The following is a 140,972-nucleotide window of genomic DNA, read 5'->3' as shown; positions in this document are numbered from 1 at the left end:
CATCTGGCACTGTAACTGGGTCTGCTACCCAGGCACGATTTTTGTAGCATCATACAGTGGTCATTTGGGAAATACTGGCCCACAAAGTTGTGCAAATCTTCCAAATACCGACCCATGGCATGATTATGCAAAATTAAAAGATCACATTCATTAATGTCACCACCACTCTCATCAGAAGAATCGGTTAAGTATTGCGAAGCTGCCAAGCTCACGGTGGCAGATACGAGTTTCTCCAAGTTCCAATGTTCACGTGAAAGCTCCCATGCTCTCCTTGGCAGCAAATTCTGTTAGTTGCTTTCCTTGAAGCTCATTTCATTCATTTTTAGGGAAATGTCTGCCAAGTAACCCATCTGAATAACCCCAGGTCATCAGTCATTCCTTAAGTAACAATGATTGACACTTCATGGGAAGAGTGGCTGTTTTCCCCCAGCCCAGCCACTCAGCTTTTCCCTGAGACAGACGTGCCTCTGTGCCCCCTGTGTCAAAGCACAGAATGTTAAAGGGCTGGAATTTAATGAAATCCAGTGTTTCTGCCTCACCAAGGATGTTCTCCAGTGAACCTGACATTTTTGCTTCAGTCCCAGGGTGTAGGATACAGTGACCTCGAGTGCGGGCTGGGGCTCAGCCCTGCCCCGTGTCCAGGCCCCAGCGCTTGTACCCACTATCATGCTTGTGTGAGTGCACGTGTCACCCCAGGGAACTGAATCACCAGGGAACATCTTTGTTGTTGTTCAGTCACTCAGTCGTGTCTGACTCTTTGCAACCCCATGAGCTGCAGCACGCCAGGCTTCCCTGTCCTTCACTGTCTCCCAGAGGTTGCTCAAACTCATGTCCATGGAGTCGGTGATGCCATCCAACCATCTCATCCTCTTGCCCTCTTCTCCTCTTGCCCTCAATCTTTCCCAGCATCAGTGTCTTTTCCAGTTAAGTGGGCTCTTCACATCAGGTGGCCAAAGTATTGGAGCTCCAACTTCAGCATCAGTCCTTCCAGTGAATATTCAGGGTTGCGAAACGACCAGAGTAATTCCTAGAGTCCTTGTGAGGGCTCTGTATGGACCTGAGTGAGAAGGGACTCTTGTCTTTGCTGAGGGACAAGCTGGGAATTAAAAACCCTCCTTTTATTACCAGATATAAACCATGTTCCCCTCCCTGCCCTCACATTTCTCTTCTGTGAAATGGGGCTGGTGGAACCTCTGTGTTGGAGGAAATGTACGTGGAGGGCCTGGCACACAGTAGGGGCTGAGACCCGCTGTCCGCACTGGGGTGGGTGGGAGTAGGGATGAGGATGGAGTGGGTGGGCTTTAGCTTGGATTGTAAATACCATCCAGAGCGTGGTGTGAGCAGGGCAGAAATTTTGAGTCTTTCCTGAATTATCACCTGGGTGTACCGTAAAGAGAAAAGATTGGTTTAAATTTGGAGTAAAACGTAGGCGTGTTTTACGTTTACACTCATACGTGTGGGTCTGAGAAGTGAACCGTGGGAAGCCGTCTCGACTCTGCTTTCCTGGGGTCAAACCAGCCGCCTTGAAGCACAAAGGATGCTCTGCCAGAGGGCCCGATGGTCACCTCGTCCCCAAGCCTGGTTGTGACTCTACATGGCGTTCCCCTGATGAGTAAATTACCGGATTCCTTTGCCAAATCATTAGATAACTTTAAAGAACAAAGACGGTTCGTGCATTATCCTGCTGGGGAAATAAACACTAATCATTTTTGAGAAGAACATACATTCTACGAATCTGGATCAACTATGAGAATTGCAGCCTCTCTACCCAGTTTTTCCTCCTTTTCCGTCAATCCGTTTCTAACAAAGGAAGCATTTTCTACTCTGTCACTAGATAGATGGGCTTGGTCAATTAAAATATTCCGGCTTCGCCTGGCTGAGATAATAGCCAGCCTGGCTCCATCCGTCATGTGAAATAGAAGGTGACCTCCCTAGACTGAGTCAGAGACCCAAGTACAACGGCTTCAATCTTATTATCATACCCAGAAATTACCGCTCATCTAAACGTAATTTCCCTGAAACACTAAGCAGACAGAGCCACGGCTGGAAGTATCAGAACACAGTCAGGAGACCGTGGCGTGAGTGGACATTGAACACGTAGGGTAAAAGTGGATATGCTGTCCTTAACGGGGGGACAAGCTGAGATCCGACGGGGTGAGACTTCTGAGCTGCTGCTGTAGTGAAGGTGAGGTCGGGTTCGTCCGCAAGCTTGCATGCACAGCCCTCACCTGAGCACCGATAGGAACCAGCTGCAGTGCCAGGCCAGGACCGAGCCACCGGGACTCTGACCCTTCCCATCCCCGCGGCCTCAGCTCTGGGCTCGGCCTCGCCTCCTGTCTGTCTGGAAACAGCCTCCTCTGGCCCTTCCGGGTGTGGGGAACAGGAAAAGCTCGTGCTCAGGAGCCAGGAGCCAGAGGCCTTGAATCCTCACTTCCTCTGTTCGTTTGCTCATTCACTCAACACACGTGCTTGGTGCTGGGCTCGGAGCAGGAGTGCAAGGGGCCTTCCCACCCCCAACCTATAATCCATCGACACGGCCTCCTTATTTATCCCTGAATCCCCTGGGCCTCTCATGTCTGCTCATCCCTCATCCCTGTCCCGCCCCGGGTGCCCACTGCCCCCGGCCATTTCCAGTGACCTGTAGCTGCCAGCCGCTGGTCCTCTGTTCTGCGGGGCCTGCCCCTCGCCCTCTCTGAGAGTCAGCTCCCCCTCAGTCTTGTGGTCCCACCGCCCCCCGCCCCCGCCTGCCCCCAACACCCCGGGGGAGCCCAGGCTGACTCTCCAGTGGGTCTCAGAGATCCAGAAAGGTGCTGGAGGAGTGTGTTGATCCTGTTCTGTGGGGTCCGAAGAGGCTTCTCTGAAGACTGGACACTTAAGCTGAGATGTGAGGAAGGAGAAGCAAGCAGGCAGGGCAGCAGGTGAAGGGAACAGCAACTAGGAAGAGGAACAGCCTATACAAAGGCCTCAGGGGAGAGTAGCTGGGCATTTCCAGGAGTTAAACTGTGGTGCTGGAGAAGGCGCTTGAGAGGCCTTAGGACTGCAAGGACATCAAACCAGTCCATCCTAAAGGAAATCAACCCTGAATACTCATTGGAAGGACTGATCCTGAAGCTGAAGCTCCAATACTTTGGCCACCTGATGCGAAGAGCCGACTCCTTGGAAAAGACCCTGATGCTGGGAAAGATCGAAGGCGGGAGGAGAAGGGGACGACAGAGGATGAGATGGTTGGATGGCGTCACTGATTCAGTGGACACGAACTTGGGCAAACTCCAGGAGTTGGTGATGAACGGAGGCCTGGCATGCTGCAGTCCCTGGGGTTGCAAAGAGTTGAACATGACTTACCGACTGAACAAAGACAGGACTCTCCAGGAAAACAGAATCAGTAGGATACATATACATATAAAAGGAGATTTAATACAGGGAATTGGCTCACTCCATTACAGAGGCTGAGAAGTCCCTATCTGCTGTCCGCCAGCTAGAGACTCGGGAAGGCTGGTGGCACAATTCAGTCCAAGTCCCGGGGCCTGAGAACCAGCAGAGCTGGGGTGCAAATCCAGCTGAGGGGCAGGAGAGGAGGAGAGGAGATGTCCCAGTTCAACAGAGAGGCAGGAAACAGGGCAACTTCTTTCTTCCTCCAACTTCTGTTTTATTCCAATCCTTAATGGGCTGGCTGACGCCCGCCCTGGGATCTGTCTCTGTCTCTCTCTGTTTATATAGGAGAAGACTACATCTGTCTAGCTGTCTATCCCTCCTGAGACACATGTAGTGATATGTCATCTTCTATTGGTTCTGCTTCTCCGGACACTCCCACTGACGCACAGTCCTCCCCAGTCCTTTGTGTCTGAGACTCTGGAGCTGGAAAAGAGCTCATTTCTCTGCATGTCATTCTCTTGTCAGAGAACATAAGGAAACAAGTCCCACCTCTTCTGGGCTTGAGTAACTTTAAAAAAAAAGAAACTAAGTGATTGCTGAAGGTGGACATCGGTCACTGAGAGACGGAGCCAAAGGCAGAGGAAGGGCAAATGCATCTCGAGACCTGAACGCCCCCTGCTGGCAGCAGGTGCCGGGACAGGTGAGCGAGCTCTCAGGTGGACTGTTGATGTCTTTTCGGAGGGCACCCCATCTGCGCATGGCCGCTCCCCTGGGTCCCCGCAGCTTCCCCTCGGTTCGCTTGCAACTGCTCGTGTCTGCTGACGAAGCCAGAACACTCAGGAGGGTTAACACCTGAAGTCCATTTAAGGGAAATTAAGAACCACGGATCCAAAAGGATTCTAAAAATATCTAATTGATTTGCAAAGGTTTTGGGTGGGGACAGAGGGCGGAGAAGGCTGCCGCCTGCTCATAACAGATTCCCCAGTTGACTTCCTTATGAGCTTTGAAAACTTGGAAAATGGAAATCTTTCCTTTGAAATGAAGGTGAAAAGAGTAACCCAGCTCTTTAAAAATCGATGATGAACTTTTTAAAACTGAGCCTTCCGCCTTACAGTTCTATGTTTACAGATACATTTTGAAAAGAGGGCAGAGTTTCCACACCGCCCTCACCCAGCTTTCCCACATTAATGAGCCCATTAATCACATTCATTATTAATGAGCAATTATTGCAATTATTAATGAGCAATTAATTACATTCATCACATTAGTCTGGGTCCGTTTGTTACAACTAATGAACCCACACGAACACGTTACCACTAACTCATCTAGTCTCAGATTTTCTTCGTTTTCACCCCATGTACTTTTCTGGTCCAGGTCCCACATGACCCCAGTTGTCCTGTCTTCTTAGCTCCTCTGGTGGTGAGGATCTCTCAGACTCCCCTTTTTTTGATGACCTTGACAGCTTGGCGGAGGCCTGGGCCGGTTGTGCAGAAGCAACTGGAGTTTGCCTGCTGTTTTTCTCCTGATTAGACTGGAGTTGTGGGCTTGAGGGGGATGACCACAGAGGCAAACTGTCATTTTCATCCCATCACATCAGGGCACATGCTGTCACCGTGGCTGACGGCTGTGACATCGGCCTTGATCACATGGCTGAAGGTGTGTTTGTCAGGCAGGTTCTATAAAAAAAAAAATATATTGTTTTAAAAGAAAAACTCCGATGAAATAGGCGAGGTGTGTGTTATTTAGCGATTTAAGTCAGATCCAATCTTAATGTTTATCCTAAGACATGTACATGAAAATCTATAGCTTGCCTTCTTCAGGAATGAGACAGAAATGCCAAGACAGCCTGGAAAACAAGTGGAATCGATTTGAACTGCACACAGAGCTCAGAAGATTGGTAAAGGCCGGGAAGGAAAGCAGCTCTTTCATCAAGCCTGACTCCAGATCTGACAGCTCCCACGCAAGGCTGCCGGTGCCTGTCGGAGTCCGGATGGTTCGGGGAGACACGGTGACGGGAGCCGAAGTTAGTGATTCTCTTGCAAGTTCCTGACTGCTCCGCGGGGAAATGAATAATAGATCTCTGAAATTAATAAGGCACACTAGACCCGCAGACAAAAGACTTCAGGATAAAGAATGTTCCAAGTTCTACACAAGTTTCAAATCCAGCAATGAACATAAGCCTCGCACAGCACCCACAGCCTCTAAGGCCCCTTGCTCTGGAGTGTCAGCTGTGCAAGTGTTAGTCGCTCAGTCGTGTCTGACTCTGTGACCCCATGGACTGAAACCCACCAGGCTCCTCCGTCCATGGGATTCTCCAGGCAAGAATACTGGAGTGGGTTGCCATGCCCTTCTCCAGGGGCTCTTCCTGACCCAGGGATCCAACTCAAGTTTCCTGCATTGTAAGCAGATTCTTTACTGTCTGAACTCCCAGGGAAGTAGTAAACTTCTATTTAAAAGACAGTTCTCTCAAATATTCTGGGTTAATATTTCCAAATAATTGGTAGCAGAATTAAAGAAAAATCAAGCATTTAAAAGATGTGTTCATGGGACTTCCTTGGAAGCCCAGTGGTTAAGACTCCACACTTCCAACGTAAGGGAAGAAGTTTCGCTCCCTGTTTGGGGAACTAAGATCTTGCTTGCTGCATGGTGCAGCCAAAAAAAAAAAAGATGTATTCATTTCTGCAAGGAGCATGATTATTCTTATGTTAAAATCTGCAATAGTGGCAAAGAATCTGATTGTGAAAAAAGAAAAAAAAATTAAGAAAAAGAGCAGAAAGTTGCCAGGAAACATTCTTTTGTTGATATATTTTCACTATTTAAAAACCACCCTTAGGTCTCAGATCTTATAAAACAGGCACAGGCTGGATAGCTGGGCTGGTCGTTTGCTAACCCCTGAGGTTTGTGGATCTGGAGCCCAGTGGCTACAGGACCAAAGAAGGAAGCGTGGGAATCGTTAATGTCAATGTGGTGTTTAAACCCACATAATTTTTTGTTTTGGTCACGTGGCTCGTGGGACCTTATCAAACCCACACCCCAGGCAGGGAAAGCTCAGAGTCCTAAGCACTGGACTACCAGGGGATTCCCATAAACCCGCATACCTGCCCTTCACTTATGACAACCTTCTATTTGAACTCTGTGTGTGTGTGAGCTTTTGTCCCCTAGAATGGAAGCTCTATACGAGCAGGCACTTGATACGCTTGTTGAATGAATGAATGAGCAAATGAATGAATAAGTAAATGTGACAAACACCCACGTCACCCAGTGTGATGACTCAACCAGAAGGGCCTCCAGGGAACGGAGAGACACCAAGAAGGAGGTGAGCCGCTGGGCCTGGCGGGGAGTCAAGTCAGAGAAGCAAGGTGGGGAGAGAGCACACTGCGTGTGTAAAGCCTGGGGAGTCAAGGAGGGCTTGCTGAGGACAGCTGTGAATCGGACAAAAAGATGGAGAGTCAGGCGGTGACAAGACCACGGAGCGCCAAGGAAGGACTGGGGGTCTTGGGAAGCCTTTGAAACATGAAGCCAGGGAGTGCTGTGATCAGATTTGGGATTTCCTGGCTGAGAGACCCTTATCGTGATCCAGGTGAGTGATGCAAAAGCATGAGCTCAGGCTTGTAGAGAGGAGGGCTGATAACGAGATTGAAGACAAGAGACCGACAGGTCCAGGAGAAGGAGGAGTCCCGGATGACCCCACATCCTAGACAGGGGACTGGCTGACTTCACTAAGTGCTCAGTCACTCAGTCATAGCCGACTCTTTGCGACCCCATGGACTGTAGCCCGCCAGGCTCCTCAGTCCATGGGATTTTCCAGGCAAGAATACTGGAGTGGGTTGCCATTTCCTCCTCCAGGGGATCTTCCCAACCTTAGGGATTGAACCCGAGTCTCCTACTTGGCACACCAGATTCTTTATTGCTGAGCCACCTGGGAAGCCAGTGTGTTCTTAGTCGCTTCAGTCGTGTCTGACTCTTTGTGACCCCGGGGACTGCAGCCCACCAGGCTCCTCTGTCCATGGGGATTCTCCAGGCAAGAAAACTGGAGTGGATTGCCATGTCCTCCTCCAGATCTTCCCAACCCAGGGATCGAACCCAGGTCTCCTGCATTGCAGGCGGATTTTTTTTTTTTTTACTATCTGAACCACCAGGGAAGCCAGACTACCCTCCAAATACATGTGGTTCCTTGGGGGGTAATCACTCTGCTCCCCTGGGGCTGACTGTGGATGGCAAGTCCGAAATCAAGGTCCAAATCCACGAGGCGTCTCTGAAGCCTCTGGGAGGACCTTCCTACGCCTTTCTCTAGCTTCAGGTGTCCCAGGGGACCCTTGGTGTGTCTTGGCTTGTGGACTGCCTCCAGCTTCCCGGGTGCTCTGCCGGTCTATGGACGAAGGCCCACCCTAACGACTCATCTTAACTCCATCACATCTGCAAAGACCCTACTTCCAGGCAAGGTCCCAGTCCAAGGACTGGGCTTCAACACGCTTTGGGGAAACAATTCAACCTGTAATTAGACCGTGCGAAGGACAGTTGAGGATGAAGGCATGAAGGGGGCAGCAGAGAACACAAGGCTCTTTCAGCAGGAGTGTCAGGAAGGGAGAGGAGGCGGAAGGTGAAGAAGGGGGTCAGAATAGGAGAGACGCCCCCCACCCCAGCCTGGCCTGTGGAGCCTCGTTCTGGTGACAATGGTTCCTTTACTAAAAAGGGGAATCCGGGTTTCAAAGGGAGACCTTCATCCTTTGGTGGGGGGACGACTGACCAGACTCACAATGGCCTTTCTGTCCCTTCCCTTGAGCAGATGGCCCAGGCGCCTCCTCCCTGGCAGGGGTCTGCCCCTCCCATCCACGAAAGGGGGAGAGCAGGAGAGCCGCATGCATACTTTTTTTTTTTAATTTTAATTTTTTTATTTTGGAGGTTTTTTTTTTTTAATTTGTATTTATTTATTTATGGCTGCACCAGGTCTCTGTGGCTGCGCACGGGCTTTCTCATGCTGCAGTGTGCAGGCTTCTCACGGCTGTGACTTCTTATTTCGGAGCAGGGACTGTTCAGTAATTGTGGCTCATGGGCTTAGTTGTCCCACGGCCTGTGGGATCTTCCTGGACCAGGGATTGAACCCGTGTCCCCTGCATTGGCTTCTTGACCACCAGACCACCAGGGAAGTCCAACCAGCATACATTTTTAAAAAGTAATTATTTGAGTAGTTGGAGGATTTAAAAAATACATTGAGAATGCCTGAAACCTCCTAGGCCCAGGCTCGGTCACTGGGGTTCCCACTGTGCACTGGAGGATCGGTGCTGTGCATCATTTTAAAACAGTGAATGCGTTAAAGGGGAGTCTTTTAGCATCATACACTTGGAAATTTCTGAGAAAACAAGTGATATTCTGGGGGGGGGGCGGTGGTGGCGATTTTCTTACCCCAGAAGCCCATGGTGACCTTTTAATAAAAGAATATTGTATAGCCTTCCCACTCAGAGAGTGACACAGGAACCAAAAAGCCAGAGGCATCAGCTTCACTTGGGGGTGCATCAGCAATGCAGAGTCTCAGGCCCGGACCAGCGCTCCTCCTCCAGGTCCTGTGGTTTCCCACGGCCCCACGCAGCCAGCTGGTGTGCATTAACTCAGAAGTGCCTGGGAGGTTTGGGATTGACGTGGTTTGATCCTTTCCAGTCCCTCCTTGAACGCTAGACCCCACTCTCCCCCCAGCATAGGCTCTGTCAGCCCCCCTTTCCTTCCTGAAGAGGCAGCCGGAAAGCAAGGGCCAGTAAAGCTTCGCTTCCAAATGTTTCCATGTCACGCCTTCTTCTCTCATTTCCTCATCCCCACATCTGTCACTGGGACTGAGTGTACGAAGAAGCCGTAAATAATTTGTGTCCATCGATAAAAGCTTTTCTGGGTGGATGCAAACGTCACAATTATCCCAAGTGGCAGGAGTAACCTCCTGCTGTAATTACCACCAGCCTCCAGTCATCCATCATTTGCCCTTCATCCATCCATCCATCCATCCTTCCATCCTTCCAACCATCCAGTGAACACTGATTGGGCTCTGAGTGTGTGCAAGGCTCTGTGTGGGGTTCAGAAGCAGAGGCGACACTCCCTGATTGCGGGGGAAGGGCCATCATGGGGTCAGGAGGGAGCTCTGGAAAGCTGGAGGCTGGAAGACCAGGATGGGGAGGAGGGTGGGGAGGAGGGGGGGGAGGAGGGAGGGAAGGGCAGGGGTCATTCACAGCCCCTTCTTCCCAGAAGCTGGTTACTCTCTCCTGCGCTCACTCTGCAGTTCAGCCGGGGGCCTTCTCACCAGGCCACGCACCCCACTCTGCAGCAGGATTTATGTGCGATTCTCCGAGTCCCCATCGTCCCCTCGGGGCTGGCGGTGTAGCAATCCTTCGTTCTCTCCTTGTCCAGGGCCGGCCCTCCGGTTAACCCTCTTCTGTCTCTAGGGGACTATCCACTCTCTGTTCTTCCATCTCAGCTGCTTGGTTTATTCATCCGTCTCTCTTTCCTGTTACCTCTCCTCCCTGGGAAAGTCTCAGCTTTTCCCACACGGTTCTTTCTGTTTGTTACATTACCTTTATTTTCAGGGCCCGATTTATTTGGGGCCTTAGACACGGGCTTAAAAAATGGTGGTAAAAACACACTTAAGATAAAAGCCACCATTCCAACCATTTAAAATACACAGCTCAGTGGCATTAAGTTCACTGTCGGACACCATCACCGCCCTTCACCTCCACACTCATTTTATCCTGCAAAGATGAAACTCTGTCCCTATTAAACCGACTCCCCATTCTCTCTGTCCCTATTAAACCAGCCCCCCACGACCCCCCTTCTACTTTCTGTCTCTGGGAACTTGACTCTTCTGGGTGCCCTTGTGAGGGAAATCGTACGGTATTGCTTTTGTGTCTGGCTTATTTCACTGAGCGACACGTCCTCAGGGTGGTCCCTGCTGTTGTGTGGGTAGGCATTGCGTGTGGGTATGTCGGGTTGGACCATGTTTCGTTTATCCATTCATCTGTGATGGACACCAGGCTGTTTCCACCTCTGGGGCAGGCTTTTCTGATTCATGAAATATTTACTGAATATTTACTGCATGGAAGGCATGACTCATCTAGAGAAAATAAAGACTCATTCTGCCTTTTTCTTTCAGATGACAAGAAAACTGCCGCGTTTCATTGCAGAAAAGTGTTTTTGGTTGCAGTCTGTGGGGCTGACTTTTATAACGCTTTGTAGGTTATATTACAGGTAGCTTCATGGTCAGCCACATGGAGGGCGAGGGCCCAGGCTACTGCTACCACAGTGTTTCTGGGAAAAAAAAATCAGCTCCATATTTTAGTAGTTTTTCATAATAAAATTTTTAAAACTTTTAAATTTATATTGGAGTATAGTCAATTAACAATTTTGTAATAGCTTCAAGTGGACAGCAAAGGGACTTAGCCATACATTTACATGTATCCATTCTCCCATCCAGGCCGCCAGGTAACATGGAGCAGAGTTCCCTGTGCTATACAATAGGTCTTTGTTGGAGATCCATTTTAAATACAGCTGTGTGTACACATTCTTTCCAAACTCCCTAACTGTCCCTCTCCCCTACCCTTACCCACTGGTGACCATAATTTCATTCTCTAAGTCTGTGAGTCTCTTTCTGCTTTGTAAGTAATAAATATTTAAACAGCACTGAAGATCGAATAGCCTTTTCAAGCCTTGCATTTTCTTATTTCCTTGCAAATTTGAAATTTTGACAGTCTAAGATAATTTATCACACAGAGCTGAGCTTCACGGTTTAATACTGTCCTGATTCCAGAGCATAATTTGCTTACAGCTGCTCAGCCTTCAAGTCTCAGTTAGTGATGAACTACTGTAGGTGTGATAGGTGGATAATCACGGAACATACTTTAAAACATACCTTAATATAGGAGTCGTGACCCTGAACAAATGAAAATTGGTCTCCCTTATGCACGAGATGGTGCGTTTCTCTGATGATGACGTGCTTTCCGAGTATCCGCTTTCTCAATCAAAATGTATTCTGATTAGTCCTGAAATCAGTTCTATTTGCTCTGCATAAATTTCCATTTGTTATTGTTAGTTCTGCCAGATAGAAAGGCAGAGTTCAAAATCAGCCATTTCCCCTTGACAAAGTGAGGATTAAAAGGCAGATTTCCGTAAAGGTTCACATATGTGTAAAATGTACGTATGTATAACACATATATGTACTTGGGTTATTTTTTGAAAACTTCCTTTAAAGTTTTTTATTTGAAATATAGTTGATTTACAGTATGGTGTTAGTCTTCGACGTACAGCAAAGTGATTCAGTTATGCATCTATGTATATTCTTTTTAGATTCTTCCCCACTTTAGGTGACTACAAGATACTGAGTAGAGTTCCCTGTGCTATACAGTAGATCCTTGTGGGTTATACATTTTATATACGGAGGTGCATATATGTCAATCCCAAACTCCTAAGTTCCCCTTTCCCCTTTGATAACCGTAAGTTTGTTTTTTATGTCTGTGAGTCTATTCCTGTTTCATAAATAAGTGTATTTCATCATTTTTTTTAGATTCCACATAAGCAATATCATGATATTTGTCTTTCTCTTGTTCATGGGTTTTTAAAATCACTGACTTTATTCCTCTGCCGTGAGACTGTAAGCTCCACCGGGCAGGCCTGCTCGAGTTTGTGCCTGGTATGTCCCAAGGCCTGGAGTCATGCCCAGTATCCACCTTGACACCCAGGGTGTGTGAAATCAGTGAGTGCATGAGTGTGGAAAGTGGAAGCACAGCTTGCTTTTCTATCTAACCCCACATCGTGGATGGCGTCACACATGTCAGGCAGCCCCGCCCTGCTCCATGTCATATGGTGTCGCTGGACTCTGCTTTAACTTATGTGTTCAGTGATGTATGTTGAAGTGGTTCCTATTTTCCAGAAAGACAATCCATCCCAGCGGTAAAGCACCCGTTTGCTAATGCCGGAGACATGGGTTTGACCCCTGGGTCAGGAAGATCCCCTGGAGGAGGAAATGGCAACCCATTCCAGTATTCTTGCCTGGGAAATCCTATGGATAGAGGAGCCTGGTAGGCTACAGTCCATGGGGTCGAAAAAGAGTTGGATACGACTTAGAGGCTAAACAACAACCACCACCACCAACAGCCGGAACACACTCCTACCTCTGGGTAACAGTGTGGAGAGTCTTACAGAATAAACAATCTTATAGAATAAGTAAGACATAAGAAGCGCAGTTGTTACTGGCCCGCTTTGGAAGAGGTGTGCTAACAATGCATTTCCAGTGCCGGGAGGCTTTGTGCACTGCTTTGCGGTTACAAACAGCGGGCTCTGGGTCACTGGCACCTTTAAGCCGTGACTCTTAGTGGGGCCATCATTATTACCACCATTAGGGCTTTCTGGCAAAAACATGCAGATCAGAAGTAAAAAAAGAAATTAAAAAAAAATGCAGTTAAATGAAATGCAGTTTGGGTACGATCTGCCTCCAAATCCAGCCTGCTTTTTGTATCACCTATGAGCTAAGAATGGGTTCATGTTTTAACTGTGTTGATAGAAACATCAAAAGAATGTTTCATGACACGTGAAAATAATGTGAACTCCAAAGTTCTGAGTGCAGAATGAACTTGTTTTGGAACAGAGCCACGCATTTGCTTCCGTATTGTCTATGGCTGTTTTCAGATTATGAGAGCAAAACTGAGGAGCTGCAAAGGCTGTCTGGCCCCAAAAGTGGAAAATATTTCCTGCCTGACTCCTTATTGATCCCTACCCCAGCCCCTGTCTTCCCCAGCCCCAGTGATGTTCTAATGATGTGCTTGGTGTCTAAGTCCCCTGCTCCATCTGGCAGCAAGCTCACTGCCCTAGAGGACCCCTACCGTTCACCATTTTCCCTCCATACAAAGGCCAGCTCTCAGGACTTACGCGGTGGTTCAGTGGTTAAGAATCTGCCTTCCAAGGCAGGGGACATGGGTTTGACTGCTGGTCTGAGAACTAAGATCCCATATGCTGCACGGCGATTTACTCTGCAGGCCACAGCTACTGAGCCTTTGTGACAGCTCTACTGCAATTCAGACCTGATGCAGCCAAATAAATTAAACAAAAACAAAAAAGCACAGCTTTTATTCCCTTACTGTGCCCAGTGAGACAGGAGGAGGAAAGTAAGGCCTTTTATTTTCTAGGCAGGTGATAATACATTATGATAAATGAATGGTGAAAGAAATTTAGACTAAAGTGTGACTGTCTAATAGGCTGGGCCTTTGTTCTCCCACCTGCATAAGAGATGTTGGCATTTTTTCAAGGAACTTGCTCTCTGAAAACTAGGAGTCAATCTTTTTTGAAGGGGGCATAATCTTTTAGAAGACTTTCCCAATCTCTCCCCCATGCAAGATGAGGAATTAATAACTTGGTGCCAATCTCTCATGCATTCCTCATCTCTAAAATATTTACAGGAACAAAGTGTATGTGTAGTTTAATTTGCCTACTAGGCAAAAAGAAGACTCAGAGGAGTTGCCAATAAATGAAAATCCAACTTCCCTTGTTTCAAAGTGTGCTGATGTTTCCAAAATCGCTTGAGTGAAAAGCTGTTGATCATTGCAGTCAGGCATTTGTGTTTCTCTCCCATGTGGTTCTGGAAAAAAGTGTTACCACCACAGTTTCAAGATTCTGGGCAAGTGTGGTCATCTTTTCATGCTTCTAGCATTTAAAGCGAAAATCACAGGTTCCTCCCTTGCCAGATCACTAAATTAGCAAACTGATTAAATCACGCCGTTCAAAAGACTACTTTGGATGTTATGATTACAGCACGCTTGAAAATGCTGCTCCAAAGGGCAGAAAGACTGCATTGGCGTGTAACCTGGGGGAAATAAGGCATTTTCTCCATCACTGAATCAATTAAGTATTTCTATCGCTTGCCTACACACTTCTAAGTCTCCTGAAATTACTAGGTTTGAAAATTAACAGTACAGGGGAACATTTCACAGTTTCATTCCTCCTTCGAACAAGCTCTCTTTTCTCTCCCCGAAAGCTAAAGGCTGTTTTTCGTGTTTTGAAAGATATCACTTCTTCTCTGGAAGGGAAATGGGAGAAGGCGTGCAGCTTTTAAGACTCCCTTTAAGGGCTTCCTGAGCTGCCGTATTATCACAGGAGACGCGTTGAGAAGGAATGAAACCCAAATGCAGGTAAGGAACAGAACTCAAATTATCTTGCCTTGGCATGTCATCCATTTGTTTTCTTTCCCCCAAGCCTCTATGGAGGTGTAACTGACACACAGTGAAACACACAATTCTCCAGTGTGTGGGTGATGGAGTTGTACTTAGCAAACAACCTGTGTGACCCCCCAGCCCCCCACCCGCCCCAGCCAGCCCAAGATATGGCCAGCGTGCATCACTCAGAGCTCTGACCACTCTCAGCATAGGAGAGAGGCCACCTGCTGCTGAACTTCAAATAAGTGGACTCCCCCAGTGTGCGCCTTTGCACTGGCTTTTGTTGCTGAATGCATTTTTTTTTTCTTTTTCTAATTTGGCCTCATCGCACCACCTGTGGGATATTAGTTCCCTGACGTCGGATTGAACGTGTCCTCCCTGCACTGGGAACTCGGGGTCTTAACCTCTGGACCGCCAGAGAAGTCCCTAGACATGTTTTTGAGATACGGTGAATGCAGCTCTTTCTGATTGCTTGCTAGAATTCCATTACATGAATATAGCCATAGGTATATTCATCCTCCTGTCTGGTTACTTTCAAGGCGGCTTGTTTGGTCTGCCGCAACTGAAGTGTTAGGACAGGTGACATCCGCCTGCATTGCCCAGAGCCTGTCCATCTGCAAGGAAGACGGACGGAATGGCCGGAGAACCTGGCTCTGAGTTTGCCCGAGAGCACACGGTGTGGGGCCTCCCCCAGGGCCTGGATCCGGCTTGTGCTCCTGGAATGTTTGTTTCTTATTCTTATATCCATCCACATGTGCTCAGTCATGTCCCACTCTTCGCGACCCCATGGACCATAGCCCGCCAGGCTCCTCTGTCCATGGGATTCTCCAGGCAAGAATACTGCATTGGGTTGCCATTTCCTCCTACAGGGGATCTTCCCCACCCAGGGATCAAGCTCATGTCTCCTGCGTTGGCAGGAGGATTCTTTACCGCTGAGCCATTTGGGTAAGGAGATGGAACCTTTGGAAGCCATAGTTCAAAAGTAAATTGAGGGGTTTCCCTGGTGGTCCAGTGGTTAAGAATCTGCCTTGCAATACAAGGGACACGGGTTCAATCCCTGGTCCGGGAAGATCCCATATGCCAAGGAGCAACTAAGCCCATGCACCACAACTCAGGGGCCTGAGCTCTAGAGCCCCTGAGCTGCAACCACTGAAGCTACAAGAGAAGCCACCACAGTGAGAAGCCTGGAGCATCGCAGCTAGAGAGTAGGTCCCGCCTGCTACAGCTAGAGAAAGCCTGCACACAGCAACAAAGACCCAGCACAGCCAAAGTAAATAAATAAAAAAATTTTTTAAAGCAAATCAAATAGTTTTCTATCATGGGGGTGGCTGCATGTAACCTGATTTTCATAATGATTTTCTAAATGTAAAATGCATGCCAAGCTGTGGCACAGGCGATACGCATGCGGCATGCTAAGAAGTGGAACAAAGCTGTGAACAAAGCTAGTGGAGGTGATGGAATTCCAGCTGAGCTCTTTCAAATCCTAAAAGATGATGCTGCGAAAGTGCTGCACTCAGTATGTCAGCAAATTTGGAAAACTCAGCAGTGGAAAAGGTCAGTTTTCATTCCAATCCCAAAGAAAGGCAATGTCAAAGAATGTTCAAACTACCACACAACTGCACTCATCTCACATGCTAGCAAAGTAATGCTCAAATTCCTCCAAGCCAGGCTTCAACAATACGTGAACCGTGAACTTCCACATGTTCAAGCCGGTTTTAGAAAAGGCAGAGGAACGAGAGATCAAATTGCCAACATCTGCTAGATCATAGAAAAAGCAAGAGACTTCCAGAAAAACATTTAATTCTGCTTTATTGACTACACCAAAGCCTTTGACTGTGTGGATCACAACAAACTGTGGAAAATTGTTAAAGAGATGGGAATACCAGACCACCTGACCTGCCTTCTGAGAAATATGTATGCAGGTCAAGATGCAACAGTTAGAACTGGACATGGAACAATGGACTGGTTCCAAATTGAGAAAGGAGTACATCAAGGCTGTGTATTGCCACCCTGCTTATTTATATGCAGAGTACATCATGCGAAATGCTGGGTTGGATGAAGCACAAGCTGGAATCAAGATTGCCAGGAGAAATATTGATAACCTCAGATATGCAGATGACACCACCCTTATGGCAGAAAGCAAAGAAGAATTAAAGAGCCCCTTGATGAAAGTGAAAGAGGAGCATGAAAAAGTTGGCTTAAAACTCAATATTCAGAAAACTAAGATCATGGCATCTGGTCCCATCACTTCATGGCAAATACATGTGGAAACAGTGAACAACTTTACTTTTGGGGGCTCTAAAATCCCTGCAGATGGTGACTGCAGCCATGAAATTAGAAGGAGCAAGTGAAATTAAAAGACACTTGCTCTTTGGAAGAAAAGCTATGACCAACCTAGACAGCCATTAAAAAGCAGAGACATCAGTATTCTTGCCTGGAGAATCCCATAGACAGAGTTGCCTGGTGGGCTACCGTTCATGGGGTGGCAAAGAGTGGCCACCGCTGAGCAATTAACACTTTGTTTCCCCTGGAAGAGTACACAGCCAATGGCAGTACTGTTGCATGAGGGTTTTGAACAACCCAGAGACATGTTAGCTCCACAGTGCTAGGTGGGGAATAAAAAAAAAAAAAGCAGAGACATTACTTTGCCAACAAAGATCTGTCTAGTCAAAGCTATGGTTTTTGCAGTGGTCATGTATGGATGTGAGAGTTGGGCCATAAAGAAAGCTGAGCGCCAAAGAACTGATGCTTTTGAACTGTGGTGTTGGAGAAGGCTCTTGAGAGTCCCTTGGACTGCAAGGAGATCCAACCAGTCCATCCTAAAGGAGATCAGTCCTGAATATTCATTGGAAGGATTGATGCTGAAGCTGAAACTCCAATACTTTGGCCACCTGATGCAAAGAACTGACTCATTGGAAAAGACCCTGATGTTGGGAAAGATTGAAGGCAGGAAGAGAAGGGGACTGCAGAGGATGAGATGGTTGCATGGCATCACCAACTTGATGGACGTGAGTCTGAGTAAACTCTGGGAGTTGGTGATAGACAGGGATGCCTGGCGTGCTGCAGTCCATGGGGTCACAAAGAGTCAGACATGACTGAGTGCTCAACTGAACTGAAGTGAAGAAGTGGAATGTCAAGTAGGTGGGGACAGGAACTAAGATCATTTTTCTGCTTCTCATTAAATTCTCTCTCTTAACAACCAGCACTTTCCAACCTTCAAATGAATATAGACGTTTGCTGCTCTGAAAGCAATTTGGAAAGTTGTTTTAGTTAGACTGCTCCGGAGAGAATGCTGGGCAAATTCCCCAGGAGCCAGGCCTGGAGCGAGGGAAACTTTCTGGGGTTTAGTTGAATCCCTCCAGCCTCTAACCCTGCAAAAGGAACCCAAATTCATCCACAGCCACTAAGTCACTTCTTGATTGTTATCTGTAGCATACAAGAGTCAAAAATAACAACAAATATGTTACAACCAACACAATAATTGTAAAAAAGCTTGTAAGCTGCATTTGATAAGAAACCAGGACTTCCCAGGTGGCACAGTGGATAAGAATCCTCCTGTCAATGCAGGGGACACGGGTTCAATCCCTGATGTGGGAAGATCCCACACACTGAGGGGCAACTAAGTCCGGGAGCCACAAGCTCTGAGCCAGCATCTCCTAGAGCCTGTTCGGTCGGAAACAGGAGAAGCCACCACGATGAGGAGGCCAAGCACTGCACCTGCTTGTCACAAGTAGAGAAAGCCCACCCCAGGCAATGAAGACTCAGAGCAGCCAAAAATTTAAAAAAAAAAGGTCAAAGGTCCAAGACCATTAAAAAAAAAATCAGACTATCCTCCAGTCCAAGAGGTGCAAGGGAAACAGAGCCCATGGTCCAGCGTCTTTGAGGCTGCCAGGACCATCCCTCACCTCGGGGGAGGGAATGACAATGAACTGAACCCAAGAGTCTCTGCTTTGCATGGATTTCTCAGCAGCACGTACCACCTGGCACTGGAAACATGATTCTGTTTCTACACACATGATGTCTACAAAACTCCAGAACCCCATCGTCATGTGAGGCCCAAGTCAGTTCCTCTTCCAACTGAGAATCACTTGACTGCAGCCAATAGTCCTTTCTGAAATAGGTGGGCGGTTGGCAGGACTTGAGTATCTTCTAGAGAGATTCTTCCATGGGGTAACGGCATCTTTTAAAGTAGGCTCCAATCTGTCTTTGTGGTGTTCAAGTTAGCAGTGACCTAAGGAAAATTGTCGGAGAAGGCAATGGCACCCCACTCCAGTACTCTTGCCTGGAAAATCCCATGGACGGAGGAGCCTGGTGGGCTGCAGTCCATGGGGTCGCTAAGAAGTCGGACACGACTGAGCGACTTCCTTTCACTTTTCACTTTCATGCACTGGAGAAGGAAATGGCAACCCACTCCAGTGTTCTTGCCTGGAGAATCCCAGGGACGGGGGAGCCTGGTGGGCTGCTGTCTATGGGGTCGCACAGAGTCAGACACGACTGAAGCGACTTAGCAGCAGTAGCAGCAGCAAGGAAAATTGTAAATTCTGTGTGTCCGCTGGGAAGCTGGAGCCACTGATGAAATATCCAATTAATCATCGACTGGGCAATTACAAGGCGTCCAGGACCATGCCCGGGAGCTCAGCTTTTCCTATTTTATTTCCCAAGAGTTTTTTTCCTCCCCCTCTCCTGATCGCACACTCTCCTCCTGGGTTCTGTGGCCATGCCTGGGGCGGTGGGAGGGTGGGCTGACCGTGGGCATCCGTGAACAGTGTCCAGCACCTTGCGTGTGTGTCTCCTTAGAGGGGATGGTCTGTACCTCACACCAGATTCTCAAAGGGGCCAGAAATGCCTGCCCCAGACGTCAGTCTCCCTCAGCATTCAGAGCAGTCTAGCCTTGACTGTGCCGTGACGCCATCAGGATTTCAGTGACCACATTCACCGCCTTTCTGTGTTATCCGCCGTGTGGTTAGTGACACCCCAAATCAGGCCGTGCAGCTAAGAAGCCTCAGAGCCCTCTGACCCTTCCCTGTCCCTAAATCAATCATCCAAGGATTCCCCTCGGGTTGTGGTTTGCAGCCTTGAAAGTTTATTCTTATCCGTCCCTTCCTTCTGCCACTGCCACGGGCAACTCTGGCCTCGCCCCTTACAGTAGCTTCTGAATTGGTCTCTGGCTCAGAGTTTTGCTTTAACCATCCTCAGGGTTCCTAGTGCGGGATCCCTGATCCCCCTACCTCATCCGCTCACTCAGTCACACCGGGCAGCCTGCATCCCTGGCTCGCCTCCCCTCTCCCGGGTACCTGGGTCTTCCCTCGAGTTCTCTCCATCCTGCCTGCTGCTAATGAGAGGATGAGGCATCCATATCCCTTCTCTTCTTCCTGAGATAGGCCTGGGCCCCGGGACGCTGTGCTGCAATGCCTGCACCTGGACACATTTCTCCTTCAGCAACAAAATACCAAGAAACAATGCAGGACTAAAAACAACTGCACGCATGTGCAGTCAGGGCAAGTTCTGGACAAAAGACACAGAGAGACCCAAAGACCCCACTGCCACTTTTGAAGAGCCAGGAGCAAAGGCGCTGCACCTGCCCCCTGCACCCAGCATCACCTCAGTTCAGTTCAGTTCAGTTGCTCAGTCGTGTCTGACTCTCTGCGACCCCATGGATGGCAGCACGCCAGGCCTCCCTGTCCATCACTAACCCCCCAGAGCTTGCTCAAACTCATGTCCATCAAGTCGGTGATGCCATCCAACCATCTCATCCTCTGTGGCCCCCTTCTCCTCCTGCCTTCAATCTTTCCCAGCATCAGAGTCTTTTCCAATGAGTCAGTTCTTCACATCAGGTGGTCACAGTATGGGAGTTTCAGCGTCAGCAATCAGTCCTTCCAATGAATATTCAGGACTGATTTCCTTTGGGATGGACTGGTTGGATGTCCTTGCAGATCACCTAAGGGGTGACAAACCACCTAAGCCACCCCTCCCACCTGACCCTGGACACCCCCTCCCTCACCCCATATAAAGAACCAGTTTTCCCACCCCCAGGAAGTGAGGAAGGGGGCCTGTGGTTTGTTCTTGCTCCCCCTTGCTGCAGCAGAGCCCCCAGTAAAGCCCTGCCTGGAAGTCTTGTCTGGCCTCTGATCAGTTTCTGTTGGTTAAGCAGGGCAAGCACCCTGGTCCATAACACTCTGGCTGCCCTCCCACCTGGCTGGGTTCCTAACTGCGGGGCATGAGTGTCCCCCTGGATCACCAGCTCCGGGAGGGCAAGGCTCTGCCCCTGAGGTCAGCGCATTCTCCGTGGGAGGGCAGGGCCTAGCACCAATCAGCAGGCCAAAAGAAACCTCCACAGCCCCTGGGGAGACAGAAAAACAATGTTACCCACACCCGGACCTGGCCACCCCCTGCTCCTCCCCAGTCAGGGCTCCTCTGATAGTCTCTATCTGCTGGGTAAGTCCCCTGCCCCACTGGCCTGGGCTCAGCAGGAAACAGGCTTAACTCTTCCCACTCCTTCCAGCCTGGGAGTCCTTCCACCTGTGAACTTCTCCACAAACCTGTTCGTCTCTCCTGTTGAAGCCTGGGACCTGGTCTCCAGGCTCAGTCCTTCCCCACCCACCTCACCCAGAGTCAACTCTGCAGAACCCAAGTCCACCACATCACCTCCACAGAAAACGTCTTCCTCCTCCTCTTCTCTTTCCTCCTTGGAGCCCCCTACACTGTCCCCTCTGGTCTTCCTGCCCTGCTCTCCTCCGGAACACCCGCCCCTGATTCCACACTAGGGCTCATTCCTCTGCCGGAATCACCCCTGGGACAGGGCGAGGTGTGCAGGAGGGTACTCATGTAGTCATTGCCTACCACGTGCCAAGCTTCTAAAGGGCGGGCACAGGTCACAAGGGCTCCCCCCAGCCCCTGGCCTGGTTGTGGGGAAAAGCTCAGCAAATGCAACGACCCATTTGTGCGCTTATCTGATGTGCATGGCTGTGCAAAGGTGGTGGCCCTGGCTGCCTCGCTGACCCCTCACCCCCCACCCCGGCGCCCAGGTAAGGTCACCAGAGTCCAGGGCTTAAACGAGCAGAACAAAAGGGGGGCAGAGGGCCCGTGGTCTGTCCGACTTGCGGCATTTAGGAGCGGAACTACCGCTGCGCTTGGGGAGTGAGTGTGCCGCGGCGCGTGGGAACCGCCGACGGCTCTCGCGGGCTGGACGTGGTGACCCAGAGTCAGACCTCGGGCGGCGGGACGCCGCCAGGGCCAGGGGCGGGCGGGGGGCGGGGGCCGGCGCCGGGGCCGCGCCCTCCCGGCCACTCCCCGGGGCGAGCGGGCGGCGGCGGCGGCGGCGGAGGCGACCAGGGCGGCTCCCAGACGCGCTGCTCCCGGCCCGGCCACCGGGGTCCCCGCGCGCCCCCATGTCCTCCGCGCCGCTGCGCTCGCCCGCCCTGCGGCCCCACAGGATGAAGAAGGACGAATCGTTCCTCGGCAAGCTGGGCGGCACGCTGGCGAGGAAGAAGAAGGCCAAAGAGGGTGAGTGCGCCCGCCGCCGGCCTCCAGCCGCGCCCGCGCCGCTCTCCGCTCCGCGAGACCCATGCGGGCGGCCGACCCGCCCCGCGCGCCCGCGCGCGCACAGCGCCGAGCCCCGCCTGGACCGGATGGAGCGCAGCGGGGACCACGCGGCCCGAGTCCCCGCCGGACCCGATTGAGCGGCTCCGGGCACCACGCTGCCTCTCCGCTCCGGGTCCCGCGCGCATGGTTCCCCAAGCTCGCCGGGCCCGCGCAGCGCGCCGCCGTGACCTTCAGGACAGCCCTTGACCCCCTTTAAACGCCAGACCGGGAACCAGCCGCCAACCTGGCGGCGCCCCCTCTCCCGGCGGCTCATGGAGCCCACTTTGGGCTCCTGGCGTCATCGAAACGCGCATCGCCGGCTCCTGCTGAGGACAGGACGCTGAGCAGCCGTGGGGACGAGCCCCCCGGCCCGCTGGAGACAGCCCTGCGCCCACCGCGGCCCGGGTCACCAGCCATTTCTTTAGCCTCCTCCCCCGGCCGCAGGCCCGCGCGTTCAGCCCTGCCTGGGGGCCGCTCGATGAGTATTTATTGGGCACCACTGAGGGATGAGCCTACTGCCGGGAGCCCGCTGGTTTTCGGGGTGCGGTGCACTGCACGGATTGCGCCCCCAGCCTGGGCGAGAGGGGAGGAAGAAAGGGATGGCCGAGGCCGCGAGGCCCGCCCAAACGGACTGCAGAGGCCCCTCCATGTTTGCCTCCGCGTGTCCACGAAAATTATCCTAAAAATCTTCCTGCCACCTCTTACAATTTTTAAGAGCTGTGGGGATGTGACTTCGGGCCTCTTGTTTGTGTTCTTTAAACACGGCTGTTCCCTGGGCCTCTCCCTGGACTGCATTCCTGATTTTTCCCTTTGTTCTGGCCAGGGGAGTCTTTCCCCTGGCCCAGATTTCCTGTGGGTGAGGGTGGGTAATGCCGCGGTGGCTGTGAACCAGGCTGGTGGGAGCTGGCCACAGTCTGGACCTTGGGAGAGAGAGAATCCGGAGTCAGGGGTGTCCAGTGAGTTCTTTAAACCACCGGGAGACTGACTGTGCTTTAGAGAGTCTTCCTGTACCTGCCAGGCGAATGTGCCCCCCAGGAACATGTGTACCCCAAGGACAGGCTTGCAGGCTCATGTGGTCCCATGTTAATTTCTCTCTTTGACATGTGTATTCCTGGGGATGTCTGTGACCTATTACCTTGAGGGCTGAGCACATGTACAGACATGACACACCTTCCGCTCGGGGGTGCGTGTGTGTGTGTGTGTGTGTGTGTGTGTCCATGTCCATATGTGTGTCCGTGTGTGTGTGTGTCCATGCATTTCCCACCAGGGTGTGTGCCTGTGTGTGTGTGTCCGTGTGTGTGTGTCCGTGTGTGTGTGTGTGTCCATGTCCGTCTGTGTGTCCGTGTGTGTGTGTGTGTCCATGTCCGTGTGTGTGTCCATGTGTGTGTGTCTGTGTGGGTGTCCGTGTGTGTGTGTGTGTGGTGTCCGTGTGTGTGTGTGTCCGTGTGTGTGTGTGTCTGTGTGTGTGTCCGTGTGTATGTCTGTGTGGGTGTCCGTGTGTGTGTGGTGTCCATGTGTGTGTGTGTCCGTGTGTGTCCGTATGTGTCCGTGTGTGTCCGTGTGTGTGTCCATGTCCGTGTGTGTGTCCATGTGTGTGTGTCTGTGTGGGTGTCCATGTGTGTGTCTGTGTGGGTGTCCGTGTGTGTGTGTGTCCGTGTGTGTGTGTGTTCGTGTGTGTGTGTGTCCGTGTGTGTGTGTGTGTCCGTGTGTGTCCATATGTGTGTGTGTCCGTGTGTGTCCGTGTGTGTGTCCGTGTGTGTGTGTGTCCGTGTGTGTCCATGGCCGGGGACAGTCCTCCCACATTAGATGGTTTCCCCCCTGAGGGCAGGGCCTTTCGCCTTTAGTTCATCAATGAAAAAAATGCTGTCTGCCATATCAGTAAGTGAAAGGATGTGGAATTGCGCCCGGAGGAGGAAATTCAGGATGGAGACAAATCCTGCTGAGCAGCCCCTGCACCCCTCCCCGTGATTCAGCCCAGGAAGCGAGGGACACTGGCCGCAGGAGCTGCGGGGCGACTCCGAGGGGCGATCTCAGCGAGCCTGGACCTGGGCAGCTTCCGGTGCACTGTTGCTGTCATTTGCTCAGTCGAGTCCGACTCTCTGTGACCCCATGGACTGCAGCACGCCAGGCCTCCCTGTCCATCGCCAACTCCCGGAGTTTGCTCAAACTCATGTCCATCGAGTCGGTGATGCCATCCAACCATCTCATTCTCTGTTGTCCCCCTCTCCTCCCGCCTTCAATCTTTCCCAGCATCAGGGTCTCTTCCAATGAGTCAGCCAAAGCATTGGAGCTTCAGCTTCAGCATCAGTCCTTCCAATGAATATTCAGGATTGATTTCCTTTATGATTGACTGGTTTGATCTCCTTGCAGTCCAAGAGACTCTCAAGAGTCTTCTCCAGCACCACAGTTCATAAACATCAATTCTTTGGTACTCAGCCTTCTTCATGGCCCAGCTCTCACATCTGTACAGAGAAAAGTACTAAATGCTTTAACTTGAAATATCTCGTTTTCCTTAATTAACAGTGATCTTTTGATGTTTGGATTCACTGGTCTTTGCTGCAAAGACAGGATCCTGCGTATCCTGGCTCCTCCCTTGCCTCTTCCGGAGCCCTCTCTCAGAGCTAGCCTAGTCCCGGGCTTATGTCCTCAGTTTTGTCCACCAAGTAAAACATAACTCTTGACTTTGAGGCTGTGCATTTTTTTTCAGTCGACAAGTTGTACAAAGCAGATGAGTCACTCCTCTCTGAAGCCTGACATTTAGGATCCAGACTGGCTGCGTTACTTCTATCAAGTCACACCTCCTAAATGAGATGATAAATGGCCTTCCCCCACCCTAGATCATTCCCACTATGTCTCTGATCTGCAGATCAGAGGGGCAGTGGGAATGATCTGTCACGCTCACCAAAATCATTTCAGTTCCTCTTTATGCCTTACAGCAATTATAAACACAAATGTTATATACTCTCCAATTCATTCATTGCCTGCCGTGGGACCCTAGGAAGAAAAGATGGACAAGGCTCTTCTTTCGTGGACCAGGGACTCAGCCATAATAAATAAAACAGATTTATAATAATATCTGCTAGGCAGAAGGTATACAAATGCAATCAGACAGGTGCCTGGGGAAGGCCTCAGAGCAGGTGATGTTTGAGACCCGAAGGAACCAGGAAAGCCATCTCTCACAGAGTAGCAAGTCAGCAGAATGTTCTGGATGATGACAGCTTTTTATAGGTGACATTTACTCCCTTGAAACATGAAGAGCAAATGCCTGAACTCATGGACTAGCCCCAAGTTCCAAAGCAAAATGTTTGTCTCTGCCTTTGTGAACTAGCATGCGTCTAGAAAATCAAGGGCGAATCTGGTTCAGTTTGAATATACCAAGCATAGTCAGAATCATCCAGTGTGATGAACAAAATAGTCGTGAAACAGCAGAAGGAAAGAGATACTTCTGTAGTATAGCTTTTTTTTTTTTTTTTCTGTTTGTTTTGGCCACACCACATGGTCTGTGGGATCTTAATTCCTTGACCAGGGATTGAACCCAGGCCTTGGACAGTGAAAACGCTGAGTCCTAACCACTGGACCGCCAGGAACTCCCAGCTGCTTTCGCTTTGCTGTGTGAGTTAGCTGGGTCCCCTGCCTCATTTCTCAAGACTGGGGTGCCTGGCACCCTCAGTGGTTCCCCCCCATGCAAACAGAAGGTCACAAATGCTAATCAAGCTTGGATGCAGGAATTCCAAGAGGACTGACCTTGGAAGGGCTCCGAGGCTTCGGTCTGTCATGTGGGAAGAGCGGAAGGAGTGGGGAGTGGGAGGGAGGCCGAGGTGCGAAGGCTAGAGAATGAGGTCCTGAATGATTGATGGAGAGTTGCTGGTCTCCCTCTGGGCCTGTTGCCTTGGCAACCTGCCTTGGCAACCTGCCCTCCCTGCCACTCATGTGGTTCACTTGCAACAGGTCCTGGCCCCACCCAGGCCCCCCATGGGAAGGCGCTCATTTGCCTGCCAGGGACCGTCGGGAAGACGGTGATTCGAGTGCTGCCAGCTGCATGGTGGGTTTCATTTCCTTTTTGTTAGAAAGTCCGAGATGAGTTCAGTAGCGTGGGTGGAGGTGAGGGGGAGGGCGCCGGGACAAGGACCGCACTGCTGGGAAGTTAGAGATTCCGGCGCGTGGGGCATTTGACCCTGCAGAGCTCGGGCTGTGACAAGCACCGAGGCACGTATTGGGGGTGAATGTCCTGTCACCTGCCAGGGGAGGTCATGTTCAGAAATGTGTGCTGGGGCTTGGAGGAACCCTTGCAGGAAGTGCCCTGGGTGAGTTCATAGCATGATTAAGGCTGTGATAGTCTATGGGAGGGAAGCAAGTCGCATCATGTGGTGGCCCGGCTTAGAAAACGGAACTGTGATCAACAGTGGGGCGCTGGGAAAAGTGGAGAGGAACAGTTAAAAAACCCCAAAACTCCCCGTAGAAAGCCTGGGGACTCTGAAGGACCAATCGCTTAAGTGGTTCGGTTTAACGAGCTGGACGGAGCAGGCGCAGAGGAAGACTCCCCACGGTCCCCAGCAGTCCCGCAGGCCAGGATGGGGTGAGGGGGTGCCCCAGGACGGATGCCCTTGCAGTTGTGTAAAGTCCTTAGAGGCAGGGGTCCAGCTCTGGGGCCAGGAGGCCCTGGATGGAAGGTGGGGATGGGCTCGCCTCCACCCGTTTGCCTGAGAGGTTCCCGCCTGCCTTGACCTCCACCCTCTGCCCAGACCCCAGGGACCAGCGCCAGCCTGTGAGAGCTGAGCCCACCACGGCCAAGCCACAGGTGCTGTCCCTCCTGCTTTTCCGGGGAAAGCAAGTGTTCAGGAAGTTGCTGTCCGCTGATTGCTTTTCTTTTTGTAATTATATTTTTTAGAGCAGTTTTAGGTTCTCATTCTCTAATGACATGATGTGGAGCTTCTTTTTCTAGGCTCATGTGTCATCTGTACAGCTTCTTTGGCAAAGTGTCCTCTCAGATCTTTGGCCCATTTTTTTTTTTTAATGTATCCTTTATTTTATTTGTTTTGGCCACACCTTGCAGCATGTGGGATCTTAGTTCCCCGGCCTGGGATTGAACCATGCCCCTGCCTTGGCAACTCGGCGTCTTAACCACTGGACCTGCCAGGGAAGTCCCTTATTCTTTAAATCAAGTGGTTTGATTTCTTGTAGTCGAGTTTTAGGACTTCTTGGTGTATTTTACATACAAATCCTTTATCAGATGCGTCTTTGGTAAACATTTTCTCTGGCCCTGCAACGGCTTGTCTTCTGATTTTCTTCACCCTGGTCGTCTTCTGAGCCCTTGATGCACACATAGAGATAAATGAGCAAGATATTGACTGAAACCTCAGGAACTAGATCTAAAGAGACACCAGGTGGCTGCAACTTTGCACTGAGTGTTGAAAGTATAGAGTTGCTTTTCTGGGTTTTAAATAACTTCCAGGAGACACTCTCAGTCGAAACCAGCTCTGCCGACCCCAGTGTGTTCCCTTCGGTTCGCCCTGTTCTTTACAGAGGGACCGGCTGCGTGGACTCTGGGCTGTCCCCAAACACCGTCCCATGTCAACCCTTCTCCGTAAGAAGAGCACCTGGACAGAGGTGCCCGGCAAGGGTAGGACTTCTCACCTGCCCACAAGTTACCTGCAAGGTGGGACTTTTGCCCTCACTTTATGGTTGAGGAAACACAACCTTACCTGGTAGCTGCAGTTTAAACCAGTGGTTCTCAGCTTGGACTTCCTGGGTGGCTCAGACAGTAAAGAGTCTGCCTGGAATTCAGGAGACCCGGGTTCGATCCCTGGGTCGGAAAGATCCCCTGGAGAAGGAAATGGCAATCCACTCCAGTACTCTTGCCTGGAAAATCCCATGGACGGAGGAGCCTGGTAGGCTACAGTCCATGGGGTTGCAAAGAGTGGGACACAACTGAGCAACTTCACTTTCTTTCAAACTCTCAGCTCAGTTTCCTAAGGGGGAGAATCTGGACTGCCCACGGGGGCCAGGTACCTGCGCTGGGCCGGCTGGTTACAAGCAGGTGTGGCCCAAACACAGAGTCACCTGGGGGTAGGGGTTCTGGAGGGAGATGGGGTGTCCCCGGCAGACCCCCTCCTCTCTGGATGGAGAGTGAGGAGACACGGAAGACTTCTGTGAAAGTTCAGAGGAAATTGCAGTTGAGTCCTCCATAATTGCTCTGGGTAGGAGATGGATGGGAGGTCGGGGTGGGGAGGTGAAGGCCCACTCGCCTCCTTCCCAGGACAGCAGAGGAAAGAGGCTCCCGGAGCTCCCAGGACCTAAGGACACAGCGGGGGAGAATCTTAACCTGGCAGCTGGGAGCTGGTGGCCTGCAGGGACCTGACCCAGGCCTGTCCTCGGGAGTCTGGGCACTGTGGGGCCGGGGGCAGGTGTGGTGATGGATACCTGGGGGGACACCCAGTCTGAATCGGAGGGGCCGTGAAGGAGGCCCCAGCTAGTCCTGCTGGGGAAGTGTAGGCCGTTCAGAGTGGCCAGACTGTGGTGTGGTTTGTGGGCCAAGGTCAGCCTCAGGACAGGCTGGAGTGGTCACTGGACCCTGTCATCCTTGGTGAATAGTGGGCGCCAGTGTCCAATCGGTATCCCTGCTACTTTAGAGAGTCTGGTGTGGAGTGAACTAGATTGGGGCGACTGGTAAGGAAACAGCTGGAGTGTAGGAGCAGGCAGGGTGGGCTTCCTGGAGGCAGTGTACGGGGCTGGGAGCTGCAGAATTCCTGAGATGTGAGGAAGCCGCAGCTACAGGGCTTGATGTAGAGGCAGCGACCCAGAGGCTGCTCTGCGATGGAAGGAACTTTGCATAGATACAGGTTAGATGAGGCCCAGGGCTCCTGAGCCTGCTCCCAGTTACTCCCGGGGCTGAGGCACCTGGGGAGGTGTGGAGTTCACAGCTTTTCGGGGTGTTTGCATAAAGAGCTTATTGAGGGCAGATGGTGACTTTGAAGTGATTTCCACATACTCTTTTAGGCAGATCTCAGCACACCGTCCCACGTACCTTTGAAAATAAGAATGGAATAGTGTCTTTCTTTGCCTCAAGACGAAGGGAAGGGATTTGTACTGAGTATGGTCCCCTTTGTCCAGGGAGGTGGGACATACCTGAGGCTTTTTACTGACATGATCACCTTGATGAGGGACAAGACGCTTAGGAAGTGATCGCTACAGATCACAGTGACCGTGGGTTGGACCTCCTGATGTGCCAGGAGAGAAAGAGGGTGGCTGGTAAGAAGGGGAGGGAGGTGAGCGGTTGAGGGACTGGGGCTATGTACCCAGTGGGCTCTAGAAGGTTCAGTGGGAAGAGAAGTCAGTGTGGGTCCTGTTTGAATCCAGTGGGCTGTGAGCTTCCCAACAGACCCTGCCATGTCTCTCGCTCCGAACCCTCATGCGTCCTCTCTGAGCAGGGCTGCCCCTGCCCGTGGGAGCTGCTCTTGGTCCGAGACGGGGTCAGTCTGTCGGCCCCTGTAATGTACACGCTCCTTGGGGAGTCACTGGAAATCACTTCTCTGCCTTCCTCTCTCTCTGTGGCTGAGAGGACGTGGCTTTCAGGGGGGCTTGGTATGGCTTTGTCAGTTTCCTTTGCTTTTTGTTCTGTTTATAATCTTCAGATCCAACATTTCTCTTTGTTTGTTCCACTGTTGTCCAGATGCACCCGGGGCATTTCAGAGAGAAGCATGTAGGCACGTCAGCATGTCCCACGCTGGGCTTTTTATTTTTTCCTGGCCATCTGCTGAAATCTCTAGGAAACTTTGCTTCGGTAGAGATGCTGGGCCCGGAGTGATGACTTTGTGTTCATTACCTTTCAGCGAACTCTCTGTGGTCCTCCTAGCATCTTGGTTATACCTGAGTGGTCCCAGGAGAGTCAGGTCGCCTTGGCAACCCCACATTCATCAGAGGAGCTCAGCTTTGAATTCCTGTCCACAGTCCATGGAATTAATATTTATCATACATCCCGAAGTTGCTTACCCTCGCGTTCCCTGTCCAGTCGTCAGAATAATTAAAGGATGGTTAGCGGATGTAAGTGGGTGAGCGCCAGCTGTGAGCGGATTTTAAGTACTCTGTGTGATGGATTTCCCCCCTGCTGTGGTCAGCAGAGGGCAGGTACTTTTACCCAGCTATTTTCTTGTTTTAAAATGTGCGGTTCCATCACAGCAAAGATATACCTGAAGAAAGCATGTTTTCTCCTTCTATTAGCCATACGCTTGACCTTTTAGGTTTCAGATGAAAAATGGCTTTACTTCCTAATGAGTATATTTACAATTTACTAGATTGTGTAGTGACTGAAGAGACATTTAGTAAGTCTGTGCAGTGCTTAGTTGCTCAGTCGTGTCTGACTCTTTGCAACCCCATGGACCGTAGCCCGCCAGGCTCCTCTGTCGATGGGGATTCTCCAGGCAAGAATACTGGGGTGGGTTGCCATGCCCTCCTGCAGGGGATCTTCCCAACCCAGGGATCGAATCCAGGTTTCCCACGTTGCATGTGGCTTCTTTACCAGCTGAGCTACCAGGGAAGCTGATGAATACTGGAGTGGGTAGCCTATCCCTTCTCCAGGGGATCTTCCCAAGCCAGGAATTGAACCAGGGTCTTCTGCATTGCAGGCAGATTCTTTACCAGCTGAGCTACCAGGGAAGCCCATCAGTAAGTCCAGGAGCGCCTTACAGACATTTGTTGACCCAGTGGTGTTAATCTGATGGCCGGAACTCAGTGCTATTGGGGGAAGAGAATATAAATGTGAACTGCAATCAATTCTAGGAGCTTTTAGTCGCTTCTGACTCATTGAAATGTTGCTTTATTTTTTAAAGTATAGTTGACTGACAATGTCATCTTAGTTTTTGGTGTATAGCAAAGTGATTCAGTTATATATACACAAGAGGAGAAGGGGATGACAAAGGATGAGATGGTTGGATGGCATCCTCGACTCGATGGGCATGAGTTTGAACAACCTCCGGGAAACAGTGAAGAACAGGGAAGCCTGGCGTGCTGCAGTCCGTGGGGTCGCAAAGAGCTGGACATGACTGAGTGACTGAACAACAACGACACACATATGCCTGCGTCCGTGCGAAGTCACTTCAGTGTGTCCAACTCTTTCCGACCCTGTGGACTGTAGCCCGCCAGGCTCCTCTGTCCAGGGGCAAGAATACTGGAGTGGGTTGCCATGCCCTCCTCCAGGGGATCTTCCCGACCCAGGAATCAAACGCGTGTCTCTTATGTCTCCGGCACTGGCAGGTGGGTTCTCAGCGCTAGCACCACCTGGGAAGCTCACATATATATACATACTTATATTCTTTTCTCGGATTCTTGTCCTTTATAGGTTATTATAAGATATTAAATATAGTTCCCAATGCTATACGGTAGGGTTTTTAGATTATTTTATATATAGCGATGTGTGTATATTAATCTCAAACTTCAAATTTATCTTCACCCTTTCCCATTTAGTAACCATAAATATGACTTCTGTGTCTCTGAATCTGTTTCTGTTTTGTGAGTAAAATTCATTTGTATCGTTTTTTTCTAGATCCCACGTGTAAGCAGCATCATATGATATTTGTCTTTGGCTCGCTCCACTCAGTATGATCATCTCCAGGTTTATCTGCGTTGCTGCCGATGGCCTTATTTCATTCTTTTTTTTAATGGCTGGAGATGCTCCTTGTTAGTAGCGTTAAAGGAGGTTCCGCTTCCCGGTTGGAAGAGCAAATGGAATGGGGGCAGGCTCTAGCACCTTCTGGTTCTGGGACTCACAGCATCTGGGGCGTCACGTGACCGGCTCCTGGAGGCCAGGGGCGCTTTCATTTTCTGCCTTCTTTCTCCAAGCGTCCGGGTCGTGGAGTCCCCTGTGACGACGCTGTGCGGTTTGCCATCTCTGTGTTACAGCTTTGGGGCATCACTTCCTCATTTGTGAGTTGGAAGAATGTGGGGGAGACACCAGCTCTGCATTTCTGAGCCACGAGGCCTCTTCGGTTCCCGGAAAGGCGGTGCGTTTCTGGGGGAGGCGGCTTGCCGGTGGCTGGAGCCAGCTCTACTCACATCCTTGCTCGGAGGGCCTGTTCCTCCGTGTCTGTTGGCCTATTTGCCTGACCAAGCCCACGTGGATCATGATGACTCTTGCCCTTAGTTGATGTGAGGAGAAAATGTGATGAAGGTCTTATCAGCAACTGAATGCTCGTAAGCGCGTGCTGAGTCTCTTCAGTCGTGTCCAGCTCTTTGCAACCCCACGGTGCCCACCAGGCTCCTCTGTCTCTGGAATTTTTCAGGCAAGAGTACTGTACTGGGTTGCCATTCCCTTCCAGGGGATCTTCCTGACCCAGGGATCGAACCCAGGTCTCCTACATTGCAGGCAGATTCTTTACTGTCTGAGCCACCAGGAGAGCAAGTGTTACTGATAATGTTGACAGGTACGATAATGACACAGAGCTGGTTCCTGGTAGGGCCGGGCTGGCAGCCCTTTCCTCCTGACAGTTCAAGTGGTAATGACTGTCTGCCTGTGTGTTATGAAGGATTCTGAGGCTGCATCTGGGCTGGGGAAACGATGCTGGGACCAAGTTAGTCAAGCCTGGTATGGGTATGGGGGGGTTCACTGCTGAGTGAGTGTTTTCTCCGGAATAGAAGCCTCTTCTCACTCTGGTCCTGCATCATGTCAGCAGCTCTGGGCTGCTTCTCTCACGGCGTGTCCCATGCAGGTGCTAGTGGGCGGTTGGTGTCAGAGTGACACAAACCCTTTAAGTCGTTTGCCTTTCAGGGAATGTTGGGATCCTACCTCTTGTCCTGCCCAAGTGTGACCAGGAAGCATCGTGCACGCTCCCTTGAGGTGTGCGCTGCCGAGAAGTGGGAATCCCTGTGTCTGCGAGGCAGCAGGTGTTTCTGAGCTGGGATTCAGTGGTCCTCGGGGGTGAGACTGGCTCAGCAGCCATCCTCGCCCACCCTGGCCCCCTGATGGTGCTTCCTTGCCAGCAGCCTAAGGAAGCATCTGAGCAGATTCTTATGTTTGCAGGTTAGTAGTTGGAATGCTTGCTTGTCAAGCTTGGGTGTTTCAAAATGATTGTCCTTGGTCTGCATCTTTGAAGCTTTACTTGCTCGTCAAGCAGAGCGCATCAGGGATGTTGGTTTCCCCAAGTAACACCACCTTAATAGTTGATGCCTGTTGTTTTCATACTTTCATCTGAAAAGTTAGTTCCAAAGGATCTAGCTTTTATTTTGAAAAGTGAAGGAAGTGTTAGTCGCTCAGTTGTCTCCAACTCTGCGACCCCACGGACTGTACCCCGCCAGGCTCCTCTGTCCATGGGATTTTCCAGGCAAGAATACTGGAGTGGATTGCCATTTCCTACTCCAGGGGACCTTCTCAACTAAAGTTTAAACTAAGCTTTTAGTTTAATATTGAGTTATTAACAAGGTGAAGAGGGACTGACGGTTTCTTGAGTCTCAAGGCTTGCTTGAATCCAGCAGTCCCAGAAGCAGCTGTCTGGTTTGATGGAGCCAAGGCCACCCTTGGTGTTTGCTGCTTCTCCTATCACCATGGAATCTGCTAGAAGCATCCAGGTGCTGCTTTAAGTATGGGGGCAGAGTGTCCTTTGAGCAGGCTGAGGAAGAGGACACCAGGCTTGTGGTGGTCAGAATTCATTGTTGGTATAAATAGACTTGGAAGGACAACTTTCCCAAAGCCTCAAAGTGTCTTCATCTCTCTGTTTTTTGTTTTGAAAATTAATATTATCTTTCAAAGTGAGACCTGAACGAAGTAAAGTCTTAACTTTGAAAGACATACCTTACTTTTAAAGTAAGACCTTAATATATACAAGCTTAAAAGGCATTCATCTAAGAAGTGAGGGAAAGATTTTTTTTTTTAATTACCCAGAACAGAGTCCCCTCAGGTCAGGGCTCACAGCTGAGGCTTGTTGGCACCTGGGATATTCTAGGCACAGCACTAACCACTCCACCCATGACTCAGTTAATCCTCACACACAGCTGATAAGTGGATACTTCTTAGTTATTCCCATTTTTCAGATGAGCAAACAGAGTCCCAGAGAAGTAAAGTCCTCTGCAGGAGGTTATGCTGCTGGTCCGGTGAGATTAAAACCTTGGCAGCCTTGGCTCTTAATCTCCACCAACCTTGTCAACTGGAAGAGCCATTCAGATGCCAGTAACCTTTCCAGCTGGTCTGCAGCAAAGTCATTATCATTCCTGGCATGAGGTACACTCAGCCCCGATGGTAGAGAGATGCTCTGGAGACAAACGAGATCCACTTTGCGCTGAATGGACTCATTGGCATTTGCAGAAAGAAGGCAGAACCCCAGCGGCTTTGTGCTTCTCCGGGACCCCGGCCAGGCTGCTGCCCTCCGCTGCCTGCCCGGCGCCTGGCCCATCCCCCATCTTCCTTGGCTCGGGGCCCTCACATGCCCTCTTTCTCCTGCCCTGTTGGCTTGAAGGTGGAGCCCCGTGCTGCCCAGTTGCCCACCATGTCCCGTGTCTTCCTCCCAGAGGCTGTGGGCTCTGTGGCCAGCACCCGGCTCATCTGGGTCCCCCGGCCTGGCGTGTCACCATCCCCTCTCCAGAGATGATAAGAAACGCCACTTACCACAGTCCTTGTTTATGTGCTGCGTGAGCAAGAGGCACTCTGCATAGTGGTTAAGGCTGCTGACCTGGGGACCTACCTTTGAGGGTCACAACTCGTTCTGCTGCTCTCGGGGGCCCGGACCTGGGCAAGATACTTCTCTACCCCGTGCCTCAGTTTCCTCTTCTATAAAGAGTACTTAAAGGATATTTGGGGGAATTGGGTTATTCAATGAAATGATAGAAGTTCAGCTGGGTCTGATCAAGCGATTGCGTGGAAGGAAATATTCCTATGACTTGGGTACCAATTCCACTTCTGAGCACCAGCTGTGATTCTGACGCCAATTCCGACGTGTGTGGGGTTTTTTTAAATCCACATCACGCAATTCTCCAGCGCTAGCCGGCTGCCCGACAATGCAATGCCATTCTCTCTGCATAAAGTACGTAACGAACCAGGACCTACAGTGCAGCACAGGGGAGTCTACCCAATGCTTTGTAATAACTTAGAAGAAAAAGAATCTGAAAAAAATAGATACAGTGTTTGTGTAACTGAATTACTTTGCGGTATGAAGTGAAGTCAAAGTGTTGCTTCATTCATCTCCGACCTTTTGCGACCCCATGGACTGTAAGCCACCAGGCTTCTCTGTCCGTGGACTTCTCCAGGCAGGAATACTGGAGTGGGTGGCCATTCCTTCTCCAGGGGATCCTCTTGATCCAGGGGTTGAACCCAGGCCTCCTGCTTTGCAGGCGAATTCTCTGCCGTCTGAGCGGCCAGGGAAGCCCCGCTGTGTTGTATGCTCGAAAACTAACACAACATTGTAAATACCTCAAGTGAGAAATACTCAGTTCAGACGCCATCCAGAGACGGCGCCAGACGCCACAAGTCAAGGGCTCCGTCCCGCGAGACCGCCCCCGACTTTGGCTGCTGATCACGAGTCCAAGTTGTCACCTGGCTTCCAACTGACTGGGTATAAAACAACCCCCTCCTTGGGTTTGATTACTTTGCTAGAGCAGCTCACTGAACTCAGAGGAACATTGTAGTCAGTAGGTTGCTGGTTTATCATAAAGATATGTAACTCAGGGACAGTCGGATGGAAGAGATGCAGGGTGAGGTATGTGGGAAGGGGTGCCCCCCAGTACCTACTTTGTTCACCAACCTGGAGCCTCTCTGTACCCAGTCCTTCTGGGCTTTTATAAAGGCTTCATTACGTAGGCACGGGTGATGAACTCCCTGACCATTAGAGACTGAGCAGGTCCATCTCTAGCCCTTCTGTCCTCCCCGGAAGTTCGGTGGAGTGCCTGCAAGTACCAACTCTCTGACCACATGGTTGGGTCCCCTGGCCTCCACCCCCATCCTTAGAGTACCTAGGGGCTTTGCACAACTTGCCCCATTCACATAAGATGCCTTTATTGCTCTCATCACTTAGGAAATTCCTAGGGTTTAGGACCTAGGGCCAGGAATTTGGATGAAGATCAGATATATGTATTTCTTACTACAAATCACCATTATCACAATTTCCAAAACACATGTCTGATAAAGGACTGCTGTCTAGGATATAAAAAGAACTCCTTCAACTGATGATAGAAAGACAACCCAGTAAAAGAATAAAGGTTTGAACAGATGTTCCATCCGAGATGATATACAAATGACCAACATGCATCTGGAAAAGACCTCAGCTCAGCATCGTTAGTCACCCGGGAAACGAACCACAAATTAGAAGCAGAGAGACACACTCCACACCTGCCAGCATGGCTGAAATAATCTCACCGCAATTCAGGGAGAAAGTGGAGCAGATGGAAGGTTCATACACACTGGAGGTGGGGTTTACAGTGGAGCCGAAACTTAGGGCATCAGTTTGGTAGTTTCTTGAAAAATTAAACCTCCCTCCTCCCTGTGACCCAGCAGTTCCAATATGAGATACTCAAGAGACACAGACACCTGTGTCCTTATGAAGCCTTGTAGCAAAATGTTTATAGCAGCTTTATTCACGGTGACCTAACCCCGGAGACAGCTCGGCCGCCCGTCAACAGGAGGATGGAGAGGTGGGCAGGGTTCCCAGGAGTGAGAAGGAACACGTGACCAGTGTGCGCAGCGCCACGACTCTCCAAACCGCGGTGCCGAGCAGAAGAAGCCAGGCCCAAGGAGTGCACACCGTAGCCCCGTTTCTCAGGAGGAGGAGGTCTAAATGCACGCAGCTAATCTCTGCTGGTTGCCTCGGGGGTGGGCTGGAACCTGGCTGGGGAGGGGCAGATGGCATCCTCTGTTGCTGTGAGGATGCCCTCTATCTTGATGGGGATGGTCTCTATCTTGATGTGGATTTCAATGTATGCGCATTTCAACTCGAAAAAAATAATTATAAATAAATACAGCACTTTAGACTCGAAAAAAAGAATTATAAATAAATACAGCACTTTAGATAGAGATGTGTATGTTTAGGGGCAGAGTATCTCTGTCTGGAGTTTAGTCTGAAATGCATGAACGTTATGATGGTGTGGCAGGCTGATCACAGAGATGCCCCCAGAGATGTCCACATCCCGTTACCCAGAGTCTTAACTCCATCACCTTACATGGTCAAAGGACTTAGCAGATGTGATTGAGTTGAGGGGCTTGGGTGGGGCGATGATCCTGGATTATCCCAGTGGGCACACGGTCCTTATAGGAGGAAGGCAGGAGGGCTGTGTAAGGGAAAGAGGTGTGTCAGTGGAAACAAAAGTTCGAGTGTTGCAGGACTACGAGCCAGGGAACATGGGCACCTGTAGAAGCTGGAAAAACCAAGAAACAGATTCTCCTACACCCTCCAGAGGGAACACAGCCCTCCTGACACCAGGGGGTTAGCCAGCGAAATTTAGGTCCTTATTGGTTATGTATTTTATACAGAGAGAGTGAAATTGAATTGTTAGGCAGCCGGCCAGCGCTTTAGAATTGCTTGATGTGGACAAAAACCCCATACACATTGGAACCAATGTTAGAATCACAGCTGGTGCTCAGAAGTGGAATTGGTACCCAAGTCAATTGGAGTTCTGACCCCCCAGAACTCTAAGATAATAAATATATATTGTTTTAAGCCACTGCTTTGGTCGTAATTTGTTAATACAGATTGCTAGATAGTTAGAGCGATGGATCGATGGATACACAGTGAAATAATTACAGAAAAATGTCAGACTCCAGGCAGTGGTGTGCAGATGTTCACGGCCAAGTTCTTTATATGTTTCTGCACACTTTGAACATTATAACTGTGAAAATTTAGGAGAATGCCTAGGCTCGCACATCATGAGCTCTACCTAGATGTCAACCATCGGTCTCATCAAAATTACCATTGTGGCCACTCCCCACTGTATCCATCAAATACAGAACAGGTGCAGAAAGTGAAGGCTGCGGGCGGCAGTAACTGAACAGAAGGAATAAAATATCATGGCCTATTAATATTTGGATGGTTGCTTGCATTTATTTAAGAAAACTTGAGAGAAGAACACAAGTGAAGGGACTTCCTGGTGGCCCAGTGGCTGAGACTCCTTGCTCCTAATACAGGGGGGCCGGGTTCCATCCCCGGTCAGGGAACTAGATTCCACATGCTGCAATTAAAGATCCCTCGTGCCGCTGGGAAGGTCAAAGATGCTGCGTGCCGAGACTAAGACCTGGTGCAGCCAAATAAATAAAAAAATAAAATAAATACTCAAAAAAGAACCTAAGTGAAGGGAGGAGAGCTCAGAAGCTAGAGCGCAGTCGTGTTGGGCTGGCCAAAAAGTTCATTCAGATTTTTCCATAGCATCTCATGGAAAAACCTAAGTGAACTCTTTGGCCAGAACAATAACTTCTGCCAGTCGTCCGATCCGGTCCAGACAGCAAACAACATGCAGAGATGGGCCGGGAGACCAGGGGTCCCAGGGGATTGCACTTCCTCCTCAAACTCCCTGCGCTGCGACCGTTTCTGGGAACGTCTCCGCTTTGTTAGGGGAAGAGAGTGTTTTAGTCAAGTCGATCCAGAAAACATATTATTAGTATAATGAGATTTTAATGATTTGAAATTTTGTTGGAGACGCACACAGCATTTCAATCTTATTGTGTGCAGCTGGGCTTGGTTTTATTTTTTGCTCGGGCCCCGTCACAAGGACACATTTCTACAATTATTATTTAGATTTTCTTTCTGAGAGCCCTGCTTGTAGGCTGCTCTTAATTTTCTTGTTTAGAAAAATCCCTTGGAAGAAAAGAATATCCTTTCTGTAAACACTTAGCTGGCTTGATCAGAAGCGGCGTGTGAGTGCTGCCCCTGGAGAGACTGGTGTTTGTTTAAAGGTTGTGTCAGGCCTTTGCTCCTTGTTCGAGATTGCCACGAAGTGAGACAGCTCGGATGTCCATTAGTAGCTGATGGAAACAAATGCTGTGCCCTCCCCATATGGTGGAAAGTGGTGATGGTTTTGTAGTCGCTGAGCTGTGTCTGATCCTATGGACTGCAGCCTGCCAGGCTCCTCTGTCCATGGGATTCACCAGGCAAGAACACTGGAGGGGATTGTCATGTCTTCCTCCAGGGGATCTTCCTGACCCAGGGATCGAACCCCAATCTCCTGCATCGCAAGCTGGTTCTTTACCGCTGAGCCACCAGGGAAGCCCCATACGGTGGAATACTATTTGGCAGCAAAAAGGAGCAATGTAGTGATACAGGCCGCATTATGGGTCAACCTTGAAATCCTGATGCTCAGTGCGAGAAGCCAGATGCAAAAGGCCGCATGTTGTACGATTCCTTTCGAATGGCGTGTCCAGAAGAGGCAAATCCACAGAGACAGGAACTAGAGTGGTGATTGACAGGGGCTGTGGGCAGGAGAGACAGGAGTGACCGCTAACGGGCCCAGGGTTTCTTTGTGGGGTGATGGGAACATTATTCAATTGATTGCAGTGATGTTTCCAAAATTCTATGAATATACCCCAAATCATTGAATTGCACCCTGTCAAAGGGTGAATTGCATGGAATGTGAATTCTATCTCAATCAAGCTGTCAAAAAAAAAAAAAAAAAAAAAAAAAGTGTGTGGCTGAGAGCAGAATATCAGAGCTTGTCCCACTTCCTCCCTCGTAGATCAGCACCCCTGCCTGTTTCCGAGCCAGTATTCTTAGCCTGGAGGGGAGGATGGGATCCTCCATGAAGCACATGGACTTTTCCTATATGATTCTGCTTCATGTCATTGGAGAAATGTGCCGATCATAGCTTACAGAACTGGTTTGATGACCCCTAGGGTTAAGACGATGATTTTAAAATGATGCTCTGAGAGATTCAGGGAGGGGGAATGAGCCCATATGTATTAGGGGCCTGAGTACTTCTGAGGGGTCTTATTGTTGGCACATGTGTCTGGTGGGGCTTCCCAGGCTGCTAAGGAGCCTGCCTGCCCACAGAGGAGACATAAGAGATGCGGGTTCCATCCCTGGGTTGGGAAGATCCCCTGGAGGAGGGCATGGCAACCCCCTCCAGTATTCTTGCTTGGAGAATCCCCATGGACAGAGGAGCCTGGCGGGCTGCTTTCCATGGGGTTGCAGAGAGTCAGACAGGATGAAGGACTAACAGTTTCAGTTTCACTGCTGTCCAGTGCCCCGCTTCTCATCTCTCGTTTGTTCATTGTGATTCGTTAATCTTTGAGCCTTCCAGGCTCACCGTCATTCCTCAGCGCATTCACTGAGCTCCCTCGAGACCAGCTACCACGGTGGGATCGGTGACCAGTGGAGTGACCTTGAGCTCTTGTGGTATTGATTCTCCCTTCGCTCTTACTGTCCACTTTTTGAAAAAGGGAAAGTGAAAGTCATTCAGTCGTGTCCGACTCTTTGAGACCCCCTGGACTGTAGCCCGCCAGGCTCCTCTGTCCTTGGAATTCTCCAGGCAAGAATACTGGAGTGGGTGGCCATATCCTTCTTCAGAGGATCTTCTTGACCCAGGGCTCGAACCTGGGTCTCCCATGTTGCAAGCAGACACTTTACCGTCTGAGTCAGCAGGGAGGCCCACTCTTTACTCCCCATTGAATGAACACCGGTTCACTGTTGGCTGAGGGTGTGTTTTGGGCTCTGTGTGTCTAGGCTGTGTGCCGGCATCACACTGTATGCTGTAGCTGTAGCTTCGCAGTAAATTTCTTCCACTTTGTTCTTGCTTTTTCAAGATTGTTTTGGCTCTTCAGGGTCCTTTGAGGGTCCATATGAATTTTAGGGTGGATGTTATAGTTCTGTAAGAATTGCTGTTGGGATTTCGGTAGGGATTGCATTGAGTTTCAGAATTGGGTAGGATTGTCATCTTAACAGTACTAGGTCTTCCAATCCAGGAACACGGCATGTCTTTCTGTTTATTTAGGTCTTTCTTCCTTCGTGTCCTTCTGCAGGGATACGTGGTTCTCAGCATGCAGGTCTGCCTGCTTGGTTAGATTTGTCCCTGGTGGGCCGTCTCTGGTGCTGTTGTAAGTGGAACGGTTTCGCGTGTCAGGTGTTAACTGGTTCTTGCACTTCAGGGCCCCCCTCGCTTGCCCGCTTGCCTGGTTCTTACCATTTGCTGGGGTCTTGCCTTTGTGGATGGGTATCCCTGACAACCAGGGGAGGTCGTTCAGCTGGCAGGGCTTGGCCGATGGGGGTCGGGGGCCGGCCAGGGGGCTGACTGCAGGAGGGGATAAGCCCATCGCCCTGGAGGTGGACCAAGTCAGCTCTCAAGTGGCCATATGGCAAGTCTGATAGAGGCTGGGGTCGGGGCACAGAGGATGGTGCAGCTGACAGTCGTGAAGCCAAGGCAGGCTGTCTTGGTGACACCTTATCTCCTTATGCAGCCCCTGGATGCACCTGATTAAAAGAGGGGCACTTACTGCATCAGCCAGACTGGGTGCTAGCCAGGGATTGTTGTTGTTCAGTTGTTAAGATATATCCAGCTCTTTGCCACCCCATGGGCTGCAGCACGCCTAGCTTCCCTGTCCCTCATCTCCTGCTGGTTGCTCAGACTCATGTCCATAGAGTCAGTGATGCCATCCAGCCATCTCATCCTCTGCTGCCCTCTTCTTCTTTTGCCTTCAATCTTTCCCAGCATCAGGGTCTTTTTTTCCAGTGAGTCAGCTCTTCACATCAGGTGGCCAAAGTATCAGCTTTAGCATCAGTCCTTCCAATGAATATTCAAGGTTGATTTCCTTTAAGATTGACTTGTTTGATCTCCTTTCTGTCCAAGGGACTCTCAAGAGTCTTCTCCAGCACCACAGTTCGAAAGCATCAATTCTTTGGTGCTCAGCCTTCTTTATGGTCCAACTCACACCCGTACATGACTACCAGAAAAACCATAGCTTTGACTATAGGGACTTTGTCGACAAAGTGATGTCTCTGCTTTTAATATGCTGTCTATGTTGGTCATAGCTTTTCTTCCAAGGAGCAAGTGTCTTCATTTCATGGCTGCAGTCCTCATCCACCGTGATTTCGGGGCCCAAGATCCCAGTAGGGTCAGCCAGAGTGGGAGCTAGACAAGGATGGTTCTGCAGAATCCTGGGTGAGACCTCAGGGTGCTCTCACAGGCTCATTTCCTCCACTGGTTCAGGACAGAGTAGAAGGCGTGGCTGGGGACTTGGAGGCTGAGGCTGAAACCGAGCACGGCCCTGGGCAGCTCCTGGGCACAGAAGCCTTTTTGCACCACCGTTCCCCGCCTCCCCCCTCCCCCACCCCGCCATTTCTTGTAGGCAAGACTAGGTTCCATGACCTTCCCTGAGTTCCAAAGGGCAGATTCTAACAGTTGCTAATCGAGGGAGGTGCCCCCAAGAAACCACCTGAGGCAGGATGAAAAGGGCCCTAGAAGCTTCCTTGATGAGCAGCAGGGTTTCCGTGCCAGAGTCTGCTGACCGAGCCTCAGGGCCCTCACTGATAGCGACAACAGGGGAGCGGCAGCCTGGTCTCCACTGGCCTTGAGGATAAGCGAGGGCCTGCACGGAAGGCTGGTGGGAGCTGTGGTTTGCCTTCCTTCTTGTTTTTGATGCCTCCTCTGAGCCAGCACCCTCCCCAGCCCTGCATACTATCTGCTCCTCTGTCCTTGCGCAGCCCCAGGGCATATTATGATCCCATTTCACAGACGGGGAGCGAGGACGGAGAGGCCCCCAGGGCTTGTGCGAGAGGACCCGGGCTGCACGGGGAAGCTCTGCCCACGCCTCAGCTGGACCACACTCTGGAAGCTCAGAGACCACACCCGGTCACTCCAGGACGTGGTTTTAATGACATTGGGAGAGTGGCTGCCAGAGGATGGGGCAGACTTGTGGTTCCTCTGTCGTTCAGTCGCTCAGTTGTGTCTGACTCCTTGTGACCCGTGGACTGTAGCACGACAGGCTCCCTGTCTGTCACCGTCTCCCGGAGTTTGCTCAAACTCATGCCCATTGAGTCGGTGATGCCATCCAACCATCTCGTCCTCTGTCGCCCCCTTCTCCTCCTGCCCTCAATCTTTCCTGGCATCAGGGTCTTTTCCAACGACTTGGCTCTTTGCATCAGGTGGCCAAAGTACTGGAGCTTCAGCTTCAGCATCAGTCCTTGCAATCAATATTCAAGGTTGATTTCTTTTAGGATTGTTTGGTTTGATGTCTTTGCAGTCCAAGGGACTCTCAAGTGTCTTCTCTGACACCACAGTTCAAAAGCATCAATTCTTCGGTGCCCAGCCTTCTTTACTGTCAACTTTCACATGGGTCCATGACCCCTGGAAAAACCATAGCTTTGACTATATGGACCTTTGTCAGCAAAGGTTCCTCTGCTGCCTTCTTGAGGGAAAACGCAGTGAGGCAGTGACTCATTCATTCATGCTTTCATGGAGCAGCCTTGGGAACAGAGCCTATACAATGCTGGTGCAGTCCCCAGGTGGCCCCAGAACAGACAGACCAGACCCTGATGCTTCCCAGGGACCAGGGGGCCTTAGCACGTACGTTGGCCCAGCCCTGGCCTGGGGTCAGGGAGGCAGGCACTCCTGCAAAGGTGTACTTGAGCTCTGAGCTGGGGAACGTGTTGGATTTAGCAGGAAGTGAGGACAGACGGGGAATAGCATGTGGGAAGGCCGAGATGTGGGTGTTGGGGTGGTGGGTGGGCAGGGATAAAGAAGGTCGTGAGGGGAAGGTTGTATCCTTCCCACTTCGGGTGTTAAAGTCCTAACTCCTGGTCCCGCGGTGTGACCTTGCTTCGGAGGGAGGGTTTTGACAGAGCTAATTAAGTCAGAGTTAGGGTGGAGTGTGGGCTCTCATCCCATGTGAACTGCGTCCTTATTTTAGGGGAACTCAGGACGCAGGGCTTCCTTGGTGGTGCTAGTGGTAAAGGACGCGCTTGCTAATGCAGGAGATGTAAGGGAAGCAGCTTCGATCCCTGGGTGGGGAAGATCCCCTGGAGGAGGAAATGGCAGCCCACTCTAGTATCCTTGCCTGGAGAGTCCCATGGACAGGTGGAGCCTGGCAGGCTAGAGTCTACCCGGTCGCAGAGTTGGACACGACTGAAGCGGCTGAACACGCACAGGACACAGACTCACAAAGGGAAGCGGTGAAACGTGGGAGCAGGCCGCCGTCCACACGCCCAGCAAGGAGCCCTCAGGAGAAACCACCCTGGCCGGCGGGCCTCCAGCCTCCAGGACTGTGAGACAGGACTTCTATTGTTTAAGCTGCCCCCGTCTGTGTGCTTCCTCGGGGCAGCCCCTGGACAGGAAGACAGTGTCTGGTTGGATCACCGAGTGGGGCGGGGATTGTGACCGGTGAGGCATGAACCACACTGAGGACCACTCGGAGGCCAGTTTCTGGCCTTGACCATCACTGGCAGAAGCAGCACTGTCCACGCAGGTTGAGGACCAGCGCCAAGCCAGTCACACACCGTGGGGAAGCCTGCTCCTTCCTGGGCCGCCTCTTTCAAGGTGTGTTTATTTTTAGAGAAGAGGACTGACAAAGATGCCAAGCCATGGAGCTTTGCTGCCGTGAGACAGGAGGGAGGCAGGGCTGTTAACTTGGGGGTGTGAACTTCGAGGCAGGCCCTGGGCATGGTCATCCGTCTTCCCACGGACACTCAGGGGCCTTTCCAGCCCAGTGACTGATGAGCGCAACCATTGCCGGAAACCCAACAGAGAGAAACAAAACACCCCAACCCAAGAGAAACCCAGCTGAGGGCCTTGCATTTGAATGGGGTGAGACTTAAATCCTCTTTACTTCCTTATGGAGGGAGAGTCAGCTTTGAGCCAAAGAAGCGCTGGTCATGATCCTTTAGGTGGTAGGTGAGGGAGATGCGGCTGCCTTGTTTCAAGCAGAAAGGTTTGGCTTAGATAAACGAGCCTGAGAAGAGACAGAGGGGCTGGTCTGGGAGGACCAGCCCAGAGATTAGAGCTGGTGCTGAAACGGAACAGGCCCTATGGTCCCTGTCCCCCATGCCCTCTTCCTGACTTTTGTCTGTGGAAAAACTTTCACCAAAGAATGAGTTTAGTCACAGAAGTGAGAAAATGCAGAAACAAAGGAAAGCAAATAATAAGAGTTTAGTCATTAAGCATGGGCGAGGACCCTTAGTTCCTTCTCAAGGGCTGTAGATGATATTCTGAGCCGTATCCTGGGAGCTGTCTTATAGACACTGAAGCCCTCACCGGGTGGCGAAGTTAACTACCTGAGGACCGGACTCTAGCCATGACGTAAGTGGCTGCAGTTCCGAGAACTGGCCTCAAGGAAAGGGGAACGAGCCGACCCTGGTACAGAAGATTAACTGCACTTAAAACAATCAAGATAAGGCGGGTCAGACCACTGATGACCAATTTCAAGACGACTGTTAGAGCTGACTGCTATTTCTGCATGGAGCTTCCTCCCTCTGCCAGTAAAATCTCTAGCTCATTGAGGTGGCTGTGCGTGGGGAATCTGCCTTCGGACAGACGTCCAATCCCTACTCCCACCCCCCTGGTTGTCCATGCTAAGCGTGCAAGCTCAGTCGTGTCTGACTCTGTGCTACCCCATGGACTGTAGCCCGCCAGGCTCCTCTGTCCTTGGGATTCTTCAGGCAAGAATACTGGAGTGGGTTGCCATGCCCTCCTCCATGGGATCCTCCCAAACCAGAGATCGAACCCGAGTCTCCAATGTCTCCTCCATTGGCAGGCAGATTCTTTACCCCTGAGCCACCTGGGAAGCCCCTGGTTGCCAACATCTGAAATAAAGCAAACTTTCCTTTCCACCAGCCTTGCCTCTGTATTGGCTTTTGAGCGATGAGAGCAGCTGGATCCCACTTTCAGTGAGACCCTGCCCCGCCTGCATCACTTGCCCTGCCTCCCCTCCCCCTCCCTCCAGTCAGGTCACCTGAGCATCCTCAGCCCATCCTGTCCTGTATCCTGTGTGTCCCATCCTGTCTCTGGGGTGGCCGGTGGGCTCCTCTTCAGATTATCTGATTCTAGCCCCAAGGTCTCCAGCTGCAAGTCCAGCTCTCTGGCTCCAAGGTGAGCCTCCTTCCAAAACACATCAAATGAGGATTGAGTCTCATTTGCAGATGAGGAAGCAGAGGCCCCAAGACGGAGTAGGGATCCAGGGCTCTGCTTGGGTTATCTTCTCAGTGTAGGTCCTGCATGAACTCAGAGTTTTCGAGTGTCGTAATGAAGGGCGCCGACCATGACTGTGATTGGCAAGCGGCGTCAAAGGGACTCCTTTTCTGCCCGGCCTTGTCCTCTTTTCCGGCCCTGCCTGAGAATGGAAGATCCATTATCTCCAGGTTAGCCCGGTCTGATTCAATTTGGATGTTGTTCCACACTTTGAGCCGGCTTAAAAATATCCACCTGGTGAAAATGTGAGCAGGGGGACCCTCCAAAGGCAGAGGTAGATTTGATTTCTCCAGCGGTAAAAGGCCCTGTGAGGCTGCGTCCCCACGGCTGGAGTGGCTCCACCGATGGCTTTTATTGTTCTCACTGTTGGAGTGATCCAATTTGGAGCACGATTTCTGAGCGTGTTGCAAGGAACTTTAGGGACTGCGGTAGCCCTGGAGGTTCAGGCTGGAAATCAAACTCAAATTGATGCTTTATTCCTATTAAAGGCAGCCGATTTCCGCCCAGAACACAGGCTCAGCCATCCGGAACACAGAGCCAGTGGAGTTTGGTGCCCAAGCAGCTGGCGCCTGACTCAGCCCTTGCTTGTCTCCGTTGGGGATTGGATCTGGATGCTCCCACTGTGAACGAGCCTGGCACAGAGCTGCAGATTTGCTATCATGGGCATGCAAGGTCCTGGGTGTGCGCCTGGGGCTGGACTTGCCCAAATTTCTTCCTCTGCCTCCCAGCCATCATCTAGAGAGGGGTCTGCAAACCATTACTGTAAAGGGCCAGACAGCAAATATTTCAGTCTTGTGGCAGCTACTCAACTCTGCCCTTGTAGCCAGCAAGCAGCCATAGAAAATACACAACTGATGCGCCTGTGTTCCAATAAAGCTTATTTACTGAATTTAGCCAGGGACCAAAATTGGGCCCCGGGTCATAGTTGACTGACTCCTGATGTGTGTGTCTATGTGTGTGTGTGTGTGTGCCCCATCACTTCAGTCATGTCCGACTCTTTGCGATCCTATGGACTGTAGCCCACCAGGTTCTTCTGTCTGTGAAGTCCTCCAGGCAAGAATACTGAAGTGGGTTGCCATGCCCTTCTCCAAGGGGTCTTTCTGACCCAGGGATTGAACCTGTGTCTCCTACATCTCCTGTATCGCAAGTGGATTCTTTACCCTCTGAGCCACCTGGGAAGCCCGATTCCTGATCTATGGCATAGATTCTACTCTCTGGATTTGGAGTATGTTTTTAGTCCTTTCTGACTTCTTAAATTTATTTAAAGAGAAATCCCCTGCCCCCTCTCCCCTACAGTGATGTTCGGCACCCTTTAAGACTCCGTGTGCAGATTGGTGGTGAGACCTGGGTCATCTGTCCCCCCTTAGCTTGGTGACCTTGAGCCAGGCTCAGCCCTGTTCCCTTCTCTGAACAAGGGATGGCAGTGTCTCCCTCATCAATCTCCAGGATTGCTTTAAGAATCACACTTGATAATCTGTGAGGAAGGACCTTGTGAAGCATCACGGGTCATCTGAGTGTGCACACATTTGTCACTAAGTACTCGTGGAGGAGTGCATTGGGCAGAAGACTGAAACCAGAAGCTGAGACCAGGGAAGGGGGGATTTATTTCTGCCTGTGCCACTCTCGCGCCCCTGGTGGCTGGCTTTAGCTGTCTAATCTGCGGGATCGAGTCCCCGGCGGCCTGTGGCTGTCCCTGGAGCAGCTGGCTGCCAGGCTCCATCTGGGCTGAGTCGCAGCCATGAAGGGAGAGGCATAGATCTCCTGTGACACTTCAAACCATAAAAGTTCTCCTGCCGGTGAGTGGAAAAGGTCTCCTCTGACAGGTGCTGTGTAATCAAAGACATGGGCTTTGTAGCCGCAAATTCTGTGCTGCAAAATAGACATAATTCTTCTGAAGCGAGAGAGAGGGCCCGGAAGAGCTGCTCCACCACTCGGGCTGTTTATAGGCACCAGGGGGATTATGACAAAGAGGACAGTGTTCTGTTGGCCTGGCTGGAGCCGGATATAGCCTGTGACTCTGTCCCTGGGCATATGGCCATGGGCTTGACCTGTGCCGGGTCAGTGAGCCCGTGAGCAGGGGCTCATAACAAGTGGGGGTGGCCCCAGTGGGGACGGGAGACAGGCCCGTGTCCCCTCTCCCCTCTCCGTGGCAGGAGTCTGTGGATAATTGACTCTGCACTTAACACATTATTGACCGGAGATGTCTTAATGTGTTTTTAGAGGATGTTACAGTTAACATCTCTGGGCAAAGTTGTCAGAGCTTAAAATTGATCAAGGGTTCATCAGACAACTTATGATTGCTGTTACCATTCACATTTTTGCTTCCTTAGGTTTTTGTTTCGACCTTGTGTATGTTATAAAGGTAAAAATTTTCGAAAATGACACATTGCAAAATTTTGATCGAAGAAGAATTTTTCGGTGAATTTTATGCAGCACCTGTATCTGATTGCTCAAGTGATTTATATCCCAGTGTCTCAGAAGATGGTAGTTCTTCAGCATATAGTTCTGATTTAGATGATGTGAGTATTAAAACCAAGAAAAAGACCAAAAGCCTAGTGATTGATTCTGATACGGAGAGTGAAAATGAAACTCATGGTGCTGGAGAATATGCCTTTGCTTCTTTCTATAGAAGAGTGGGTTGAAGATAACGTTTCCCGAAAACTAGAAGACTTTACGGCTGTGTTGGTGTAACTGTTGAATGTAATAACCCCCAAAGTGTTAGCGAAGTAACAGAGATGATTTTTAGCTGGCCAAAATAAAAATCACTGGTCGCAGGCGTTAGTTGCTACAAAAATCCCCTGGTCAGTAATTAGTAAATGAAGCTCAGGGCAGAAACGCTTTGCTTCTGTGAATGTCATCAGCAGACCAAGAAGGGCTGGAGAGAAACAAGGTGAAGATCTCTGTTATGGGGCGGAATTGTGGCCTCTGAAGAGCTGCTCAAATCCTAGTCCCAGGACCTGTGAATGTGGCCGTTTAGGGTAATAGGGTCTTTGAGGATGTGATTAAGATGTAAGTAAAGGGAATTCCATGGTGGTCCAATGGCTAGGACTCTGTGGCGTTGCTGCAAAGGATATAGGTTCAATCCCTAGTCCGGGAACTAAGATCCTAGAAGCTGTACATGTGGCATGCCCCTTCCCTGCCCCTCACCCGAAAGATGTAAGTAAAGATGAGGTCGTGCTGGGGTGGGATGGGCTCTCTCCAGTGTGACTGGGTCCTTAGAAGAGGAGGGGGAGAAAGACACTGTCACGTGAGGTGGGCGGGCTGTGTGAGGACAGAGCAGGGGGCCCAGGGATGCGGCCATGAGCCAAGGACTGAGGGCCACAGCCAGACACCAGGAGGAGGCAGGAAGTGTCCTCTCGGGGCCTCTGGGTGTGTGTGGGGTGCCGTCCCACCTGCACCCTGGTCCCCAGACTTCTGGCCTCTAGACTGTGAGTGAATGAACGTCTGTTGCTTTCAGCCACGCAGTCTGTGGGCGTTGGTCGCAGCCGCCCTAGGACACGCATACAGCCTCAGCTGGCCTCCGACCTGCCTGTTGCCTGGTTCTCCAGCCAGTTGAGGTCGTGAGTGAAATCTGAAGGTCGCAGGGAGAAGTCAGGTTAAACTGGAGGCCTTGGCCAAGAGGTGGTGTGGATGGGGACAGGCAGGCCACGCTGGACTTGCTCAGATGCTACTAGCTAGACGTGGGCGGAGGGAGGTCTTCAGCCTACTCTCCTCCCCTGGTTCTAAGAACTGAGGAAATAATTCCCATTCCTGCTGTCACCCCAGCCCTAGACCCTCCACGCCATGGCAATATTAAAAGATGGTGTTATGATTTCTGTTAATCATTGAAAAGCCGGCAAGCTTCGTCTGTAAAGGTCCAAAGAACGAGTGCTTGAGACTTTGTGAGCCCTCTGGTTTCTATCGAAACCACCCAGCCCCGCCCTTGATAGTGTGAAAGCCGCCGTAGATGACCCATAGACATACAGATGTGGGTGTGTGCCAGTAAAGGCAGGTGGAGGGGCCTGCCTGGCGGTCCGCTGGATGAGAGTCCGCCTGCCAGTGCAGGGGACATGGGTTCAGTCCCTGATGCGGGAGGATGCCACATGCCGCGGAGCAGCTAAGCCCGTGAGCCACGACTGCTGAGCCCACACGCTGCCAGCACTGAAGTCTGAGTGCCTCGAGCCCAGGCTCCCCAACAAGAGAGGCCCTCAGTGAGAAGCCCGTGCCCTGCAGTGAAGAGTAGCCCCACTTGCCGCAACTGGAGAAAGCCTGTGCAAAGCCTGTGCATCAAAGACCCAGCACTGCCAAAAATAAATGCACTTAAAAATATATATAATAAAAGAACTACATTAGAGAAAAAAGTGGGTGGTGGGCTGGATTTGGCCCCCTGGCCGCACTTTGCCAATCCCTGGTTTAAACCAATGATGAAAAAAGCCCCGTTTGCATGACCTGTTCTACTTTCTAGAATGTTCTTAGATGACCATTTAAGGTATTGCATCATCGCTACCTCTGCCTTTTCCTGGAGCCTCTGAAGTGGCCATCAGAGCACACCGTGGGCACTGTGGGCCAGCAACCCCGGGTGCTTTCCGTGTGAGTGGACACAGGGCCTGGGACCAGGAAGCACTTGGTGTGTCTTCCGCCAAACCCTCTCCTTCTTGGGAAGCTGGTGTTTAAAAATAGATCATGACACAAACTTGACTAGCAACAGCCCCAAAGTGAAAATAGCTTGTGAGTCCACGGATGGAAGAAATTAAGCAGATGTGGCTTATCCATACAAGGGAATATGACTCAGCCTTAAAAAAGGAAACCCTGACACCAGGCCACACCACTGATGAACCTCGAGGACGCTATGCTCAGTGAAATGAGCCAGTCACAAAAGGATAAGTATTGTGTGATTCCACTCCACAAGGCACTGAGAAGAGTCAAGTTCACAGTGACGGACAGTGGAGTGGTGGTTGCCAGAGGCTGGGGAGGGGAAGGGGGACGTTATTGTTTAATGGGGACAGAGCTGGGCAGAGGCAGTGTTCTGTGGGTGGCGATGGCCAGACAACAGAGTAAATACACTTGATGCCACTCAACTGTCCACCTAAAAATGCTGAAAACGGTAAATGTCATGTTACCTATATTTTACCACAATTTTAAGTTTTGTTTTGTTTTTAAATTTTTGACTGCTGCCCATGGCATGTGGAATCTCAGTTCCCTGACCGGGGAATTGAACGTGTGCCTCCTGCACTAGAAGGGGGGTCGTCCCCACCTTCCACTGGACCGCTGGGGAAGTCCCTGCTTTATTTTTTAGATTTTATTTATATTTATTTTCTTGACCGTGCTGAGCAGTTTTCAGGATCTTAGCTCCCTGACCAGCGATCGGACCCATGTCCCCTACAGTGGACGTGCTGAGTCCTAACCACTGGACCACCTGGGAAGTCCCTACCATAATTTTTTTAAAACTAAAAAAACTATTGTGAGACGTATTGCACTTGCAAAAAAAGTGTACATGTGTACAGTGTAAAGAATAATAGAGAAGTCCCTGGCATCCTACCACCTGGCTTAGATTATGCTGTCTGCACCCCTCCCTGTTGGGGCCTCTCCCTCCCAGCGGATGGGACCCACCGCCCCTCGAATGTGCCCCTTAGCAGGTTTTGTGTCCCTGTGGCGCGGCCACACACGTTCTTGGGCTTTGCCTGACTTTGAACTTGATTTGTCTGGAGCCACGTGTGTGCGTCCCTGTGACTCTCGAGGTCGCCCATGGCTCTGCCCAGCCCCGCCCGCCAGGCAGCCAGGCCGCCCACCTTGGCCCCCGGTGCCACATCACTCGCCGGGACCACTGTCACCCTGGAGCTCAGGAGAGGGTGACGTAGCTGCATGTGAGTTTCCTGTGGCCCAGTTCTGATCCGTGGCAGGAGGGCAGCTGGGGGCAGGAGCTGACTCTGACGCTATGGATGCCTGGCTCCTGGCTCTCCTCCTGGGAGCTACTCCATCTCTCTGTGCCATCGCCGGTTTCCCAAAGCAGGTGATAAGGCAGCGTCAGGGTGTGAGGATGACCACCTAAGACACCCAGAGAGGCGGCGGGCTGAATGCAAGTGGCGGAATTCTTATTGGATGGGCCCGGAGGCTAGCAGCTTCTCCTTTTTTTCAGTCGCTCCACAAGGCATGCAGAACCTTAGTTCCCCGACCAGGGATTGAACCCACACCCCCTGCAGCGGAAGCGCCGAGTGATAACCTTCGGACCACCAGGGAAGTCCTCTCTTCTCCCTTTTTTGCTTCTTGTCTGAACCTGGGAAAATGGTCGACTTGTAATCTCATTCCATTTGTGGGAAAATTAAACACATTTAAGAGCAAATTTAATTCGGGGATTTGTGATCGTTAGCTAAGTTAATTATTTTTGGAAAAATGTAATGTACCAAGCCGAATATAGCACACGGTGGCATGCTCAATAAATATTTGTTGGAACGAAGGGTAATTTTACAAGCCAGTCAAGTCATATATAACGGGGTTATTTGGCTCTAAAATTAATGAAGTGACAGGAGAGCAGTAACGGCTGCTAAAAATAATCTGCGTGCTCTTAGGACGTCCAGAGAGCCGTCAAGAGGCTCGTGCTGGGTCTCAGCCCGGAGCCAGGCACAGAGGCGTGCAGGGGGCGTCTGTGACCGGGGCCCGAAGCCTGGGCTTTCCAGCACTCTGAGCAGGCCTGCCCGGGGGCCGCGCCTGCCTTAGCCACGCTCAGGAGCCAGTGGACACAACCAGGGAGCCCACTTTGTAGTTCCTATGTGTCTCAAGTTCAGCTGGGGCCCTGGGGGTGGGGTCCTGGGGGTGGGGTCCTTGGGGTGGGGGGCCCCTCCTTGCCTTTTCCTAGTTCCTGGTGGCTCTGGAAGTTGTCTGTGTCCTTGGCTCGTAGGCCCATCACTCCATCCTCTGCCTCTGTCGTCACGTGGCCTTCTTCCCTCTGTGTGTGTTCAGATTTCCTGCTTGTGAGAACACCACCAATCCCGCTTGTAGGGCCCACCCCAATCCTGTAGGCCCCATCTGACTTTGATTACCTTGGCAGAGGCCTCATCTCCAGATAAGGTCACATTCATGGGTTCCAGGTGGATGCGAAACTTTGGGGGACCCTATTCCACCGATTCTGGGCTTCCCAAGTGGCTTAGAGGTAAAGAATCCACCTGCCAAGCAGGGGACAGGGGTTGGATCCCTGGGCTGGGAAAATCCCCTAGGGGAGGAAATGGCAACCCACTCCCGTATGCTTGCCTGGGTAATCCCATGGATAGAGGAGCCTGGCGGGCTAGAATCCATGGGGTCGCAGAGTCAGACAAGACTTAGCAACTCAAGAACAACAAACAACAAATTCTCCCCACAGGCCCCTGCACGTTGTGTCTAAAACCTGGTTATTATTATTATTACCATTGTCTTCTTGGAAGAGAGAGCTGTGGGGATAGATTGTACACAGACAGTGGGTTGTGTTTCGTCTTGACTCTGCCCACTCCGAGGTCCTTCTGGAAAAGTGTTCTTGGTTTAGAAAGAGCAGAAGGATCGTGTCTCTGTTTTCCTTTGAAAAAGACTGTGAGGCTTGCGTTTCCGCGGTGCCCACAGCTCACAAACCGACAAGCGTTTTTAGAGTAACTTCGCCTTTATCATTTCATTCTGCATACTTTTCCAGCCATCAGACAAACAGCCATTTTCTCGGACACACACTCCACCCACTGACGCCTCGGGACCTTCAGTGATCCGACATCGGGTCCCATCCCCGTCCTTAGGGGAGGGGAGACAGCCATTGCCACACGATCTAGGTGCTGGGCATAAACCCAGGGTACCCCGCCCTCGGCATCGCTTGTGTTGGCTGAAAACGAGATGCTGTAGGGCTCTTCCTTCTAAGACTCTCGCTTCGCTCGTTTGACAGGTAAGGAGGATTCAGCAGATGCTCAGGCTGCTGTCATTTGGATTTAAATAGCACTCATCACGCTCCTTGGGGCGTGTGGCCGAGCACAGTGGCAAGGGAGGGGGATGCTGTCCCAGGTCGTGTTGTTCCCCTGTGACGCCTTCTCTGCTTGTCATGGGCAGAGACCTTCTTGCTTATGTTCTGAGAAGGTGGAAAGGACATCCAGAAATGGCAGGTAGCTTTTCGGGTGAGAATTCCGTGGCTGGTTGTTGCGGGAGCATCTTTGACTGCAGTGTCTGGGCCACAGGAACCACCTTCAGTAAGGACCTTGTAAACATTTGGAGCAGGAGCAGCTTGGGCTGAGCCAGAGGTGAAAGAAACCGGTGGTGAGAAAGGTGGGTGGAGGCAGGAGTTTCGGGGTCCATTCTCGGGGTTTCGGGTGTGGCCTTGAGTTACACCCAGTGGGACTTCTGGGTGAATATCATCTGGTGACACAGCTGTATTGGACATCAGTGTGTGTGTGTGTGTGTGTGTGTGCACGCACGCTTAGTCGCTCAGTTGTGTCCTATTCTTTGAGACCCCATGGACTGTAGCCCACCAGGCCCCTCTGTCCATGGGAATTCTCCAGGCGAGAATACTGGAGTGGGTAGCCTTTCCCTTCTCTAGGGGATCTTCCCAACCCAGGGACTGAACCCAGGTCTCCCGTGTTGCAAGTGGATTTTTTACCATCTGAGCCACCAGGAAAGCCCCTGAATAGGTAACCTATCCCTTCTGCAGCAGATTTTCCAGACCCGGGAATTAAACTAGAGTCTCCTGCATTGCAGGTGGATTCTTTACCACCAGCCGAGCTACCAGGGAAGCCCCAATTGAAATGGATATAACCAGCCTGTAAGCAGGAAGGAACAGTTAACCTGTGTTGCAAATAAACTTACGGTTTCCAGGGGGTAAGGGGTGGGGGTGAGCCAGGAGACTAGGATTGACGCATAGGCACACTAATAGGCAAATAATCAGGACCTACAGTGCAGCCTAGGCCACGCCACTCCGTGCTCTGTAATGACCAACGTGGGAAAACAGCCTGAAGAGTGGCTATATGTATTTGTATACTTGATTCATTCTGCTGTACACCTTCCCTGGTAGCTCAGCTGGTAAAGAATCCACCTGCAATGCAGGAGACCCTCGTTTGATTCCTAGGTCAGGAAGATCCCTTGGAGAAGGGATTGGCTACCTATCCATGGGCTTTCCTGGTGGCTCAGCTGGTAAGGAATCTGCCTGCAAGGTGGGAGACCTGAGTTCTGTCCCTGGGTTGGGAAGATCCCCTGGAGAAGGAAAGGCTACCCACTCCAGGATTCTGGCCTGGAGAATTCCATAGACTGTATAGTCCATGGGGTCACAAAGAGTCGGACACGACTGAGCGACTTTCACTCTTTCTACTTTGAAACTAACACAACGTTGTAATTAACCACACCCTAATTAAAAAAACAAAACCCAAACAGTTAAGCTGCAGTTGGTTTAGTGTGAGTTATCTTAGTAAGGTGTGGCTTCCACCCGCTTCCTTGCCTGTCTCCATCGCTCGGTGCATCCTCTGAAATACCGTATTTTCTTGTTGATCGGCTTCCTCCCACTTGAAGCCGAGGCCCTTGTGCTGTCACTGCTGTGCTCAGGCTTCAGGGACACCGGCACACAGTAGGTGCATAGCGCACGTCTGGGGTGGGGCGCCGACTCCAGCAGCCCGGAGCACCACCCCTGCCTCAGTTTTGTGCTCCGTTAAGTGGGGATGGTGATGAGAACTCTTCCCGGCTGCCTTAGGGAGCATGATGAGGGTCAGATGAAAGAATGGATGTAGCCCCTATTTTATTCCAAAATCGGCACATGGGGAGCGGGCTTCACCGGCCTGGCCCAGCGTCAGGGACCCCCAGTGCCTGGCAGGCAGGAGGCCCTGGATGCACAGACGGTGAGCAAGTGAAAGGCGAGCTGCCCTTCAATTCGAATTGTCTAAACCTGCCCCTTTGAGATGACACCGTGGGGCTCCTGACTCTTCTGTAATCTTTCACACACACAGCTGTTTGCTGTTACAGCCTGGACTGTTCTCCTTTCATGACTGATGCTCTGTTATCCTTGCCTCCAGGAGCTGAGCACCAGCTCCGGGCATCTGCGTGGCAGAGCTGGCAGACCTGGAGGTCCTCTGGGTGCAGGCCTCCGTGGGGCTCTGGTGCCCTCGGACGTGGCCCTTCTGTTCAGGGTGGGCCAGGGCCTTCCTTTCTGAGTGCCCACAGGAGGCCCGGGCCCTACTCGAGCTGAAGAGGTGTGCCCTTGAGCACCCGCAACAGCGGACGCCTAGGCAGCTCCAACAGCGGACGCCTGTCGGCTCGCAGCCCTGGGGGCTGGCTGTGCTGGCAGGACCGCTTTCTCTCCTTGGCTTCGGGCTGGGGTCCACCCTGTGTCCTCCCTTGGTCAGCCCTGTGTGTGCCTGTGTCCCCGTCGCCTCTCCTTCCCAGGCCACCAGTTGTAGGGCTTTAGGGCCCACCCACATGACCTTAAAGGCTCTCTCTCCAAATTCAGTCATCTTCTGAGGTCCTGGGGGTTAGGACTCCAACAAATGGATTTTGGGGGAAACGCAATTCATCCCTGAAAGGCTCCTTCATCTGGACCCCAAGTAGAACCGTTAGACCACGACCAGCTTTGGAACTGTATCAGCCTTGGGTTCCTGGCTGTCTGGGGACCCGGGTCTTGACTCTGGATGACCCTTGGTTTGCACAAGTCTGGAGGATCCTGTGCTGCTGCTGGCCTAGCCTGGGCTGGGCTGGGTCCCCCAGGCAGCCCTGTCCCGTGATCGCCCACAGCCCCAAAGCCCCTGCCCTCAGAGGGCCCGCCCCAGGCACCAGTGTCCCTGTTGGGCTCACACACTCCCCACTTGAGCAAACTTGGGAATTGGTGGGTCAGTCAGGCTGCATGTACAGCAAGCATGTGTTTCCTTCTGGAATTGCTTTCTTGTTCAGTCGCTCAGTTGTGTCCAACTCTTTGTGACCCCCATGGACTGCAGCATGCCAGGCTTCCCTGTCCATCACCAACTGCCGGAGCTTGCTCAAACTCATGTCCATTGAGTCGGTGATACTATCTAACCATCTCATCCTCTCTCGCCCCCTTCTCTTCCTGCCTTCAATCTTTCCCAGCATCAGAGTCTTTTCCAGTGAGTCAGCTCTTCCCATCAGGTGGCCAAAGTATTGGAGCATCAGCTTCAGTATCAGTACTTCCAATGAATATTCAGGGTTGATTTCCTTTAAGACTGACTGGTTTGATCTCCTTGCAGTCCAAGGAACTCTCAAGAGTCTTCTCCAACATTACGGTTTAAAAGCATCAGTTCTTCAGTGCTCAGCCTTCTTTACGGTCCAACTCTCACATCCGTACATGACTACTTTGACTAGACGGAAAAACCATAGCTTTGACTGGATGGAGCTTTGTCGGCAAAGTGTTATCTCTGCTTTTTAATACGCTGTCTAGGTTTGTCATAGCTGTTCTTCCAAGGAGCAAGTGTCTTTTAATTTCATGGCTGCAGTCACTGTCTGCAGTGATTTTGGAGCCCAAGAAAATAAAATCTGTCACTGTTTCCTCACCTGTTTGCCATGAGGTGATTCAACTGGATGCCATGATCTTAGTTCTTTGAATGTTGAGTTTTAAGCCATCTTTTTCACACTTCTCTTTCACCCTGATCGAGAGGCTCTTTAGTTCCTCTTCACTTTCTGCCATTAGAGTGGTATCATCTGCATATCTGAGATTGTTGGTATTTCTCCCGGCAATCTTGATTCCAGCTTTGACTTGTCCAGTCTGGCATTGGCATGATGTTCTCTGCATAGAAGTTAAATAAGCAGAGTGACAATATACAGCCTTGATGTACCTCATATGCTCGATGAACAGCGGGACTCGCCTGGTGGCTCAGTGGTCGAGACTCTGCACTTCCAATGTAGGGGATGTAGGTTCAATCCCTGATTGGGGAACTAAGATCCCACATCTCGTGCGACCAAAAAAAAATTTTTTTTAATAGAATAAATGAAAAAGAGTGAGTAGCACTTCTTACCAGAAAATATATAAATTTATTTATTCTGCCAACCCTGTTGTCAGTCCCACTTTATGGATGAGGGAACCAGGCACAGACAGGTGACCTGCCATGGTCACCCAGCTGGTAGGTGACCGGTCCAGGCTTGAGGCCGGGCAGTGTGTCCCGTGGCTAAATCAAGGAGGAGTCTGGGGCAAAGGTGGGCATGGTTCTGTTTCTGCACCCTGGCCCTGCCCCCGAACACTAGCACCTTCCCCGGTCCCCCACCCTGAGAAGCCCATGCCACAGGAAGCAGTCTGCCAGTTTGAGCGGCCTCAGCTCCTGCTCCGGCTTTGTTTCTGGTATTTGATTTCTGTTGTCGTGGAAACAGGGTGACAAGTGTTCTCATTAGTGCCGGCCTTCCTGAGGCAGTCAGAGTCCAGGAGAGGCGCCGTGGGGCACGTGGGCCTGCGTGCTGCATTCTGCTTGGCGTTGGGACAGGCACCCGGGCTGAGCCCCCTCATGGACCCTCCTGTCCACATGCCCAGCAGCCAGGCTGTGATCGCAGGCGTACTGGAGGCCAAAGTCTATTGTTGAGCTTTTTGCTGAGCCAAACACATCTTAAGTCACACACAGGAATGGATACTCCCTTCCTTCCTTCTTCTTGTGGGCTTTTTTTTTTTTCCTGGGGAGTAGTTTGCCTGCCCATGAAGCCGTTGGCAGCAGAGATAGAAATCAGACTTTGTGGTTAGCAGAGCCCTATCGTGTGAAAACGACCCTGTCCTCCCGGCAGCTTGATCCCCTGTGGCCTTCCTCAGAGTCGCCTGAAAGGGGCCTTTCCCTGGAATTGCAAGTCATGTCAGCATCCTTGATGGGGCCCCCGCGTGACCGCGGTGTGTGTCTCGCCCGTCTCCCTGCCGAGTCCCCACTGGCCTCACTCTCGCCTGCGCGTCTCATTCCTCCTCCGATCGCGCCTGCTTCGCCAGTGAGTCCTCCCTGTTTCTTTTTTTTCCTTTAAATATTTTTTATTCACTTATTTGGCTGCACCAGCTCTTTGTTCCTGTACGTGGGATCCTTGACCTTCCTTGTGGGATCTAGTTCCCCGACCAGGGATCGATCCCAGGCCCCCTGCATTGGGAGCATGGAGTCTTAGCCCCTGGGCCCCCCAGGGAAGTCCTGCTCTCTGTTTTCTTTCTCGTCATTTTCAGCAGAAGCCATGCCCAGGCCAACCTTCATTCCTTCTCTGCTTTATGGTGGAGGGTCATTCATCCCAGAATGGACCCTGGGCTGGTTCTTCGACCTTCCCCAGGAAGGTGGTGAGGACGTGGTGTGAGGTCGGTGGGAACAGGGGCCTCTTGTAGCCCCCTCGGCCCAGATGGACCGGCGCCTGATGTGCGGAATGAAGCCTGTTGGGCAGTTTTCATAGCTCCAGGGGGCCATGTGGGTCTTTGGCTCTTGATAGAGGGGTGGTGTTGGGAGCATTGTTGGGGACAAGTAGCAATTAAGAATTTTTAGGGCTCTTGAAGGTGATGAATTTCTCTTTAATGATACAATGGATTTTCTCTTTCTCTTTTGATTCTGTCTTTTCTTTAAACTGGCGGTTTGGGGCCAGTATCTGGCTCCTCTTGTCGCCACTGGATGGGAGATTTGGCCTGCCTTTTCTTCAGAGGCAGCATCAGTGGAAGGGGCGGTCTGGGGGTGAGCCCAGCTCTGCCCTGATTAGCACCAATCGCCACAGTTGAAATGGGGGACGTCGGTACAGCTGATATGTGCCAAGATCTTTGGGGCCTAGGAGCTATCCCTGTCTCTTAATGTGCTTCGTCTCATGCAATCTGCATAGCAGTTTTATTTTACAGTGCAACTGAAGCACAGAAAGGCTGACTAACCCACCCAAGGTCACACAGCAAATGGGAACAGGAGTCTGAAGTTTGGTGGGAGCTCTTAACCTCAGCTTGAGGCTTGAAGGCCGTCTCCCCGGGACCTTTTGGGGGACAGAGTGAGATGATGGTTGTTCAAATACTCCTGGGCCACAGACACCAAGATGCTTCCCGTACATGCTCCTTCCCTGCTGATGGAATAAAGGACTCACGTCTTCCCTGGCCTCTGCTTGGAGGGTCCTTAAAGAAAAGGTCATCGGTGTCCAGGTCTGCAGGTGACCAAGATACCCCTTCCCTCAAGGAGGTCTCAGATCGATTTTAGCATTAATTCATTTATTTTTGGCTCTCCTGGGTCTTCATTGCTGCGTGCGAGCTTTCTCTAGTTACAGCGAGCAGGGCCGCTCTCTAGTCCCGGAGCGCGGGCTTCTCATTGCGGTGGCTTCTCTTGCTGTGGGGCACGGCCAGGGGTTGTGGCTCCTGGGTTCTAGAGCTCAGGCTCAGCAGTTGTGGTGCACGGGTTTGGTTGCCCCACAGCGTGGAGGACCTTCTCAGATCAGGGATCCAACCCGTGTCCCTTGTGTTGACAGCTGTCCTGGGGTCAGAGGCCCAGGAGCATTTGAATAACTACCGCCTCACTGGACCATGAGAGAAGTCCACAGACCGATTTTTGCCTCGACCATTCACATAGGTGTGTTAGGATGACTCTAGGGGGGGAAAACCAGCCATTGAGGGAGGGGTTTAAGGATGCTGAATGCAGGGAGGATCCTAATTTACTCTCTGAACCCGTTCTTCTGGGACAATAGTGAAAGTCACTCAGTCGTGTCCAACTCTTTGCGACCCCATGGACTGTAGGACTATACAGTCCATGGGATTCTCCAGGCCAGAATACTGGAGTGGGGAGCCTTTCCCTTCTCCAGGGGATCTTCCCAATCCAGGGATTGAACCCAGGTCTCCTGCATTGCAGGCAGATTCTTTACCAGCTGAGCCACCAAGGAAGCCCTCATTTTACTTAGACTTGATGATAAAAGGCAGAGAGTGACTCAGCCAGGCCAGGCGACCCTTCCCAGGGGGTGCTGGGAGGGGATGGTTGCGGAGAGGGGGTCAGACCCCGTCCACCCTCCCCGGGCTGTGATGGGCTTGTGCCTCTTGCCTTTTCTTCCCGAGGAGGTGGATTACTGAGTTCTCCACCCACCCCAGGCACAGTCAAGGCTCTGAGAAGTCCTGCAGAAGAAAGAAGAACCTCCTGGTTAGCTCTGCTTCACCCACTTCCTCCACTTCCTTGACCCTAAATTCACACCACACCTGTGAGCATCCTTGTCTGTGGAACTCACTTGGGGAAATAATGATGGGGATCAAATAAATAGCGATCTTGCTCAGTAAATACTGCTGGTTTCCAGTTTTTTTCGGGTTCTGTTGGACTTCAAAAAGCTGAAAGCCGTGCTGGAATGTTCTGTCTGAAAAAGTAACAGTGCCTGATGCAAAGAGGAGGAGGTCGTCTGTTAAGTTTTCTGTTAGAAAAGGGGTCCCCAGGCTCTGAAAGCTTGGGGACCTCAGCTGAGAGCCCCCCTTTGTTGTGGCTCCGTGGCCACGTGCCCCCCACCCCCCGCACAGCCTGCTGATCAGCAACCCCGCTCTGTCTTTGCACTCGGAGGACTTTTATGGAATAGCACTCGTCACCGGTGTGCTTGGTCCTGTCCTTTCTGCTGATGAGGCTGACTACGGGGACACAGAGGTTATGCTGGGGCTCAAGTCAGCGAATGCGTATCTGTCTGGCTGCTCAGCTGGTGGGACTGGCAAGCCAGATCCCAGCTCCGTTTCCTACTACCTGTAGGACCTCGGCTTTATCTTCCCCGTCGGCAAAGTGACAGTGACCAAGGCAGCCCGCTTGCTCCGTCGAGGAGCCCTGCGGCCACCCTGCCCGCCCAGAGCGAGACCCGGGGAAGCCAGGCAGCTGCTGGCTCTTCTGTATCACTGCCGACCTCTGCTCGGCCTCCCGCCTCTCCTCCCAGCTAAGTGCCTGCCTGCGGGATCCAAGACTGTTAAGACCTTTCTAAGATGTGTCTGCCACTTCCCCACGGCTGTTACTTTGTGCTGAGGATGTCGTGGCTGGGTAGCTGGGTTCCACTAGGAATTTAGCTTCTTCCTTGGCCAGGTCACCTGCTTGCTGGGCTTCCGTTCCCTGGTCTGTAGTGGCCCCCCGCCCCGTTCCCCCAGCTGGCTGTCTCCCCAGAAGCCTGTGTGAGCTCATATATGAGGGTGTGGGGCGGGCAGGCCCTCCTCGATAGAGTCAGACTTCCTTCCTCCCTGGCGCGGGCCATAGTCTCCATCCCCACCCTGCAGGCCTTTCTGGGTTGGGGAGACTTCAAGGTGGGCATGGGATGGGACAAGAGAAGGGAACTTGAGGGTGAAGAGCTGGCAGTTTGCTGAGCAGGACGTCAGAAGCATCACCTCTCTTCCTGGCTTGTTAGCCTCCTGCTACAGGACAACCCAGGGCAAAAGAACACACTTCCCGTGCCTCCTGGGAACGTGGGGATGGAGACTGGCACCCTCTCTCTCTGCCTCGTGGGCCGGGCTCCTTTAAGATTAGTCTCCAAGGCTGCCTCCTCCAGGAAGCCTGCCTGGACTGCCTGCCGCTTGTTCCCTCTTGGATCCCCAGCATCTATTATCTGTGTCCTGGACGCTGAGACCCTCTGCCTCTGGGCAGGGCCTGTGTTTGAGTCCTAGCCCGGCCCTCCTGGTGCCAGGCCTGACTTCAGGGCACGTCCACGAAGTGGTTGTCGGATGAGTGAATGAGCAGGTGCAGACAGAGCCCAATTCCATCATGATCACACGGACAAATGTGCATAAAAATCCAGACTTCTTTTATTAAGGGGAGGAAATCTGCATTTAAAGGCAAGTTAATATTGTTGTTGTCAGCATCGATTATTTTCTATTACCTGTTTTAGAACTCCTTTTTAATGGAATCAAGCACTACAAGAAAAGTGAATTCATCTAACCACCCCTCCTTTCCCCAGCCCCTGACCATCTAAGGTCCCAGACACACATAACGACACATAAAGGGGAACAAGAGATGACGTGTGTCCCTCCCAACAGAAGTTCGTGTGCAGCTGGGGAAGTGGGACACGCCTTTAAACTTGGGGTACTCTTGGGTACAGAAGTGTTCATCCGCCTAGAAGGCCTGGGAGGGGAGGAACACCCTTCCGAAAGGCAGGAAGCCGGCAGACCCTAGCAAGCTGTGTCCTGGGACAGGCTCGGGGCTCACTTCCCTTTCCTGCAGACATGCCCACGACTGTCCTCCATGTACTAGGTCGTCAGAACTCTCCCAGCGTACTTTCTTTTTTAATTTACCATCTTAACCATTTTTATTTATTGATTTATTTTTGGCTGTTTGTGGGTGCGCATGGGTTTTCTCTGTGGTGAGCAGGGGCTATTCTTTGCTGGGGAGTGTGGACTCTAGGGCTCATGGGCTCAGTCGTTGCGGCTCGCAGACTCTGGAGGGCAGGCTCAAGAGACGTGACCCACAGGCTTGGTTGCCCCACGGCACGTTCTTCTTGGACCATGGATCGAACCCGTGACGCCTGCACTGGCAGGCGGATTCTTAACCGCTGAGCCACCCGGAAAGTCCCCTCGCAACGCACTCGCTGAGCATCAGCTGAGGGTTTTACACGTTTTCTCGTGAGTCCGCAACCCTGAGGGAGAGGAGGCGTAGTTAGGATACGTATTTTACTCAGGATTCAGAGGGCTTCTGTTGAAGGCCTACTGTGTGCCAGACCCCGAACTGGGCTTCCAGAGTGCAGACAGAGGACCCTGGACTCGGGAATGTCTGTTCAAACTGGAGATAGAGAATTTGTTCTTTATTTTTAAAAATATATTTTATTGAAGTATAGTTGATTTACGACATGTTAATTTCTGCCGGACAGCAAAGCGATTCAGTTACAGGTACACATAATAGTTTGCATCTACCATGCAGAAATCACAATCCCCCCTCCCCACCCTCCCCTCCTCCTTTGCAGCCGTAAGTCTGTTCTCGTATTTGTGAGCCTGTTTCTCTTTTGTAGATGGGTTCGTTTGTCTTGTTTTAGATTCCACATATGAGTGACATCGTGTGGTATTTGTCTTCTCTTTCTGACTTGCTTCACTTGGTGTGACACTCTCCAGGCCCACCGCATTGCTGTCGATGGCGTCGTCTCATTCATTTTCATGGCTGAGTAGTGTCCCATCGTATGCATGTGCTGTGCCTTTGTCTGTTCATCTGTGGGTGGACAGTTAGGTCGATTCCATGTCTTGGCTACTGTGAACTTTGGGGTGCAGGTATCCTTTTGAATTACAGTTTTGTCTGGATATATTTTCCCAGGAGACTGGATCATAGGGAAGCTCTGTTTCTGGTTTTTTGAGGAATCTCTACACTGTTCTTCACAGTGGCTCCAGTTTACATTCCCACCAACAGTGTAGGAGAGTTTCTGAGACAGACCGTTTACCAAAACAGAAAATAACAACAGTGTGATGACTTCGGGTCAGGAGTGAAGTGGGCTGCTGTGCCAGTCACCCCGGGGACTCTGGGGTGGGCTTCCAGGGAGGGCTCCCGGAAGTCTAAGGAGGGGCTGGTCATCTAAAGCTGGGGCCAGGCTTCCGGCAGATGGGCTGAAGGAAGCCTGGCCGCCTTAGGCAGGCTCTAGTTTGGAGCTCCACGGTCCGTTCTGTGGACCTGGGTGAGCCAGGCCAGCAGAAGAAGGTCCCTTAGCGCTGTGATTCTGGGCTTGGGCCAGCGGAGCCTCCGGGCAGCAGCTGTCCAGCCCGTTCAGGATGTTGGCTCACACTTGGCCAGTCCGCCTGTCCTTGCCTGCCCCCAGCTGTCAGCAGAGTCCAGCGCGCCCACCCTGCCAGAGCCCATGGCTTCCTTGGGGAGGAAGGGTGCCCAGTTGCCAGGGCAACCAGAGGTGGGAGGCCAGGGCCTCGGGCAAGTAGCCAGCTGAGCTGCCTGCAGTCCTGGGGAGTAAGGACCAGGGCAGGCAGATCCCAGCCTGTGGCACAGAATGGCCAGGACCCCCACTAGCTGCTCACCCCTTAGGAAGGAAGGGGGTGTGGGATGGGGAGCATCCCTCACTGCCCAGTCCCCCTGCCTCCCAGCTGTCTGCTCTGACCCCCGGCCAGGTTGCTGAGGATGTTTGGGGGCTCCCTGAGGGGAGGGTCTGGGGTCTGGGACCCTGCCCAGCCTTGGTCCTGAGGCTGAAGGATGCCCATGCTTGTCCTTAGATGCTGACTCCCTGTGGGTGCTGCACAGCCATGCAGTGTCCGGACCCCTCACCTGTCCACCCTCTGCAGTTCCCAAGTCGGCTCCAGCAGGATTTCCCCACCTCAGCACCCCAGACGTTTTGCCCTGGATGACCCCCCCCATGGGGATGGGGGTGTCCCAGACACGGCAGGTGTCCAGCAGCATCCCTGGCCCCTACGCACCAGATGCCAACATGACCTCCTGTCTCCATGTGTCACAGCCTAGAGTGTGTCCAGGTAGGGTGCTTGAAAGCCGGGGCTGTCGTGCAGAGCCGCGCGGCGGGAGCACTGGATTGGAGTCCCAGGCTCCAGCTCTGGGTCCTGGCCCCACACCCTACAAGCCTTGTCTGCGTCCTCACTTTAGGGGCGACACTATGTCAGAGAAACTTGGCCGGGGGGCTCTCCCTCCTTCCAGAGAAGCCCTCACTTAAGGTCGTGTCCCCATTTCTCCTGACGGGAAAACTGACACCGGGAGAAGTTAACTTGCTCAAGGCCACGAACCCAGATGGGTAGTTCACCTGGATCCTCACACCCGACTGAGTCCTTGTCCTCTTCCTCCCTACCCATCCCCACCCCGCCGCCTCTTTCTCTGGCCAGTGTTCTCATGCTGGGAGAAGCAAGGGAGGTACTCGGATGCAGCAGAAGGCAGTTGACTTCCTGCGATGGGCATCCTTTCCTCCATCGGCTTCTGAATGTGCTCTGGATGCAGCTGTACTGTAGACAGTACAGGAGACCTAAGAGACTCGGGTTTGATCCCTGGGTTGGGAAGATCCCCTGGGCCTGGGTCCAGAGGCCTGGCGACGACTCTGACATCTGGGCTGGTATTTGCTATTTTCAGTGACTTGAAAGATGACCTGGGGAAAGAGCTCGCGCACTCTGCCAGTGTCTGAAAATGGCCTGAGGGCCTGATGGACCCGATTCCTGGAAGGATGGAGGCAGGAGGGAGAAGCCAGGTGCCCTGGGGGGACAGAGAGGATACACAAAGTTCCGGGGCTGGGAGGGGTTCTGGGGCACCGCTGTGGCCGAAAAGGTCAAGCAGTTAGCACATCCCTGGCTGTTCCAGGCGGGAGGAGAGCGGTGGGCTGTCTGACCCGCCCCCTCCCCCCACCACTCGGCCTTCGCCCGCGGCTGCTGGGCTGAGAAGGCGCTGGTGGGGAAGCGACTTCGGCTCTCACTGGTAGTGAGTCAGTCCTGCTCTTCTTGCACCTGAGTACGGGCTAGTGCATTGGCCATCAAGCAGCTGGCCTCCTCTGCCTCACTGTCACGTGAGCCACACGTGGCGGACAGCTGTGGTTTCGTCCGCGGCGTTGGCCCGATGCCTTCTTCGTGCTTGTTGGTTCTGTTCCGGTGGCCAAGGCTGTGACCTATTTCAGTAACTGTTGTGCCCTTGGAGCTTGGCCAGGTGCCTCGCACAGAGCAGGCGCTCGGTAAGGCAGGTGCGGCCGGAGGGTGTCCTGGGCCCTTCTGCAATGGCGTGGAGTGGCTGGGGCTCCTCAGGTCTGTATGAGTGTCTCCTGGTTGCTGTGATGAATCACCATGGATAGGGTGATTCATCTGAGAGCTCTGGGGGTCGTAAGTCCTAAAGTCAGGGTGCCTGCTTGGCTGAGTCCCTCCCGGAGGCTCCAGGGGAGAACCCTTTTCCCGCTTCCAGAGGCGCTCACGGCCCTTGGCTCACGGTCCCTTCCTCATATCCAAAGCCAGCGGCCCTGCAGCTTCCAGGCTGTCTCTGTTTGCGTTGTCACGTTGCCTTTTTCTTACTCGGATCCACCTGTGTTTCTCTCACAAGGACCTTTGTGATGACACTGGGCTCACCCCGATAATCGGGGGTCATCTCCCATCGCAAGATCTTTCACTTGATAACACGGACAGAGTTGCTTTTGTTCATAAGGTTGCTGTTTCCAGGGATTAGGCCAGGGACCTCCTTGGCGGGGAGGGGACATTATGCAGCCTACATGTTGTTCTTCAGTCTCTAGGTCATGTCCGACTCCTTGCAGCCCCATGGACTGCAGCACGCCAGGCTTCCTCATCCCTCCCTGTCTCCCAGAGTTTGCTCAGACTCCTGTTACAGTGAATGGGTGATGCTAGCTGTCACGCCCTTCTCCTCCTGCCCTCAGTCTTTCCCAGAAAATAGCTCCTACGAGTTCCAAAAAGAAACCGGAAAGGGAGGCTGGAGTCCTGAAACCTTCATTCATTCATGAATTCACCATTCACGCACCGAGTGTTACTGATGCTTCCTCTGGGCTGGGCCCTGTGCAGGGAGCTGGGAGAGCCTCAGGCCTTCCGTCTGCCCTGAAGGCGCTATGGTCACGGATTCAGAAGCACAGAAGCACATGTGCGTCAAGTGTGTTAACACTGGAAAGGAAAGGAAGGGAACAGATCAGGGTGGTGGGGTCGGGGGTAGGGACCTGGCTTGGTCCGGGATAGCAAGGCGGTCATCTCCACATGCCTGTAGCCCCCTGCTTTGCTCCTCTGGGGCTTTCTCTCCAAAGGCCTGACCCCGGGAACCACAGTGGGTCCTCAAGGCCCTTGTACTTTGTCGCCCTCAGAGTGGCATCCATTCCGGGTGGAGCCGCCAGCCCCAGAGGTGCGTGGCTTCCAGGACCCCGAGAACTGGCCGTCTTTGGAAGGCGCCCCTCTGCCCAGCGGTGGGTTCTCAGCGGGGCCGGGCTCCAGGCTGCAGGCAGACGCGAGCCGCCAGAGGGCGCCGTGCTTCCTGTTTCCCGCCCGCGGATCCCAAGCGCTCTTCCCCCAGGAGCGTTTGTTCCGGCGGCAGGTGCACAGAGAATCCGTTCTTTTTCTTAAAATGACTTAATGGTTTAATCTTCTTATTTCCTCAGCAGAGCACACTTTGGTCTTGCCTGGGTACGATGGGACATTAACGATCTGGCTAATTAATATGAGCTCCGAGGCTCGGGGACTGGCCCAACTGGCTTCACCGGTATTATCTTCCCCACCGCTCTTGTTTTCTCCTGCGAAGCACATTTCTCTCTGAGTGTGTTAACCTCATCGGGCTGGTCCTGCTGAGGTTTCGTGGCATCTCCGAGTGGGTGGGACACATCTCCAAGGGGCCGAGACTATGGCTGACACACGCAAGGGGAGATGGCCTTGAGACGTGGTTTTTTTTCTTTTTGTAATTGAAATATAGTTGATTTGGGCGTCCCAGGTGGCGTTGGTAGTAAAGAACCTGCCTGCCAATGCCGGAGACGTAAGAGACTCGGGTTTGATCCCTGGGTTGGGAAGATCTCCTGGAGGAGGGCATGGCAACCCACTCCAGTATTCTTGCCTGGAGCATCCCATGGACAGAGGATCCTGGTAGGCTACAGTCCATGGGGTTGCAAAGAGTCAGACATGACTGAAGCAACTCAGCATGTCTGCACATAGCTGATTTACAATATTATGTTAGTTTCAGGCCATTTGCAGCAACATGGGTGGATTAGAGATTATCATACTAAGTGAAGAAAGTCAGACGGAGACGAATATCATATGATATCACTTCTTTGTGAAATCCAAAGCCATGATACAAATGAGCTTATTTACAAACAAACTCACAGACATGGAAAACAAACTCATGGTTACCAAAGCGGGTGGGGAGGGATAGACTCGGAGTTTGGGATTAGCAGATATGTGCCACTATGGAAATGGCACCCACTCCAGTGTTCTTGCCTGGAGAATCCCAGGGACGGGGGAGCCTGGTGGGCTGCAGTCTATGGGGTTGCACAGAGTCGGACACGACTGAAGCGACTTAGCATGCATGTAGGAAGGGTCTGCAGAGGAAATGCGGGAGTTGGGCCTTTAGTGCTGAGTAAGAAGGAAATGGCAACCCACCCCAGTGTTCTTGCCTGGAGAATCCCAGGGATGGGGGAGCCTGGTGGGCTGCCGTCTGTGGGGTCGCACAGAGTCGGACACGACTGAAGCGACTTAGCAGCAGCAGCAGCCCTTGTTTTTGGTAATTCTATGTTTTTCTGGGGTTTCACCCCTTTGCTTCCTCCTTCCACTTTTTCTAGACTCTCTCTCCTTTATCGTTAATTAATGATGGATTTTCATGACCGGTGATTGATAACGCTTTCAACTACTCAGAACCAGCGCGGCTGATTGGTGGAAATGTGACAGATGGACCGTCCCCAGATTAAGAGAACAGAGCGTGCACATCACAGGATTTGCCGTCAGGTTAGGACGAATGTGACCAGGGTGCTGTGACTATCAGGGACTTGAGTCAAGGGGGCTGAGAAAACAGGAGGCAAAGCGGGATGGCCCCCTGAGGGTCGGGGCAGGCTGGCTTCAGGAGTGTGGTCCAGGTGTTCGTCAGAGGGGTGGGGTGATGCACACGATTCCCCAGGGGCTCCAGGAGAGCCTGCTACATGATGGTGGCCCTCGGGGTTCCCGGGTAGACCGGCGCCCTCCACATCCCCAGAAAGGCAAGTCACCTGACTGGGCCCGCTTGATGCCCCCGCCTCTGGCACGCGACTGTGTTTTAAAGTCACTCTGAGTTAGATGAGCAATGCTTTTGAGCCTCCTGGGGGCTCTGAGCTTCCCGCTCCATGTCACGTGTTGATCACTGGGCACGGGTCCTCTGGGTGGCGTCTGGCCCCGGCTCTGTACTGGCTGACTTCGGGAGGCCCTTCACACTTTGCACCTCTCAGAACAGGCGTGGGGGGCTCAGGTCAGGCTGAGTGGCTGGCCCCGTCCACCTGCCACCTTGATGTTCTCTGTAGAGTTGCAGTTTTGTTCCAATGCAGCCTAATTAGTGTCTGCTTGAAGTGCTCAGCGACCTGAGAGATGGTGGTGGTGATGCCTGAGCAGGGTGTGCAGGATCTTCGAGGTGAGACGTGCCTGGCGTGTGGTGAGGGGGATGGAGCGACGTTGGATTCTTCAAGAACTGGTGACCCCGGGGGGGTGTGGCCCCTGTCATCCTGAATGCTAATTAGTGAGACTGTTTCACACCTCGATGCGGGCAGATAACTCGGGCTTTACGAGGTCTGCTTTGATTCTGCTCCTTTAGGGGGCTCCTCTGTGTGCAGGGCCCACCTCTGGGGACACAGAGGTGAATGGACCTGACCTCTGCCTCTGGGAGCTCATAATCGACCAGGAGGACATCTGCACGTCCACTCGATGGGTAAACTTGGGAGCTCTGGGCTGCGCGACCTTGAGCTGGCGTGTGCCTGGTGCGCCCTCAGACTTGTCGAGCAGGTGACTCTGTAGGATGCTCAGCGCTCCTGGCTGCCCAGCGCAGGTGCAGGTAAGGGGACGGGGAAGGGAGAGACCCACATTTACACGTGGCTGCTGCTGGACGCACCGCCTCGTTAAAGGAGTGGTCACTACGACAGGTCTGGTTCTAACCCCTCTGCAGAGGTGAGACGGTGAAAGGCAGGAGGACTTAACGCCCAAGGTCACGGGATGTTCTGTGATGAGTCTCCAAATTCTCCCCTCTCTCTGCTATTCTGTCTGCACCAGCACCGACCCTGGGCCTGGGCGCCTCTGAGCAGGGCCAGGAAAGAAGGGGTGTTGGCAGTGGGCTTTGCAGCCGGGCTCAGCCACTGGACACGGTGCTCCTGGGGGCGGCGGGGCACTGGTGGCAAAGACTGGGAGGGGTGACCACACCTGGCCCCGAGCTCTGCAGTGGTTGGGGGTGGGATGGCATGGGGAGGGGTTTGGGTTTTGTGTTGGGAGAAGTGGAGGACCAGGGCAGTCTGTGGGCAGAGGAGTGACTCCATGGGCCTGCATTTGAGAACATCTGGAGACACGGGCGGGGGTGATGGGGTGGACTGGAGTGGGGAGAAACCAGGAGCAGACACCCTCAGACCCATCCCCCATCTCAGGCCCCTGGGGGATTCTTTCTTCCTGATACCTCGGAGAGGTGACTTGAATCAGTTGACCCTCTTGCTTTCGGTCTGAAAAAACGATCAAGTCATCATTGGTCCCTAAAGGATCAGCCATCCTTTTATGAGCAAGAAGCCCGGGTCTCCTCCGGTGTCCTGGTTTCTGCTCGCCGGGTGGTTCGTACGGTACACCTGATGTTGAAGGCTCACCTAGAAGTCTTTCTTCCTGCTCTCCTTCTCACAGACAATTCATTTTTTTCTGTGGTTCTCACAGTTTTCTGATCACGCAGGGCTCAGGGGAGGAAAAGGACTGCTTCTGGGCAGAGGGAGTGATCTGTGAGAGCTCCAGCCTTTTCTGTGTTTGCACCTAAGCAGGCTTCAGTGTTGGGAAGACCTGGGGTCCTGGAGCTGGGGGAGCGCTTCCTTCCTGGGGGCCCCGCTGGGGATGTGAAAGCAGGTGGCTGGTGGAAGTGTGTTCTAGCGGGCGAGGTCTGGGAGTGTTGCCCCAGGGGCAGCCTGTCCCAGTAAGTCCCTAATTGCAGAGCAAATTCCTTCCTCTTGGGTCCTCACTCTCCGTTCGGCCGCATCGCAGTAATTGGGTTCTTGGTGACCCACGACTGCCGGGCTAATGTAAGCCTTAATGCAAACGCTCTTTTTCCACCCAATTAAGTGGCTGGAGGTGGAATGTTTCGCAAGAACAGCCTGTTTCCAGTTCTTCTGACTTTGCGTCTCTTACCTACATTCTCTATCCGGCTCCATTTTACCTGCGTAAATGCATTTACAGTCACTTATTTATTCTATGAATGTTTATCGGATGCTTGTCGTGTGCCAGCTTTTGAACAGTGCCTGGCCAGTGGGACAGGGCAGTGGACACAGCACGATTTCCTTTCGGGGGGTGAGGGATGGAAGCTGTCATGCGCGCTGGGAGCTGAGGGAACCCGGAGGAGGCACCCTAACTCTGCCCACAGGGTGGAGGGTGCAGAGAATGCTTCCCTGAAGAATCTGGGGTCCCGGGTGGAGTTGGCTGGGCATTTCTGGTGGTGAAACAGCTGGGGCAAAGGAGTGACCTCACTGGGAGATGAAAAAGCATGGGAACTGTATCTGCCCTTCGACGGGGGGTGGGGTTCATTCACCAGGAGTCTTTGGGTACCACTCTCAGGGGTTTGGTTATCCTGGAGCCAGTGGGAGTTCTGGGCTTCCCTTTATCAGGGAGTGACAGCCAGACAGTCTGCAAATGACAGAGAATCCAACTGAAAGGGGATTAAGAATAAATGGAACTCACTGGTGCATTTGATAGAAAGGCCTTGAGGTCACCAGCCTCAGGTAAGGCTTGATCCAGCAGACAGATGGCACGGCTCAACTCTGTTCCCTCAGCTCTGCGGACCCAGTGCCTTCATTGCCAGTTTCTGAGTGGTGGTAAGGTGATGGGGGCGGCTTCCACCTACATCCTCTCTAGGTCAAGGCCAAGGTGAAAGAGTGCCCATCATTTTGCATTCCTAGGGAAGTCTCCTTGCAGCTGTTAGCTCTCACTGGGCCAGTCCCCTCCCTGACTGTGTTCTGGGGAGTCAGCGTACCCCCTGGCTGAGATCTAGAATACCTGAGCCCTGCTTCACCAGAAGACAGGCACATGGATGCTGGAGAGGAGAAGAAGTGGAGTGCAGATGGTCACCTGCAGAAGGGGAGAGGCTGACTTGGGGTGGGAAGAGGCTAAGAGAGGGTCTGTGGGAAGCTGGCTGGCCATCCTGGTGAGAGCGCGGTCCACGGTCGCCCCAAGGGCAGGACCCGAGATGCCGCCGCTGCAAAGGCTGGTTCTAAGTCCCACGTCTTGGTGGCTGCTTCTTTCTTCTTTGCTCTCACCCACACACTGGGGCCTTTCGCCTGCAGTCTTGGCCCTAGAATCAGCTCCATGGGCAGCCTCGCCTCCTCTGGTAGGCCTCTGATCTCTTTCCCTGTAGAACTGCTGTCTCCTTTGAGTCCCTGCTATAGAGCATCCGTTTGCTGTCCCTTCTTTTAGCTCTAATTTTTGCGAGTACCGTGTGAACGCCGTCATGGCAGAGCCTCCCTGGCCTCCTCCTGTCCTTACATTGCGGCCCTCTCACAGGGGATGCTGTTCTGGTCATGTTGGCGCACATCCTTCCGTTCCTTTTTCTATGAATTCATTGTGTACAATAGAAATACATAGCTTTGCATTTTCTTTTTTACAAATAAATTTTTGAGTTTTTTTTTTTTTAGCTGTGCCATGGAGCATGCAGGATCTTGGTTTCGCCAACCAAGAATGGAACCTGTGCCCCTCTGGAGTGGAAGCCCAGAATCCTAACCACTGGACCACCAGGGAATTCTCAGTTTTGAGTTTTCTGATTCCGTATTTTGCATAAATATCATGCTGTCGTATTTTGGAACCTGCTTTTTAAAAGTCAGCACCATCACATTACTTCCCTCGTGGTCCAGTGGGTTAAGACTTCACTTTCCACTGCAGGGAGGGGCGGGCGCGGGTTCAATCCCTGATCAGGGAGTGAAGATCCCATGTGCCTTGTGGCCAAAAAACCAAAACTTAAAACTGAAGCAGTATTGCAGCAAATTTGATGAAGACTTTAAAAAATGGTCCTCATTGAAAAAAAAAAAAAATTCTTAAAAAAAAAAAAAAGCCAAACTCAACACCATCACATGCATTGCCCTTAAGTAATTGTCCATTTGTTCCTCGAGAGTCTCCTCTGTGCCCGGGGCTGAGCCAGGCGGTTGGGCGGAAGGGCCAGGACACACCCTCCCACGTGTTCCGCCCACACCAGCCTCCCCCCAGGACCAGGGCCGGCCTCATGGGCCACCAGCGGTCCTTAGCTCAGCTGCTGTAAAACCAGAGGCTGGCTGAGCAAGACCGCTCTTCAGCTGCGGGCTCTTGCTGTGGGGTCAACACGCCTGTTGACCTCCGCCGAGCTTTGCCTTATTGAAATGCTCACATATTTCTTTTTGCCTCTCAACTTATTTCGTCTCGAGAAATGACATGGAACCTTGTACTGCAGCAGAGCAAACCCCATCGATCAGACTGTTCAGGCTGAGTAATCCCCATGGTGCGGGCAGCAGTCACGGTGCTTCCTTATTCCCAGGGTCTTGTCAGACACTCATCCTGCCCTGAGAAATTGCGGCGGGTTAAACGTACATAAATACTCCGAGCTCGTTACGTTGGGCTGGCATCCCCGAGACGGGGCCAGCTTGTCTTCCTCAGTAAAAACAAACCAGATCCGCCACTGGAAAGGTTAAGAGGCTCTTCCTTTTACGTTTTGCCGTGTGGATGGCTGAAAGTCTCTTTCCCTATGTCTGGGTCGGGAAGGGCAGCGGCTGTCTCTGGGACTGTTAGCACTCCCTGCCTTTTACCCTGGACAGCATGCAGGCATCCATCTGTCGCAATCCGGAGAATCCTGGAGCTGGAGCCTTGACTTCCCGGGAAGGGTTGGGCCTCCTGTATCAAGGCCTTTACGAGGATGATACGGCGGAAGTAGCTCATCCTCTTGAATTATGACCATCCGGTCATTTGATCACCTGGTCTTTGGCTGTCAGGCAGGGCTGTCGAGTCTGGATTCCCCCCCAACCAGCTGTCGAGTCTGTGGGTGTCATCGTGCTTGTTAAGGTCTCATTTGGGCCCTATGGTCTCTCCACTGAGCTGTGAGCTCCCCACATGAAATACAACTTCATTTATTTTTAGAAGAGCTGCTCTGTTAGGAAGACCTTCATGGCTGATGAACTTAGTTATTCTGATAAACTGTGTAACTTCTGTGAAGAAGCAATCCCTCTGAGCGCTGAGAGTTGGTGGAGAATCGTAGAAAGCTCTCCCTTCCCCGGGGAAGCATGTGTGGGTGCGAAGTCACACACGTCAGTCGTGCCTGACGCTTTTGTGTCCCGTGGACGGAGAGCTTTATTTAACAGAGATTTTGTTGGGTCCTTCTAACACACATGGAGTTAACCCTGACTCTCCCTCCCCAGCCTAGGGGGGTGGGGTGGCAAGGGCAGGGGTCTGGGGGTGGGGGTGGGAGGGACGGGGTCTGGGAGGGGTGGGGTGGGAGGGACAGGGGTCTGGGGGTGGGATGGGGACAGGGGTCTGGGGGTGGGATGGGGACAGGGGTCTGGGGTGGGATGGGAGGGCAGGGGTCTGGGGGTAGGGTGGGAGGGACAGGGGTCTGGGGGTGGGGTGGGAGGGACAGGGGTCTGGGGGTGGGGTGGGAGGGACAGGGGTCTGGGGAGGGGTGGGGTGGGAGGGACAGGGGTCTGGGGAGGGGTGGGGTGGCAGGGGCAGGGCTCTGGGGTGGGGTGGGGTGGGAGGGCAGGGGTCTGGGGAGGGGTGGGGTGGGAGGGCAGGGGTCTGGGGAGGGGTGGAGTGGCAGGGACAGGGGTCTGGGGAGGGGTGGGGTGGGAGGGACAGGGGTCTGGGGAGGGGAGGGGTGGCAGGGGCTGAGATCTGGGGTCCATGGAGTCACGTGGAACACCCCCTCCTTTATCCTTCTTTGTCTTTCCTGGCAGCTCTGAGGACCACTCCGTTTCCTCGAGTAGGATCTGTCATAACTGCAAGTGGGCACGTCTTGAAACGGGCTGGTTAAGTGCCCCAAATTGAGACAGCTTTCCTGCCATTTCCAAGTTCTTCTTTTAGCTGGGGAGCCGGGGGTGGGCATGCGGCCGCTTTTGTTGGGGTTTCTCTTTGATCTTGGTTCAGACAGCCCGCTGGAAACTCTCCCCCCGTCCTTTTGTTCTCTGGGAAAACCAGGATGTGGGTATATATGGTGTAAAAGCCCTCATCGGTGGCAGACGTGTCTGCCGTGTTGAAAGGACGCACTTGGAAAGGCTTCCAGAATGGAGTGTCAGCACTTCGGTCTCCAAGGGCTGTGGCTCGCCTACCATGGGGTCTTCGCATCTTCGCTGAACCCCCAGCAGATCAGCCCCCGGGGAGAGTCCTGCACCCCGTCTTTACAGGGGGTGAGTTGTGCTCCCCATTCCCGCCCCAGTGCCCCTCATGGAGCAAGGAACCTTTTTGTCTTCAGATCTGTGTTTTCCCTTGAGGGTAACCTTGCTCTTTAAAAAGCAGCCTGCTTTCAAAGTTGTGTTTTCTTAATAATGTCAAAAGGGGAAAGGAAAAAAAAGAAAAAGCTGCCTAAAAGCCTTTTTTGGAGGGGAAAGAGCCTGGGCATAAATAAATAAATAAGTGGAACCCGTAGGAAGAAAAAGATTAAAAAAAAAAATCAAGGATGGAACCTTTGTGCTCAGCCTGGGGTGTAAATGGCAGGCCCTTTGTGAGACGTTTGAGGTTTTAGTTTTTGATTCTCTTTTCTCCTTTTCATGCATTTGTCATTCCAATCAGGAGAGGTGGTGTGTGTTTTAAACCTTGCCTGGTCTCTGGGTGGGGTGATGGAAGGAAGATGGGGTTTGGAAATACATAGGCCTCCTTCTGTTTGGCAGAAGCTGGAAGCTAGTGCTTACCGAGAGCTTGCTGCATGACAGACATTGTTCTGCGTGGTCATTACCTTCTCCGTCTCTGGGGGTGAATCAGGCCCATTTCACAGATGGAAACTGAGGCATGGAGCAGTTAAACAACAGACTGGCTCCCAGGTTCCAAGCCCCTCACTGTGCAGCTTCTCAAATGTAAACACCTACTACGTGCAGGAGCCGAGCCATCACTGGTGTGGGCAGATGGTCCAGGAAAGAGGTGGGTATAGGACACGACTGAAGCAACAGCAGCAGCAGCAGCAGTGGGATGCGAGCTGGGCAGAAGGGAGCCTGGAATGGGCGAGGAGCACCCAGGAGGGCTTCCTGGAAGAGGCGGCCAGCAAGCTGAGGCTTGAAGGTGGATAGGACATAGCTGGGCAGAGTGAGTGAAGACCAGGTAGAAATGATTCAGTCCTGCCTGCAGGGCTCATGGTTGGTATATATCAAATGCCTTCATAGACACCAGCCCAGCGAGGACCAAGCCAGGGCCAGCCACTCCCTCACAGACGCGTTGGGAGATTAGATGAGTGGAAGGCATGGAAGGTGCCTGGTACTCAGTAGGTGCTCAGGAAACGCTGGCCCTCTCCCACCGACAGGCAGGAGTGTGGGCTGGACATTTACTGTGACCTGGGATTGCAAATTGGAGGCCCCTGTCTGGGCCACAGAGTTTGAATTACTTGCTTGCATTTATAAATTGGGAGATTCTGCCCCAAACCCTAAATTTCCAGCTTTATTCTGAAAGCTCCTGGGTTTTGGCGACGGTGGTCTGCGTAGCCCGCTCTGCACCCCGGGGCTGGGTGAGGTGTGGCTGTCCCCACAGGGGCACCGGAGCGATCAGGGCCTCTCCCGGATTGCCTTCTGAGCCTCTCCCAGCCTCCGGCCCTCCTGGCCCCTCCGCAGCCCTGTGTCGCCCATGTAGCCCACAGAGCCGAGTATCACTGCGGGAAGGTGAACCTTGGTTGGGAACGCACTGCTTGCTGGGTTTAGTGTGAATACGGGCAGACCCTTAGCACAACAGTGAGTCCCTGGCCCTGGGACTTTGGACCCCAGGCCCTTTGAACGCCCACACCCATCGTGCACACCACACACTGGCGGATCTATCTCTGAGACGCAAGATCATTGGCATTTCCGGTCTTTGAAGTGTCTGACTTTCTGGCAAATGGACTAGTGCTTTCAAAGCCAAGATATTCCTGGGATTAGCGGAAAGCCACTGACCTGGCATTGATGCCTTTAAACTGTGGTGTTGGAGCAGACTCTTGAGAGCCCCTTGGACTGCAAGGAGACCCAACCAGTCCATCCTAGAGGAAATCAGTCCTGAATATTCATTGGAAGGACCGATGCTGAAGCTGAAACTCCAATACTTTGGCCCCCTGATGCGAAGAACTGACTCTTGAAAAGACCCTGATGCTGGGAAAGATTGAAGGCGGGAGGAGAAGGGGACGACAGAGGATGAAATGGTGTAATAGCATCACCGACTCAATGGACGTGAATTTGAGTAAATTCTGGGAGTTGGTGGTGGACAGGGAGGCCTGGCGTGCTGCAGTCCATGGGGTCGCAGAGTCGGACATGACTGAGCGACTGAACTGAACTGACCTGGTGGAGTGGGGGCCTCGGGGAAAAGCCGTAGTTCAAGGGGCGCCCTCCTTCCAGACTCCAGACTGACCCTCATAAAACCATCATTAGACTCGGACTGAAGGCTCCTCGGTGAAGGGGCTGTGTCCCCCAGGGTTCCCAGGCCGTGCATAGTAGCAGAGTCCAGAAGAACCCTGCTGGGTTTCAGCATGGACTCGGCCGCCACGTAGGGCTTCCAGAATCCCTTCTCTGATCTGTCGTCCATGGGCTTTGCATGGATGCCCGAAGTCCCTTTTCCGGGTTCTTGCCATCTTTCAAGGCCAAGTTCAGATACTGCTTCCTCCAGGAAGCCTTCCCTGGTTCTCCCTGGGATGAACTCATTCCTCAGAAGCCCCTATGAGGTAGGTGCTGCTGCCTCCCCATGTTCCAGACAGGGAAACTGAGGCTGGGCAAGGTGAAGGGTCTTGTTAGAGGCCACACGTCCGCAGAGGGTACGGTGAGATCTGACCCGGGGCTCGGTGGTCACAGACCGTACTTCTGTTCCTTGGGGCTTTATGCTTCACAGGCCTGAGGAATGTGCTGTTGGCCCTGAGTTCTGGGCAGGTTTGTGCGAGCATTTCTCATCCATTAAAGCCGCCAGATCCCGAGCCCTGTTTAGTGTTATCTTTGATGTTCAAGGGCGGTGTGAAAATTTCTCTGTTTTCATGTGACCCAGTTTCTCTGCTTTGAAAATGCCGTTCCCGCGCCCTCCCCCTCCACGCCTCCTTATTGCTGAGATCAGGCGGCAGGACTTCTGGAAGCATCTCTTTATTTCCTCACCCCCGCACCCCCACCCACCACTGGTCGCTCTGGCCCAGGCCCGGTGTCCAGGAGAGTGGATGACCTGAGAGGCAGGTCTGGGGCTTCTGGGAGGAGCTGCGGGCTCACTGTAAGGACTCAGCTGCCTGGCTCACCTGGGACTTGAAGCCCGCCTATGCAGCCCTCTGCTTGTGTGACACCCAGGTCTTCTGTTCTTTTTCCTCGGAGAACAGAACCACCGCAGACGGACTTGACCGGGAGGGACCTCCCTGGCCTCTCTGTTCTCCATTGGTGACATCGGCCCAGGAGGCAGGAGTAAGGGGCCCCGGCCACTATCCACGTCCCCTTTCAAGGACTTTTGTGAAAAACCTCCTTTCCCCGCTTCCCTTTTCTGCCTTGGAAAGCTCTTCGCTGGTTCAAAGACTCTGTAACTTGGTTCTGCAGGAAAAGTAATTGCTGAAGCTCGGTCTGTTTTCTCGGGGGTCTGAGTGACCGGTTGGGGATCTTTGGATTGGGGAGCCGGGTGGGCGTGTGTGCGTCTCAAACCCATTTGCTAGTGAAGGTGTTTCCCACGTGTCTGCTTCTTGCACAGAGTTCGGCCAGGGATGCGGGGATAAAAAGGTGGCTTTCTGCTCCTAGGATGTGGGGCGGGGGCGGGGGAGAGACTGTGACGCCTCCAGCTGCAGGGCGTCGGCCTTCCAGACTGTTGTTGGCAGGGGCCCACTTTTTCTTTTCCTTTTAAATTGTGGTAACGTACACACAACGTACAATTTACCCTTTTAATCCTTTTTAAAGCACAGAGTTCAGTGGGTACATTCGCAATGCTGCGTAGCCGTCACCCCCTCCACCTCCAGACCTCTTCCGTCTGCCCAAAGTGAAGCTCTGCCCCCTTACCCCCCTGACTGCCCATAATTGGCCTCTGTGCCCAGCCCCGGACACCCAGCATTCTACTTTCGGTCGCTCTGGATCTGGCTCTCAGGACCTCGTGTCTGTGGAACCACGCAGGGCTTGCCGTCTCGTGTCTGGGTTATTTTCCTCAGTACAGTGTCCACATGGCTCCGTGGCCGAGTGTGCCTGAATGCCTTTCCTTTTTGTGGGTGGATCACGTTCGGTTGTGTGTTTAGACCACACTGGTGCGCCTGTTCATCTGTCGGGGGACACGTGGGCCGTTTCCACCTTTTGCTGTGAATTCTTGTGTAAAGCATTGCTGCTGTAGACTGTGTGTGTGCCGGAGAGCCTCGGCCCACCCCCTGGCTTTTTAGTTTTGTATCAGGGTCTTCCTGACGTTGGAAGCCGGCATCCTGGGCCCTACTGCCGTCATCCTCATGCAGGGCAGAGGCGGCCTTGGCCCCAGAGCTGGGTCTGTGGCTGAGTCCAGGGAGCCCAGGGCGTGCCCGGCTCCGACCTCAGGGTCTCACGTTCATCACTGCATTCAGTCCTTGCGGGGGTCCTGACGTTTGAGAAGACAGGCAGAGAGGTTCCCAGACGTGCCTGCCTGCTCGAGGCCATCGTGCCTGTCGCCTGGCTTCTCTGTGCCCCTGCCCCTCCAGGTCCCAGAATTGGAGGTGTTCAAGGTGACCTCGATTTGAACGGGGAAATAGGTCTCCACCTCTGAGGCCTTTTCATTACAGAGGTGAAGGCCTGGAAACTAATGCAACATTGTAGATCAATGACTATTAAAAATAAATACACAAAACGGAGGAGAAAGCTGGGGCTCTTGTCCTTGGAGACCACCGAGGGAGAGGCTGGTTGTGTGGTCCGTGGTGGGGGACTGTTGCCCAGCGGTTCTCAGCCAAGGGCTGGAAAGGGGGCAGATCCCAGGGCCCCCTGCACCCACTGCATGGGGGCTGGGGGCTGGAGCCTCGGGTCTGACGCAGTTGGGGCCAGTGGAAGGAACGTGGTGTTGAAGGCTGAGGCTGTGAGCCCCCCGGTGTCGGGGTGACGTCCTGGCCAGTGAGACTCGAGCTACTTTCCTGGAGGGTCTCTAGCACAGGGGTGGGGTGGGGGGGCGGCAGGGACCTTCTCTGCTCTGTGGATGGAGGCCGCCCCACTCACTGTGCAGCCAGCCCTGCGGTCCCTGCGAAGCTTCAGGAGACTCCAGGTCTCTGGGTCCAGTTTATTAGACTCTGCCGTGTGTTCCACTGCTCCTGACCCTGGGCATCCCCGGGCGTCAGGCCAGCAGGACTCTGTCCCGTGAACTTGGCCACGGACAGCAGCACCGCCTCTGACTCTGGGCTTGCCTGTGTGCCTGCAGGGAGGGTCTTCACACCCGGAGTCCACAACTGTCCGAGTCGGGGGAGGGACCCTGCCTTCTCAGACCCTGTCACCGCGATCCAAGCTGTGTCCACCCCAGCAGCCCTGGGCAAGATCTGGAAGCATCCAGAAGCTTCCGTGTCTTAGTCATGTGTTCCAAAGAGCGGTGAGAACAGCCTGGCAGGGCTTGGCCGAACTGGGCACTCTCCGGCGTGGGCGAGGAGTTGTAGAATGTATTCTTGGTTCGGGGCATTTTTCCTCGGACTCTTTCTGGGCAACCAGCCATTTAGGAATGTTTGTTAAATGCCTTAAAAACACGAGTTGATTTCTGTTTCCACTGCCAACGTGTGAAGACGTGCTAGTTCATTTATACTCACTGGTTTTGCCCTTTCTCTCTCTCTTGACAGTGAGTGACCTCCAGGAAGAAGGGAAGAATGCCATCAACTCGCCCATGTGCCCCGCCCCAGTGGAGGTCCACCCCGAAGACTCCCTGCTCGGTACTGTCGCTTCCGCCAGCTCCTTGTCCTGGGCGAGCTGCACTTCCCTGGGTGTGCGGTCGGTCTGGGAGGGCCGACGAGGAGCCTTGTGATCAGACCTCACGCCGGGCTCTCAGCTCAAGGTCGTGTTTAGAAAAAAGTCTGCAGGAACAAAGCGAGCTTTCCCTTGTAGGTTTCGGCCTCTCTGGTTGCAAATGTCAGCTTTATTAGTATTTAAGTATGACGGGCCAAGAGATCGGGGAGCCAACTGTCCTTGAAAAGATGGTTTGTTGCACTCACGGTTCCCCGGGTGCCAGGGGAGGGCAGCAGTGTCAGGGAAGGACGAGCAGACACCTTTATTGTGGTTTTCACAGGACAGAGTGGGTGAGCAGAGTTCATGAGCAGGTTTGATCTGCTGGTTCAGGTAGTTTCAGGGACCTCTGGGACACAGGAACTGCCCTGAGGAGTCTGTACCTGGTCTCAGGTGATTAGGGCAGGGGCTGTTGGCTGGGTGTGTAAGAGCCCCATGGGAGCTCAGTTAGAGAGCTGGCTGGTGCGGGGGGTGGGCTCTGGGTTGGTTGTTTCCATTGAAAGGCACTCAGAGGGGACACATTTGCTGTCTTGGGAGGCAGCTGGCTCTGAGCGGGGAGTCCCCGTAAGTCCCTAAGGCCCCGGGATGTCGAAGCATCTGAAAATACAGAACAGGGACTTCCCTGGTGGTCGAGTGGATAAGAATCCACCTGCCAGTGCAGGGCACATGGGTTCGATCTCTGGTCTGGGAGGATTCCACTTGCTGTGGAGCAGCTAAGCCCAAGAGCTGCAACTGCTGAGACTTTGTGCTGCAAGTGCGGAAGCCTGCATGCCCTAGAGCCTGTAACAGGGGAATTACAAGAGAACAAGGGAAGCAAGAGGAGCCATCGCAATGAGAAGCCCACGCACCACAACTTGAGTAGCCCCCACGCAGCAATGAGACCCCGTGCAGCGAAAAAGAAAGATTAAGAAAGCAGTGCATACATGTCCAAAAAAATATAAAAATACAGAAAATCAGAAAAAGTATTAATACCTGCCCCATCTCTATGCAAGCTGGAGGGGCCTCCCAACACCAGGGGCTTGCTGGGTGGGACCTGCCAAGTGGTCCTGGCCCTGCGCCCACCTCCCTGGGACCACGTCCCCACCAACACTGATGAGGTGACGGCCTGGACACGTTTTTCCTTAGCGCGTGCTTTGGGATCTGACGGATCTGGAAGGCTGTCTTGGAACATTCTGCTCCTTTCCAGTCCCTGGTTCAAAGGGAAGTCCTGGTGGATGCCTCTGTTGTGGTTCCCAGCACAAGGCCAGGCCAGCGGGAGCTGGTGAGAAAGAAACGCAAAGGCCGTCCAGACGGCCGACCTGCGGCCAAGTGCTGGGCGGGCTCGGAGACGCGTGGGTCCTCCGGGGCTTCCCCTCAGCCCTCTGAAGACCCTCTCGTGCTGTGTCCTCAGGCTGGCTGCAGCTGCTGCCCAGGCAGGTGACTCTCTCCCGGGGGAAACCGACGAGCACTGTCTGGAAATCACTTCCCCCGACCCTGGGTACTATGGACATTTGGCACAGCATAATTCTTTGATGTCGCGAAGACTCCTTATGCGGCTCAGTGGTAAAGAATCCACCTGCCAGTGCTGGAGATGCGGGTTCGATCCCTGGGTTGGGAAGATCCCTTGGAGAAGGAAATGGCAACCCACTCCAGTTTTCTTGCCTGGGGAATCCCTTGGGCAGAGGAGCCTGATGGGCTACAGTCTGTGGGGTCACAAAAGAGCTGGACACGACTGAGTGACTAAACACACAGTTCTTTAATGGAGGGCTGTCCCTCGTGTTGCAGGGTTCTGCTCAGCATCCCTGGTCTCCACCCACTAGAGTCCTGTAGCTTTTACCCCGCCACCCTGCACCACCAGTGAGGATGATGAAAATGCCTCCAAACATCGCTGCGGCCCCTTGGGGGCCTGGGGACACAATTGCTCCTGGCTGAGGACCTGCTTTAGACCAACAGCAGCGCTTAGGAAACAGACTTAGGAAATGCTTAGGAAACGAGGGGCAGGTTGCTGTTTGTCGTGATGCCTTGACCCTGCCTTTCCCTGGGCCCGAACTCTCCTGTCTTACCGTTTGCCTAAACCGCTGCTCCTGGCTGGGAGTCAGTGCTCTTCAGTTCCCTCTCTGAGGTCCTGCTGGCCCCTGAAGCTCTTGTGACTTTGATAAAAACCAGCCTCGTCAGCACTGGGAGCTGAGAGCTGAGCAACTGGGGAGTGGAGTCGGGGGAGAAGGTGTTGGACATGGAGTAGGAAGTGCCTAGGCCCTGTGGTCGGCGGTGGCGAGAGGCTTGCTGAAGGGCGAGCGAAGTCTGGAGGGACTGGGTTGAGGGCGCCGGGGAGAGCTGGGGACAGAGGCTGCAGAGGGCCTGGGGGGCTGCGTGGAGGATGCTGGCCTTGACCCGGGGAGCGGTGGGAGGCCGCTAGGGCCTCATCGGGGCCCTGTGTGGGCCCCTGCAGCTTACTTGGAGCCTCCTTCTCAAGCACCAAGTCTGCACGACCAAAAATAGTGCTTGCCCTCTGTCAGGTTTTAAACTTTGCTGCTGTGAAGTCTCTGTCCCTCAAAGCCGGTCATCCCTACCGACGTGGACAGTCCCAGGCGTGGGGCCTGTGTGGGCCCCGGGACCCTGGTCCTCTCTACCTGCACGTCCCAAGGGCCAGAGGCCGTGCCTCTTCTCTTTCCTTCTAATGCTCAGGGTCAGTTTTGTTCTGTGTCTGGTGTCTGCCAGTCTTTCCCCTTGGCTGTCCACTTACTGGGCTTCCCTGCTGGCTCAGTGGCCTGCGATGCAGGAGATGCAAGTTTGATCCCTGGGTCAGAAAGGTCCCCTGGAGGAGGGCACGGCCACCTGCTCCAGTATCCTTGCCTGGGAAATCCCATGGACAGAGGAGCCGCCGGGCTACAGTCCATGGGGTCGCAAAGAGTTGGACACGACTGAGCAACAGAGCGTGCATGCGTGTCCACGTATTACCCCGTGTCACCTCTCTGTCCAAGCTCGCTGGTGCCCATCGTCCATGGTCAAGGCCAAACCATGGAGGGAAAAACAAAACAGAAACAGAATATGGATAAACACGCTTTGCTGTGAAATGTCCTTTTTTTTCAGTACCCTTCCCGCCAAATGTTTTTGTCCATACCATCGTACGTAGCAGCAAGCTTTCTTGGTGAAGGACAACTCTTCCTCAGGTTTATTTATAGTGACTTTTCTCCGGATCTGAATCAGTGCTCCCCCAGCACCCCATCGCTTCTCCCAAAATACCAGGGTAGGTGCCCCATGGCTTCCTGGAAGATAGGCCCGCCCACCTCGGCCGTGTGCCTGGCTGCAGGGCTGCTCCGTGAGAAGACCTTGGGGGTGTCTCTGCTCTCGATCCCCCCATCTGTGCGAGGGAAGCCAGCTGCCCCCACCAACGCTAACCCGTCTGTCCTTTGTCCCCACAGAGGAGAACGAGGAACGCACGGTAATCGACCCCACCTCCAGGGACGACCCCAGATTCAAGGAGCTGGTCAAGGTGAGGGTGAGCCTCCCAGTTGGGCTGTCCTGTGAGGGCAAGACTTTGGGTTCAGGCTCTTCTGGGTCAAAGGAGTGAAGCCGGGGGGCTGGTCAAGGGGCCTCGATGCTGCGTTCGGTGGACGGGACGGCTTGGAGCATCTCCCAGGGGTGCCCGGCCCCAGGGGCTCTCAGATGGCCCGCTCACCCTCCTGTGCTGTACCCAAGGACGTGGGGACCCTTTTCTTAAGATTGGGAACGAGCAGCCGCAGTGAACTCTCATAGCACCTTGCAGACGAGATCAAGGCATCAGACTCTGGAGCAAGAGGGGAGCTCAGAGGAGGCTCTGAAAAGCGGGCCTGTGGGTTCTTCTGGATGCTCCTGTGGGTCCTCATCGGATGGTGACACCCCTGCTCTGGGTAGTGGGCAGATTCAGCCACGTCTGGACGCTCGGGGACAGGCGAGGCCAGAGGACAGCCACCTAGTTCCTGAAAGTCAGGGAAGCAGGGGTGGGGGACGGGCGCTGGCTCTGGGCTCTCTCGGGGCCGCTGCAGCCACGCGTCTCTCCCCAGCAGTCTCTCGAGCCCCGCCTCGTGGTGAGGGTTCATTGGTAGCGTTAGTCAGGCTCCAAGCGCAGATTGAACTTTGACCACTCTGATCTCAACCTCAGCAGGGCTTCAGAGGTAATCCCCCGGCTGGCAAGGGCTCTGTCCGCATCCTCACCCTGTGAGCCCCGACCCAGCAGACTCGGGCTGGGCAGACGCAGTTAGGACAGTGCCACTCACACATCCCATCAAAGGGGGCTCTTCAAAAGTTTCTCCCCCTTAACCGCTGCGGTTGGGACACAACTGCCTTTTCACGAGGGCTTCTTCAGGATAAACAGAAGCCTTGCAAGTTGTGGCTGTTTAAAACGTCGAGACAGAGAATGTCTGTTTCAGTGCGTGCGTCGGGTGCTCAGTCGCTAAGTCGTGTCCCACTCTTTGCGACCCTGTGGAATGTAGCCCACCAGGCTCCTCGGTCCATGGGGTTTTTCCAGGCGGGAACACTGGAGTGGGTTGCCGTTTCCTTCTCCAGCCTGTTTTAGGGCCCATCCCAGCATGTTGGTGCTGAATGACTTAAATCGCCTCGTTTACATTTGCCTGGTTTAGATTCCCCCCCTCCCCCCCGCCAAATACCACTTTGGTTTTTTCCTGAACTGAAGAATGTTGGTGAGGAAAAATGACCCTGCATTTCAGCCACCACGGTGTTCTCCTCGGGCGATGTGTGTAAAACGTTAGTTATTTGTTTATCTGGCTGTGTCGGGCCTCAGTTACGGCACGTGGGCTTCTCTGGTTGCGGTACGCGGGCTCAGTGGTTGTGGTGTGCGGGCTTAGTTGCTTCACGGCATGTGGGATTTCAGTTCCCCAACCAGGGATGGAGCCCCGTCTCCTGCATGGGAAGGCGGATTCTCAACCACTGGACCGGCGTGGGCGGCGTTTAAGTAGGAGAAGGGGATGTCTGTGCTTGTCAGGTTCCCAGAGGAACCGAACCCGTGGGAGGTGGCCCTGTCTCTCTACCTCTCTGTCTCCTTCTACCTGTCTTATCTCTCTGTCTGCCTGTGTTTCTATCTATATCTCTGTCTCTCTATAGAGATTTATTATAAGGATCAGCTCACGTGATGCTGGAGACTGAGAAGTCCCTTAATATGCCCTCTGCCAGTGGGGGCCCAGGAAAGTGGGTCCGAGAGGTCAGGCTACGGATGCCCCAGGCACAAAGAGGGCAGAATGTAGCCTTCCTCCACCTTTTTGTCCAGTTCAGGCCCTCCCTGGATTGCGTGCCACCCCCCCATGCTGGGGAGGGCCCCCCTGCTTTACTCAGGCCACCGAGTCAAATGCCGATCTCTTCCCGGAGACCCCAGCACAGACACACCCAGAACAAATGTTTCATCAGCTGCCTTGGCGTCCATCCCGGCCAAGCTGATACTTAAAATGAACCATCACGTGCCTGCTCTGATTTTTTCCTTCTTCGACATTTGAGCAAAGCTTGACAGCCCGTGAGCATCAACTCCTTGAAACAAGTCCCAGGGAGCTGGGTATCATCCTTACATCCACACGGGGACTCAGAGAGAAGTAACTCCCCGCCTCCGCCCCAGGTGATCCTGTGAACCAGTGTGAAGTGTCCGATCTTGAATGAGTCTGTCCATTTGAGGCCTCATCTCCTGAGCCCTGGCTGGGGGTCAGGGAGCTGCGCTGGACCCCAGGGATGCAAGACAAACAAGCCACCTCCCTGCTGTATGATTTCCAGAGCCGCTTCCTGCCCCTTCCAGGTTCGCTCAGCCCCATCGGCCTCTGCTTTGCCTCCTAAGACCGCAGGCAGTTTTGGCCTCTTTGGGGTGAGTGCTGGGCAGCTGCGCGTCCTTGGTCAGCCCACACGGAGTGACCACAGCATCTCTGCATCCGGGGCCAGCCCGACGGGGTCCCGAGGAGGCTTTGGCAGCTCCACGTCCCCCAGATTCCCAGTTCAGGTACAGGCCCACGTCTGGGGTGTAGAGTGTGCCAACTGGAGGGGCTGGGGATGTGGGGCATTAATACCTTGGGGGGCAAAGGAGGACTAAAGACGGAAAGAGTGGGGAATATCCTCTTCTCCCTCTCTTACCCGGTGGGCAGTTCTGAGAGCCCACTCCTCCCAGACACTGGTCCTCTCCTGCCCGCCAAGGTCCCCATGTAAACCAGGATGCTTTGTTGGGCAGGACGTGCCAGGGGCTTGGAGATCACCCCCCAGGGCGGCTCTCGGGACCCCACCACGTGCCTGGCCTCTGCGCCCGCAGCCTCTTGCCTGGAGCGCTGTTTTTCAGCCTTTGGTTTTCTCTTGAATTTTCCTCCGCAGGGATGGGTTCTCTGGCTCCCTCTCTGCCTGTGCCGCCCCACCCTCCACGTTCTTGCCCTCTTTGCCTCAAATTTCTGCTGCCTGGAATACTTGCCTGTTTATTTGTTTGGTTTTGTTCTTTCTCCTCCCTCTAGAACGTGCCCCCAGCATCGGGGACTGTCCGTGTTTTGCTCCCCGCTGAACCCTGGTGCCCTGAGGTCACCGCACACCATGGTGCTGACTGGGGAGCTGGGCTGGTAGCTGGTTGTGAGGCTCTGCATCAGGACCACGTGGGGGAGGGTGCAGCCCAGCCCATGGGCAGGACAGGCCTTTTGCCTCAGTTCAGACCTCCAGGATCCGAATCTTGAGAAGGCAAGCTCTGGGATGAGGGGGCAAGGGCTGGGGGGACCTATGGATACTGATGCAGGTGGTTCGCCAGGAGCCCTGGGGAGCTGGGTGAGGGGAGCAGATGGCCAGGCCTGGTGGTTCAGACAGACCTCCGTCCACTTTGCCTGTGTGATCCTTACTGCTTTTCAGAATGCCCACCTTGCACTGTGTGTGGGTACTAAGTCGCTTCAGTTGTGTCTGACTCTGCGACCCCATTGACTGTAGCCCGCCAGGCTCCTCTATCCGTGGGATTTTCCAGGCAAGAACACTAGAGTGGGTTGCCATCCCCGCCTCCAGGGGATCTTCCTGACCCAGGGATCCAACCCACCTCTCTTACGTCTCCTGCATTGGCAGGCAGGTTCTTTACCACTAGCGCCACCTGGGAAGCCCTAGACTCTGATTATCCAGGCTTCTGGTTGATGAAATCTGAGCAGGTCCCAGCACAGGCTGCCTCCTAGGGACCTCTGCTGGGATTCGGCCCCGAAGCGGTTGTTTTCGGTGCTGGGCTTGGACCACGTGCAGGCTTGAGCAGGTCAGGGTGAGGTCCGGCTGACCTCCTGACAGCTGGCCACACCCCAGCCTTGGGACCAGCGGGACCTTTCAGAGGAAGCACAGACTCCTTGCCTTTTCTCTGTTTTCCATCGCCTGCACTTTTTAACCTCTCGTCTGGGCCGCTGTCCTGTCTCTCTCTGTCGACTTAGCCTCTCTGAACCTCCCTCCTCCGGGCTGTCACCATTTAAAACATGGTGAGCTGCTCTCTGCTTCCCGTAAAACAAACCAACCAACAGGCACACCGGGCTCTGGCTAAGCCGGGCGTTAGGAGCGAGGCGGTTCATTGAAGCACCGTCTTTGAGCACCTACTGTGTATGACGCAGTGTGAAGGGGTGGGCGTGGTGGGCTCTGGAGTCAGCTTCCTGGATTCAAATCCCGGCTCGGATTGCAGTAGGAGAACCGTTGTGCCCATCCACACGCATGGGGGTGACATCGGATGCTACGTGCTTGCTGTCTGGAGGGTGCTGTGTTGGGCACTGAAACGTGGGTGTGAACAGGGCTGAGTCGGGAGGGAGGCACACCAGCAGGTCTGTGGTTCGAATTTAGAAGTGAGTGTCCTGCGGGTTCAAGAAAGACTTCTCCTGTCTCCTCTCTGCACGGGTTTCGTCCTGTGGTCCTTTGAGCTGGCATCCTCCAGGAGCGCCCTGACTCTCTTACAGGGTGAATAGCTGGTGCTGTCCGGGCAGGATAGCAGTTTACAGATGAGATCCTTTGTATTTTTAATGATCCTCGGAAGAAGGAATGGCAGTTCTTGTGCTTTCCAGAGTAAATCGCCAGAGAGGGGCCTCCACCCTGGTGGCTGCGTTGGTCCAAGGCTGGCAGGCGGTGTCGTCCCTGGGTTGGCATTTCTCCCCAGGAGCAGATCTCCCGTCTCATCTCCCAGTTTATTGGACAAGACTCTTCTGGGTTATTAAGTTCTGTTTGCTCCCTCCTTTTGTCCCTAAGAAGAAAGTCAGCTGCACAAGGATGGTCTTCCGGCAGAAGACGATGCCGTCCTCGCTGGGCAGAGATGCCTGGTGATGTGTCTGCAGGTTGTAATGAGCCTGCATCCTCAGTGAGTTAAGCCATGACAAGCGTATTTGGAAGTGATTAAAACATAACTGTCATAGCTTTGGGGGAGACAGGCTGCAGGTCCTGATTATCATTCAGACAGAACTCAGGGAAGTAATTTTTTATTCTAGTTTAAGCAAGCTTGTGGAAGGTCCATGCAAAGAGCCCTGTGCCAAGGGCACCATTAATATCACGTCCTAGACACGTGCCTACGGGAATCGGGGTTTGCAAATGAGTACATCTCGAAAACATAAGGACAGCTGCCATCTTTAAAAAGTCTTTTGTGAGACAGAGGATTGAGACGGGTGACCTGGACGGTACAAGGATAACGTGACTGGTGGTGGCCGGGGTCACTGCACCTCTGCTGGGGCGGCAGTGAAGTGGGGTGGCCGGTTTGCTTTTGCTTCTCAGAGCTGACCTCTGTGGCGTGTTGGGTGAAATTTGACTTTTATCCCTTTTCTGTCTCGGTTTTGTATTTGCACTTTGACCAGGTCAGAGATCCAAATGGGAATTTTTGAAGTTTTAGTCTCCTCATAGCAGAGACATCTCTGTGTGTTTTCCAACAGGTCTGTGTCCTGGGTGAGGCGAAGGTCTGCGTGCCCGAGAGGCCTTTTGGTCTGCAGGCAGCTCTGCGGTTGGTTTGAGAACCTTCGAGGTTCTGTTCCTAATCTCCCCCCCGGGGGCGATGGCTTTGAGCAGGCTGGTGGTCCAGCTGCGGAGACGGACGTGTCCAGGGACGAGTGAATATGTGACCTGGTCGTGTGAGCACTTGGGAGGAACCTAAAGCAAGAAGCGGGTGGTTTCCTCTCCCTTCTGTTTTCGGTGGGGTGGTTGAGGGTGGGCGTTTGGGCGGAGACCTGCTGTTTGGTACCTAGGGTGGCAGCAAGTGCAGAGACCCCACTGGAAGCACGTGTGGGCAGGTATGAGGGCGAACGAGGGAGGCAGAATGGAGCTTCGACAGCAAGGATGAGGGTGGTCAGAGGTGGGATCAGAGAGGTGGCAGAAGGTGAATCTGGGTTTGACTCTCAGTGGGTGGAGGTGTGGTGGGGCAGGAACCAGCGCCCTCTGCTGGCTGTGAGAGGACCAGCAAGCATCTGTGACCCACATGAGACAGAGGTCATGTTTGTAGCTTAAACACCTAGGACGGTGTCTAAGTGCTGAACACCTATGTGCTAGGTGCTGCTGGTTGTGCTGAGTAAATCAGAAAGGGGCTTCTGACACGCAGAGAGCTCCAGGGCTGGTGACAGTAACACTGGTGAGATCGCCGAGGTTTATGACCCCTGCAGAGGCAGATGCTAACACCTGCATTCTAGACATTAGCTTCTTAATAACAGGTGTACTGAGGTAGAATTCCCGTACTGCACAATTCAGTGGTTGTTGGTGTCCTCCCAGAGTTGTTCAACCATCACCTCTATCAAGCGAGGACTTTTCATCACCCCCAGAAAGAAACCCCATATCCATCAGCACTCAGTCCTGAATCCCCCTTCCTGGCCACTGGCAACCACTTTGTCTCTGTAGAATTCTTCTGTCTCTGTAATTTTCATATTCTGGGTATTTCATTTAGGGGGAATCATACAATATGTGGCTTTTGTGTGTGGCCTCTTTGATTTGGCATCATGTTTTTGAAGATGCATCTGTGTTGCAGCATGTGTCCAAACTCCATTCCTTTTTTATGGCTGAATAATATTCCATCATATGGATTATATCATGGGCTTCCCTAGAGGCTCAGATGGTAAAGAATCTGCATGCAATGCAGGAGACCTGGTTTCAATCCCTTTGTAGGGAAGATCCCCTGGAGAAGGGCATGGCGACCCACTCCAGTATTCTTGCCTGGAGAATCCCATGGACAGAGGAACCTGGTGGTCCATAGAGTCGCAAAGAGTTGGACATCCTTTCTGGGTTGATTTCTGCATGTGGTATAAAGGAAGGGTTCAGTTTCATTCTTTCACATGTGGATATCCCGTTGTCCCGGCACCATTTGTTAAAAAGACCGTTCTCTCCCCATTGAATTGTCTCAGCCCACTCACGGATTATCAGTTGACCATAGTGTGAGGTTTATTTCTGGCTCCCATTTCTGTTTCACTGACCTCTGTGTCACGTTTTGGTATTCTAGCTTTGTAGGAAGATTTGAAATCAGGAAGTGTGAGTTCTCCAATTTTCTTCTTCTTTCTCAAGATTGTTTTGGCTTTGTGGGGTCTCTTGACTTTCCATTTGCATTTTAGGATTTGCTTGTCAGTTTCGGCAGAGAAGCCATCTGGATAGTGATTAATTTTTATAAATGGCATCTATTATTATTCTTTCTAATTACCGAATAATATACACTGCTGAAAACCTGGAAGATGTAAAAATCAAACAGAAGGCAGTGGCAATTGTTTAATTTGCATCCCTCCAGGCTTTTTTCTCTTGTGCATTCAGCTTTTTCCACACAAAATTTGGAATCGTTTCTGAGCTAGAAAATGTCTAGGAGCATGTTTGGACTGGCACCTTGGGAGAAACTTCTGGGAAGGAAATTGCCAGGTCACACAGCGCACAGAGGGTGGGAACTGATCTGTCTTCTTTTCAGTGAAGACTCTGAAGCCCCAGAGAGGTGAAGTGGCTGGCCCCAGGTCACACAGCAAACACCCCAGTGGAGCTGGGTCTCGAGCGCAGACCCCAGACGTGAGCAGCGCACTGTTTTTATAGGCAATACTGTTCCTGGTCGGTGAGGCTCGTGCTTGGCGTTGTGATAGTGGATTGCTGGTTGTATTCGTTTTCTATTGCTGTGTAAATTAATTTTTACCAATTCAGTGGCCCAAAGCAACATCTATTAGTTAGCTCATAGTTCTGAGGTCCAGGGATCAGTGTGGTTGGCTCAGGGTCTCCTGAGGCTGAAATCAGGGTGCCAGTCGCACTGAGTGCTTTACTGGAGGCTCTGGGGTGGCGGAAGTTGACTCTGCTCCTGCAGACACCCACCTCACTCTCCACTGTCACAGCCGGCGTTCCCCTTCCTGGATCCCTCTATGGCTTCTGGATCTCTGACCTCTGGAACCAAAGTCAGAGGGCTCCCCTGATGAGGTCAGGCCCTTGGACAATCTCTGTTTCTTGAGGTCAGATGTCCCATAACAGCCTGATCACAGGGTACAGCCCCATCATTGTGCTGTCCGAGGGATCCTATGGGCCTGACCGTTGAGGTCTTAGGGGGCACTTTAAACTTCTGCCTACGAAATCTTTTAAATTGTTAGCCAAAAGTGATCAACCACCTTGGGAGCCTCATTAGCCGTCCCTGTTTACCTGGGCTTCCCAGTGGTAAAGAATCCACCTGCTATTGCAGGAGACCCAAGAGACATGGGTTCGATCCCTGGGTTGGGAAGATCCCCTGGAGGAGGAAATGGCAACCCACTCCAGTATTCCTGCCTGGGAAACGCCATGGACTGTAGCCTGGTGGGCTACAGTCCACAGGGTCGCAAAAGAGTTGGACACGGCTGAGTGACTGAGCAGGCACGCACACCTGGTATTTATAGCATCTGTCGGGCTTTGCTGGGTGCTGTGGGGGGGCAGTTTGAGACAGCAGACGGGGGTCCCTGGCCCCAGGAGGCTCCCAGTCTCTCTGTGGCAGCTGTGAGGGCCCAAGGAAGGGCAGGGTGTTCGGGAGGAAGGGAAAGCTGCCCAGGCAGGGGGTCGGCAGGTGAGAAGCAGGGAGAACTGGGAGGGAATCCCTCTGACCGGAGTGAAGCCGGAAGGGGGGCTTCGGAGACCAAAAAGGGGGTTAGGATCCCAAAGCCTGCACTTTTATGCCTTAAATTTAAATCATATACTTTGCAAAAAATTACAAACCAATGAAATCTCATTAAGTGTCCGGAAAAGGCCCCGTGGACTCATAGACACAAGAGTCTTGGGTTTGGGGGTCTGGACACTGGGTATTCAGCCTCTGAGAGCCACCACTTGTGACCTGCCAGGTCTTGGGGTCTTGGGTTGGGGGAGAAGGTGCTGGGTCAACCTCTGAGAGCCACCACCGGTGACCTGCCGGGCCTTGGGTCTTAGGGGGAAAAGCGTGGTGTTTGGAATTGTGCCCCTGGTCCGGTGGCAGCGTGGCCAAGCTGTGGTTGTCTGGGACTCCAGCCCAGCGTGGAGGCTGTTTGGTGGCCTCTCCATGGGCTCCGGCCCCTCCTGACCTCCCTGCTGGGTCCACGCTGTGACAGCAGATCGCTCCTCCGTGGCCGGGATCTCACCACCCTGGATACCAGGCCTGCCTGCTCCCGCCCCCACAGGCACCCACTTTCTGTTCAGCCGTTTCCTATCCCACCCTTGAACACTGCTGCTTCCTCTGATCCCGGGGCCCTGTGACCCCTCAGGTCAGCCTTCTTCATGATGCCTGGTGCTCACCCTTCATCTCTGTCCCCCGGCTGGACCTGCACTCCCGGAGCGAGGAGGGGGCAAGTTGAGCCTCCTTTGGCCCCACGACCTGGCACAAGAAACGTCCTCAGTGCCGGCCCTTGAGCTGGTCCAATGTGACCGCTTGGCTCTGGTGCTGCTGTCGTTCAGTCGCTCAGTCGTGTCCGACTCTTTGCGACCCCGTGGACCGCAGCACGCCAGGCTCCCCTGTCCTTCACTATCTCTGAGTGTTTGCTCAACTCACGTCCACTGAGTTGACGATGCCACCCTCTGCCCTCTCTAGCCCCAAACTCTGCCTAATTTTTTTCAGAGACTATTTTTTAGAACCATTTTCAATTTACAGAAAAATAGCAAAGATAGTGTAAGAGTTCCCGTATCTCCACACCCAATTTACGCCTGTTATTAACATCTTAGATCAACATGGTACATTTGTTGTATTAATGAACCAGCATGAATACATCACTGTTGACTAACGCGCACCATTTATTCCAGTTTCCTTAGTGTGTAGCAGAGATACTTTTTCTGGTCCCGTCTAGGAACCCACGTGACGTTAGTCATCCTGCCTCCTGAGCTCCTCTGGGAGTGACAGTTTCTCAGGCTTGCCTTGTTTTTGATGACCATGTTGGTTTTGAGGAGGGCCGGGCAGGGGTTTTGTAGGGTGTCTTCCTATTAGGTTTAGTCTGATGTTTTTCTCAGAGTCATGGGTTTGGGGCGGGAGACCACAGAGGTGAAGGTCCCTCATCTCATCCCACCAGGGTACATGTGACAACATGACTGACCCTGTAATGTTGACCTGGTCACCTGGCCGAGCTGTGCCTGTCAGGCTTCTCCACTGTATTCTGACGTGTGTGTGTGATTGCTCAGTCACCTCCAACCCTTTGCGACCCCATGGGCTGTAGCCTGCCCGGCTCCTCTGTCCATGGAATTCTCCAGGCAAGGATATTGGAGTGGGTTGCCATTTCCTGACCCAGGGATTGAACTCGCGTCTCTTGCGTCTCCTACATTGGCAGGTGGGCTCTTTAGCTCTGTGCCACCCATGCTTCCCTGGTGGCTGAGATGGCAAAGAATCTGCCCGCAGTGTGGGAGATCTGGGTTTGATCCCTGGGTCGGAAAGATCCCCTGAAGAAGGAAATAGCAACCCACTCCAGGACTCTTGCCTGGAGAATTCCATGGACAGAGGAGCTGGGCAGGCTACAGTCTGTGGGGTTGCAAAGATTTGGACACGACCGAATGACTAACACGCTGTTCTGACTTATTTTTCTCCATAACATCGATCACAACCCGACAGTGTGTGCATTTGTTTGTCTTGTAATGTCTGATTGAAAGGTAAGATCCTCAAGGATAGAGTCCTCACCTGATTTATTCCCAGAGCCCGGCACATAGAAGATGCTCAGTAAGTTAACTGATGGGCTCGGCCCGGCACACAGTGGGTGCTCAGCAGGTTGACTGACCGGCACACAGTGGGTGCTCAGCAGGTTGACTGACTGGCACACAGTGGGTGCTCAGCAGGTTGACTGACTGGCACACAGTGGGTGCTCAGCAGGTTGACTGACGGGCTCGGCTTGGCACACAGTGGGTGCTCAGCAGGTTGACTGACCGGCACACAGTGGGTGCTCAGCAGGTTGACTGACCGGCACACAGTGGGTGCTCAGCAGGTTAACTGATGGACTCAGTGCCAGGCGGTGAGCACTGGGTGCTGGAGACAGAGCCACAGACAAGAGGTCACAGTTTCTGCCCTCATGGAGCTTCAAGTCCAGCAGGGAGATAGTTACAAATGAAGTTGTGTTCTCACTGCAAACGTGAACAGGTTTGGGGAAAGGCCCTTGAGTGCAGTGAGAGCCGTGTTGGGGAATGTGGCCTGGGTGGGGTGTGTGGGGAGTGCTCAGAGGATGATCACGGAGCTTGAGACCTGATGGATGAGTGAGAGCTGGCCAGCCAGTGAGGGAGGCAGGAGGAGGTGCATTCAGGCTGCAAGGATTAGCGTGTGCAAAAGCCCGGGGCGAGAGGAGCTTGGGGATCTGAAGAGCACCAGCGAGGAGGCAGCATGCTTGGTCGGCGGGGCTGTGGCAATGGCCTAGGGAGGGGGTTGGGACGAAGGCGGTGGGAGAGGAGATGGTGAGGAGTGGATGCAGTCAGGAAGTGGGATGAAGGAATGAAGGGGTGGCATCCAGGCTCCTGAAGTTGGAGCACAGTATCCTGTTTGCTTCTCAGATAAGGAGGAGATTTGGGAGTCGGTGGGGGGAAGCAGCACGTTGAGTCAGAGATGCTCATGAAACACACTAGCAGGAGGATGGGGCAGACGGGGCTGGACCTTTAGGGGGTTACTGGGACCGGGAGGAAAGCACTGGATGTCATGGGATGGCATGAGCTAGCCTTGGAAGAGAGTGGAGAGGAGCTGTCCAGGGCTATTTCCTTTGAAGATCCAGACGATGGGAAGGTGTCATGGGGACCCCCCAAACACACACACACACACACACAAGCACACTGAGAAGGTGGTCAGAGAGGAGGCGGGAGCTGGGTGATGGGAGAAGGATGCTGGAGGCGGGGAGAGAAGGCCGCTGGGCGGGAACGTCCGGCTCCCAGCCTCCCAGGCCGGTGCTCCCTCCCTGAAGAAGGCGGACGGAGGAGGGCTGCAGCGTGGAGCCACCTCCCTCCCACCCCCCCTGCTGGGGTGGCTTTGGCAGAACCAGGATGCCACAGGGCTGCGCACCTCTTTCTTCCTCCCATCCTCCCTTTAATTTACTTTTACTTCTATTCTTCATGGGATTGTGTGTCTGATTTAATATTTCTGAGTTAGAGGGAAAATAGAACATACTCCACAGAAATTTGCTTCGTGGCTGGTTTTGCAGATGGCGTGGTATCAGAGGGTGACAGAGGACACTTTAGGCTGGATTTGTGTTCTTTCCGTTTCTCTCCGAGAGGACCAATCAGTGCCCATCTCCAGGAGGTCATTGGGACCAGTTAGACAGTTTTATGGTTTTGCTCCACAGGGAAGCCGTGGACTACATACATTTTTGATCAAGTCTGTTCAGGGCATCGCTTTCATTTTGAGGAGAAGCGCCTTAAGCAGCATAAGCCAAATGAGATTCTGTTCAGTGGGAATCCTGTGTCTCCATAGATATCTTCACAGTTGAAACTGTCTTCTTTTATGATATAAACTCTGTGAATTGAAGGCAAGCTTGTTGAGAAAAGGCTGGTCTAGAGAAATCAACACGTGTGTTCACGTAAAGCTTGCACGCCCGTGTTCGTTGTAGCTCGGCTGACACCAGGCCCAAAGGGGTGACAAGCCCATCATCTGGTGAATGAATCTGTAAAGTGTGTCTCTCTGAGCAACGGACTGTGACTCGGCCGTAAGAAGGAGCGAGGCCCCGGCATGTGCCACAACGTGGGTGAACCTTGAAAACATCATGCTAAGGGAGAGAAGAAGGAAATGGCAGCCCACCCCCGTGTTCTTGCCTGGAGAATCCCGTGGACAGAGGAGCCTGGTGGGCTGCTGTCCATGGGGTCATACAGAGTCAGACACAACTGAAGCGACTTAGCAGCAGCAGCAGCAAGGGAAAGAAGCCCGACACGAAAGATCACGTGTGATGCGGTTCCCATTCATATGAAGGATCCAGAACAGGCAGAACCCTCGAGAGAGCAGTTTTGTGGTTGGGAGGAGCTGGTCGGGGGTATGTGGAAGGAGGAGTGACTGCTGACGGTACGGGGTTTCCTTTGGATGGAACTGTCCTTCAGAGGGCGACGTGCCCGTTGTACAACTTTGTGAGTCTACTGACAACCGCCGAGTCGCACGTTTTAACAGGGTGCGTTGTGTGGAATGTGGCTTCTATCTCAGGAAAGCCTTAGAAAAGTAGTGTGCCCCGGGAGGCGGTTCTCAGAGCCGTGAGCAGCGGCCACTCGGGATCCCCTGCTCTTTGTAGCTTTAGGTCCGTGTGGTTTTGACGTGGATATTAAGGGCAGGACTGGTGTGGACGTTTTATGGCTCGCTGGCCTGCCTCGGGCCGTGTGTGTTACTGATGGTTCCTCATTTGCTCCCCTCGCCTCCCACGCTGTGGTGAATACCATCATCTCCTTCGGCTGAGTTTTCGCACACACCCAAGTCCCCCTCTGGGAGGCAGCCAGTTTCCCTCCAGTGCCACCTTCCGCCTGGCCTCCTGTGAATCCCGCAGGACCCCCGGCAGCCTGGTGGGGGTGGGGGGTGCAGCGAGCAGCTGGCCTCTCCCCTTGGACTTGCCCGGCGCCTGACCTGGGGGCGTCTCCCCCTCTGCACGTGCTCTAGTCACTGCCTGGCCCTCCAGGCACCAGTGAGGCCGTAACGCCTGTCCCCCCGCAGGTCCTCATCGACTGGATCAACGACGTGCTGGTGGAGGAGAGGATCATCGTGAAGCAGCTGGAGGAGGACCTGTACGACGGGCAGGTGCTGCAGAAGCTGCTGGGTGAGTCCCCGGGAGGGGCGGCCTCGGAGCTGGACCACGCCATGCTCTACGTGGTGACATTGGTCACTTGTCCATAAGCTGTGGGCCTGAGCCCTCGGCTCCCAGGTGGTGTCCCTGGGCCTTCAGCTTCGATTGGGCTCCAGGTCCCCTCTCTCGGGTCCCAGTGAGGGTGGCCTGGAAGACTCAGTGTTCCCTTGTCCACTGGGACTCACCTCCTAATGGTCCACCCCAGCCCTGGTGTCCACTGGGACTCACCTCCTAGTGGTCCATGGCAGCCCTGGTGGGGTGCAGACCTGCTCACTCTCCTTGCCCCTTAATGACCCCACAGACATGTGCTGTCCTGTGCAGGGGTCTCCCCACAAACCACCTGAAGGGTCACTCCTTCCAGGCGGGACCAGCACTGGGGTGGGTCGCGTTTTGCTCCGCAAGGATGTGCTGGGGGCAGGGGGGTCTGAATCAGGGACCTGGGATTTAGGGGGTGCTTTTGGTGTGGGAGATCCTGAGGGAAAGAAGACTGATGGGGAGGGGACTGCCCCTGGACCTGCAGGATGCAGCCTCTGCAGCTGCCCGGGTCGTGGACTCGGCTCAGCCTCTGTGTCCTTCCTCAAGCCCGGCCCCCGCGGGCTGGTTTGCACACTCTGCACAGCAGTGCTTACAGACAATGTGATCTTGCGGTGGGGGGGGAGGCCTGAGAGGCCGTGGGGACTGTGTCACGTACCCGGCTCTGAAGACGTGGTGTCCTTGTTCGGTCAGTCCTTGGAAAGCGTGTGAGGAAGGAGAAGGTGTGTCTCTTCTGGTTGTTCCTCCATTTGCTGAATGAACACCTTTTCACCCGCAGGGTGGTGGGTGTGGAGACAGTGGTGATAAGAGAGGAAGGTCCCCATGCCCCCACCACCGATGCCTGTTCTGCCAGAGGGGAGAGAGAGAACTGTTGTGAACACAAATTGATGCTCTAAGACACAAATTGACGGTCTAAGACAATGCCTGTGACGTCCCTGGAAGTCCACTCATTAGCGCTCTGTGTTTCCACTGCAGGCTGTGTGGGTTCCATCTCTGGTCTGGGAACTAAGATCCCACCAGCCGTATGGTGTGGCCACAACAGAGAGAGAGTGCCAAGCACTATGGAGAGAATCAGAGAGGTTTCCAAGGGGCGGAGCTGGGTGGGCTGCAAAGGCTGGGTGGTCTGGGGCAGCCCCCAGGGGAGCTGACCTCCCAGCCAACTTCTGCACCAGTTGGCATGGAAAGAACCTTCCAGGCCCGGACTCTGAAGAGAGGAGGAGTCTGTAGTGTTTAAAGAGCAGCGGAAGGAGGCTGCAGGAGGCGGCACTGGACAGACCACGTGCCCTGGTGGACAGAGGCTTTTATTACACACGGCAGGAAGCCCCCTGAGGATGTGGGCAGGACCGTGCTGAGATCGCAGTTTGTGCTTTAAAAGGTCGCTTAGGCTTCTGAATGCAGAACGGCAGGGAGCGGGGTCAGGAGGGGAAGATGGGGGAGTCAGTCAGAGCACTGTCACGGCGCCCCGGGCGTTGGTTGGGGTGGTTCGGTGTGGGGTGGAAGTAGAGGATATTTTGGAGGTTAAAGCTGCCAGAGACATGAACACTGATGGCCAGGATTGTGGCCTGAGCAACCGGTGAATGAGAAAGCCCTCAGGAGTAGCGAGGGGGGTGGGGATGGGGAGACCGGTGTGCCATCTGCCAGGGCTGAGATGCCCATCCTACCCAGGCCAACCGCAGGGAGAGAGTGGAGGCGGGCATGGCTGAGATGGTTAATACCATGGGACCAGGTGCCCCCACTCGCAGGGAGTGTCCAGATTCAGTGTTTGGCTGAACGCCCTGGACCAAGGATTAAGCCTCTGTTTGGCTAAGCAGAGAGCGCACCTCTTAGAATGAACTTCTTTGATGTAAGAGCAAATCTGAATCGTTGTCAAGATTGTTTAGTCACTGTCACCATTTGATTATTAAAAATGGTGGTTGGAGCTTTGTTGCTTCAAGCTGATCGTCGGTACAGCGGTTCTCAGTGCGTCGCGTGCTTGATTGCTCTCGAGGCCATTGAAATGGACATCTGTGATGATAGACGCTTACTTTCAGCAGAGGACGGAGGAGGGCGTGGGTCTTGGGCTGACCCTGTCCACCACAGCTGGTGGTGAAGCTGCCCAGGGTCATCAGCCTCCTTCCTTCCTTCTCTATGTAAAGACCTAGCTTCCCCCGACTCCTGGACTTGAAGACCTAGCTGTTGGTGATGATGCTGCTTTATTGAAATAGTCCTTTGAACCTCTGCTTTATTCACTGCCCAAAGAAGATACTTTCTAATATTTTCAGAAGCAAACATAAAAGTGTGGTGCTCATTCACTCTTCTGTTTCTGATTCCTCTTGCATGCATCACCCAGCCACTTGACAAAATTGTGTCCCTAAGCCTTAGATCTAACGATGTGATCCTGGGAGTCTGGCTCTCAAGGTGCCTCCGCATCTCAGCCGTAGATGCCGGGAAAGGATGCCAGCACCCTCTCTGGAGTAGGGCCACAGCCGCATCTGAGAGGAGGTAACTCGTAGGAAGTCCTTGTCTGCTCCAGGCACACCCTTTGGGTCCCCTCTTCTGTTGGTCTCAGCAAATGCGAGACTTGCTCCAAAGGGGCTGTGATGTCCGTGAGTCCTGCTGCATCCGTTTGGTTATCTGTAATGTATAACAAGAGGTCGGCATTGGCTCAGGCAGCCTTTTTATTCCCGAGGAGCTGCAGCTCCATCCTGTTTCACTATCTTGCATAAGTGCTCCTTGATAAGGCAGTTCTGAAATCTCCTGTGTGTCAAGTGGTTTGACACACCACTTTGTTTGAAGAAGAGAACAATAGAGGAGACTATCCAGATATTAACGGAACTTCACAAGGTCTTGCCGGGTCATGTTAATGATGCTGTTGCGCTGATGAGGTGCGGCAGTAACCAACGGGATCACTGACCCTGGGGCCCAGGACTGCCAGCAGTGACACTGATGGAGGCACTGAGCTCTTTGCTTTCCAAAGACAGAAAGCTAAAACTTGACCTTGGCTGAATGTCAAGGCCAAAACCTGATTTCTGGGCTTGGTAAAGAATCTGCCTGCAATGTGAGAGACGTGGGGTCCATCCCTGGGTCAGGAAGATCTCCTGGAGAAGGGATAGGCTACCCACTCCAGGATTCTTGGGCTTCCCTTGTGGCTCAGCTGGTAAAGAATCCGCCTGCAATGAGGGACACCTGGGTTCTATCCCTGGGTTGGGAAGATCCCCTGGAGAAGGGAAAGGCTACCCACTGCAGTGTTCTGACCTGGAGAATTTCATGGACTGTATAACCCGTGAAATCACAAAGAGTGGGACAAGACTGAGCGACTTTCATTCACTCTGTAGAGAGAAGAGGTCTGGGGACAGAGCCCTGGGGCGGGGTGGGGTGTCTGTGGTCAGAGGAAGCACCAGGACAGGATTCTGAAAGGTCCAGCCAGGAGCGGGGAGGAGCCAGGGGGAGGGAGATGAGGACAGACAGCAGACCCAGCTGTGGGTCACCACTAGGCCCCCGAATGCATCCCTCTCCCTAAGAGTGGATTCCGGGAGCAGCTGCCAGACCCCCTGCCAGGGCAGGTTCCAGGGGGTGACACTCCTGCATGGGCAGTGTTGTCTGGAGGGACCACCCATGGGCAGTGAGGGGCCCCCGGGCTGGCTGCCGTCCTGCTCGGACTCAGGCTCTCTCCTCTCCTGGAGGAAAGGCAGGCGCCTCCTCCTGTAATAAGTATCCAGAGCCCCATATTCGCCCATGTTTTCCTGCCCCCTCAAGAGCCCACCCCATCTTCCTCTGGCTCTTCCCAGGCTCTGGAGAGAGGGGTCCTGGCCATGCCAAAGCCCTGAGCCGCTCCTGCAAGCCCCATCAGTGGGCAGATGGATGCGGGTGATACGGGCCGCCAAGGACCTCTTCTGTCCCACAAGGGGGAGTTTCCTGAGACGTGGATTCAGGCAGCATCAGCCTCAACCAACTGCCTTGTTTTCTGTTATCGACTGAGCTGTGTCCCTCCTGAAGTCATAAGACCTCAGAATGGGACTGTATTTGGAGACAGCATCTTTGTAGTTAAAGTGAGGTCACTGGGGTGGGCCCTAAACCCTTCAGACTGGTGTCCTTTTAAGAAGAGGAGATGAGGATGCATATACACACAGAGGGAAGGCCAGGTGAGGATGTCTGCAAGCCGACATCCTTGAGAAGCCTCAGAGGAGACTGACGTTGTTGACACCTTGATCTTGGACTTCTAGCCTCCGGGACGGTGTGGAAGCAATCTCTACATTTAAGTCACCCATCCCGTGGTGCTTTGTGATGGCAGCTCTAGCGGGCTCCTGCCCTTTCCTTCCCTTCTCCATTGACGACCTCTCCTCCCCTGGGACGTTCCGTCTGCAGGTTTGGCTGGAAGGGACCGCAGAGACGTGCCCGGCTCCCCGTCTCTCCCCGGTGGGCGAGGCTCTCTGCAGCCCTGCTTCCTTCCCCAGGGCCTCTGCTCCCTCCTGTCCCTGGCTGTTGAGCGCCTGGGGACCTTGGAGGGTCTTATGGACAACCTGGAGGAGAAAACAGCAACCCACTCCAGTATTCTTGCTGGGAAAATCCCGTGGACAGAGGACCCTGGCGGGCTACAGCCTGGCAGAGTCCATGGGGGTCACAGAGAGTCGGACTGACAGAGCAAGTGAGCACGCATGTAGACAGACAGCGGTGGGTTGTTCAGCTCAGACCTATTAGATACAGATGGGGGGAGATGAAAATGCGTAAACGAGAGTCACTTCCGTCCTCTGTTGAGCTGCTTTGTCTTGCCTCCGGCACAGCCTGCCCTACACGAGCCGATGCCCTTCAGCTGTGGCTGACCCCCCCATGACCCCCCCATTAGAGCCCTCTCTGGTCTGTGCTGCCTCCGGCTCTAGGACAGCACCTGGACATGGCAGATGCTCAGTAACTGTTCTATAAATGAATGAATGAATAAGTGAAGGCGTGTCCTGAGCCCAGCAGGTATTGCCGTGTCATCACAGGATCCTGAAGGGGGCTATTAAACTGCTTCTTCTTGTGCCGGTTGAGGGAGGGGAGGATGTGGGGAGACTGTGTTGAAGTAGTAGGGGCCTCCAGAGAAGACACCTTAAACAGAACCTTGCTGGGGACCACTCGCCAAACAGAAGCCCTGCCTGTGCCTGGCCTGGACGTGACGGCCTTTGCACCTCCCTCACAGCAGTGCCACCGCCCTAGGTACCTCCGTGCCCGAGGCTCGTAGCACGTCAGGCCCTGTGCCCAGCACTTTCTCATCACCGTCCGGGTTCCTGATCTCATTATGTCCTGTGATGTCCTGTCTGTTGCTTTGCAGAGGCGACCTATCGGGGAACCCCCGAGTCTGGGAATGAGTGAATGAGGAGCCCTTCTCGCCTGCCCCTCAACAGGAGTGCAGTGAGGGGTCCCTCTGGCCCCACCCAGGAGGGGAATGAAGGCTCGAAGCCCGAGGCTTAGTGAAAGTGAAAGTCGCTCAGTCGTGTCCGACTCTTTGTGACCCCATGGACTATACATTCCATGGAATTCTCCAGGCCAGAATACTGGAGTGGGGAGCGTTTCCCTTCTCCAGGGGATCTTCCCAACGCAGACAAGAAACCCAGGTCTCCCGCATTGCAGGCAGATTCTTTACCAGCTGAGCCACCAGGGAAGTCGAGTCTTAGTCTCCGTAAACGAATCTGGAGCAGACGTGACCGTGTTTGTCGGCTCCTCCTGACTGCTCCCTCTTGGTGAGAAAAGAGTCGCAGGGACCTGAATATCTCATAATCCTTCTCGCCGTGGTGTCCGAGCACTAGAAAAAGAACAATGGCGGGCATGCAAGGTGCAAGGAGGCAGGGGCCACATCTGAGGCCTTCCTGTGTTCTCATCAAAGTCCTCCTCCCCCCGGAGCCCGCTGGCCCAGCCTCCTCACCTCCGGGCCGGACCCTGCAGGTCACCTCCTCGCCTCCCCAGCTGCACCTTGAATCATCCTGTCCATTCTCTGTGCATAGGATGTTCCCAGGTGGGACACCCACGCTTGAATCCTTGACCTCCCCGCCCCTCCTTTTCCTGCTGGCACAGTTTTCTAAGAAACGGCGGTGACTTGCAAGTTGAGAGTTCCATGGCTCAGCATCCTGGTGGGCCTCACGGCCGGGGGTGATCCGATCCACTCCGCCATGCTGGGGGTGGGGAGACCTCATGGCAGCCGGTTGACTAGGCGGCCCTGAGTCCCTCCAGCTTTTCCTGACACTCTGTCCTTGTCCTTCTCGTTGCAGAAAAGCTGGCAGACTGCAAGCTGAACGTGGCCGAGGTGACCCAGTCGGAAATCGGACAGAAGCAGAAGCTGCAGACGGTGCTAGAGGCGGTGCAGGAGCTGCTGCGGCCCCACAGCCGGCCGCTCCAGTGGACCGTGGACTGTAAGCGGCCGGCGGGTCGGGGACAGGGAGCTGGGGTGCCTGGCCGTTGAGCTACCCGCCTAGTCATTCGTCTGCGGGTCCACCCGGGTCACCTTCTGGGTCTGAGAGAGGCAGCCAGGAGTGGAGGAAGGCAATGGTCCCGGGGGCCCATCCATAAGGGGCGAAGTCACACCTGCGATGCTCTGATGTCCCTGGGCTTTAGAGTGGAGAGGGGTTGTTTCTGGTTGGTCGAGGGAGACTTCCAGAGCCAGGGCGGGGGTTTGGGTTATAAGACAGAAGCTTGAGGGGTTCTTCCACCCCACATACCGGTGGCGCCAACACCCAGTGAGCTGTACTACTGGTGACTCGCCGAGGCAGGACCTCGGGAGGGGTTCAGTCTGGTCCCTAGAATACGTCACCGAGCGTGCTGCTTTAAGAATACGTGCATCGTAGTATTTCCGGCCGGAACATAAACCCGGAGGAGTGGAGCATTGACCATGAGAGGCTGGAAAAGGGCTTGACCCAGCTGCGCACTGCCAGCCTTACCCCCAGGGCGGGGCTGCCAGGGCGCGGCTTAGACACTCTCCCTGCCGTGTGGGGTCCCTGCGCTTGGGTGAGACCAAGACTGCAGTCCGGTTCTCCCAGCTTCTCCGCATGGAGACCCAGGACAGACCCGCCTCCTGGGTTGTGAGGCTGGGGGAGGAAATCAGTGAAGCCTGGCACAGGGCGAGTGATAACCACGCCTTGGCCCACATCCTGCAGAAGAGTTGTTGGGGCTGGGTTGGCAGCCAGGGTCCCAGGCAGGGCTGGAGTCAACGTCCGACACCCCCAAGCTCCGTTTGCCCTGCTTGGCGTCCCCTGTTGGAGACGGTTGGTGGCATAGAGGAAGGACCGTTAAGCGCCCAGATAAGAATGCGCATGGCTGGGGCGGGTTAGCGGCCAGGTGACCTGTTTCTCCTGAACCTCTGTCTCCTCCTGTGCCCATTGTACGTTCCTGCCCACGTGCTCTCTTTCCCCACCACCCAGTTCACTCCTTCTACGAACAGCGTGCCTTTGAACGTGGTTGCATAAGTCACCTGAGGCCAACAGGAAAGAAAAAAATGAGAAGCCAGAACTGAATGAAGCAAATTCCCACAGGCTGCTTCTCAGCTCGCTCCACGGTTCCGCGGCCTGTGGTTCCGCCTGTGGTTTTCCTGAGCTCTCATTTGCATTCAGCATCTCCATTGCCTTCTCTCCCCTTTTCCTTTTTAAAAATCGAAGGATAGTTGATTCCCAGTGTTGGCTTAGTTTCAGGTGTTTGGCAGAGGGATGCAGTTACCCATACACATCTTTTCAGATTCTGTTTCCTTATGCGGGCTCGGTTACTTCAGTCGTGTGCGACTCTTTGCCTCCCCATGAACTATAGCCCCCCTCCCCGGGCTCTTCTCTCCATGGGATTCTCCAGGCAACAATGGTGGAGTGGGTTGCCATACGCTCCTCCAGGGGATCTTCCCGACCCAGGAATCAGACTCTCGTCTCTGACTCTCCTGCACTGCAAGCGGATTCCTTACCCACTGAGCCGTCTGGGAAGCCCCCTTTTTTCCTTACAGGCTCTTGCAAAATATTGAGTATAGTTCCCTGTGCTTTGCAGCGGGCCCTTTGGGGTTGGTTTCACTGGCTTTGGGACGTGGGCCTGGGGTTCCTGTCTTGTGATCTAAACGGTCCCCTTCTTGCCTCCCCTGCCAGCGATCCACGGGAAGAATCTAGTGGCTATCCTGCACCTCCTCGTGGCCCTGGCCATGCACTTCCGGGCCCCGATTCACCTCCCGGAACACGTCTCCGTGCAAGTGGTGGTCGTGCGGGTGAGTATCGTCAGCCTGGCAGCCCGCTTGCCCACGGCTCCTCCCCAGAGGGTCCGAGACGCACTCCTCCTCGTTCCTCTTCTGGTTCGCCTGCTTTTTGTTCTTTTTCCCCTAAGAGGCTACCTTCTATTTTTTGTCTTTTTTTTTTCCTCTTGACAAAATGCATGCCTTGCCCTGGCTTCAAGGTAAATGATGGAGCAGGAACAATGGCATTGATTTCAAGAGAGGCAGATTCAAAGGCTTGAGTGCATGGAGGTTTAATTTCCACGTTTTTGAAAAGAGCATTCATTTCTGTGCAAAGCCAAGTAGCTGGAATTCAGGCCTCTTGAATGAGCTTATTACTCAGTGGAGAGGGCTGAGACCAGAGGAATGAAATAGATACTCTGGTACCCCAATCAGAGCCTCTCTGTGTTCGCTGCCAATTACATCCATCATCCCCCATCATCTCTTTTTGAGGGTCATTTCGCTTGCTTCATTTGGAAAAATGTAATGGGGCATCAGGGTGTGCCTGATTGGAGTTGGACCTTCCGTGTCGATTTCCTCTGAATTTAAGGGCATAGACCCTGCCTTGGCTTTGTGTGTGCAGTCTCGTCCAGCAAACATGTATTAAGCACCTACTGTGTCCTGGGCCGTCGCCCTGGTGTGGGGGACGCTGGAGGAGAGCAGGCTGGGGTCTTCAAGGGTCAGCTGCTTCTGCCAGAGCACTGAGGTTACGCTTGGAACCTGATGTCTCTCGTGGAGATGTCCAGCGCCACACTCCCTTCTGGTTTTTGAACTTATCAGTCTCATGGTCTCTGCGGTCTGCAAGGCTCTGGCTGATCCTGTGTTTTTCGAAGCCGTCTGACCCCTCCATCACCCCCGCAGCCTGGCCCAGACCTGATGGGCAGGAATGCCCCTTGGGGCCCCAGGCGAGGCTTACCTGCTGCTCTGCCGTGTCTGCTTCCCGAAGGGAAGCGTTTGCGGTCAGAGGTGGTGATGGGCAGGGGCCCGTGCCTGTCCCCTCATCTTGGATGCTCACCCGGGGCACTCGGCCGGGAAAGGCTTCCCGAGGACACATGAGAACGTGGTTCCCAAACCCACGTACGTCAGACTCCGGGCTCCACGAACTCTCTGCGCTCAGTAACCAGGATATTTCCTTTCAGGCCCGCACTTTTGTCCAAGAAAATCTTTGGGGTTTGCAGAATGTGTTACTGGCCCAGGCAGGCACTTGCTGGCACTTTCTTCCTTGACCAAGGTCACGGGAGGATTCTCTGGGCCATGGCCAGAGAGAAATGAAGCGGGTGGGGAGGCCCCGGGGACTGGCCCGCCTCAGGCCTTAGAGCTGCCCCTGGCCTGTCCCTCCACGCCCGGTTATCCAGTCCAGATGGGGAGATGGGAGAAGCGTGGCAGTTCATGGAGGGAAGGAGTGAGGGAAGGCTGCGTTTGCACCTGGAAACATGGCCTTGGAAGGCCACTTGGTTTTCCTGAGCTCCAGCGCTTTCCCCATAAAACTGAGATTCTGCTGTGCTGTTGTTGCTCAGTTGCTGAGTCCTGTCCGACTCTTTGCAACCCCGTGGACTGCAGCACGCCATGCTTCCCTTCACTATATCCTGGAGGTTGCACGAACTTTCATCCATCGAGTCGGTGATGCCATCCAACCATCTCATCCTCTGTCGTCCCCTTCTCCTCCTTCCTTCAATCTTTCCCAACATCAGGGTCTTTTCCAATGAGTCAGCTCTTCGCATCAGGTGACCAAAGTATTGGAGCTTCAGCATCTGTCCTTTCAATGAATAGTCAGGACTGATTTCCTTTAGGATTGACTGGTTTGATCTCCTTGCAGTCCAAGGGATTCTCAAGAGTCTCTACTATGGACTTCAAAATATTCAGTCTGTCTGACTCATACCCGGCTCTGGATCCAGAGCACGGTGGGAGCCTGATACACCTTTGATGTCTGAGCAAGTGGATAACATGTCTCTGGGCCACACCCCCACCCCCAGCCCTCCGTGGGCGCTCCTGAGAATCAGCCAGGGTGAAGCCATGGGAAAGATGACGGCCGCCTGATGCTGGTTATCTCCATTCACTAGATCCAGTGGTGAGAGTTCCCTGGAGGCTGAGCTCAGGAGAGCCTGGGGAGCTTGGATCTGGAGAGGTATCCAGCAGGAAGTGAGCTCCCCATCCGTGGAGGGGTTCAAGTAGGGGCTCACAGTGGGCTTGGGTTAGACTGCCGAGCTCCGCCCTGGGACGCACGGGCTTCCCCTCCACCACCATCATCGCCTCTCCGCACCTGCAAGGCTCCAGAACAGGTGTGTCACACACCGTGTTAGTGTCTTGGGGCTGCTGGAAGAAAATCCCACAAAGCGGTGGCTAAAAAAAGCAGACGTTTGTCCTCTCACATAACAGAGCCTGAAGTCCAGATCGGGGTGCTGACTGGGTCCCTCTGAAGGCCCTAGGCCAGGGTTCTTCCTTCCCTTTTCCAGCGCCTGCCAGCACGCTTGGCTTTCCTCAGCTTGTGGACACGTGCCTCCAGTCTCTGCCTCCGCCTCACGTGGCCTCTTCCCTCTGTGTCTCTCTCTTCTCTTCTCGTAAGGACTCCAGTCTTTGGCCAGGACTCACCCTAGTCCATTACGGTCTCATCTTAACTCATTACATCTGCGGCGACCCTCTTTCCAGATGAGGTGACGCTCTGAGGCTCTGAATGGACACGGCTCCTGGGAGACTCTGTTCAGCCCGGTGCACGGGTGTTCTTTAATCTGGTGCCTCCCTCGTGTCATGCATATTCCTTTATGCTCCTTGCCTCCCCAGCTGCAGGGCGTCCTCTGGGAGCTGGGCTGACTCTCCTGAGACCCCCACAGCTGCGTGCTCTAAGAGCAGTGTGGAGAGCAGAGGGTCTGGGGGGTAGTGGTGGGGGGAGGTTCCAGCCACCAAAGGGCCACCCCTGTGGTCACCTGCAGCCCACCCCCAGGAGTGGCTGCCCCACCAGTGATGTTCTCCTGCTCTGCCTGCCTGCCCGGGGGTTGATTTGCTTGTTCATTTTGGGGTTTTCAGAAACGGGAAGGCCTGCTGCACTCCAGCCACGTCACCGAGGAGCTGACGACGACCACCGAGTAAGTGGACCCCGCCCCCAGGCCCTGCTCCAGCCAGGGACCCTCAGACATGTGGGGGCCGTTTTCCTCTGCGTGACCCTTGACCCTGGGATGGAATTTTCTCCAAGCGTCCACCCTAGCTTTCTGTCTTCCGCACACTTTCCTCAAAGTGTTTTTGGTTTTGATTTTTGTTCTTTGTTTTCTTTTTTGTTTGTTTGTTTGTCTTGCTGAAGAAGGGCAAGATAGCAGTTTGTTTTGGTGTTTAAATGAGAAATTCCATATCTTTTATTTTCTCCCTAAATAGAAAAATGAGTCAATACCTGTGGCATATGAATTAAAACTTCTTTACGCTGCTGGAAGTCTTTTCTGGAGTGAGACAGGGAATAATAAAGAAAAATATAATTAATCACATTCAAAATCTCTTGTAAGAATGAGGGGAAATTTATAACAGTGAACTCCTTGTAGTAGGCATGCTAACAACGTCCACATTTTTAATGTTTTGAAGTAAGTTATTCTCCAAAGATGTGGACTGTCATTCCTTACTTTGGAAGGTGAACTTTAAGAATGTTGAGAGAGGGAATGGGGCAGAGGTGTTTAGACTGGTCCAGGGGACCCGTGGTCTTGATGGATTCACCCATCTAGCTTAGTTCCATCAGAGGGAGAGAGTCACGCATCTAAGCTAGAACTTCCTTTGAGAAAGTCCTGAGCCATCTCGCCTTTTTGAGAAGCCCAGAGGGCAATTTTTAAGAAGTCTGAAAAGCTTCAAATCTATTGAAAATAGCAAATCAATTGGATCTATTTTGCGTGTGGTTTGTAAGAGGCCTTAGGACTCCCTACAAAGAACCTTTAAAATGCACTGCCTCTGCGCCTCCCTATTAAAGCTGTTTCAGATGAAACAGGACATTAAAAATTGATTGTCTCAGCTCACCCACCTGCTCAGTTCAGGGAGTGATTAATTACTGTGTCATGAATTCATGGATGGTCTTTCAGAAATCAGGCCGACACAGGAAGCCACCCCCGGTGTGGGAGCCGTCAGGTGGACGGAAGAGACGGGTGTTTCCTGATGTGTGTGCACAGCTGTTTGTGGTCCACAGGAGGGGAGGGGAGACGGGGACGGGGTGCTGAGCCTGGGCTGGGGAGGGGTCTCAAGCAGGCAGCTCGACCCCTTTGGGAGCAGGAGAAGGGCAGCTTGCGGGGGGAGTCTGGAGTGGGCTAGCGTCTTGGTTATCCATCGTTGTGTAAATAACCACCCCAAACCTAGGGGCTTAAATCAACAGTCACTTTATTTGCTGACAGTCTGGTGGTTGGCGCTGGCCAGTGGGGGCCTCTGTCGCTCCCCGTGTCTTTCACTCTCATGGAGGAGGCTTCTTTCCAGTGTCCTCAGGGTCCCCAGAGAATGACAGGGCAACTGCAGGCCTCTGGCCCCCTGTGTGCTGTGTTCCTGTCTTCTGTGGGTCACAGCGTGTCCTGGGTCCCCCTGGATGGGAGAGCAGGAGGCAGATGGCCCATTGAAGGGGGTGGGAACAGCCAGGCCTAATTATGGTGGGGGGCTCCCTCCCTCTGATGGAGCTAAGATAGACGGATGAATCAGTGAGGACCACGGGTCCTCCCGATCAGTCTAAACACCTCTCCCCCATTTCCTCTTTCAACATCCTTAACTTTTACTTGCCTGCAGTGATGGGAAGACGCTGTGTCTGTCTTCCCTGGTCTCGCAGTGGATGAGGGATCCCTGAGAGGGCAGCAGGGGGCAGTGGGAGCTTTGTCTCCAGAGCCAGCCCCTGGGAGAGTGGCCCCAACGATTCACACCAGTCACCAGCACCCACAGGGCCTGCGGTGCACTGGGCACCGTGTTGGGTGCCCAGAGGCTGAGAGGATGCGGTTCTACTCCTCCCAGGATGGCGGTCTAGCTGGCAAGAAAGATCGTGTCCATAGACATGTGAAATCTAGCCCAGGGGCCTTGTGAGATGTACAGTGTGGCTCTCAAAGAATTTCAGGCAGTGGGGCGGGGCGGGGGTGTAGGGGTGCCCCGAAGTCAAGGTAGAGAGAGGTTTCCAGCAGAGGCTGCCCAGCGTCCTGCATGGTCTCCCAGACTCCAGGTTTTCTCTGTGCTATGGGTCGCCTCCTCCTGGAAGCCCTCCCTGTTTGCCAAGCAGGAGTGGCTGGCTCCTTTTACTTCCTGTAGCATCTCCTGTATGTCTCATTTCTGGTGCACGTGGGCTGTGTAGAAATGTGGGCTTAGGAGTCTCGCTCACCATCAGGTGTCCTGCGGCAGGGCCATGGGGTGTTTATTTCCATATCTCTATGGCCTGTGCATAGTAGGCGCTGCAGAGACTACTTGTTAAATAAGGTGGAGGCAAGGACTTGAGTCTGGAGGGGTTTGGGGGTGAGGCTGAGGTCTCTTTGCCTCTCAGGAAGCTGGTGCACAGAAACACCTGTGCGTTTGTGCTCTCAGATCCTCCGGGAGGAACCAGCCGCCCATCCTTCGTGGCTTCAGCTCTGGCCTCGAGTCAGGGCCCAGCCTGTGTTTCTCCAGGACCCTTTAGTCTCCCGCTTCCCCGGAAGTGCGTTGTCCTCACTCTCCAGAACGTGACCTCTGGGTAGTCTGCACCCTTGTATTTTAAAGGTTAAACTCGCGGCTTCCTCAATGGCTCAAGTGGTAAAGAATCCGCCTGTAATTCAGGAGATCCGGGTTCCATCCCTGGGTCGGGAAGTTCCCCTGGAGGAGGAAATGGCAACCCACTCCAGTATTCTTGCCTGGAGAATCCCACGGACAGAGGAGCCTAGTGGGCTGCAGTCCATGGGGTCACAAGAGTCGGACATGACTGAGCATGTGATGGATTATAATCATTTTATTTTAAAGTTTAAGCTCAAGGTGCCAAAAGACCCGTTTTCTGCTGAAATGTTATCCGTGTTAACTACTCCCTCGATTAAATGCCCGCTCCCCCCTCACAACAAATGGCATTAAAAGGATGGTTTAGAGATGTCTATTTGCTGCCGGTCTTGTGCAAACATTTAGAATCCACAGAAGCACCTCCTGTTTGTAATTAGAGTGGGAGAGAACTTATCCAAGTGGGACTCACATTTTTACAACTCCGTCTCTGACTGGCCAGCTGGGGGCCCATGGGGCATCCCCACCACCCTCTGCCCTGTGGCTCACTCAGCTCTGTGGACCGTCTGATGCTTCTCTCTGCTCTTCTTTGCAGGATGATGATGGGGCGCTTTGGTAAGTAACTGGGTGGGGGAGCGGGTGGGGAGGGCATGGGGCGTCTGAGGTCACTGGGCACTGTGGGGCTGCCCCAGGAAGCCCCCAGGGTTCACACGGTCACTCAGAGGCCGCAGGGCCCAGGGCGGGTTTTGGAGTGTGGTTTGCTTCTCACAGCTGTCGGGAGGCTGGGCGGGGGGATTGGAAAAGTGAGGTGGGCGGGAGTGAACCAGGAGAAGGGGGAGGGCGGATGTCCCTGTGAATACAGAGCGTCATTAGCTAGCCGGAGGTTCAGAGGTTCCTTATGGGATGTACTTTTTACCAAATGGATCATTTATTTAATTTATTGGGCTGTGCTGGGTCTCGGTTGCGGCCCGTGGAACCTTTAGTTGCGGCGTTCGAGCTCTTGGTTGCGTCATGCAGGAAGGACCTAGATCTCTGACCAGGGGTGGAATCGGAGCCCTCTGCGTTGGGAGCGCGGTCGTAGCCACTGGACCACCAGGGAAGTCCTGGGATGTGCTTTCGTAGATAGCTTTCCACCTTAAAATCTCCGGCTTAACAGACCTTCGAGTCAGGCAGCACTGACTGTAGTCACGGCTGGGTGACCTTTGGCCTCCTCCTTCACCTCACTGTTCCCCATCTGTAAAATGGGTCCTCGGAGTTGTTGGTGGATTTTGTGAGATAACAGACGTTCAGTCTGCTCGGCCCAGGGCCCGACTCTTTCTCTGTTGGTTTTCAGTGGCTGTTCCCATAGAGCTGTCCCCTGCCCCATGAAAGCCCCACCATCCCATCTTCATCTCGGGGAGGGGTGGCAGGTGCAAGGGCAGCTCATGGCAGCGTCTCAGCCCTCCGGGAGGGGAGCCCCCAGCTCTTAGTCACAGCCAGAGGCAGCTGGAGCCAGGCTCCCCGCTTTGGTGATATTTCAAATCGAGAAGCCCTCAGCACTCCCCAAATGCCGTGTTCTCCAGCGAGCAGAGAGGGGAGTACAGACGTTAGGAGGAAAATAGAGACCAAATAGAAGTTTTCTGCGTGCCTTGTGAGCCGGCCACGGGAGCTTGTCCCTAGCTGTGGCTGGGGGCCTCGGGGTGAGGGGTGCGCCTCGGGGGCACCCCCGGGCTTGGCCTCTGTGCGGCCTCACGGTGATTATGGGGACCAGAGGTACCCCTGCCACTCGGGTGCAAAGAGGACAAGCGGCTCTTCAGTTCCCAGAGGTCTTGAACCAGAGAAAATGCAGCAATTATATGTCCTTAAGTGTCCTTAAGTAGTCCTTGAGCTGTGCTGGGGAAATTCAGTCTTCACTTTTTTTTTTTTAGCACTGGAGGTCTTTTTTATGTCTATATTATTAAAAAACGTTAAAAGAAAAAGGGAGTGAAAAGGAATCCTCCTGTGTTCAGTTGCTGAGGCTGCAGAATAGGGTGGGGAGTGCAGCTCCAGGTGTGGGGGCGCCTGGCCCTGCCCTGGGTGTGCAGGGGGTGGGCGCAGGGCACCCTGCTGTCCCCTCCCTGAGCCTTCGGGCTTGTCGAGGGCAGAGGGGACTCAAGTGGGGCCCTCCGAGCATCTTCAAGGGTTGCCTTGCTTTCCTGTGTTTTCACTTCAGTGTGGGGGACAGGACCAGGGCGCTTGGACTAGTCGGGGGGCTTCAGGGGGGATCGTTTCCGCTGGGGTCTGTGTGCAGCCTCCCATGCTAGAAGGGGCTAGACGCTCAGTCAGGAAGGCCCTGGCAGCCCTGAGAAGGGGCGCTCGGGGGTCTGGCGGACTGGATGGTGGCTGAGAGTCCCCGGGGATGGCTGAGCGTGGTGGGGGGTGCGCCGTGGCACTCGAGAGGCCGAGGAGCCTGGAGTCGTCGCCCTCGTCACGTCCAGGGCTGCCTGTGCTCCTGAAATGCAAAACAGACCATTAGTGGGTGACAGGCAACTCTCCCACCCCCAGCTCCGGCTCCTGCTGATGCAGGTCCCCGGGTCTCCTGGTTACCCCGAGATGCAGCAGCTTGCACCAGCCCGTGTCCCGCGGGAGCCCTCGGGCCCTGCGGCCCCAAGACCCCATCACCTCCCGCCACTGGCCCCTTGAGTTGGCTCCTCTGCACTCCTTAACCCCTCCCTCCGCTCACCCCCAGCTTGCCGAAAGCTAAAGCCTTGCAGCCCTCGCAGGGGCTTCCAAGGCCCCCTTAGACCACCCTCTGGACACCCCTATTCTCTGCTCTGGCCTCCTGGCCCCCTACTTTGCACCCTCAGCAGCCCCTCACCCCGGCACTCCCCTTCCGGCTCTTGTACACGCAGTACCCTGGCCTGAAATGCTCCCCCTCTAGATTCCCGTGTGTCTCACCTCCTCCAGGGAGGCCCTCCTTGATGCCGCTGCCCGAACCCCTGCCCATCCTCTGACCTTTCCCCCCCGCATTATCTCTTTACTCACCTCTGCTCGCTGGGAACGCTTTTGCTCCATGCCTGACAGGCATGGGGGCGCCTGGACGGTCAAGGACCCCCGCTTGGCCCTGCCCTCTTTCCCTTGGCACGTGGCTCCTTGAATCATGGACTTCCTGGTTGGCCCAGTGGTAAAGGATCCACCTGCCGATATCAGAGACTCGGGTTCGATCCCTGGGTCGGGAGGCTCCCCTGGAAGAGAAAATGGCAACCCCCTCCAGGATTCTGGCCTGGAGAATCCCACGGACAGAGGAGCCTGGCGGGCTCCGGTCCATGGGGGTCAGAGTGGGATGCGACTGAGCACGCACACGTGCCTTGAGCTGTGAGCCTCCTGCGGGCTGGGGCATGTGTCCCCTGCGTGCATCGCCAGCCCTGACCACACATGTTCCAGGAACACCAGGCAGGCCCTCCTTGGCTCGTGTCTGCCTTGGGGCAGGGCGCTGGGTGGCGCAGCCTTCACAGGGAGCCCAGTTCTTGGCCTCAGTTTCTCACCTTAGCACTCTGAGCGAGGCAGGGGGTGGGAGGGCGTGCTGCACCTCCCCTGGGACCCCCCCCCACCCGCCTTCTGCGGGCTCCGCTGTCCCGGCTGGGGTGGATAGGAGGCCCTTCTCTCCCCGGGGGAGCTGGGGAGCTGCAGCCCGGTCTCCATGGTAACGGGCTTGCTGGCTGCCTCTCCTCTGCAGGCGCCCCTCCCCATCCCGGGCTTCAGGAAGTTGGAGAGAAGGATGGAGAAGCTTTCTTCCTTTTCTTCCAGGACTCCTTGCAGCCCCTGGTCTCTCCCCTTCACATCTCCCCGTTGCTTCCGAGGCTGCAGCTGGATCACACCATTCCTGGTCTCCGCCCTCCACCACTCCTTTTACCCTCAAGGGACCCAGCCCTCTTAGCCAACAGCCTCCCCCCCACCCCGCTGCCTGCCCAGGCCACACCATCAGGAGCCCACTCTTGGCTCTCTGTTCCCTCTGCCCAGAACACTCTCCTCTTCTTGCCCTAGCGAGCCTGGACTCTAACATCAGGGCTCCTCTGACCCCGGGCCTGTGTCCACGTCCCCAAGCTCCGGGGCCCCAGGGACCAGACGGGTCTCACGAAAGAGGGAAGTGGTGAGAACACTGAATGATGAAGGGCTGCCCCCACCCCTGGCACCTCTGTGCTGTGTGTGGCGGGGAGTGCTGGTGCCTGGGGGTGAACAGGGGAGTCTGCGCCCCCACTTCCACGGGGGCTCATCAATGCTGGGAGTAGGGGAGGGCGAATGGAAGTTCACTCTTGTCTCGGCTCCCATTTCTTCAAGAGAAGCCAGAAATTCAGGACTTTTGGACACCCTTCTGATTTCAGAAACGTAGACTCAGGGCCCACTTCTTCTGGAGTAAGCCGAGCATCTTTGGAAGTTGAACTTCGGTGGACACTGAGGGCCTGGCTGATGCAGCTGCTTCCTGCATCTTTCTGGCTTTATTGGTACCCATCTGTGGACTGCCTGTGCCCTTCCTGGGGGCAGGGCTGCCCCCTGTTCGTTCATCCCTGTGACTGTCCCCAGAGCCTACAGGGAGGTCCGGGTGGGAGCAGGACGAGAGGACATCAGTGACACGCTTGCTTCTCCCTTTATACCCTGTGCGTGAAAGTGAAAGTGAAGTTGCTCAGTCATGTCCGACTCTTTGCGACCCTAAGGACCGTTGCCTACCAGGCTCCTCCACCCATGGGATCTTCCAGCAAGAATCCTGGAGTGGGTTGCCATTTCCTTCTCCAGATCTTCCCGACCCAGGGATTGAACCCGGGTCTCCCTCATTGTAGGCAGATGCTTTACCGTCTGAGCCACCAGGGAAGTCCGTTTCTCTGTGCGTGCTGGGTGCTAAGTCGCTTCAGTCGTGTCCGTCTCTTTGCGATTCTATGGACTGTAGCCCCCCCGCCAGGGTCCTCTGTCCATGGGATTTTCCAAGCAAGAACACTGGAGTGGTTTGCCATGCCCTGCTCCAGGGGCTCTTCCCAACCCAGGGATCGAACCCACGTCTCTTATGTCTCCTGCTTCGGCATTCCGGTTCTTTACCACTAGCGCCACTTGGGAAGCCCTTGATTCATTACCTCGCTTAATCCTTAATACCGGTGGTGAGCTGGGGTCTGTTTTCACCCCCACCTCATGGAGGGAGACGCTTTGCCTAAGTCACGGGCCCCAGGCTCTCTGCCAGATTAGTTGTCATTCCCCAGGCCTCGGCCGAGACGCCATCCGCCCCCCAGGGGCAGGCGAGCAGGCCTGGGGGCCCCGGCCTCCAGGCCCTGCGATGGCCCCCCTGCCGCCCTGCCTCTGCTGGCCCAGCGGTGGCTCGGCTAAATATATCCGGCTGACGTCAAGGCTGTTCTGCTCCTGGGGGTTTTCTTAAGCTGCATTTAAAGTTTGTGTTTTGCTTTGTGAAGATTTAGCTTTTTTTTTTCTTTCTTTTCCCTCCCTCTTAGCAGACTGTCTTGTTGAGTATAATCGGACTTAGATGATTATAAAAATAATTTACAGCTGCCGCAGTAGAAAAGCTGGGGGGAGGAAAACCTGCAGGGTCAGGCCTTTGGGTCACTGTTGGCCTTTAGGTGAAAAAAGCGGGGTGCCCCTCCGCAGACACACTCCCCAGCCCTGTGCACACGTGTGTGTACACACCACACACACACACACACCATGCATACGCACCTTCCTCTTTGCCTGTCACCTTCCTTCCTGCTGCCTGCCCCCAAGGCCAAGGGGGAGGCTACCTGGGCTGGGCCAGCTGCCTTCGGAGGCCCTGGCCTGTGGGTGCTGAGTGCCTGCCGTTGGGGTGGCCTCGGGGGAGTAGCTGGGATGCTTCCTCCAGGAGAGGCGCAGGCTCTGGCTCCCTCAGTCGTGACCTGCCTTTTTCTCATTTCTCCCCTCTCTCAGTTGATGCGATCCTGGAGCAGGCCCTGGGTCATCTCTAGCTCCAGGTTCCAGCCCCCTCCAGACAGGTGCAGGGCTCTTCCTACCCCAGCCCTCCCCCAGACTCCATGCAGGGGTTTTGAGTCCCAGCCCCAGCTTGGATAGAGGGCCTCTCTGCTGGTTGAGGTTCTCTGAGCATTGACCACCCCCAGACACCTTGGGGGACCGGGTATCCTTGAGGACCGAAGGGGGGCCCCCGGGCCTCCAGATTCCCTCATCCCCACCCCTTCTGTCCTGGCAGCGACTCCCCTGCAGCCCTGGGTCCCACCCTGAGACCTCCGCCCCCCTGCCTGGGCTCCAGGTGGCAGTGGGCTCTGTCTGCCTCCGTGTGACCCGCCATGGCAGTGTCAGGCTGGAAGCAGGCCCCTGGCCCAGACAGTCTGGTCCACTGACGGCCACGTCGCCCCAGCCTCTGGTGGCCTTGCAACTGAAAGAGAAGGGGTTGATTCTGTGTTAATTTGGAAGGCATGGCTGGGCCCATGAGTGGCAGGCAGGTAGAATGGGTCGGGGTCCCTGGGACGTGGCAGGATAGGTCCCTTCCGGCCCTGGGGGTCTTCCCATGGAGGCAGATACCCTGGGGAAGAGCAGCTGGCGAGGGGTTCTGAGCAGGATTTCCTGGCCCTTTTCCTTTGTTCTGAGCACTGGCTGCAGGCCCTTCACGGTTCTGGAGCCAGTGATGGTGCAGTGAAGAAGTGAGACAGTGGTCCCGGGCTACAAGGAGCAGACAGTCCAGCAGAGAAGGAAAAACAGAACGTGCTCGCACAGAGTGATGGTGGAGGTTTAGTCGCTCAGTCGTGTCCGAGTCTTGCGACCCCATAGACCCCATAGCCCACCAGGCTCCTCTGTCCATGAGATTCTCCAGGAAAGAATACTGGAGTGGGTTGCCATCTCCTCCTTTGGGGGATCTTCCCAACCCAAGGATTAAACCTGGGTCTCTTGCCTTGCAGGCAGATTCTTTACTGACAGCCGTGAGTAATCGCTAGGAAAGTTGCACCAGGGTGAGAGGACAGAGAGTGGAAATGCGGTGCTCTTTTAGAGACAGGTGGTTGTAGAAGGCCCCCCAGACGATCTCAGGGAGGTGAGGCTGGTGAGGAACAGGTACAGAGGCCCGGTGGTGGGCATGTGACAGAGGGAGGTACCAGTGGGTGGAGTGAGGTTGGGGGGGTGGGTGTTGGGAGGTGATGCTGAACTTGTGGACCCTGTGGGCCCATGGGAGAGAGAGAGAATTTTATTATAAGGGTGATGAGAGAGTGATGGAGAGTTTTAGTCCCCACAGGGATGGGGTCCAGTTCAGTTCAGTCACTCAGTCATGTCCAACTCTTGGCGACCCCATGGACTGCAGCACGCCATCCATCCCTGTCCATCACTGACTCCCGGAGTTTACCCAAACTCATGTCCATTGAGTTGGTGATGCCATCCAACCATCTCATCCTCTATCATTCCCTTCTCCTTCTGCCTTTAATCTTTCCCAACATTAAGGTCTTTTCCAATGAGTCAACTCTTCGCATGAGGTGGCCAAAGTATTGGAGTTTCAGCTTCAGCATCTGTCCTTCCAATGAACACCCAGGACTGACCTCCTTTAGAATGGACTGGTTGGATCTCCTTGCAGTCCAAGGGACTCTCAAGAGTCTTCTCCAACACCACAGTTCAAAAGCATCAATTCTTCGGCACTCAGCTTTCTTCATAGAAAGAAAGCAGGGGTGGGGAGGGGGAAAGAAATGATCCAATTAACACTTTAAAGTGGGAAGCCTGGCATACTGCAGCCCACGGGGTCCCAAAGAATCAGACACAGCTTAGCGACTGAACAGCAAAACTTTAAAGGGCTTACTGGGCCTTCAGGGGAGAATGGATCAGAGGAGTTGGGAGTGCAGGAGTAGAACCCATTCAGCAGGAAGTTGTAGCCACCATCCCCAGGTGAGGGCTTGTTTGGGGGTGGCAGCCACGATTACCTGGGGAGGTGGTCAGATTTATCCACGAGATGTATCAACAAGGTGTGTGGGGAAAATGGAGAGAGACTAGGATGTGATGTCTGAGTGCTTCCCCTGTATTCTGTGTTCAGAGGCAGAAACTGAGTTAAAGGGACCCTTCAAAGCGTCTTTCCCTTGATTTTGCTCCTTGTCAGCACCTGCCTCTTGGCTCTGGCAGGAGTGCAAAGGCTTCCAGGCAGGTGGAACATGCAGGGGGATTAGACACTGCTTGGTTCTGGGGATATGCAGAGATGATCAGAGCAGCGCCCGCGTCTCCTTAAACCCTTCTCCGTGTCTCTGCAGAGCGGGACGCCTTTGACACGCTCTTCGACCACGCCCCCGACAAGCTCAGTGTTGTGAAGAAGGTGAGTTCTCAGTCAGGGTGTTTCCCTCCATCTCTGGGTGCTTTTTTTTTTTTTTTTTTTTAGCGTGAACTCCGTGCTGGGAAGGAGGTGGGAAAATGTTTGAAATCTCTGAAATGTTTGCCACATGGATTGAAGTGTAATTATAGTCAAAAGCGTAACTGCGGTGCATAAAATTAGCACCTTTTTAACTCAGCATCTCTGCTCCTGGGTATCTTCTTGGCCACCCTCCCGCCACTGCTGTGGAGTGAATTACCCTGCCAGTGGTGGGGGGCAGTTCATTCCGAATCAAGGCTTTTTTTCAGTGTGTAAATGTTTTTCAGCATGTCAGCCTGCTGGCTTGTGCTGGCTTCGTTACCGGGAAGCTGCAGCCACCACGTGCCTGGTAAACAAGCAGGCGCTGTTGGCAGAGCTGTTCTGAGCTCCATTTGGCCTGTCTCCCCAGCTGGGAGCGCAAAGGGGAGGCAGCCTGCTGGTCAGCCTCTGATGGAAGAAACCGCGTGAACAAGGCTTTGGAGTCAGGGGCTGGGGAATGGTGAGCTTCCAGGCAGATGGCTTTCTCCCCCTGGAGGAATCAAGACTCAGTACACATCAAGTTATTTGAGTGCCTGCAGAATGCTCAGGAAGGCAGCGGTGGGACGGATCTCCACTTGTAAAATCTAAGCCCTCGACTCTGCGCAGACGGCTCTCGATCTTGAACAGTTTTCCCACACAGGTTGCTTCATGCAGGACTTCTCAGTCTGTAATATGCTGACATGCTTTGCAATTCTCCAAGAGGGGGCTTGGGCTTCCCTGGTAGCTCAGCTGGCAACAAATCTGCCTGCAATGCAGGAGACCCCGTTTTGATTCCTGGGTGGGAAAGATCCCCTGGAGAAGAGATAGGCTACCCACTCCAGTATTCTTGGACTTCCCCTTGTGGCTCAGATGGTAAAGAATCCACCTGCAATGCAGGAGACCTGGGTTTGATCCTGGGTTGGGAAGATCCCTTGGAGAAGGGAAAGGCTACCCACTCCAGTATTCTGGCCTGGAGAATTCCATGGACTGGATAGTCCATGGGGTCGCAAAGAGTCGACACGACTGAGCGACTTTCACTTCACTAAGCGGGGGCTTGGTGGGGTGCATTTCCCCAGGCGTGTTTGTCTGCAGTGAGATCTGTTGACTTAAATGTATCGGGATAGACAGAACACATTACATTCCCACGGAACTCGCGTTTGGAACGTGTTGGTCCAGGCTGGGATGATGAGACTGTTAGTTCTTTAAGCACTTGGCGGAAGTGGGCCTTCGGGGCGAAGCCTACTGAATGTGCTTGGATAACAAGCAGCGTACTCTGGGCCTTCGGAGCAGTGCCCCCAGCCCAACCCCGGCCACACCCGGCCCCTGGACTCCGTCCAGTGCACCCACAACTTGTTGTTCCCTAGCTCAGTCATGTCCAACTCTGCGACCCCACGGCCTGCAGCATGCCAGACCTCCCTGTCCATGAGACTTTCCAGGCAAGAATACTGGACTGGGTTGCCACTTCCTTCTCCAGGGGATCTTCCCTACCCAGGGATCAAACCCACCCTCTCCTGCATTGGCGGGTGGATTATCGACCGCTGAGCCACCAGGAAGCCCTGGCTTGCAGAAGATCTGATTCATTCTTTGAGAAGGCGTATTGTGGGGATCCCAGCAATGACCAAGGAAGAATCCTTTTGTTTCCCTGACACCTTCCTGCTTCCAGCCTGGCCCTTCCCCACCCCCACACTGGGAGTCGTGTTAGTGTCTCCTGAATCCCAGAATAAAGGCAGGGGGACCCTGTCCAGCTCTCCAGGTCCCTCCGAGATCACGCCCGACTCCTCTCTCCCATCCCACCCACCTCCAGCCCCCGCTGGAAGGTGCTGGAGGGCTCCCACAGGTATACACGGCCTGGGTGGCTGCTCCGCCCACTCCACCCCCAAGCTGAGATGCTCCCCTGGGCCCTCATCTTCCAGGGATCCACGTGCTTCTCGTCGACACCCTACCACCACCCTGACATTTGAGTTTCATCTGCTTTGCTGCATCTCTGGATTCCCCATCACCTCCACTGGGTGTATGTATGGAGAATCATGCCCCAGACGTCAGGGTGGGGCTCTGTCTTACTGTCTTGCATCCCCAGCACCAGTTAGAGTGCTGGGCACACAGTATATCTGGGTTAAATGAATAGGAAGTGACATCATGTCCAGGGTAGGGAGAGATGGGGTTGACACTGAGATTCCATGAAAGTTGGGTTTGATTACTGAGACAAGTTGCAGGCCACAAGTTTTAAACTTTCACCAAAGAGGAGAAGCCAGTGGCCCTGTGTAGGCACACACCAGGACTCAGCAAGTCTCTGAGGTCTCTTCGTTTACTGAAACTCTGACGGAGGGGGCCCCGGGCAGCCTTTCTGTCTCAGTCTTTTGTAGTTCAAGGCTACAGCTAGCCTACGTTGAAGCAATTAAGTATCTCCCCCTGAGTGGGAGTCAGCACATCCATCCTGGGGGCGCAGATCACTCTTCTGCAGGGTTGTTAAGTATGGTACATGTGCACGTGGGCTGGTGGACAGAGTTGTGCGTTTCTTTACCAGCTGGGGTAGATTTAGGTTTTATCTCATTAAAACCAAGGGTGATTGTAAGAACATTTCATTTTCGACTCGAGCCTTTCATTCCAGCCAACAGGGGAGGTTACGGAAGCGTCTCACAGAGCCAGAGATGGCACCTGTCGCGACCTTCCCGTGATGTGGGAGCCGAATCTCGCGCTCACGTTTCCCGCGTCTCTTTGCCTTGCAGTCTCTCATCACGTTTGTGAACAAGCACCTCAACAAGCTGAATCTGGAGGTGACGGAACTGGAGACCCAGGTGAGCCACGTTCTGGGTTGAAGCATCCTTTGTCTGGTGTGGTTTCCAGCCAGCTCTCTGATCTTCGGTGGGCTGCGTGAACAAAATCAGACAGCGTTGTGTTCGTCATACAGAGAATGTCCATCACGCAGTTGAAATAGTCCCAGCCCCAGCCTCCTGGACCTTCTCCCACACCCTCTGTTTTAATTCCTGGGGCTCCTGGAACAAAGCCCATTAAACAACACATATAACCTCACAGTTCTGGAAGCCAGAAATCCCAGATCAGGGTGTCTACAGGGCTGTTCCTTCCGAGGCTCTGGGAGGGGGTGGGGTGGGGGGCAGGGAGGTGGTCAGTGCCAGGCCCCTCCCCCAGCTTCTGGTGGCTTGCTGGCAACTTTGGGCCTTTCTTGAGTCATCAGATGTATTGTCTCCATCTTGGCTTTCACATGGATCTGTATTCAAATTTCCCCCCTTTTTTGGTAAAAAACACAATCGTGTTGGATTAAAGCCCACCCTAACGTGCTTACTTCTGCCAAGACCCTATTTCCAAGTAAATTTACACTCACAGGTTCGAGAGGGGGGTCAGGATTCCAACACATCTTTTTGGTTGTTGTTATTGTTCAGTCGCTCAGTCGTGTCCGACTCTTTATGACCCCATGGACTGCAGCACGCCAGGCCTCCCTGTCCATCACCGACTCCCGGAGGTTGGTCACACTCGTGTCATTGGGTCGGTGATGCCCTCCAACCTTCTGGTCCTCTGCTGCCCACTTCTCCTCCTGCCCTCAATCCTTCCCAGCATCGGTGTCTTTTTTGGTGCAGGGATGCAATTCAACCACAGCGCCCTCCAAGGTGCCGGCACCCCCACCAAGGAGCCTCTGCGTGTGCGTGTCCCTCAGACTAGAATATGTGGCTGCCTCGGCCTCTGCTTCTTTTTTTTAAAATTTTTCTAAAATTGTTTTGCCTGCACAGCATGTGGAATCTATTTCCCCGATCAGGGATCGAACCCCAGCCCCCTGCAGTGAGAGCGAGGAGTCTTAACCTCTGGGCCACCAGGGATATCCCTGGCCGCCTCTGCTTCTGCTGTCCGTGGCCGTCCTACCCTTATGCTTAGCCAGCAACTGCTGGCTGGCGTCCCTCTAGTGAATACACACCACATATTTCTCCCGCCGCAAGTATAGAAAGTATACCTCCGCACCCCGACTCAGAGCGAAAGCTGCAGCGTGAAAATATGTTTTGAGCACTTGGCAAGCATTAAAGACAAAATATAATTTCCCCGGGATTAGCTGGGTGCTTGAGTTTGACGTCTTTCGCGTTCTCGGTGCCCGTTTCTCTAATGTGCAGCTGATCCTTCTTAAACCCCTGGGTGATTGCATTCATTCCTTTCTCTTTCTTTAACTTTTCTCATTTGCTTTTCTAATTAAAAAAGTAATTCAGGTTCATTGTAGAAACGTCTGAAAATGCAGATAAGCAAAACAAATAAAAATCCCCCGTAATCCCCTCACCCAGAGATAACGGCGCTGGGGGTTTACTCCAGATCATTTCTCCACACGGATGGCTCCTCGTGGGCAGCTCGCTCTATGTTTGAATGGCCCATTTTCTAACGTATATATTTATTTGTGTGTCATTTGCAAGAACACTTTTTTTTTTTTTTTTAGCAGTTTACTAATATCACGCGTTTAGCCTCTGATTATTTGCGGCCTGATGTATTAACAGTCCAGAAGTGTACTCATTTGAAAAGGATCCATCCTTTTAGTCTGCCCCTGCCCCAGCTCCCTCACCGTTCTCTCCAGAGGTAACCAACTGCAGTTAACGGTTGGGTGTGCCTTTTGCTAGATGGTTTGTATGCATGAGTGTGTTTTTTGAAATGGCTGTGGGTCAGGTGTTTGTTTTTTTTTTTTGCAAAACAGCTGTTTTGTAAAGTGTTACTTAATAGTGTGGGCCTCTTTTTGTGTGAGTGAGTGGGTTTTGTCGCATGCCTTTCGTGTTGTCTGCCCTGTGTGTGTTCATCACTTTAGTACCTGCCTCCTATTCTGCGTGTCATTAAATCCAGTCCTTGTGACAGGACGTTTCCTGATCTGGTAGATACATACCGTGTCCAGTATCTTTGGACACAGCTGTTTATACCTTTATCTGCTTCCTCAGGATAAACTCCTACAAATGGGGCTGTTAGAGCAAAGGTGGGTAGTTACACGGAGGGCCCGGAAGCTTTGCCCGCCTGAAACTCTCATCGGCGGTGGTGAGAACCCACATCCTCGCCAGCTGTCCCTGATGGTCACTGCCCAGATGGCTCTGCCTGCTGGTATCAACAGCCACGCATCTTAGGCTGATTCTAAGCTTAAATTTGCATTGATCTCTGTCTGCTCTGTGTGTCCATTATTTTTTTCTGTCACTGCACAGTAGGAAGTAATGGGGCTTCCCAAATGGTGCTAGAGGTAAAGAACGCGCCCGCCAGTGCAGGAGACATGAGAGCCCTGGGCTCGATCCCTGGGCGGGGAAGATCCCCTGGAGGAGGGCATGGCAACCCACTCCAGTATTCTTGCCTGGAGAATCCCATGGACAGAGGAGCCTGCTGGGCTACAGTCCATAGGGTCACAAAGAATTGGACACGACTGGAGTGACTTAGCAAACACACATGAGGTAATATCTTAAAAATATTTTGAGCCAGTGATCCACCAAAAGAGATACCCGGCCCCCAAAATACAGATTTTTCTTTTTGTTGTTGCAAAGGGCTCTGAGTATTTTCATAAATATGTTTGTTGTTAAACTTCTGATGTCCTGGAAGTCAAAGCAAACGGCTCCGGTTCTTGCTCTGGGTGTGTGTATGTGTGTGTTTTCCTTTCTTTTTAAAACCACTTTAGATTGTGGGGCAGCTTCCTAGCTCTGTGACACTGAGCCACTTCCTCAACCTCTCTGAGCTTCTCCCCACATGTTTAAACTTGAAATAAGTCAGTATCATTCAAAAGCCTGTGGAAATTTTCAGCGGGCACATGTGGCCAGTGGAAACTGAATTGGACCACACAGCTTTAGAATCTGGAGGCTGGGTTCATCACGAGTCCTTGATCTGCAGCAGATGCCCTCTGGGAGGGTGGGCGGGCAGGTCCTGCCCCCCCCCCCCCCCGCGTGCTGGTCCATGTCCCAGAGATCAGGCCCCGCCTCCTGCACCTTGGTCCTCTCCTCCCCCTGGGCAAGTTGCTCTGCCTTGGTCTCCACTGGTTTACCTGTAAAAGAAGCAGTTGCCCCCTGTCCTGGCTTATTGGGAGCCGGGGAGCCCAGGCGAAGAACAAAGTCTTTGGATCTAGATTCCTGGCCGCTTCCTGTGCATGGGAGGTGCTGCTGGGCCATGTAGCAGGTCGAGAGGCTGGGATCTGGGGAGAGACTGTAGCCTACCAATTAGGACCCAGCTCGGATGGACCTGTGTGCTGGGTGCACACAAAAGCCCTCCATCACAGGGCATGGGAAAGTCTTGTCCCACTGTGAATGCCTCTAGAAGAAGGCACCCAGGCAGCTTACCAAGTGAGCAAGCAGAACAGGGCAGCAAACCCCAAACCAAAGCCTAGGGCACCCTGCAGGCTGTGGATTAACTGTGCCCACTGCTGACACAGGTGGAACACTCCCTGCGTGTCCGGTGCTCCCTGCCCCCCTCCTCACAGGGTCCCCACGACAACCCAGAGAGGTGGGACCCAGCGTTATCCCCAAGGTCAGTGGTCTGGTCCCCCCACTTGGCCACACTTCGTGTGATCACTTACAGTCTCAAGTGCCCGCTTTGCACCCTGGCCCTTCACCTGACTGCAGGCTCGAGTTCCTCAACAAGAGATGGATTTTTTTTTTAACTCTAAAGCACTTTTCCTCCGTTTGAGGGGCTGCAGAGCCTTTGCTGACTCCGTGCACGGCCCAGAACATGACGTGTGTTCCTCTGTAGTTTGCAGACGGCGTGTACCTGGTGCTGCTCATGGGGCTCCTGGAAGATTACTTCGTACCCCTGCACAACTTCTACCTGACCCCCGACAGCTTCGATCAGAAGGTACGTGTGTGCGCGGTCTCCATCCTGGGAGTGGCCCGGGACACGCGCATCCCAGTGAGCAGTGTAGAATCCCTGGGCCGCTCTTTGTGAAGTCCAGCCTGCCTAGAAAATGGTGTGGTGATGACATGTGACCCTCAGGAAAGGAAGGAGCCCTGTGGGTAGTGCCTAACGCATCCAGGGGACGTGTGCCACGTTCTCGTTGGACTCTTTCCCTGGGACGATGCTGGTCTTCATAATTGTGGCCGAATGTCAGTAGAGTTGCAAATCCTTCCCCTGTTTGTGCCTCGTGGTCTGCCTGCTGCTTCATGAGCTTCCTAGACGCCATCTTCAGTGGCTGCACAATGTCCATGGAGCGGCTCTGATGCCAGTCTCCCTGTTTTCCACTCTAGGGCAGTTCATTTGTTTCTTTTTGGCTATTAAAACAATAAGGTATCCTTGTGAATATATTGTTGTCCGGTCGCTAAGTCATGTCCGAATGTTTGACCCCCATGGACTGCAACATGCCAGGCTTCCCTGTCCTTCACTAACTCCCAGAGCTTGCCCAAGCTCATATTCATTGAGTCGGTGATGCCATCCAACCATCTCATCCTCTGCTGCCCACTTCTCCTCCTGCCCTCAATCTTTCCCAGCATCAGGGTCTTTTCAAATGAGTCGGCTCTTCACATCAGGTGACCAAAGTATTGGAGCTTCAGCTTCAGCATAAGCATTAGTCCTTCCAATGAATATTCAGGATTGATTTCCTTTAGAATTGACTGGTTTGATCTCCTTGCTGTCCAAAGGACTCTGAAGAGTCTTCTCCAACACCTCAGTTGGAGAAAAAAACATCAATTCTTTGGCATTCAGCCTTCCTTGGAGAAGGAAATGACAACCCACTCCAGTGTTCTTGCCTGGAGAATCCCAGGGACGGAGGAGCCTGATGGGCTGCCGTCTATGGGGTTGCACTGGGTCAGACACAACTGAAGCGACTTAGCAGCAGCTGCCTTCCTTATGGTCCAACTCTCACATCCATACGTGGAAAAACCGTAGCTTTGACTACATGGACCTTTGTTGGCACAATGATGTCTCTGCTTTCTAATATGCTGTCTAGGTTGGTCATAGCTTTCTTTCCAAGGAGCAAGTGCCTTTTAATTTCATGGCTGTGCAGTCACCATCCACAGCGATTTTGGAACCCAAGAAAATAAAATCTCTTATTGTTTCTACTTTTTCCCCATCTATTTGCCATGAAGTGATGGGACTGGATGCCACGATCATGAATATGTAAATGTAAATATATGTTTCCATTCCTGTGGATTGTTTTCTAGGAAAATCCTCAAAGAGGATTGTTTGGGTCAAAGGGCATGGCCTTCACATTTGGGACACTCTTGTGACCGGGTGTTTGCCTCCTGCCAAGGGCTTCCACAGGCCCAGCCATCCCAGCAGTGTTTAGTCCTCACCTTTAGAAACCTGGCTTGTGGACTCACCGTATGGCTTGAACTCGAGAGCATCTGTCATTTTATTTTCCCAAAGTGCTAGACCCGTGAGTCAGGGAGGCAGACGAGGCGAGCGGGCGCGGCAGCCAGAGATGCATCCGGAAGCCGGGCCAGTGTTTACCAATCAGCCTGCTTCTGGCATCGCGAGGGCGGCTTGCTCGCGGCCAAATGTCGCTGCCGTCTGGCCTGCTGAGATGGATCAGAGCAGATCAGCGAGGTTCTGGCACATTCCCCTCCTCGGTGCACAGAGTGGGTGAGGGGGTGCTCGGGGCTTCATGGGGCAGGTCAGGAGGCAGGAAGACAGACAGCTTGGTCATGGAGTTCATCTTGCATTTCCTGCCCATGTGGCCGGCTGCAGAAGGATTTCTGTTTGTTTTTTGACCTGAACCATTTCTAAAGTCCTTATGGAATGTGTTACAATATTGCTTCTGTTTGATGTGTTGATTTTTTTGGCTGCAAAGCATATGGGATCTTTTGAACCCATGTCCCCTGCGCTGGTAGGCAAAGTCTTAACCATTGAACCGCCAGGGAGGTTCCCAGAAGTCTTAGCCACTGAACCACCAAGGAAGTTTCCAGAAGCATTGTTCTGGAGAGATCTTTTCTTTGTTCATGAGGCTGAACAAAGAGCTGAACAAAAACGAGCACGAAGGCTGGTGAGAAGGGTGAAGTCAGCCAGGCCGACTGGAGCTGGGCTTCTTTCCGGGACAGGCTCTGCGCAGTAGCAGGGGTGGCACCTCCCAGCCCCGGCCTTCTTCTCTCTGAGATGAGACGAGTCTCTGTCCATCACCCTCTGGCCTGGGAGGCTCAAGGCCTATTCGGTCCACCTTCACCTCTGAGCGGGAGGCGGGTAGCTGCTGTCGGGGACAGCATCCCGCATGGTGTGAGACCATCAATGCTTGTAGAGTCCAGTGGTGGCCTCGTGGCCTCCAGAGCTCTCCTGGCTGGAAGCCGTTGTTCTGGAGGGTCTTTCTCCAGCCGTGTTAGCCCCCAGCCCCACCCCTGGATTCTCTGCCTTCCTCCCCACGAGTGATGGCCTCATGGTACCACTGGGAGGTTCCTCGTTAGCCATGGGGCTTCCTAACCTCCAGGTCCTCCAACCACCTCGCAGATGATGGCCTTTCCCTGCTACACCGACCTGAACCCGCTTCTGGCTGGGGCCGGGCACCTCGTCCCCAGTGTGGCCGGGCAGTGGTGACACACGCTGAGAGACCCTCTCGAAGCATCCTCGGGACCCCAGACTCTGCCAGGCACTGAGAGTCCTTGTAGCAGTGATGGGAGACAGATCAGTGAGCAAAATCCGAGATGCATCGTGGGCGCGTGCTTTTAAACGATCACACTGGAGTTTAGAAAGATGAGATGGGACGTCTCCGACCCTGAGGTTCCTGCAAACAACTGAGCAGCCCCATCGAGCCATCTCAGAGGTGTGGGTGCCACCCACGCTTCTTGTTTGAGCCCCACCATTGAGCCTTGCTCTGTGCTGGTCACTTTGCTGGGTACCTTGGGCCTGTGGTCATCTTTTGGAAGATTCCACAGTGTCCCTCTCTCTCTGGGGGGGTGGCCTGTGTTCTGGAGACTTGAAGGTTTTTCCTGGAAACAAATCCCAGAAAGGGCTTTGCAGTTTCAGGGTGCTTTCCCATTTGCTTCCTCATCGGAGTCCCTGTCCCCAGGGAGGAAAGGGGTCCTCGGGGTGCGGATGGATCATCAGCAGGGGCGGAACCAAGAGACCCTATTCCTTTCTGGGACCCTCTGCCCTTCTCTCTCCCCACCTGGTTTTTTGAAACTCCTTTGCAGCACAGAGAGAAAGCACTTTGGGGGTCCGGCCGTGGACTGCCTCCTGGGAGCAGTGGGGGGCTTTGGGGTTCAGAGTGTGGCCTGGGGTGGGGTCTCACTCTTGGGGATCACAGTCAAGGTACTGGCCCCACGTCTTGTCAGGAGGTGTCTGCTCTTCTCTGTGCCAGGTCCGTGGAGCCAGGCTCCGGGGGTGCTTCTCTGCAGGGGCAGCGAGGTTGTGGGGTTGAGGCTTGGGTCTGCAAGAGAACGGAAGGGGAAGGGGCAGCTTCCTGTCTGCTGGTTTCCTCGGACGGAGAAGAAAGCAGAGGAAAGTCTTGCTCAAAACCTATCACTGGTCGGGCCGAGCAGCTGCAGAGAGGTGGGCCTTGAAAGGATGCTCGCCCGACCCCTGCCGCTCCCCGCCTCCCACAACGCCATCCCCCTGCCAGCCAGTCTTTCCCTGGGGCAGGGAGGGGCCTCGTGGACTTGACCATGCTCCACACCCGTGATGGGGGTGCATCCTGCCAGCCTGGGGGCCACGGAAGACGTCTGTTCCCACGTTGGGCTGATGGTCTAACCCGACCGTTACCCTCTTTCTCCCTCTTGGCCGTCCTGGCTCTGTCTCGACTCCGAACCTGTTGTGTGTATGACTCAGGGATCCGGATCTCAGAGGATGGTGGAAGAGGCAGGATGCTCCCAGAGGCAGGGCACAGGTTCCAATCCAGACTTGTGTGGGCTGAAGCCCGGCCCCACCTCTCGGAGCTTAGGGACTTTCTCAGCACAGATGATAGATGGTCTCACCCATCTCACCCAGGACCTCCTTTGGGAAGTGGGAGATTAAGACCCTCTGGTCATCTCCCTTGCGTGTCCCTGCTCCAAGGCCCAGCTGGGTTCAGCCCTCTCTCCGGGCTGGCTCCGGGCCCTGCAGGTGGGACTCTGACAGCCTGCGTCCTGTCTCCCCTCGGCGTGGCCCGCGAGCCTCAGGTCACTTGCAGCTCACCCAGGTCTGGGTGTGTGTCCTGCACCCACTCTGGGGCGTGTCCCCCATGCCAGGGCCGGGCTCCTGTTTGATACTCAGCGGACGGTGGCCTTCTCTGCGTCTCTGAGTGCTGCCCACCCAGTGCCTCCGTGGCCTGGAAGCTTCTCTGCTGTGCCCCGAGCTCTCGTGGTCTTGACTAACGGAGGAATATTTTGCCAAGTGTCTTTTTCCTGGTTAATCATTAAACCACTTTGCAGGCAAACTTGTGGTGTTTCTGATTCATTGGCAGGGAAATCATGAAACTGTTGCTGTTTAAAGGGTGTTTGATGACAGGAGAGCCCTAAAGTCCTTTCCAGCTCTGACATCTGTGATTTATTTTACTTTTTGGTTTCCCTGCCCTCCTCCTTCCCCCAGCCCCCACCAGCCTTCACTCGATGCAGACATCTGGCTGGCTGTGATTTGGTTGCTCACCAGTATCTCCGTGGTTCAGGTGGACTTGAAACTCAGCAGAGATGGCTCTGTGTCTAACCTCTGCAGCAGCCATTAACAGAAGTGAGCAAACTGCGAGCATCCTTGGGGGCTGAATGCAGATGTGCCTACGTTTCCGGGGCATCGAGCAGGTCGAGGGTCAGGACCAGGCTGTGCAGCATCCACCAGGGGCCTGACTTCAGGTCCAGCAGGGTCCACGGCACCTGCTCTGGGTCAGGGCTACCGATATACCCCTGCCGAGGGCACGCCATCATGCTCAGCTGGCTCGAGGCCCTTCTGACAGACAGCAGGTGACTGCTGTGTGCTGGGGACAGGGCCCAGGGCCGGGCGCCTTCGGGAGGTGACTCGCCCTTTCTGAGCCTCAGTTCCTCAGTTGTGAAAAGAAGCTGCCGTCACTTGTCTTCATGAGGGCGTGTCGGAGCCTGGGGACCCCCACTCCTTCCTGCGTCTCCCAATCCCCTGGGAAGGGGAGTGAGGCCCACCTGGCGGGTGTGTGTTGTGCTCCGCAGACTCCCTCCTCCTCCCTCTCCCCACCCTCTGTCCTGCCCTGGGCACCCCTGGTCCTTGTGGGCCGAGTTATTCCAAAGGTTCCCCTGTCCATGCTTGCTTCCATCCCCTTAGAAGAAAATTGGTGGAGATGGGGGGCAGTGGGCAGGCTTGGGACCAGTTGCAGCCCCGACGCTAACTCTGGCTTCCTTGGCAGGTCCACAACGTGTCGTTTGCCTTTGAGCTGATGCTGGACGGAGGCCTTAAGAAGCCCAAGGCTCGCCCCGAAGGTAACCCAGGTCTTTGAGGGGCTGGGTGACCGGCCGTGTCTCTCCCATCAGGCCCCGAGTGTGTGGCTCAAAGGCCAGGCTCTGCCGACCCCAGCTCCCTGTTGCCCTCGAGGCTTCGGGGACCTAGAGTCCTGTGCTGGTGAAGCCACCAAGGCCAGTTCTTCAGCAACCACTTGACTTGGAGGATGCGGCCTCTGCCCCACCGGCTCAGGGTTCGATTGCCTCACCAGATGCCCTTGCTCAGACTGAGATGCTGCTTCATGTCTTGAGACGATATTTAAGGTTGGCTGCAGTTTGATGCCTGTCGGGTCACTGTCCTGATGGCCCAGTGGTGCCTGTGAGCAGGGCCGTGGCTCGATCTTGGCCTGTGAGGTCTGAGTGGCAGTGGAGGCCAGCAGATCCCCAGCGAGAGGCCTCCTCGCTGCCGCACCCGCCTCCTGTGTTAAATGACCTCTACCAGGAGTCTCTTAACTTGAGCGGACAACTGAAGCCCTGGGGTGGGTGAGTGGGGTGGAGGGGGTGCTTCTCAAAGCATCTTCCAACTCAGGGGCTGTGGAACGGGCCCTCCAGGTCCCGATTATAACAGGTTTGCAGGTGACGCCAGTGCTCCTGGATCCCCGCCCGACAGTAACAGCGTGAATCCTGGGTGGGGTGTTCTCATTACCCGCCACCCATGCCCCCTGGGAGGCTCAGCGGTCACTGCCGAACACCCATCCGAGGACAGGAACTCTGTCCCGTGACCCATGACCGCAGCCCTCCCCAAGCCCTTGTCGGAGCTCAGAGAGCAAGGGAGGAGCAGAACCAGGCGCCTCAACCCCCAGGGGGACAGGGCCCCTTCCCACCAAACTAGGTGCTTGGACTTCCTGGGCCACCCCTTGGTCCTGACGTCGAGGGGGTAGGACCATGGCTCCCGCCTGCCCTGCCCCAGGAGGCCCGCAGGATGGCCCGCCGTCCCCAGTACGTGTCCTTGGCTGTCCTAGACCCCGTACCACGCAGACTTGTCTGGGCCCTTCCTGGAAGGGATGAAGGAGAATCCTCGCCATTCCAGTGCTCATCCCACGGGGTGGCGGCCTGGGGGCTCGGGAAGTGGCCTGCGAGTGGCGGGGACAGCAAGAGTGCTCTGCGGGGGACGTAGAGGGTGTCCCCGCATCTCCCAGGTGCTGGCACCAGGACTTGGGGCAGCTTCTCTCACCCACAGTGGTTTCTCTGTTTTCCTTCTGCAGATGTGGTAAACCTGGATCTCAAATCCACCCTGCGGGTTCTTTACAACCTGTTCACCAAGTACAAGCACCTGGAGTGACAGCGTGGAGCCAGTGACCTCAGCGGGGACCGTGCTTCGGGAGGTGCCCTGGCCTCCCCTCCCAGCCCGTGGTTGCTCCCCACCCCACCCCACTTTTTTTTCTGGTAGATTCTCTTCACCTCCTTTCCTTGTAATTCCACAGCGGGCGGCATCCTTAGAAATGCAGGTTCCCCACACCAGTGCTCTGCGAGTTTGCAGCCTCGCCTCACCTGGGGGGCCACAGGGGCCAAGTCAATTGTTGATCAAAAGATGGAAAAGAAAAAAAAAACCGGAACCCCGACCCTCAGCCCCTGGGAGGCGGGGGCGGGGTGCCTGGCCTTCCAGCTGACAGCCGTCAGTGATCACAAGTCATCAGAAACACGCTGCAGCCTTGCAGCAGGGCGATGGCTCGGCTCCCCTGGTGGCATCTCCTGGGCAGGACTCTCCTGGGCAGCCAGGCCTTTTTACAAAAAAAAAAGCATTTTTCAGTTTGAAAAAAAAATTCCCTCCGACCTCTTGGAAGCCTCAGCTGTGACCGGAGTGTCCACTCGCATCCTTACTCCTTGTCTGCTCTGTGTGGCTTGCATTTCGCTTTCGCGCAGACATCTGGGACCCAGTGGACCCAGCGGCCACGGTCCGTGGGAGGAAGGGTTTCTGAGGCGTTTCTTCATCTCTTGCTGCGGCTGAGTGGGCTGTGTTGGAGCTGGCTCTAAAAGGCAGCTGGAGACAGCTTTGCTGGGAAGTCTCCAATCCCAGAGGCCCTCTTTGAGGATGGATGCCTTTCCAAAAACCTTTGGAAAGCAGGGTGTTTCAGTTTGCAGGGGCTGCCGTAACAGAGTGCCACGGGTTGGGGGGTGAGTTAGAGCACGGACGTTTATTGTCTCAGTTCCAGAGGCTGGAAGTCGAGATGGTGGTATCAGCGGAGCTGGTGCCTTCGGAGCCTCCTGGGCTTGTAGACGGGCACTGTCTTCCCTCGCTTCCTACGCTTCTCCCCCGTCTGTGAGTCTGTGTCTCATCTCTTATAAGGACACCAGGCAGAACGGATTGGGGTGGACCCTAATGACCTCACAGTACCTTAATTACCTCTGTGAAGACCCCTGTCCCTAAATACCGTCACCTGCTGAGGTCCTGGGGGTTAGGACTTCAATATGTGGGGTCGGGGGTGGGGCACAGCTCAGCCGTAAGAGGGAAGGCGAAGTGTTCACCTCTGTCCTCCGCGAGCCCCAGCTTTCTGCAGCCTGTGGCATCCTTGGGGCGCCCTGTCGAAGGAAATGTGATCCCTCATTTGTCTGCCCTTCACCCCTCGCCTGACTCATCTCGGGAGAGAAAGGGGCACCCCTAGGCTGGGTCTCAGGCGGGTCTTCCGCTAGGTCACCCCCACCCCCACCTCCCTGAGGAGCCGGGGTTTTCATGACATCTGGACCCCCGAGTTTGCTCAGCACCCCAGCAACATGGGCCTTTCTCTTCTGTGATATTCGCCTTCCCGCTGTAGGTCAGAGCTGTTGAGCACGTCGTTAATATTACATCACGTACCAGTGCTCAGGACTTAAAGAACAGCTGCCTGTTCTGCCTGGGCTCGGGCGGCTGCCAGCCTGGGGCTGGGTTCAGAATAGCCAATGTGATGGAGGAGGTTACCCATCAGGGGAAAGAAATAATTAAAACGGCATTACAGCATCTCCTGCGGGAGGCGGTGACATTAAAGATCCACGTTGACAAAATTGCTGAGGCTGGAACATTCTGTGCTGCCTTCATTACACGCGTGGAACCACGGTGCCAGGGAGGCGAGGCCCCTCCACCTGCTGTGGGCACTCGTGGGCCTGGTGGGGCGCTGCCAGTTCCTGGGGACCTGCGGGGGTAGGGGTGGGAGTGGGGGTGAAGGAGGGGAGGCCTGGGTTTGGAAAGCAGCCTGGGGTCTTCAGCCCAGGTGGGCAGCTCCCCCGGCCTGTTCCACGTCCTGAAGGTCGGGGTGAGGGGCATTGGTTCTTCTAGGGAGGGAGGTGGTGGTGGGGTTCAGCTCCCAGGGCAGTGAGCCCACTTCAAGCCCACTTGTGTTTCAAGCAGGAGAGTAACAGGAATGATAAATATATGGGAAAACTATAGACAGGCACTTTTATCTCATAATGCTGACTCTTTAAAGCCCTGGTCTCCAAATTACTTTTTCTCAAACTGGCGCGAAGGCGTGGGTGTGCCTTCTGCCCACCTGTGCAGGACCCCTCGGGCCGTGTGCATCACTTTCCTCCCTTTGCTGTCTGGACGGAACCAGAATTGAAAGCGCATGTGTGGTGAGGGCTGGGAAGCAGTTTTGAGGCCAAAGCCAGGGTGACATCTGCAGTGGCTAGATTCCTCCTCTCGGGATCCGCCCATCATCCCTGGTGGCTCGGGGACAACAGCTGTCAGGACACGAGTGTCGGGGCCGGGGACCTCCCCGCTGCGGAGGCCCACATGCTGCAGCATCTTCTGGGGTAACTGTGGCAACAGAAGCAACTTTGTTCTGACACTTGCTGGGAGCTCCTTGGAATGCAAAGCTTCCCTCTTAGTCCTTAACTCGGGAAAGTTCTAGAACCTGTCCTCCTCCACTGATTCCCATTTGTAGTGAATGACCTCCCCACCTTTGCCCCGAAGAGGGACCTTCATCCACAGGAAGTAAGTGAAGACAGGGTCATCGGTAGCCATGCAGTGATGGGTATAGGTCATGACATGCCTCCTCTTACTGTTCTGGTGGCCTGTCTTTGAACGCCCTCCCCTCCCCTGGTTTTGGGTCGCCTGCTTGCAGCTCTGGTTCCCCCTCGAACACGGCATCACAAAGTGCTGAGCCCAGAGCCCCACGTGCCCTGAGGTCCTAACTGGATGTGACACAAGAGCTGTGTTGTTTTAAAGCAGCCAAATTCTCTTGCCCAATTTGTGTGCCAGTATCTTCGTGTCCTTGATTTGTTTTAAGCAGTGTTTACTTTGGATTTCTGGGTATTAAATAAAAGCCACTGCGACCCTGGCTGTGTTGTTACCTGACCCGCGGGTGGACGGTGGGAGCCGGCTTTCTGGACAGTGTGCGGTGGTTTATCCCAATAAAGGCCACTGCCACTGTCTGCATGCCAGGCTTTCTTTCGTGCCTTTAGCCACCATGCCTGGGCCACCCTGTGCTCGGCGCTGGCCCCATGACGCCAGGGCAGCCCTGCTTCCCGCGGGGCTGCTGATGGACGAGGGAGGAGACAGCTTGCATCCTGGGGGGAAGGGTCCCCAGGGAGGGGGCGCTGCACCGAGGATTTCCTGGGTGGGAGCAGAGGCTGGCGGCTCATAGCGGCTGAGTCACACTACTGAACGGAGCGGGCGAGTCTGCCCAGGCGCCTGGTTCCAAACCCGAGCGAGAGATGCCAGTGGCCAGTGGCATGAGCTGCTACAGGGCCCTGGTCCCCTCCCTACCCTTTGGGGCCAGGGACCCTGAGGTGACCCCTGACGGGGCCAGATCTTTGGGGTTCCACGCTGGCCTTGCTATCAACCCTCCCCCACAGAAGTCGTGGGACACTTCAGGTATATCAAACTTTTCTCCACGTAGAATTAAAACGGGGACTGTGAACGTGCGGCTAGCCTGGGGGTGAGGCAACAGCACTATTTAAACATGCTGAAAAGGACAAACTTGCGGGAAAGACCCGGGGCTTTGGAGAAAGCCCTGAGCTCACGCTTGGCTTTGTTCCCACGTGACTGCTGGCGAGGTCACGGACCCACAGTCTTCCAGAGGGCACGTGTGCTCAGTCGCTCAGATGTGTCCAACTCTTTGTGACCACGTGGACCAGCACCCCACCGGGCTCCTCTGACCACGGGATTTTCCCAGAAAGAATCCTGGAATGGGCTGCCATTTCCTTCTGCAGGGCAACCTTCCCAACCCAGGGATCGAACCCACGTCTTCTGCGTTGGCAGGCGGATTCTCTGCCACGGAAGCAAGCCCCCGACTGTCGCCATATTTACTGCTCCGTTCCTTAAAATACTGATGAGGGTGGCTCTCCGCCACCCCAGCCCTCACACTTGGCAACAAGAGCGCCCAGTTTGGGTTGTGGAACGGGAGGAGGTGGGGAGGTGCAGGTGGTGGCTGTGGTCCCAGGGGGCTGGTCAGCAAGCCAGGACACACAGGAAGGCTCCCCCAGCTCAAAAGGTCCACCGGTGCTGAGCGTGAGAAACCTGCTGTGACTCGCCAGCTCCTGTCTTTCTGGTGGTTTTCTTGGATGGGATTATCTATTAATACTGATGAGGCTAAAGCTTCGTCCTGCAACAGTTCTTCAGGCCAGCAACGGTGCCCTATCTCCCAGGAGGGGTCTTCTGGTTGGTCTTATTCCGGGGACATTCCTCAAAGGCTTGTCCAAGTGGCCAGGGACAACAGCCATGGAGAGAGAGAGACAAGTGAGTGGATCATTCCCAGGGAGAAGCAAGCACAGTGACGGAGGGGCCTAGGGTGTGGCTGGGCGAGGTGAAACGCTGTCTGGGGAGAGGCAGTGAGCACTCCTGGAAAAGGATGGAGTTCCTCGGGTCCGCCTGGAGTAGGGGTGGGCTCGCTCTGGTTGGCGTCTTTTCTGAGTTCTCTCCCCCTTCTTTCCGGCTGGCCCCATGGCATCAGTGGAAAGCCTCCACATCCAGCCATCCTTCCCCACGGGGCTGTTGCTGGGTGTTGGGGGCAGGACCTCTGTTCCCATCAGGGTCTCTGCCTTGTGGTCAGTCTTTGGGGAACCATGACATTGCATGGCCACCTGACCTCAGCAGAATGTGTAGTACCCTGAGAACTCAGAGCAGGAAGGGACCTCCTGAGGTCATCTGGTTTAAGCCTTTCCCAGGCTGACAAGCTCGGGTCATGCACACTGCAGGGGCGGGGATGGTTCCTTCTGCAAGGACAGCATCTTATGCTTGGGAAGCTCAGATTCTGTGTGGTTTCGTTTCAAGTGGAAATCTGCTCCTGTGGGCATAATTTGATTCAATGAATCCTTGTTTCCCTCACTAGCGGCCAGGGTTAGCCCTTGCCCTGGGGTGGGATGTGGGGCCCTCCACAGGCTCAGCACAATAGGGATTTCAACTGTGTTCACGTGAGTGTGAGTGCATGCTGTTGCTCCTGTCATGTCCAACTCTATGACCCTCTAGACTGTAGCCCTCCAGGCACCTCTGTCCATGCGATTCTCCAGGCAAGAATACTGGAGTGGGTTGCCACACCCCTCCAGGGGATCTCCCAACCCAGGGATCGAGCCCGCGTCTCCTGCCCTGGCAGGTGGGTTCTTTACCACTGGCCCCACCTGGGAAGCCTGAACCATATTTAGTAGCAGCAGCGTTAGTCGCTCAGTCGTGTCTGACTCTCCGCAACCCCACAGACTGTGGCCCGCCAGGCTCCTCTGTCCATGGGATTCTCCAGGCAGGAATACTGGAGTGAGTTGCCATGCCCTTCTCCAGAGGATCTTTCCGACCCAGGGATCGAACCTGGGTCTTCTTCATTGCAGGCAGATTCTTTACCGTCTGAGCTACAGGGAAGAGCCGATAAAGAACCTTATTTACTCAGTACTTATTGAGGGCCTACTGTGTGCCAAGCTCAGTCCTGAGGATGCAGCAGGGAGCAGGGTAGACACCAGCCCTGCCTCGGGAGCTGAAGTGTGGAAAGGTGTGCAGCTAGGGTGGAGTGGGCAAAGTCAGTGCAGACAGGGCAAGTTCTGGGCGGAAAATAAGGCCGTGATGTACTAGAAAGATGCAGGAGGGGTGGGAGACTTTGGAGGCAGAGGGATTTGGCCCATGTCCCCCATCTCTGTGGACCTGGGAGGGCCCCATGGCTCGGCCCAGCAATGGGCTGAGGACAACCAGATAGGGTCTTGTAAAGTGAAACTTTGAAGTCACATTGTACGTTTAAGCCCACAGCTCCCTTGCTGACATAGGCGCGCCTTCCCTAACACGTGTGCAGGATGCTGATTTTCTGCATATGTAGAATACAGTTCAGGATCTCCTCCCACATCACGTTTCCTCCCACAGCTGCACACCCATCCACACTTCAGCTCCCGAGGCAGGGCTGGTGTCTACCCTGCTCCCTGCTGCATCCTCAGGACTCAGCTTGGCACACAGTGGGCCCTCAATCAATACTAACTTCAAGGTTGTTTAAATGCACCGGCATTGCGCCAGACGGCCAGAAGGAGCACGAAAAGAACGATGGGACGCTTCACGGGGCCCAGGAGCTGCCTGATAGCCTGTCCACACAGTGGACAGGTGACCATCAGAACGTATCAGTTCAGTTCAGTCGCTCAGTCGTGTCCAACTCTTTGGAACCCTATGAACCACAGCACGCCAGGCCTCCTGTCCATCACTGACTCCCGGAGTTCACTCAAACTGATGTCCATTGAGTCGGTGATGCCATCCAACCATCTCATCCTCTGTTGTCC

At 53.8% G+C, this 140,972-nt stretch overlaps 1 protein-coding gene across 1 annotated transcript; it reads left to right on the top strand.

Moving 5' to 3' along the window:
• The first annotated feature begins 21,841 nt into the window (after positions 1 to 21,841).
• PARVB (parvin beta) lies at positions 21,842 to 137,569 on the top strand. The gene is made up of 13 exons (XM_070371468.1): positions 21,842 to 22,052; positions 81,545 to 81,634; positions 85,106 to 85,176; positions 98,692 to 98,794; positions 105,076 to 105,216; positions 106,921 to 107,036; positions 110,061 to 110,119; positions 113,302 to 113,321; positions 120,911 to 120,972; positions 123,750 to 123,818; positions 127,717 to 127,818; positions 133,229 to 133,301; positions 134,525 to 137,569. The coding sequence occupies exons 1-13, from the start codon at positions 21,938 to 21,940 to the stop codon at positions 134,599 to 134,601; spliced, it is 1,098 nt and encodes a 365-aa protein (XP_070227569.1). The 5' UTR covers positions 21,842 to 21,937; the 3' UTR covers positions 134,602 to 137,569.
• Positions 137,570 to 140,972: the final 3,403 nt, after the last annotated feature.

The sequence above is a fragment of the Bos mutus genome, chromosome 5 (assembly GCF_027580195.1).
Source record: "Bos mutus isolate GX-2022 chromosome 5, NWIPB_WYAK_1.1, whole genome shotgun sequence".
Lineage (NCBI taxonomy): Eukaryota > Metazoa > Chordata > Mammalia > Artiodactyla > Bovidae > Bos > Bos mutus.
Note: the sequence above shows the minus strand (reverse complement) of the source record. Positions and strands in the feature narration are given on the sequence as shown.

Coding starts and splice junctions, on each gene's coding strand:
- PARVB (XM_070371468.1), top strand. CDS start 21,938: ATGTCCTCCGCGCCGCTGCGCTCGCCCGCCCTGCGGCCCCACAGGATG. Junction 85,177..98,691: donor GATTCAAGGAGCTGGTCAAG/GTGAGGGTGAGC, acceptor GTCCCCCCGCAG/GTCCTCATCGACTGGATCAA. Junction 133,302..134,524: donor GCCCAAGGCTCGCCCCGAAG/GTAACCCAGGTC, acceptor TTCCTTCTGCAG/ATGTGGTAAACCTGGATCTC.